At 39.3% G+C, this 115,407-nt stretch overlaps 3 protein-coding genes across 6 annotated transcripts; all 3 read right to left on the minus strand.

The window, feature by feature from the left end:
* Nucleotides 1-34,109: 34,109 nt before the first annotated feature.
* On the minus strand, nt 34,110-50,169 carry LOC125119675 (serpin B8). 3 transcript variants are annotated; one of them, XM_047766991.1, is made up of 8 exons: nt 50,041-50,169; nt 46,359-46,522; nt 45,569-45,746; nt 43,049-43,186; nt 41,125-41,242; nt 39,432-39,574; nt 37,784-37,936; nt 34,110-36,180 (listed from the first exon to the last, which is right to left on the minus strand). In XM_047766991.1, exons 3-8 carry the CDS (start codon nt 45,734-45,736, stop codon nt 35,776-35,778), a joined length of 1,125 nt encoding a protein of 374 aa, XP_047622947.1. In that variant the 5' UTR covers nt 45,737-45,746; nt 46,359-46,522; nt 50,041-50,169; the 3' UTR covers nt 34,110-35,775. The 3 variants fall into 3 exon arrangements, with proteins under 3 accessions (XP_047622947.1, XP_047622946.1, XP_047622948.1); XM_047766990.1 differs by lacking the exon at nt 46,359-46,522; XM_047766992.1 differs by lacking the exons at nt 46,359-46,522; nt 50,041-50,169 and having other exon boundaries at nt 45,569-45,748.
* A 4,559-nt stretch (nt 50,170-54,728) lies between these two features.
* Nucleotides 54,729-80,222, minus strand: SERPINB10 (serpin family B member 10). 2 transcript variants are annotated; one of them, XM_047766994.1, is made up of 9 exons: nt 80,141-80,213; nt 78,031-78,105; nt 75,502-75,679; nt 73,616-73,681; nt 73,029-73,166; nt 70,516-70,633; nt 61,977-62,119; nt 57,505-57,660; nt 54,729-55,793 (listed from the first exon to the last, which is right to left on the minus strand). In XM_047766994.1, exons 3-9 carry the CDS (start codon nt 75,667-75,669, stop codon nt 55,389-55,391), a joined length of 1,194 nt encoding a protein of 397 aa, XP_047622950.1. In that variant the 5' UTR covers nt 75,670-75,679; nt 78,031-78,105; nt 80,141-80,213; the 3' UTR covers nt 54,729-55,388. The 2 variants fall into 2 exon arrangements, with proteins under 2 accessions (XP_047622950.1, XP_047622951.1); XM_047766995.1 differs by lacking the exon at nt 78,031-78,105 and having other exon boundaries at nt 80,141-80,222.
* Nucleotides 80,223-85,453: 5,231 nt separating this feature from the next.
* Nucleotides 85,454-100,286, minus strand: SERPINB2 (serpin family B member 2). Its single transcript, XM_047766996.1, has 8 exons — nt 100,204-100,286; nt 95,942-96,118; nt 92,611-92,730; nt 90,892-91,020; nt 90,275-90,392; nt 87,806-87,948; nt 86,740-86,904; nt 85,454-86,418 (listed from the first exon to the last, which is right to left on the minus strand). The coding sequence occupies exons 1-8, from the start codon at nt 100,267-100,269 to the stop codon at nt 86,014-86,016; spliced, it is 1,323 nt and encodes a 440-aa protein (XP_047622952.1). The 5' UTR covers nt 100,270-100,286; the 3' UTR covers nt 85,454-86,013.
* Nucleotides 100,287-115,407: the final 15,121 nt, after the last annotated feature.

Genomic DNA, 115,407 nt, shown 5'->3' on the forward strand with positions numbered 1-115,407 from the left:
TTCCTGAATTGAAATTTCTGGGTTCAAGGTGATTTCCCTCTCAAAGGAGCAGAGAAGCAATTTACAATTGCAACTTTTCTAAAGTAACTGCTCTAAGGAAAGTTGAGGTCTGTAGTTAGGAAAAAACCTGTCTAAAGTTTAGTGAAGCTGAAGGGGAATGTAAAGGCCACTTTGGTCGGAAATGAGCTTTATCATAATTCATTTAGTTATATACTTACATTTTATGCAGTTTCCTACATATATTAAAAAAGCAGTTTGGAACAAAGTTCATATAACTTACAATTTGTTTTATGAGGTAAATATAGGAGTTCCTGTCTTGGTGCAGCGGAAACGAATCTGACTAGGAACCATGAGGTTGCAGGTTTGATCCCCGGCCTCGCTTAGTGGGTTAAGGATCCAGCATTGCCGTGAGCTCTGCTGTAGGTCACAGACACGGCTCAGATCTGCGTTGATGTGGCTGTGGTGTAGGCTGGCAGCTACAGCTCCGATTAGACCTCTAGCCTGGGAACCTCCATATGCCGTGGGTGCAGCCCTAAAAAAGACAAAAAAAAAAGATATAAATATATTGATAGTCATGAAGAATAAAAATTCTGTTAAAAACACATACTAAATATAAACAGGAATTTTTCATGACTAATAGGATAGTTAGTGTTTTAAGATAATTTTTAATTTTTATTTTTCCTCATGTTTTTAATTTTTCTACTCTAGTCTTGTATGGCTCTGACTATATAAAATGATAACAAAGAGAAAAATATTTTCCCAAGTGAAATGCTTATGTGAAAGCTAGGTGGTTTTATAACTAACGGTATTTAAATCTAATTTTCTCCAAGGGATCTTAAGTTCTCTTTTGTTTAGAAACCAAAATATGAAGAAATATGGTTAACTGTACTTACCCTTCCCCTCTCTTCCTGTTCTCTCTTCCTTTTCCACAACAGATATGAAGCAGCTTTGTGGAACTCAACAAAATCAATTGGATGTTCCCTGTGTGGCCTAATCTCTGGGGATATTTTAGGTCCTATGGGAGAAAATGCATTAACTCATTGAGGGATTGTCCTCTGTTTCTTAAGTGGACATTTTCAGACATTATGTGACCTGAAAAGCAACCTATGTACTTAATATCCTCCTGAGGAATAATTGAAATAGAGGGAAAACCAGAGTTTTCTTGTATTAAGTTACTTGCATTCCTATGAAATTGGAATACATGAGGTTGAAGTGACTTTGTGAAAAGTACCTGAGCCAACTCTTAGCGCCTGTGAGAAAATTCAATCTAATAATGCGTGTGGAATATTTACATCTTTATAGGGTTTATAGTATCTTTGTTTTCCCCAGCCTTTATTATTACTGATGTATACTTCTCTATTCAATACTTACCAAACCCTGAGGCAACCCAGTAGCAGTGTAATGTTCTTCACTTCAGTCAATGAACTTTAACAGAAACCAATGCATTTTAACTGAATTTTTGTTTATCTCAAGGAGCACATTTTAATGAAATCAATACATTCTTGCTGAAAGCCACATGAATCCATCGGAAAGAATACATTGTTACCGAAACCAATATACAGTTTCATAATGTCGGTATGTTTTAGCATAAGCATAGCCATACATTTTAGCAGTAACCAATATATTTCTGCAGGGCTGATACTGAGAAACCTTATTTCAGAGTGCAGTCAATTCATTCTTACAGAAACTAATACTGTATTCCATATTCCTAAGCCAGCAGTGTCAGGCTAAATGAAGACTATGATTTATATTGCTGAAAAATGTAAATACTTCCAGAAATAACATTTAAAAAGGTAGTTTTAAAATTATATAAAGTACTTTAATATCTTCATTAAAGTTAAAAAAATAAGTTAGAGAAAAGTTTTTGAATTGAAAAGTTAAGGGCCTTGTTATAATCTGTGATTTGATTAAGTACTAAAATATATTTATTATTATGGTAATATCTTATTCATTAAATTTTTTTAAATTTGTGCTTATTTCATTAGATGCCCACAAAAACTGAATACTCTTTGAAAGAGATCAGAGGTTAAAAAGTTAGAAATTTCCAGTCCTTGAAAAGCACATCTTTTCCATATAAGCTAAGAATGACAAAATTCATAAGATATTCTCTCTGAATCCCTTCTCCTCCCTCAAAAATAGTATTATTCACAGAATCATTTTAGTCAAAAACTAATGAAGAAACATGGAAGGAAATAAATTCAAAAAAATGACTCAACAATAAAAAAAATTTCAAAAGTCAGTGGAAGTATTTACACATGTAAGCATGGATGTATATATGTTTCTATGTATTTGTAGTTACCATTGCAAAAGTCTCTTGACCTGTGTTTTCCACACCCAGATTGGCCTACTACATTTTAAACTTAGTGATTGAAAATGCACCAATTTTTATAAAGCTAACGTTTTAAAATTCAAGTGTGCTTGTATTTAGAAAGTGACTGGTTAACTCCCAAGACATAATCTAATTGGGAGAATAACCTTGTTGTATAATTTATCCAGAGGAAAAGCAAGGGCAACTTGTTTCCCCAGATATCTTCATTTGCGTTTTTAGTTTGTTCCACTAATGACATTTCCAGAAGATGAATAAAATGAGGGAAGAATTACCCTACAGTAAACGTAATAAACCTAAAGTCAATTTAAAAAAAAAAAAAAAAAACCTTTCAGGAAAATATGCATCCTAGTTAAAATTAATTATACTTAATATTCATACAGACAATAAGAAATCAATAAGCAATAAGAAAATTCTCAAACCATTTAGTTGACTTCTCACTATGGAAAAGTAGACAAAACATCAAAATTTTAAAGAAAGGACAATATTCTTGATAAAAACAAAAATAAAAAGAAGGAATTCTATGGAGCAGATGCTAAAGCAGCATTGGAAACTTTTTATTTTATTAAAGCAAATCTTTAAATCATTCAGTTCTTTGCTTTCAAGGCTTCTTTGCAGACTCCTCCCATGGCTGAATCTCTGTCCCTACAAAGATCCCCACTCCTAAATAGCTAGTTTTACATGAGCTTTGTTTTTCTTAATGAGGCCTAACTCGATGCAGCTTTCCATTTTATAATAAGATGGGTCTATATAGGAAATCTCTTTCATGTCCTTGTTTAAGGGTGAGGCTATCAGAAACGTAAGTAGCTAGTGGAACTCAAAATGCACAGTTCATACAACCAGAAACTTCACCAATATAAGTGCAAATGTTCTTTCATTTCCCTTTAACAGGATCCCAGCTTTCCCCCAACAGTTCACATGCTACCAAAAAAGCGGTTCTGATTCATATTTTTAACCCACGATTAATGCACAGCTCTCAACCCTGTCTTGTCTGCTTCTTGGATACTGGCTTCAACAAGCCATTTCTAACATCATTTCACTGGGTTCGTACGAGTCAAACTGGGTAACCCACCTTCCCTCTGTTTCTCCCCATCCAGCTTCTACTATAATTTCTTACTGTTCTCTCACTCTCCCTGAAGTAGCTCCTACCATTTAAAATCATTGGACATCTACAGGTCATTTAAATTACTTAAGATTCCAGTCTAAATATCACCTCCTCCTGGAGTTCCCTTTGTAGTGCAGTGGAAATGAATCTGACTAAAATCCATGAGGATGAGAGTTCAATTTCTGGCCTCGCTCAGTGGGTCAAGAATCCAGTGTTGCCGTGATCTGTGGTGTAGGTTGCAGACGAGGCTTGGATCCGGCCATTGCTGCAGGGTGGCAGCTGCAGCTCTGGTATGACCCCTAGGAACTTCTATATGGTGTGGGTGTGGCCCTAAAAAGCATAAATAAACAAACAAATACACCTCCTCCACAAATCATTCCCATGACTTTACTATCTTCCTCTTTTAATAACTTCTAGACCTTTGTTGTTTCACAGCTCACACTCACATGTGCCCTTCACACCCACCAAGGCCCCTTTTCCACGTTCAAGCCCACCCCCTAGTTGCCCTCCTCTCCTCCTTGACTTTGACAAACCCTCAAGCAATTCTTAAACAGCAGCAACTGCTGCAGCTGGCAGGTGGCCCACCACACTTCATAAATATGGCCAGGAAGGATACAATGAATTTAAATGAACTTAGACAGTTTATAACTCATGGCACAGTAGGCCTGGGTTTCATATTTATATCAGTTCTTCTCATCCCCAAGTCCCATGGGAGCAATGCAGAGGCAGGCCCAGGTGGATGCTAGGCGCACAACAGATTTGTGTCACACTTGAGGAACTCCTAGATAAGGACACCCTGATCTCATACAGGGCCCACTGGCATACCCGCCACTGTTCCTCTCCATAGAGCTGTCACCTTTATTCCCTAGAAACCTCTAGTGAGGGGAAGGGGACATTCAGGGAGAGAAAGCACTCAGTGTCTCTGGAGGAAACCAGGTCTGTTTTTTCTTCTTCAAATCTGTCTAATATGCAAACATCCTTGAGTAAAACCCCTCTTTTGCTCATCAGATGTGTAGGAATGCCAGATCTTGGAGGAATATCTCCCAACATATTTCCATATCCAGTCTAGACTTACAATATCAACACTTTTTCTTTCAGCATCTTCAGCTCCCTCTATACCAGGTCCTGCCAAATACACCTCACCAGTCATCTACAACAATCGTCAAACAATTTGTTTGTTTGTTTTGTTTTGTTTGTTTTTGGCTGTGATATGCAGCGGCTTGATGTGGGATCTTGGTTCCCAAACCAGGCTGCAGTGGTGAAAATGCCAAATCCTAACCACTAGACCATCAGGGAACTCCTTTGTCACATAATTTGTATATTCACTCTTTACCTGGATTCTTTAGGCAATGTTGGAAGGAAGGCCTCACAATAGTGCAGACTGATGTCATGTCAAGTTAGTCATCTCAAGTTCAGCTGGGCCTTTAAAACTCTTCAGCAAGCCCCTTCCTATCTTTGACCCCTCCCCGCAATGGCTATTTCAAACCCTCAAAACTCCTACAAGCCTCCACCACCCCCTGCAAATCAACTTGCCTCCAGCATAAGTGAGAAAAAAATATCTGCACCACGGACCTACTTACTCAAGTTCTCTATTTTAGACAGAGTTGCTTTTTGGTCTGCCCTGGGTTTATGATTTAAATCTCACTCCTTTCCAAGACTTGACGCATCAGTATTTCCTCTCTATTCTGCTTGTTCAGCTTGCTAAATTTCCTTCCATCTTAAAAATAAGTAATCACTCTCAATTATGTCTCTCAGTCTTTATGACCCCACTTTTGCCTTTCTTTCACAGCTAAATTATTTGATAAAGTAGTATAAACTAATTGAATTACCCCAATTTACTTCTCTGCCTACTGTCCTCACCACCATACTCTGGACAAATGACAATGTAATGGACAAATTGAATACAACTTGCAGCACATTTTCTACTTTACCTCTCTGTAGTGTTAGGTGCTCTGACCTCCACTTTTTGAACTCACTTCTCCCCACTGCTATGCTGTACATTTCACGAGGACAGAAACCAGCTCTTCTCCATCATCGTGTAGCTACTCCCAACAGAATGTAAACATATTTAGAATAACTAAATAAGTAGTGTTTTGTATTGAGCATCCTCATCCCAGATTGGGTCCTCTTCATTTTGCTGCATCATTTGCCATCCTTTACCTCCCCTCTAAAAGTTGAGTTCTACTGATTACATCTATTCCTCTTAGAAATCATACACTCTGAAGCCAGCCACTAAGTCATTTCCTCTATTGGTTATAGTGCCACTAAGTCTTTTTCTCTTCTGAAGGCACCCCTGGTTTTCTGATCATTACTGGATTTATCCATCAATATAGACCACAATGTACCATATAGTACATGAAACTCAGAATGTTTAAAATCAAACTCATTATGCCTACCCACCTTTAAAGCTTCCTCCATTTCCAGTGTCTCCAAACTTAGTAGTATCACCTTCTACTCAGTCACTCAAACCAAAACTCTGGGACAGAAGCTCCCATATATATACAGAGTTACAGTGGCTCTCTTGATTTAACCTACAGACTGTTTCCTAGCCTGTTCAATTTCTACTGCATGTGATTGTTTTAGTTGAGTCCCTAACTTTTCTTTTCTTTTCTTTTCTTTTCTTTTCTCTCTTTTTAAGGGCTGCACTTGACAACATATGGAAGTTCCCAGGCTAGGGGTTGAACCAGAGCTACAGCTGCCTGCCTACACCACAGCCACAGCAATGCAGGATCTGAGCCAAGTCTGCAACACAAACCACAGCTCATGGCAATGCTGGATCCTTGACCAACTAAGCGAGGCCAGGGATTGAACCCACTTCCTCATGGATACTAGTCAGATTCGTTTCCACTGAGCCATGATGGGAACTCCCCTATTATTTCTTACCTAGAATATTTTAGCTGCTCTCCCCATCCTTATCCATTCTCTACATGGGTTCTAAAGGAAATCATCTGACAAGACAAACTTAATTGGGTCAATACTTAGCTTTAATTTCTCCCCACTGCTTATACAATAAAATATGAACTCTTTAGCAAGGCATTTCTGATCCTCCTTGTAGTCTCAGCCTCTTTACCTCTAGCATAGTTCTCTGTCAGTTCTACAAATTCATTGTGTGTGAAGGCTCACTAAACCATGTGCACTTCCAAGCTCATGCCATGTCGCTCTGTTCTTCCCATTCCCTTGAACTGCACACCTTCCTATCTTTGATTATATAGTGATTCATACTCTAAATCAAAATGGGTACCATCATCTCTTCTGCAGATGAGCCCATGAGACAGAAACTCCCTTCTCCCTTATGCCTAGTATGTTATAGACATGCCTGCATCATACCAATTATTACACTGTTTTGTAACTATATATCTACATCCCCTTTATAACCCGTGATCTTTGATGGAAAGCAGAGTTGTCTTCTCTGTCTCCGTGTGAGAAATACTATGATAAAGTGGACTATCTTTGGAACCAAGCAGATAAGAATTTAGTTTACTGCTCTGCAAACAGATCTGAACATTTGTATTAAAGACTTAATGTCTCTAATTCTCGGTCCTATAACTTAATAGGAATAAAACATGAGAAAGTTTGTTAAGTGCCCGACACATAAAACGTTCTCAATAAATGGTAGTTGCTGCTATTACTAGTATTATCATTATTGTTACTTTTGGTTCCCCAATGCTCTTCTCAATGTCCAGCACCCTTTAGGCACTCAGTAAATAACTCTAGGTTATTTATTGTTGTTTTCCAACAACAATAAATCTTTTCAAGTAGGTATTCATTAAATGTTTATTCACTGAATTTCTTAGTGAACTTTTTGGGGAGGAGAAAGAATAATTACTTATTTTCTTAGTTTTATTTATTTTATCTATTTGTTTATCCAGTTTCTTAACTGCTGGTATTCACAGTTTTATAGACAGTAATAAATTTATAAAGAAGGTAAATTTGAATTCAACTAAAATTGTCTTGCTATTTAAGAGATTTTCAAGAAGAAATTAAAGCTTGAACTTTGGAAAATAAGTCTAGATTAACATACTCAAACCTCATGACCAGTTATTAAAACTCTTAGGGAACAATTTAAAAATATCACGTTATACCCAATTTAAGATTAAAGCTACAATGTTTCATTCTTGAACTCTTCTGGATTATAAGACATTCAAGATAAATTGATAAAAAGTAATGGTCTGTTTATAGATTTGGTTAATTATGAAAAAGATAACAAACCCTAGTGTAATAACATTACTTTGTGTTTTGTAGATATAATAAAGTGACTATAATGCTATCGAGGTTGTTAGAGACAGAATATAAGTATCCTCCTGTGGTCCTTGTGTTATTTTCTGCCATGTGTGGTGGCCAGTGTAGGGTTGGTACTTGCTGTAGCTACATGGGTGATAATGATAATCTCATGGATGAATGTCAGTAGACTCATATACCAAATTATTAGACACTCTGCAAAGTTTCCTTTCTAAATAGGTTACAGCCCACTTTTTTTCATGGAGTTTCCTAGTAAAGTCAACCAAAGAAGCCAAGAGACCTCTGCACACTTCAACAAAGCCACCACAAACTTCAGTGCCTAAAATATTTGAGACCAGCAGTTTCAAAACCCACTCGTTTTCTCCTTGGGCTTGTATAAAACTCACTCTTTTAAAAGTGCAACTTTTAAAGGTTGCATACCCTTCTAACTCATAGTGCATCATCACAGTAACGAGAAAGTGTTAGAAAATCCCAAATGAACTGACTCTGCTTCACGAGAAAGAATATTCAACACCTCAGGGAGTGTGTCTATCAGAAATAGTTATGAAGCATATAGCTCTGGCTCTGAAGATATAGCTATTTTCTTTATTTTGTAATACATAAAGAAAATACCATTTATCTTCATGGCTACTTTCTGACCCATTACTCATTGAAATATAACCTAAAGGGCTCTTAAAAAATAAATTTTGCATGTGTCAGTACTGTCAGTTCTGTGAAAGGGATAAAACCTAGGTTCTATTCACTCTGCTGTCACTGGACTGTTTTCCATTTTCATATCAGGACCCGGGTTCTCATCCCTTTATCTACACAATGGACAGTGCCCATAGTTGCCTGATTTCACAGGCATATTGAGTGAGCCTTGACAGGTTTTGTGTGCTTTGCAAAGAAGGGAAAAGATTGGTATTGTCACGGCATCCATCTTAGCCTACAACTGGACCTCAGATCCCACCTGTATTGGAATCCTTGAGTTTACACCACAGAAAAAAAATATATATTTGCAATGGTGACCTCTGGTGGTGATTTTTATTCTCTTTTTGCATATTTGGTCTGTTTTAAAATCTTACACTGATTGCTTCAATAATAACAAACACAGGAAATATCTTTAAAGTCAGTTTGAATACCAGCTAAGACTTTACAACTGTATCCATGACTGAGGACCAATCAAAATTACTGGAATTTGCTCCTATTTACCTTCTAGTCACCTGTTAATTTAAAAGAACTTTAACTCGCTCTTGACTCTAATTGCTACCAAAAAAAATACGGGAACAGTAGATGCTGATTTATGTCCAGCAAGATCCAGGTAAAGCATCTCCCATAACCATATAAAAGCAGTCAATTCATATCTATTTACCTATCCATGGATAGATTATCATTATTGAAATGTGTTTGTTGATTATTTTCCCTCACATTCTTCTCTGAAACTTTCTAACACAAAATTGTTCTTGCTGCTAAATTCCAGTTACCTTAAAATCAGTGGTTGTATTTTGTTTTGGCGTGACTTTTAGAAAATGCGCCCCAGTTGTCATAATCCTTTTATGCTTGAGTTAGTCATCTAGTCTATGCCTCACGTATTGCAGAATATGAAAAACAGGGTGAAGCCTGAACCTTTGCCACCCATATCTAATAACAAGTAATTGACCCTAGTTCCAGCTATAGTAGAACATTTTCACTCAAGACACCTGGAAGTAGGTCTTTCTTATGTTAAAGAAATAGAATACAGTCACTGTCTGAATGTGATTAAAAAAAAAATGCAGGACCTCTGGGTTCTAAATTCTGAATAATTTTGGATAGTCACTAAACTTCTGTAAATCTGGGAGTAAAGAGATATAGCATTCCTAGAAATGAAGAGAAGTGTTCTGTGGATAGGAACTATCTCTCTAATATTTGAACAGAGACCAAAATAATGAAAGGAATCCAGCCATGGGAAGATCTGAGGGAAGAGCAAGCAGAATAGTACAAGACAGGATGAGCTAATTTATTAGGGACTAACAGCTCAATGGATGGGAATGGTCAGGCAAGGGTCAGGACCCATAAGTTTCCATAGGCCATGCAAGGAGCTGGATTGAATTCTAAGTTTTTGTTGTTGTTGTTGTTGTTTGTCTTTTTGCTATTTCTTTGGGCCGCTCCCGTGGCATATGGAGGTTCCCAGGCTAGGGGTTCAATCAGAGCTGTAGCCACTGGCCCACGCCAGAGCCACAGCAACGCGGGATCCAAGCCGCGTCTGCAACCTACACCACAGCTCACGGCAATGCTGGATCCTTAACCCACTGAGCAAGGGAAGGGACCAAACCCGCAACCTCATTGTTCCTAGTTGGATTCGTTAACCACTGTGCCACGACAGGAACTCCTAAGTTTTTATTCAAAGCAGAAACCATTGGAGAATTCGATGTAAGAAAATCATGTGATCAGATTTAATTTTTAAAGTTTCTACTCCGGAAATAGGAAGGTCAGGAAATGCAGCTTAGGGATAAAAGTAGCTTGGTCTTAGCAGCAATAACATAATTAATAATTAAATATGGCTTACACAGTTAACAACCAAATTAAAAGTGTATCTTTCTCATGAGTTATTGCATGTTCTTAATGGTCCCAAACTAAACTTATCCTTTTATTCCCATTTTTCAGATAACTAATCTGAAACTCAGATATTAAGTGATTTATCACATGTCACACAACCATTTGGTTGCAGATTCAGAATGTAAACTTAGAGCTTATAGCTCCATATCCACTATACCTGTTATTCTAAAATAAGGTTGTTTTAAAATAGCATTGATTTAAACACCAGGCCATTGGCCACTTTTAATATAAAGAAATTTTTAGTTGGTGGAAACTTTCAAGAGTATCTCCTTCAACACTTAGACTTTACAGACAAGGAAACCAAGGTCTTTTTCAAGTTCACTGACTTTCTAAAGCTTGCTCAACAAGTAGCCAGGAAGGATGGCAACAAGATCAAGACGTGACTCTTAAGCCAACATCCCTTCCACAGTAGTGTAATAAGTCCATTATAATGTGTTTTCTGTGACAGGAAATAAATTGGTATTCTGAGCTCATGGGGAAGATTTCATCTCCTTCACAGATTATATCTAAATTTATCTTATTCATCTATCAAGCATCTATTAACATCTATTCTCAGGCACTGTAATAGATTAAATAAATTTAGAAATGAATGTTTCTGTCCAAGCCCTCCAGAAGATTACAATGAAAAGAGAAATAATGCAAGAATATATTTCAAATATAACATGGTAAAGGTCAAAACACAGAAGGGGGCAGGATATTAATAAATGTCCCTAGAGGAATGAGGAAAGATTAAAAAGTGAAATTTCTTTGGAACCTTTACCAATGAGCTAGGTGACAAAGTTGGAAAGGTATTCTAGGTGGAAGTGAAAGCAGGTACAAATCTTGGATTTATAAAAGCAGCTGACGTGTCCAAGGAACAGTGAGATCACCAGTGTAGACCTGACCTGGGGTACACTGGTGAAAATGAGGTTTGTTCAGCCTTTACAGCTTTCTGTAACTAAGCTTCAGGCTTTGATCTTACCCTGTAGGCAGTGGATGCTGGGTAAAGAATAAGTCCTTCTCTTTGGATGTTCTCTAAATATAAAAGCAAGAGAAAGTGTTTTCCAAAAATTGTTGGAGGAAAGAAGTAGAGCTTATATGAAATCCTATTCTACCCAGTCACATCGGAAGGAGGTCAGATAGGTGACATTCCCAGTATGTATGATGATAGCTCATTCTAGGTTATTTTTTAATGTGATCCATCAAAAGTAGTGATTTAAGAATCATGATTTGCATCCCCAGAGCTGTGTCATTCCTCAGTCTGTAGATGTTTTGATTCTATTGTAGAAACTAAATAACCTACAAGTATATATGCACCAGTGAGCTCCTACTATTGTTTACTCTTGTTTGGTTCTCTTTTCTCCATTTACCTCCTGTCCCATGCTAAATTCACACTTTCTCATCATTCAAACCACAACCTGTGCTGCTAAATCTCAAACTGTATCTCCAGCTCGTGGATTTACCAGCAGGATATCAATTTCCATTTGAAATGGGGTTGAGGACTGTCTTTTCCCTTTGAATGCAATTTATGGAGCAGGTTCAGGACTGGTTCAGAAAAAGCTAGTGACCCAATCAGAGTGTTCAAAACCAAAGATTAGGCCAAACTAACAAAGAAAATAATTTCCAACAAAAACAAAGCACGGATTATACCTCCAGTTTTGCATTTTGCCATTATATCTTATGTCTTCCTATATAACACCAGTCAAACATTATTGCATTTTCCTTTTTTTTTTTTAGGACTGCACCCTAGGCATATGGAGGTTCTTAGGCTAAGGGGTCAAATCAGAGCTGTAGCTGCCAGCCTAAGCCACAGCCACAGCAACGCAGGATCCGAGCCCTGTCTATGACCTACACCACAGCTCACGGTAATGCCAGATCCCTAACCAACTAATCTCAAGGTCAGGGAATCAAACCCGCAACCTCATGATTCCTAGTCAGATTCATTTCCGCTGCACCACGACAGGAACTCCAAACATTATTGCACTTGTGTTTTACATGTGTTCATGAAGGGGAAAATTCTGCTCATCTTATATCCCTAATGCTGTGCTTAGCCCAGGGTTTGGAAGCACTGAAAAAAAAAAAAAAAAAAACCTAAATAAATGAGTAAATAAATTAAAAATACACCCTGAGCTCTGAGAGTTTTTAAAGGTCTTCAGGTGCAACCCCACCTAACTAATTCCTTCTCCCCTGTGCCATCGAAAGACTTAAGATGACAGAAGACACACGGTCTTCTGAAGCCCTTTGTTCATCCGCTGCCGAGCTGCTTAAATTGTTAGAAAACTCTTTCCTTTATGGAGCTGACATCTCTGGTTTCCTCCCACACATTCTAGTGGTGCCCTTAGGGCTTTCAGTGAATAAATATAATCGCTCAGAAGATTCTTTGCCATTGATTTGAGAGCCATGTCTAGGCCATATTTGATTTCAGACTGAACTTGTTCCTTGTCTTTGTCTTTTCATTCACAGACCCTAATAAAAGATTATTAGAAACCCAATTGAGATTGCTCAGTGCAGCAATATCAAAGTGATGGCTTCTTTCTTACGGCCTTATCCTTGTTTAATCAAGAAGAGAGAAAAGAACTGTAAGTTGCTTCATTCCAACAGTGTCAGCTAGTTTCCACACACTTCTTACTTCAACTAATTTAACTAATCTCATCAAATTACAGTACAAATAGTATCTTTATGCTCCTCTTTCAAAGCTAATAAGCATTGTTAGGGAGACAGTTGTCCCTGGTTCAAAATAATAATCATCTGTATTTGATTGAGATAGATCTGACTAAAGGATGGTCATAAATTCATGCATGAATTTTAAAGTGTCATGAATTAATGTATTATTGGCAGAGAAATTGCCTTCCTCTAGGTAGGCACCATGGACTTTGGAATCAGAGGGGTCTTGGCTCTATTTCCTGGTTCTGCCTTTTCTTAGCAAGTCATGTAACTTCTCTGGAAGGCAGTATCCTAATCTATGAAAGGATGACAGTAATATAGACTCCATAAGGTTGGGGTGAGGATAAAATGGAATCATGTATGTAAAGGTTGAGTACAGTGCCCAGGACATGACGGTGATAATAATGATAAAGAGACATGGAGTTCCCGTCATGGTACAGCAGAAACAAATCCGACTAGGAACCATGAGGTTGCGGGTTCGATCCCTGGCCTTGCTCAGTGGGTTAAGGATCTGGCATTGCTATGAGCTATAGTGTAGGTTGAAGACATGGCTCAGATCCGATGTTGCTGTGGCTTTGGCATAGGCCAGCAGCTATAGCATTGTAGCTCCAATTGGACCCCTAGCCTGGGAACCTCCATATGCTGCAAATGTGGCCCTAAAAAGCAAAAAAAAGAAAGAAAGAAAAAAAAAAGTAAAGAGAACGTTGAGATTCAGCTAAAGGACTCATAAGATTTTAGAGCTGGGAAGCAATTAGCAAAGTAATTTGTCAAATCTTAGATGGATGGATAGATAGATAGATAGATAGATAGATAGATAGATAGATAGATAGATAGACAGACAGACAGATCCTGAGGGGACACAGGTTTTATTCAAAGTCAGACAGCAAGTCAGCATTGGCTGTCTATTCCTTCCATCCATGCTGTTCCCTGCAGTCCACAGAATCTGCAGGCTGGTCATGTCCTCATGTCCTCACACAGATTAGAACAGACCAGCAGGCAAAGCAGTCCCAGGCACTCAGCATGTCCTCCAGCCAGTGTGAGGGGTTCAGGAGAGAGAGAAAGCACAGCCTGGTTCTGGCCTCATGGTTTTTTCCAGTGTTCCCTTCCTACTTAATCGCTAAAGACAGTCACATGAAAAATAAATCTTCATTTCTGTGGGGCCCATCTGCTCCCACCACTCACCTACACATGAAAGATGCCTGCTCATGAATGCATCTCAATTTCAAATGAACAGTAGAATAAAATGCTCCCATCAAGGCTGCCTCATGGGGAATAAAAGCCATGATGACAGGGCTCCTCCAGAGGCAACCAGCTCATCTCGCTTCCCTGGCATCACAGCTATGCTCCTGTTTGTGAGCAGGAAAAGAAGAGCCTGTCAGAGCTGCTTCCCCAGGACGTGGAACCCTCAGGCAGACAGATGTGCTTAGTGTGAAGACAAGTTTTCAAAAGCCTCCCTCATGCCCAGCCTGGGGCAGAGCAAACAGGGCTGGGATTGTCACTGCCAGCCACTGGCCACCTAGGGTGCTGCCCCAGTTACTGGATTCAAGCTTTACCTTTTTACTTTCCCCTGCTGGAGTCAGTGTTATGTTTTTGTTTTGTTTTGTTTTGTTTATTCTGGAATGTTTGTAAAATAATTTTTCTTGGATATTTCTTATCACACTCATGTGCTACAGTGTTAGAGAATAAAAAATATAGGCTTCTGTCTAATCATGCCTGAGTGACAAAGGCATAAGGTTGTCTTTGTACTGTGGTTCAATTTCCCAGTCTAAACAGAAGAGTAATGGGCAGAGGTCATCCCTACAACACTCTGAATTTTCTATGAGAAACCACATCTGTCCCATGTCCAATCCATCTTCAGTACTGTGGTGGGCATGTGACTCATGTCTGACCCATCAGAGCAGAAGACTCACCATCCATATTGATGAATGTAGACCTGGCTGTGTGATCCAGCCATGGTCCACCAGCTGCATAAGACTTTTTCCTACTAATGGAAAAGAATTCTATTCTTGCATCTGCTGACTTTAATCTGGAAATACACAAGCCCAGAAATGTTTGAGGAACACCACATGAAACCAGAGAATGAAGGTTACCCAAAAGAAAATGGAGCCCAGAAATGGGGAGCAGGGGGTTGGGGGGGAAGGAGCTCTGATGAAGTCAGTTGAAGTATAGATCAAGCAATGATTGATGCTGTATATTCCCCCCCCCTTTTTTGCTAGTTTCTGAATTCTGTTATTGGTGACTAAAAGAGAAGCAACTGGTACAGTGTCATTTGATAATCTACATTAATAAAGTTTTGGTAAGACAGGCTCAGTGTGAAGATATGTGAATTTGTCCACACAAGATACTGAAATAAAAAATCTCATGGGTTATTTCACAACATAATTTGGTTTCTTTGACTAGCACCACACAAGAAGAAAAATGTCAGGGACAAAAATTATTTTAGGGGTTTAGTTACTGATATGTCTTGGGTGATACAATAAAGTTACCCACCTGTTTACTACTCTGATTAAATTTTTCTGAACTCCAGTTCCAACTTCGTAACATCTCCCTTTATTTCTGAAACAACCAGCGGTTTCCCTGGGTTCCTTCAAATCCAAAAGTTCAGTTTGATTGCTGTTTCTCCAAGTGGAAAAAATTAAAAGCATGCTCAATGCAGAAGATCATGTGCTCTTCAATTATAGCCCCTGCTGACACATGTGGCAGGTAGTTTTGGGTGCTACAGTGACTGAAGGACTCAGTACAATTTCCAGCCTGCAAACAGTTTCTCTAGATACCAGAGGAAAAGAATGGTCTTTCTTCCACAGTGCTATGCTCAGATATTGTCACTGCCCAACCACACAGGCATGAGCTTCCAAGGCCAAACATTCTAGACTCTCCATACCCTTGACTTACACACAGAGCCATTCCTTTGAGGCTCTGTGTACCAGAGTGACTGGATTATATAGAATTTAGCCGTGAGCCACATATTGTGCCCAGAGATAACAATATGGAGGAAAGGGAAAGGAGAGCAAACCTTTCTTGAGCTCAAGAGATCAGTTCTGGATTTTCTAGCCACCTGGTGGGGCAAGCATTTGGGAGGAGGAAGGCTCAAGTTTTCTGGACATTCAAAAGAACGTCCATTCCAGTAGCCCCCAGTAGACCACCACACATCCTTATACAAGCCTGACACGTATGTTTTTGCAAAGCAACATATTTTAGAAATGATTTGTTTCTCTTATAACACCCAGAGCAGGATATATGTTCTTTGAAGAGTCAGCTCTCTACCGCATTACACTCTAGTGTCCATCAACATTAACCTCTGCAACTTGCACTACTTTACACTTCATCACAGTAGTGCTTCCCTATTTTAGAACAGCATTCATATCCAGTCGGCACATGAGTCTCTAACCCACTTTCCGCCCACTGATATCTATGGATATGACACAGCTGCCAACCAGTCTAAGATATTAATAGTAATCAAAAAAGTATCCCTGTAGGCCACCCCAGGCATGCTATTTACCATCAAACAGGTATTCAGACTTCACAGACCACACAGTCCTTCCCCACTGGCAGGGAAGGACTGGCCTCACCATGAATTGCTCTGATTCTGCATGAAGCACTTAGAGTCAAAGGACCAAGCCCCAGCAGCCATCAACCTTGATGAGAATAGTGCCCTAGAAGGAGCGCTGTGAGAGTCACCTCCTCCAGCAAGGATTCCTGATCTCCCAGACAAATTGCTTCTGATATGGTATAAATGAGTATAACATTTCTTCTAGGATTTTCTCATTGCACAATTCTGAAGTCCTTTGAGAATGTGGACCTGAAAGCCAAGCAGTAACCAGCCCTCAGCAGCCATTAGACCATCATAGACCATGCAATCCTGAAGGACCACAGTGCACTGAAAAGAATGAGGAGGATGAAAAGAAAACACCATGGGGTTAGACACAGATAGGAAATTAAGGCAGGAGAACTGAGAGTTTGCAAGGACCTCTGTGAGGACTGGCCAGCACGCTCCACCTGGCAGCCCTAGCCGCTCCGCAAAAGTGGCAGAATGGCAAAGGCAAACTGACAGGTGACACCTGAGGGACAGAGAGCCTCAATTTAGATTACCTCACTGTAAATGTCCCCTGTGCCCTCAGGGCTCTGTGACTAAAATTGTCCTGGGGGCTCTGCCAACCTAAAGAACTGGGATATAAGGGGGAGGGGCGTCGAGGTGATGTAGTAGTGTGGAAAGGGGGTGTGGTTACATCACAAGGAAACATTGAGTGTTGAGCAGCTGTTGAGTGAATGACAGAGAAGGCAATGAGGGCGTCTCAGGCTTCGTCTGTGGCTAATTGATGTGCACCCTCTGAAAAGAAGAAAAAAACGAGGATCCAACCTGCAGGAGAGGAGCATCAGATCTGCTCATATATCTCGCATTGTACTCTGTGAAGGAAGATATTAAGTGTTTTATTTGTTTTTTTTTTTTGAGTGTGGGGCTTTTTTGTTTGTTTTTAGTGAAACCATAAATTTTGAGAGAAGCTGTAAAGGAAGTGGAATCTGCTCCTCCAGATGGAAAGGCTGGACCCCATGCCTGGCAGCCGGGCTGTGGGAGGGAGAACACGAGGAGAAAGGAAGTGGGAGGTAGAGGCAGGGAGTGAAGAGGATGAGGGTCATGCAAAGAGAACAGGCTTGCACTGGAAATGCTGGTGCAAATAGACCAGGCAGACCTGGGTGTTCCAGCAAAAGCACTGGTTGAGACCTGCAGTTTAACGTGCAGCCAAAGGGAAAGTGAATCTGGGATGCCAAGAGGGAAGACATCTTGTCTAATGATGCAGAGTGATCAGCCTAGGCTTGAAATTGGAAGTTAGAAGATTTGCAGGTTGGAGAATGACCCCAAACTGCTTATTCTTAGACATTAACACTGACTGGTAGACATTAACACTGGAAAAGGCATCTCTGGGTTTTATAATTGTGTGTTAGTTTTCTGTTTTTTATCTTTGACATCTCTTTTTAGCACTGTTATAAGATTTCGCAGTTACATCTGGACTTACAGGGATTTCAGATATGAAAGTCAGACAACATATTCAGACCTTGAGCCCCACAATGTACAAACTATAAGAGGAAAGAGAAAAAGTACAGTTTGGTTATCTGTTAAATTCAAAATATTTTTAATATTTTGGTAAAGTTTTTAATATAAGATACAGTTGATTTACAATGTTGGGTCAGTTTCTGCGTTTCTGCTCTAAAGCATAGGGACCCAGTCATGTGTGTGTGTGTGTATATATATATCCTTTTTCTCATATTATCTTCTATTATGATGTATCCCAAGAGACTAGATATAGTTCCCTGTGCTATGCAGTAGGACCTCATTACTTATACATGCACTATTCACAATAGCCAGGACATGGAAACATCCTAAATGTCTATCGACAAATGAATGGATTAAGAAGATGTGTACATATACACAATGGAATACTATTCATCCATAAAAAATAAAATAATGCCATTTGCAGCAACATATATGCAACTAGAGATTCTCATACTAAGTGAAGTAAATTAGAAAGAGAAAGACAAACACCATATGATATCATTTGTTTGTGGAATCTAAAATGTGGCACAAAGGAAACTATCTTCAAAACAGGAACAGACTTATGGACAGAGAAAACAGACATGTGGTTTCCAAGGGGGAGGGAAGAAGAAGTGGGATGGATGGGGAGTTTGGGGTTGGTAGCTGCAAACAATTACATTTTGAAAACAAAATAGTTTATTTTTAATTTTTCCATATTCAAATGCCTAGAAACAAAAGTTATAGACGAAAAAAATTAAAATATGAAAAACTGAAACCTTTCTATCTAGACGGAAATTTGCCTAAGTAACTTATAAATAATTTAAATGTTATTACTTAGGACCAAATTTTCTGAGGTGAGTAATAAGGAATTCTAGTGTAGATGCTAGAGCAAACCATCCTGGTTTGATTGGTAGTAAGACATGTCTAAAACAAGAGCTGAGTGAGTTATAAGCTTCAGTAGCCAAACCTGTTTAATGCTTTATTTAGCAGGATATAGATATGTTACTACATAACTTTTAATGAAGGAAAAAAACCTTTATTCACAAAATGCCCAATTTTAGTTATTATGGATTATGCTAAGTACACACAAAGGATTTTTTTAGCCGTTTCCACAACTAAAGGCAAAATATACTGCAGTCATTTAAATTCTATAACAAACAAAGAATATAAGCGATAGTAACAGCTCTAAAATAGCAGGGAAAATGAACTCATTTTAAAATTAGTCTTTAGCAGGTGTGATGAAGAAGATAAATTTGAACAATTAGGAGCTAATGAAGACTTTGTCAAAAAAAAAATTTCTATTTACAAAGAATAAGTGAGAAAATGCTTGGGAAACAAGGACATATATTAAGCAATAGGTCTGAATGACAAATGCCCTGGGCTATTAAGGAAATTAGTCAAGAAAGTTAATTAACTTACAGTGATTTTTCAAAACTCATAGTAGATTGGATACTGGCAACATGGTACCCATCATCAGGAAAATGATTAGAAAGAATGAGCTCGGAAATTACCAAGTGATAATTTTTCCACTAATCATATTAATTGGTAGTAAAATCATAAGGTTAGAATTCAATGCATAACAAAAAGATCAGGACACCAGAACCGTAATAATCATGAGCATATTTTAAAAATTAAGCGCCCAAAACTAAACAACCTTTATTATTTTTCCCTCCATATCATTGAAATACAGAGAGAAGGAAAATAAAATTTATATTGATTACCAAGTATGTATTTTTAAAATAATTTTAGAATGTGAAAAATCCAGCATTCACTTGCCAATTACTTTTTATCGACTTGTTTGGAGACTTGGCTATGTAAATTGTGACTTGTTTTTGGCAAGAAAGACTGGTAGTTATTGTCACATAGAAAAAGTCTCTAGTGAAGAGTCACAGTAGTTGACCAGAGGGCTAATTTTCCCCTAGTCTATACCCTGTGCTAATGATATCAATACTGAACATTGTGACATTGGTTTTTTCTTAAAAGTGAGAGCAATTTTAGTATTTAAACCTGCGTTGCTCTTGAAATTTGTGGTTAGCATTGGTATGGGTAGAAGAAAGAGTGTATCTAAAACCTCAAAGCCGGGGGTGAGGTGGGGGTGGAAATGGCTTTAAATGAGACAACTAGTTGAGAGGAAACAAAGTCTTTAATGAAGATAAATGGATGGATGAAAGCAAGTAATCAGTGTGGAAGAAGGATGTTCCCCAGCCTGCGGCAATCCTAATGAATTATTCATTCGGACCTTGGCCAGCGGCTGCCAGGCATGTCCTCCTTGCTCTGCAGTTACAGGCAAATCAATGGCTGTGTCCAAACTTGACCTCCAGTACTGTGGGCCCAGCCTGGAGGGGAGTCACACTGTGGCAGGTTTGGGGGAGTTACTTTCTTATTGTTGAGATAGATAGTAACCTGTGTCCACGTTAGGCACAGATGATATGGAGAGGTAAATTCAGTGCCATCTTGCATAAATCACATTCTTGGAAGGTTGTTTTCTAGTTTAAGACTGATAGTCATTTTCTTCCCATCTTCAAACAATTAAAAGTAAGAGATTTCTCTACAAAAAAAAAAAAAAAAACTAACATGATGTTAGATTTGTCTCTAATCTTGGATAAAATTCTTAGCTTCATTGTCTTTGTTTTCTCATTTTCAGCTGTAAAATAGAGATGGTTTTTTTTAAAAAACACTTACTTTAAAAAGGTGAGCATGAAGCTTAATGAGCTGAGATATCAAATGGGAAAGTTAGTCACAAATTTTCAAGTGTTATATGCATTAGCTATTATTTTTAGCTTACAGCAACGCTGGATCCTTAACCCACTGAGTGAGGCCAGAGATGGAACCTGCATCCTCATGGATGCTAGTCAGATTGGTTAACCGCTGAGCCACAATGGGAACTCCTATTTTTGCCATTCTGGTTAGATTATATTTGTATCTTTTTCCAAACTGTTAATCTATACACAGACCCATTTAACAAACATTTGTTGTACCTCCAAATCTGTGCTACTATAACAGGTCCAAGGATACAGTGATAAATGGTTCTCTGCCCTCATAATTTATACTCCAGGGGAGAGGGTGATATTACAACACAATGTGACCATGAATCTGATTTTTTTTAAATGTGTGTACTTGGAAGATACACTTGAGTCAAGGAAAGCTTCCTGAAGGAAGTGACCGCTAAGATGAGAATTAAAGGTTGCGGTAAAATTTTTAAAAGTGAGAGGTTTTGGTGGGGGAGTACAACCCAAACAGAATAATTAACACGTGCAAAGACCTGGAGGATACATTCATAGCTTGTTTCTGGAACTGCACACAGTCCAGTTTTCATAAAATGAATAGTGTAATTCTGTGTGTAAGGAGAGATGAGCCAGGAAAATTTTATAGAGACAAAATCTGATGGTCTTAGACAACATACAACAAAGGCTGAACTTTTTCCAGTAGACAACAGAAGCTATCAAGGGTTTAGGCAGGCTATCGACTGGATTAAGGATTTAGATTAAGGTTATTGCTGTAACAGATGAATACGAAATGATGAAACATAGTAGTAAAATGTTCTAAGGAGGGTTTTACAAACATTCGCTGCTTGTAAAGTTTTATTGGAACAAGGTCACATTCATTTACACATTGTTTATGTCTGTCTCAGTGCTGGAATGTCAGGACTGAGTGGCCATGTGAGTGACTGGCCCCCAAAATCTGAAATATTTACTATCTGGCTCTGATTGAAAAAGTTTGCTAACCTATGATCTAAGGAAAAAATAGTAGAAATGAAGAGCAGAAGAAGGCATTGCAGAAAAGTCAAGGAGCTAAAATTGACAGTTTGTAACCGACTGAATATCAAGTAGGAAGAAAGAGAAATCTCAGATGTCTAATATGGGTTAAATGAATAGGTGAAAGGCGTAAGCTATATCTGATACCTTATCTCTATAAATACTTAACTACTATGATGCAATCATGCTTTCTAATAATCACGGCTTAGGGTTAAAAATATAAAACATACTGCAATATATTAAACCTCTAAAAATGTGACTTCATATGGTTCAACATATAAATTAAGTAGACCAGTGTTTTATTTAGGATCAAATTGGAATGAATATTATTTTACAAATAAAGTTAAACTTCCCTCTTCAAATCTGATTTTTTTTTCTTGCACAAATCTCATAGAAGTTTGTGGCATTACATATATATCTTGAGCAAATTCTTTCAAGTGTTGGTTTTCTTTTTTTAAAATTTTTTAAAAGTATCATTGATTTACAACATCCTGTCAATTTCTGCTTTACAGCAAAGTGACCCAGTCATACTATATATATATATATGTATATATATATATATATATATATATATATATATGCTCTTTTTCTCATGTTATCTTCCATTATGTTATATCACAAGTGACTGGATATAGTTCACTGTGCTATACAGTAGGACCTCTTTGCTTATCCATTCCAAGCCTCAGTTTTCTCATTTGCAAAATCTCTGTTTATATAATCTCTAACATCTAAAAATTCAAACATGACTGATGTGTGGATGATTATGATTTTCAATTGATTTGCAACAGAGGAAAAGAGCAAAAAGATGGTTGAGGTGGCTGTAAATCTGACTAAGAAATAAAACATCTAGAGAGAGAACAATATAATGAGATGTTACTGACCTAAAAAGAATTCCAGACTAGATGCTTGGGAGGTATATATCCAATTTAGTATAAAACTGGACTGAATATACACGATGGTATAGTTGGTTTATACTTTTAAAAAATCAAGGAGTTCCCATCGTGGCGCAGTGGTTAATGGATCCGACTAGGAACCATGAGGTTGCGGGTTTCATCCCTGCCCTTGCTCAGTGGGTTAAGGATCCAGTGTTGCTGTGAGCTGTGGTGTAGGTCGCAGATGCGGCTCAGATCCCACGTTGCTGTGGCTCTGGAGTAGGCTGGAAGCTGCAGCTCTGATTAGACCCCTAGCCAGGGAGCCTTCATGTGCCGCGGGAGTAGCCCAAGAAATGGCAAAAAAAATAAAAAAAATAAAAAATAAAATGTCAAGAATGTGGAAACCTTTTTAATGACCTATTTCCATACTTTCTAGTATTTCTGATGCCATGATGATTCATCACTGTTGAGCCACTTAGTACCGTTATAGATTTGTTTCTCTGTCTTTATTGTGTAGAACCAGACAGTGTAGTTGTCCTTTTGATGGACCAACAAGTGTATTGGAAAGGTTGAGATGGGTCAACTGAGATAGAAACCTTGGTAAACTGCTTTGATTTTTGTTGTACTAGAGACTCTTTCTTCTGAAAGTTTCCTTCTTTTTCTTTTCCTTTTTCTTGTGCCTTGTCTTTTTCTTCATATGTCCTGATAGAAGAAGAAAAAGAAGGATCTTTTGTGGTATGATGCATTTGGTAGATTCTAAAGACAGTATTAGCCATTCAGAAGAGGAGAATGAGAGAGCAAAAGTTGCATGTATGCAGGATATGTGTTGCGTTGTCTACTACTTCAGCATTTATGCATTTGCATTTAAAACCCAAAGTACAAATATTGTGAGTTTGGATCAATTTTGCTTTAAATCAGTTGGGTAGAGCCAGAGCCAAGGCACACAGGCAGCCAAAGTACCTGTTAGGAAGATGATAAATTGAGTCCTTAAGTCCTAGGCAGAGTAGCGGACTTGGAGATAAGAGATAAGGAAATTAGTTTGCAATAGAATCTCTACTGATTAGTTGGGATGGAAATCAGAAGGTCTTCTGCAGTCCAGATTACATCTTTTATTATCTTTGCAACTTCCTTAGCACATCAGCATATTTTGCAACCCCCCCCCAACACCTCAGTCCCTTCAGTAACATCTTTTGCTTGAGTGAGCAGTAAATAACAAGGAGAACTAGGGACAATTAACTATTATTGTAGCTCTATGACTAATGAAAATTCATACATTGCACTTTGGGGAAAAATGTACTTATTAGCATGCCTGTGGGGGGTGGATTAATGTTGCTATTTTAACTTTGATTGGGAGAAACTGAAGTCAAAATAACTTACCCAAGGTTATCCAGCCATCTGTGGCAGTTGGAATTACACAAGCAGAGCTCCTCCCAGCAATGGCCCCAAGCTACCTGGTGAAGCAAGGCCAGGATCCCTACAGCATCCTTGGCCACACCCCAGTCTCTATACTCAGGATTTGTCTCTGCATAGTGTAGCTCCTTTCAAGATAACTAAAAATTTATGTTCTAACTAGCAAATCTTACTATTCCCAAACTTTTCACATTCATTCACACATTCATGTAGTCATTCCTTTCTGAGGATTTTTGAATCCAATAAAAATTTTAGGACCCAAAAAAGAAAATTTTAATGGTCATGCAACTATTGGTGATAGGGATGGAGTAGGATAGTTACACAAGTAGTTGTGGAAGTCCCAATAAGGAACCATAGATAGAGAGGGAAACCTAGAGAACTTTGGGAGACCAGTACTTAATTAATAATTACTCAAGAAAGCAATCAGAATAAGGCAGGCTTGCTTGACTAGCAGATATGCCTCAAGTGATTGGGTGGGGGATGGGGAAGGTCTGCCTAATTAGGTTAAGAAGTTTAAGGACCATCCTTCTGCTGATTTGAATAAGCACCTGGAGAGTTCTAGTTTGACCTTATAAGGTCAAATGCTCTCTTACCAGATACCAAGGAAGAAGACGTGGTCTTTTCCCACCCCCACTTCCCTTGGATTATAAAACTGTAGCCTACCAGATCCTCAGGGCAGAGCTTCCTTGCCAGCCTGCTTGTCCTATCTTAATAAATGTATTTCCTACCTATCACTTTGTCTCTTGCTGAATTCCTCCTGTGCAGAGGTGCAAAGAACCCGAACCTCAGTAGGTCCAGACACCAGGTGAATGAAAACCTGTGGGTTCAAGTCCCAGTCTGGGTTTAGGCTGGGTTCATGTCTTGGCATGTGGGTTTAAGTCCCAGTCTCAGTTTTGGCTGGGTTCAGGTCATAAGTGCTATCAGTTTCATTGGCAGGATTGATGTGCAAGCTCATTAGCCACCAAATCACACTGTCACTTATTTGTTTATTAATTCAACCAAAATTTATGTACCACTTCCTGGATAGTTCCTTGTTGCTATAGCCCCAAATCTGGATGAGGGGCAGATACTGAGTGTTCTCTCTCTCTTCTCTCACTCTTTTTTTTGTTGTTGTTGTTGTTGTTGGCTGTGCCATGCCATGGCATGCAGAAGCTCCTGGACCAGGGATCATACCTGTACCATGACAGCAACTCGAGCCATAGCAGTGACCAAAATGGATCCTGAACCTGCTGAGCCACCAGGTTCTCTTATATGACATAAGAGAGAGTACTTGACAGTTCTCATATGATATAAGAGAGAGTACTTTATTGTGTAGTTTATGGGTTAACTACTGGAAAATTCTGAGCAGGGGTGTGACTGGATTAGATTTTCTTGACTGGTTCTGGCAGCAATCAGAAAGACAGAGTATAGGAGAAACCAGAACTAGGAAATAGCCTGTTTCTGACAGAGAGATGATAGGAACTTGCACTAGATGTTTAGCCATGGGTATGGGGAGATGAAGGCAGATTGAGGCACATTATTATTCACAGGACAAACAGGAAGACGGGAAAACATGAGTGGCCCTGGAGGTAGGAGGCAAGAAAAAAGGGGAAGTTTAGTATGACCTTTAGGTTTCTGGCTTGGAGGATGGAATGAATGATAGTGCCATTCAGTGAGACTGGAATCACAGAAGGCAAATTAGGTGGGGGCTGGGTAGAGTGCGGGAGATGCAGAATGGGAAATGCCTTTACTTTGAAATATGCTGAGTTTGAAATGCAAGCATCTGGGCAATTTCCAGTAAGCAGTTCACTATACAGATCTAGACCTCCAGGAGAAATCTGTACTAACATAGAGATTTGACAGTCGTGATGTAGTGGACACTCGTGCATTTTGGCTGGCCTTGATTCCTCACCCTGCCAGGGGCTGATCCTGAGTAAGGGTTATAACCTATAGAATCTTTAGAACTGAAAAATTAGATGGTCATTCTTTTTTTTTTGTCTTTGTTTTGAGTGTTGTTGCCATTGTTTAAACCATGAAAAAAATTTGATGATCTTAGTGAGTACTAGGGGAAATATGCAGTCAAATATCAAGATGTGTCTAATAAACTTTGAAAGACTTATAAATCCGTTAGAACAGGGAGTACAACTCACGTATGTTTGCCTGCCATTCCTTTATTTTTCTCAGCATTTTTACATTCACCCTCTGCCTCATGGGAGTTGTTAAGATAAAAATGTTTTGAAGGCTGCAAAGCATTAAACAAAAGTAAGGAATTAAAATGGTCACAGCATGATGATTAGACTTTATACAATGTAAATCACTTAACATGATGTCTTCACACCATAATTATCCAATCAATATTATTTTTCTTACCCATGTCAGTGGACCCAAATGCTTAAAACGTCTTCAGCACAAGAAAACTAGAATGGTACTAATAATCAAATCACTAGTTGTAAGAAATCAATTCTAAATGTTCCAATTCACTTTGTATTGATTGGCCCTTGACAGCATTTTAAGAGTTTCCTTCTAGTCCTGTTATTTCCGTTCAGTGTACCAAAATGATGGATGCAATAACTGAGGCTTTTTATTTTTAATTAGAGATTTATTTGTTCAGAAATATGTCTTCTGAAGTAAAAGCCAAAGTGGACTACTATTAAGTTTTGAAAAATAAAATTAAAAAGCAAGAATTTGAGCTGAGTTATAATATATCTATTTCAGTTTAGCCTGAAAATATTTCTTTCAAATAAACAAGTTGTCATTTGTCCAGAATATAGGAAAAGGAAATCATGGCTCTGTCAACCACATATAGACTATTAGTGACACCAAGTGGTATGTTGGAAATGTTTTTAGTCTGTTTTTCAACTCTTGAGAGAAATTACAACCTGGGAAAAGGGTTATCACAACCAGTATAATATGTAATATGCTTTTATTTATTTATTTATTTTTGTCTTTTGTCTTTTTGAAGGCCACACCCGTGGCATATAGAGGTTCCCAGACTAGGGGTCAAATTGGAGCTGTAACTGCCAACCTGTGCCACAACCACAGCAATGCAGGATCCGAGCCAGGTCTGCAACCTACGCCACAGCTCATGGCAATGCCAGATCCTTAACCCACTGGGTGAGGCCAGGGGTTGAACGCACATCCTCACAGATATTAGTCAGGTTTGTTAACCAGTGAGACACGATGGGAACTCCTTTAATATGCTTTTAAATAGTTGGAGTTTTTAATTATAATTACAACCATTGCTTCTGTAATAAAAGTTTTATTTCCAGGCCAGCGTAAGACTCAAGTAGTAACTTCCATATGGACAACCACGACTACTATACAAGTGAGCCTAAGTAATTTTGCTTATGTTTTTGGAAAGAAAGAGGAGGTAGGTGTTGTTCAGTGCAACCATCAGCCTTCTACAGGCATAGCTGCTGCCCCCTAAGGGTGGGAGGTACTGATGGGAAGGTTCAACCAAGTAAGGTCACACCCTTCGTTGCTGCTCATTGGGTTTATGATTTGCAGCCCATTATTTTAAATTTCTCATTAATAAGTTTTTTCCAGCTATAAAGTGGGGACAGATATACTCATTGGTACAAGAGGAGGCCAATTACAGAAGGATCCAGAGCAGACAGTGAATCTGTTATCAGTTTCAGATAGTCAGGTCCCTTTTGTCTCACCTTTACCTGGGAACCACCTAAGAAGTTTTCCTGGTTGCAAGGCATATGATGAATGGGCAGATCCAGGGGACAGGTATGGGATGGCAAGAAGCAGAGTGAAGCATACTATCTGGCCAGTACCCAAGAGTGTGAAAATGTGAACCTACATGGGATATAAATCAAACTACCAAATTCACTACAACTGAAGTATTATATACAAGTGAGAGAAATGAAGAGACAATACAAATAAAGGGTTAGTGAGGTTAGATCATAACAGGCCATATCACTTGAGCAAGTTTGGGTTTTATCGTGAAGGCATTGAAAAGTGGAGAATGATATGAATATATTGACTTTTTTTAAAAATGTATGACCCCGGAGTTCCCATTGTGCCTTAGCGGATTAAGGATCCAACATTGTTTCTGTGAGGATGTAGGTTCGATCCCTGGCCTCACTCAGTGGGTTATGGATTGGTGTTACTGCAAGCTATAGCACAGATCATAGATGTGGCTCATATCTGGTGTTGCCATGGTTGTGGCATAGTCTGCAGCAGCAGCTCTGATTTGACCCCTGGCTGAGAAACTTCCATATACTGCAGGTGCACCCTTAACAAGAAAATGAATAAAATAAAATAAATAAAAGTGTGATCCTAATAACAGTTTAAGGAACAGAGTCAGGATGGAGTGGATAGGACTGGAGCAGATGAACTAGTGAAGGGTTGGTAGAGCACATGGATTTATGAAACAGGCAGGGTTTTTAATTAATTGGATATTAATTAATCCGGTTTCCGTAGAGGTGGGAATCAAGGATGGTGCCTCATCTTCTTTTGTTGTTCCTATAGATGACATTCTATAAATGTGAAAGGGAGAGCAAAAACAGCTCTTTAGTTACTATTTCTGGTGGGGAAAGTCTTAGGGCTTAGAATAAAGTTCAGAAGAAGCCATGGAGAAGATGGAGTTTTAAGCTTAAGGACTCCTGAGTAGAGGCCCAGTGCTTCCCAATCTTCTGCTTCCAGGACCTCAGTTCAAGACTGCCAGCACCAATATTTGTACTAATGGAGTTCTCATTGTAGCTTAGTGGGTTAAGAACCCAACTAGTATCCATGTGGGTTCGATCCCTGGCCTTGCTCAGTGGGTTAAGGATCCAGCATTGCCACAAACTGCAGCATAGGTCACACATGTGGCTTGGATCTGGTGTTGCTATGGCTGTGGTATAGGCCGGCAGCTCAAGCTCCAATTTGAGCCCCGGCCTGGAAACTTCCATATGCCACCGTTTGGCCATTTAAAAAAAAAAAATTGCTAATGGACATTTAATCAGAAAATATTTAATAAAATTATATAGTGATATAGTGAGAGGTATACTGGGTGATAGACAAGTCAGACAAACTCTTTGGGTCTTAGATTCCTTAAAATAAGTGTGACGTTCAGATTATTCCTAAAATCTCTCCCTTATTAAATACTGATCTCTGTGACTTTTCAATAAACCCCTTCTTGTTTACTTGTCCCTCTGGCAATAATAAAACTTATTTATCCATTCCATTCACCATTAATATTTCTCTGATGTCTACTTAAAGGTAAGGAAATCATCCTCACTTCAGTCTCCCTTAAAAGCATAAGTGTCAGGAGATTCCTGGTGGCTTAGTGTGTTAAGGATACAGCATTGCCACTGCAGTGGCTCATGTCACTGCTGTGGCACAGGTTCAATTTCTGGCCTAGGAACTTTCACATGCCACAGGAGCAGCCAGAAGGAAAAAAAAAAAAAAAAAAGCTGACTTATCAGAGATTCTGGGTTTTCTAGAACAAACCTGATTTCAGGTCAGAACAAATATAGTTTTAACCAGAACAATCCTGATTTCAAACCAGGGGAAAAAAACAAACAAACAAACAAACAAAAAAACCTGATTTCAAACTGTTGTCTTGAAAACACATTTGCATTGTGCCCTGATTCAGGATTGAGTGGGAAAGGCTCTCAGCAGAAACATCTAGAAAAGAAAGCTTTTCTTAAGCACCTTCTCTAAAGCCTCATGACCCCTTGGATAATCAAGTCCTCTCCCAGCCGAAGAACTTTCTGGCAAGCGTCAGTCACTGGCTGTGCTTCTCAGGATGGATAACAGGTCAGCTGCCCTGACCCCAAACCCAGGACTCCCAGGCCTCACCTGGGAAGGAGGCTTAGCAGATCTGTGAATATAATCATCCACTTCCAAACAGCAGCTCTAAAGCAACATGAGCCTCGAGCCCTGCAGCAGCCTTTTCCTCCGAATCCTGGTCCTCTAATTGAAGGTCGTGTCTCTATCAGGAGCAGGGAGATTGCCTAGAGAGTTGGTTAGCACTTCGCAGGCGTGCTGAAACCACTCTCCCTGACACAAGCAGCAGCCCTGGAGAACTACTAGCCAAAGCCTTCATTCTGATGAGAGAAGCTTCAAAGGCCCCAAACAAGGAAAGAAGTGTCCCTGGAAAATGTTGAAATGACAAATAGCTGTATTTCTGCTGACAAAAGATGAAGATGAAGCAAATGTTAGAACAGAAAACATGATTTTATTTTGCTGGGCTCTCACTGGAAGCTATCATCAAAGTCTTTAACCGAAATGAAAAAGGTGTTGATATAACAAGCCCTCTAAAGCCAACTTCGATTTCTAACAACGGACATTGTCTTTGAAATAACAAAAGCTTACAAAGTCACGGAAAGTCTCAAGGCAGAAAGTCGAACACATGGCCCCAAAATATCTTGTGCTGCACATCTGTGAGACAATGATAGAGCTGAAGCAAATGTCAGAACAGAAAACATGATTTTCTGTTACAAAGGAGGAGACTCAGAACGCAAAAGATATTAGGCAACTTGCTTAAGGTCACAGAACTAGTTAGTGACTTCTGAATTGTTAGCAACTGCCTTCTCTACATCTATGGAATCAATCTCTTCTCCCTGCAAATCCACCTTTGCCCAGTTATTGAGGCAGCCCTACTCGGGGCCGAAGTTCAAGTTCAGCAGATGCTGGGGCCTAGTATTTGTCCTGCTGTCTTAGATCCATTCTGTGTTATGCTCATTAAGCCACAGACATGCTGGAATCTGCCACCCTACCACCCCACAGCTGCAGAGTCAGGGGTCCACGTGCGGAGCCATGCTGTCAATGGTAAGGTGTGTCTGACTTATGACACAGGGACCAAGACTGTAAATTCCAGAAGAACATGGGGCAAAAAGATTGGAGGGCTGGTGAAGTCATGGTGCATCCAAAAATTGAAGCCTACAGAATTAACTATTAGGAATAAGGGAAAAGATAGGAAATCCAAGACATAAATGATTTTTTTTTCAAACACTGCTTAGTATGAGAGGTCCTGGGGATTAGTTAATAAGTGAGACATTCAGACAGTTCAGCCTTTGAAAACTGCAAATGACTTGGAGCCGTGTAGCTTAATCTGCCATCCAGATACCCAGGTCACACATTTTTCAAGAATAAGTAAAATTTTTTTTAATTTAAAGTAAAAGATATGGAACCTATAGAGATGACCCCTCAGATTAGAAGGAAAGGAGCAGCATGGAAAATACTCAGAGAAAGACAGTGTGAGAACAATCTCCTGCAGTATCCTAAAGGGAATGTCTAGGTACAAGTACATGCAATGGAAACCAAGAGATGTGTTATTTACGAAATAGGGGCATCAAGGAGAGAAGAGTCTAACGTGAAAAGTGAGATAATTGGAATAAGGAAGGACTGCTAAAAGAATTCTCAACCCACAGTCTTTCTGCCCAGGTTCTTGGCTTTCCCAGCCACTTCCCTCGCCTTTCATCCTTCGGAAACTCTCTTCTGAGTTCCTGATCCAGCTATGAAGCTACCTTCTTGAAATAATATGTACAGTCAGGCCTCCATATCCAAAAGTTCCACATCCATGGGTTCATCCAACCACAGGTTGAATTCTGCTGATGCAGAGGGCCGACTGTTCGTGTATGTTGCAAGAATCCCAGTGTTAACAAGTTCGAAATGGGACCCTTGGTCCCCATCCCACCTAAAACTCTCTACCCTTGCTCTACCCTCAGCTTTTCCCCATTGCAGAAAAAGCACCTCCCTCTTTCGGTTCCTTTCCTCATCCCAAACTCTTCATAATCGAACTTGCCCTCACCACTCCCATATGTGCCCTGGCACATTCTATTTAATACTGAAACCCATGACTCCTTCTTTAAGGTAACGTCTCTAACACATTTCTTTTTCTGAACCTATTCCTCTGCTACTCTAGCATGATCAGCACTCATATCTTGCCTAGACTATTAAAATAATCTTCCAGTTGGTCTTCTTGTTTCTACTTTGCCCTATTTTATTTTATTTTCCATACAGCAGTTCACATCATCTTTAGAAACTGCAAATTTAAGCATTTCCTTCTTCACCTTAAGATCCTTTAATAGTATGAATAGTTAAATACATATTTTTGCATGACATACCCACCCTTTGTGACTGACCCTGCCTCTCTCTTCAGCCTCCTTTGCCACCCCAACTTTCCTCCCACACCCATACTGTTTCAGTTCTTCAATAAGCATCTTTCAATATCAGGAGTCTGCACATGCCGTTTCTTCTTCCTGGTAGACCTTTTCCATTAGCAGTCTGATTATTCTTATATAAAAGTTCGATCTTAAATTGTACTTACTCAAAGAGTTCTTCCCTCATTGCCAGTCCAGATAAGTCTCTAAGGTGACTCTCTCATAGCATCTTTTATTCTACTTATTTTCCTAATACTTAGGATAATTTATGATTATATTGTTTTTGTATCTCTTTGGGGCATCACTGTGATCTTCACTCCATAGGAGCTAATGGCACAAGAAGACAGTCCATAAGTAGCAAGCTCTGGCATACAGTATAAAAGGAACATGGGTTGTCTTCTTTTCCCCTAAGGGAAAAAAGAAGTATACAAATGAAAATGAGAAGGATGGGAGGGAGTTCTGTGGTGAGCAGGGCGTTCTGGTTGATTTCTGGAAGCCACACTGTATATGACAGAACAGCAATGGATGATCAAGGTGGAGGATCACAGCTCAGCACACATAAAAGAGAATTCTGGGGCACTGTTGGGCATCAGAATTCCCAGACAGGCTCAGAATTCTGAGTCAGCAAACACTGAGGCTGAGAGGGCAGAAGGGAGATGGGGCCACAGTGGCTTCCGTTGGCCCCATGCATCCCATCTCCATGGGATGGTGGAGTGATGGGCAATCCAGAATTGTTTCCTAGGGAAAAAGTTAAATTGTCAGCATTTTTTGGTAATTTCAAAAATCTGGCCTGAGAGAGAAGGGATTTTTTTTTCTTTTTTCTTTTTTTTTTTTTTTTTTTGCTTTTAAGGGCCACATCTACAACATATGGAGGTTCCCAGGCTAGGGGTTGAATCAAAGCTACAGCTGCTGGCCTATGCCACAGGCACAGCAACACAAGATCTGAACCGTGTCTGTGACCTATACCATAGCTCACAGCAACACCAGATACTTTACCCACTGAGTGAGGCCAGGGATCGAACCCACAACCTCATGATTCCCAGTCTGATTCGTTTCCACTGCGCCACAACAGGAACTCTGAGAAGGGACCTTTAACATGGGTACTAAAGCCTGAGAGTAGAACTCATCCTACTCTGAAATTTGAGAGTGTTTCAAGGTAGGACAAAGGGGAATGGAAACAGGTAGGGGAAAGAAGCAGTTACACCTGGCTTTTCTGCCTGCACGCCCTCTAGCACTGAATGCAGGTTATACACTTTTCCATAAAAAGCAGGCTTCTCAATTAAGCTCGCTTTTTGACAGAGAGGGCTATTGAATAAAGAGACCTACCTATCACAGATACAACAGTAGGGGTGACACAGGCGAGCTGCCTACATCAATCATCAAAATCATCCATTACTAGATAGGGATGGACAATCAAAATGTACAAAGAACTGTGAAGAATATCATTGGCTTCCTATAGCGAGGACGATAGTGACACTCAAAAACATTGATATGGAAGAAACAATTCAAACAAGAATGTTAACTATTCTTATGGGTATTTTTCAGCTAATTCAAGAATGTATTACACATGCTCACATGCAAAAATGTTTGTGAAATTTTAAACATTATTCCAAAACAAAAGAGAGAGGGACTTGGAGAAAAAAAAAATGGTCATCACTCAGGAGTTAAGAATAAAAAATAGAGAAAAGTTGAGCTGTAGATGATAAATTCAGTGGCCCCAATACTTGATGTCCATGCATTTTGAACAGTAGGATAGGAAGGGAAGATATTATTAAATAATTTGTACTGTATTTCATCAATTCTAAAATGACCTCACCTCTAAAATGCATTATTTCATTTATTGCTAAGAAAATAAAAGCTGTGCCAACCGAATTATGATACAATACTTCATTTCACTTGAATTTTTATTTATAAATATGTAAAGAGTTCCTTCAGGTGCATTTAGATATATATTTTGTTAGATCTTATTCTTGTTCATACATAAAATGCAATATTTGCAAAATAAGTTGCAAATAACCTAAAAACATATTAGGAATCTGGGTTTTTTTAAGTGCTTATGGGGCTGAAAACCATAAATGTTCATTTTTTATCACAATATTTATTGTGCCAGCAAGAACTTTGGTATCTGGACATTACCAAACATGAGCAAACATAGTACTATTGTCTCTGGGATTTTCTTCCAAGCTACAGACACTTTTTCTGCAAGTTTTGATGTTGGTTTGTGATAGGTAACCTTAAAATACAGCCTTTCTTAAGGTCCTGTAAATCATGGTCATTGCTTTGCAAGAAAACTGGGAATTGCATTCATCCCTCCAAACCTGGATATTCACTTCTCTGTTATCAAGTTCCACATCACTGTTTCATTTCAACAATTTTTAGCATTTATAATAATTTTTTTCAAGGCCAAATAATAATATAATCTTTAAAAATTAAAGGCAACTATACAGGACATATAGAGCACCAATAATAACATGAAGTGAAAAAATATAGACACGTGTGACTAAAAACAGGTATGTGTGGACAATGACAATTACATCAAAACATATCTTACTTTCAGAGGTGTGAAAATGTAAAAAATGGGTCTTATTGTGAAGTACAGTTTACTATTGAGCTTTTCATCAGATTGTTTTTATCTTCGTCTGTTCAGTATTGAAAGAAGCATGTTGAGGTTTAAGTTTTATCTTCTTTATGAACCTTACCATTTTCTATGTCAAATGACAGCATTTCTCCACTTGAATTCACTCCCTTAAAGTTTACTTTTTCTGATAGTAATAGCTTGACTGCTGCTGCCCCTTTGTTTAAATTTTCCAGATATATCTTCTCCTTTCCCTAAAGTCATAAAGTATTCTGGTACATTTTCCTATGAAACATATCAAATTGTCTTTTCTCATTAAGTAATATTTCAATAATTGTTTTGTTCTTTTAAATAAGGAAGTTGTCCTAGCATACAGTGTTGGGCTGGGTTGTCATTTCTTTATTGACCTCCAATACCAGTTCCATTCTATTTCATATTTTCATCTATGAATAAGTATATTTCTGGACTTTTTATTCTGTACAATTAATCTGTTTGTTTACTCCTATGTAAACCCACACTATATTATCAGAGCTTCATAATAAGTTTCAGCATCTAGTAGAACAGGGCTCTGCAACTTGATCTTTTTCTTTAGAAATGTGTTATATATGTTCGGCCTTTTGCTTATTCATATACATTTTAAAATAAACTTGTCAAGTTCCAAAGAAACATTGCTGGAATATGGATTAGAATTACATTAAATCTATAGAACGAGTAGTGGAGGACTGACAATTTTTTAACTTAAGGTCTTTCTGTGATATGAAATAGCTCTATTTATTTTGGTCATCTATAACGGCTGTCAATAGCTCTTTATAACTTTCGACATAACAGTCTGGCTTATCTTTTGCTAATTATTATTCTTAAGAGCATTCTACTTTTAGTAGAATTACAAAATTAATTACATTTTCTAACTATTGCTCCTGAGAGGCATAAAAATGCAATTGAATCTTGTCTTGTAATGATAGTTGCCAACTGTGTACTACTATAGCAGGGATTGCGCTAACCTCTTTATCAACCACTAATCCTCGCAACAACTCTATGAGGTGGGTCCTATGATCATAATCACACTTTATTTTGGCATTCAAACCATAGCACTAATTTCATCCAAGGGAATTTAAAGCAAAGCAGGTAGTCAGAAGCGAAAAGAGTGCATGAACAGCAATTGCACCTCTTCATGGAGAAGAGAATCTGCCGCAGAACAAAATGCTGTTGGTTTTGAGGTGCCTGATGAAGAAAAGAAAAGGGTGATCTGCACAAAATCTTGGTTCAGTTCTGCTGCACCGGGAGTTCCTAACCACAGCCGTGGCCGCGGCTGCCTCGGTGCCCTCTTCATTGACCTCTACAAAGCACTTGTGCATGACCTTGGACACGGGCACGTTCTTCCTCACTGACATTCCAGAAAAGTCTGCCTTGGCTTCTTCAAAAGCATCAATCATTCCTAAACTTCGAAGAAAAGCCTCCAAGTCATAACTTTCCTCTAGCTTTAATCTGGGAAGAAAAACTTGAACTTTATCCTCAGTCAACTTTTCTGGATTTGTCCAGGCTCTGAACTTCTCATATGTAAGTGCTTTTTCCACCTGAAATAACAAAACGTTAAATCTTAAAAGCTGGAGGACAATAGCCTGATACCCACTCACCCACCCACTCATTAACTCCTCCCCCAATGACCTACAACTCGATGGTGAGCTCTGGTCCAGGGTAATCTACATGGGTATTTCCTCTTATAAACACCCCAAAGTTTTCCCTCAAATTCTTGCACTTTCCCTGTTTTATGGATACACAATAAAAAGCAGCTAGAAAACACATGAGACAAGGATTGGGTTTTATTTTTAACTATCGGTACCAAATTCAGTTGAAGTAGTTTTATTGTTGCTGTTGTTTTTTTAGAAAATTCCTGTAACCAATTAAATTCATTCTTGTGATACACATTACCATGAGTTTGAGAGATTGTTTGATGAGTGAGACAAAGAGCAAGGCTCAGAACTCTAACGAATAAAAGAGGGGGAAATCAGGGGTCATCTGAACTTCAGGAAGGAAGACATGGCTTCTAGGGAAGGAAAAGGAGTGATAGGAAATTCAACAGGACTATTATTTCTGGCATCTTTGTTTGCCTTCTGCCAGCCCTAGATTGAGCTTTGAAACCTCCAAGGCCCAGCACATTCTATTTATCCACAGGGAAGAAATAAAGGAGGAAGAAGGGGCTTCCATTTGCATGTCCCCCCTTCCCTCCAACACCTGCGATCCAGGTACATGCTCCTCTCAATGACAGTTGTTTGGATGTCAGCTCTATTACTAGATCCCCCTAATTTTTTTAAGTAGCCATAATAGAGTTTATCCTTGACTTATGCCAGTAGCTTCCTGAGTCCATAGAGAAGCCAGGGAAATCAGACATACCCTCCCCTCACAAAGAGTGCTCTTGGGCACTGGTGTGCTAGACCTGGCACTGGTGAGTTAAACCTTTGGTAGCCTAAACTCTACCATGGTATGAGTATTTACACCACAGGAACTGGCAAACATTATTCAGGAGGGCTTCCCCTATATCCTAGAAAGCCAGATGACCAGCACACTATTAGTTTTCTACCTCCCAACCTACAAATTACTTTCTTCCATCCTGAACCCCTATTTTCTGTCATGAGGAAATGTCCTTCTCCTCCTGTCTAAAATAAAATCCTTGCCTGCAACTTAGACTCTTGCTTCTCAAAATTGGTTTCTGACCAGCAACATCTGCATTATCTGGAATCTTGTTAGAAATGCAACCTTTCAGGCTATACTTCCCCCAAATCAAAAATCTGCATTTTAACAAGATCCCATTAGGTTAATATGCACATTAATGTTTGAGGAACAGTGCCCAAATCAATCCCTATCATTTTCCTATACTTTTGTTCAGGAATCATTGGGCTCTCAACTAGTGCCTCCCTTCAGAATAAATAAGTGTTCTTATATTTTGGAATTCTCTCTTCTTAGCTTGATAAAATTTTGGCTAGTCTAGCATTTCCACTCCTAGATGTATACTCAACAGATGTATACACATGTTCACCAAAAGAAATGCAATGGTGTTCATTTAGCACTCCTTATAATAACCCTAAATAAGAAATTCCTCAAATGTTCTCTGGTGGATGGGCTTTAAAAAAATGAGCTCAGACTGGATCCAGAAACTTAGGCGCAATGCCAAGGGCTTACCACAGCGAGGTCAGTGTTGTCATCAGGCAGCAGAATGACCATGCTCAGTTCCTCCCCCACATAGGGCAGCTCCAGGACCTGGGCATGCACCTCATCTACATACCCCATTTTAAATTTAGCTTGCTTAAACATCATCTGCACTGTCTTCTTCTCCTAATAAAAATACAAAATTAAAATCAAAGTACTGAAAAAAATGAGCATGGTGTACTAAAATTGTATAATTCACAGAACCCCTAGGTACATATAATTATTATTTCTGTGCATTTATGCTGATATAAAATCTTTATTATTGCATACTAGTGTTGAGCATAACAGTCTCTTGTCCCAGCAGATCAAGTATTACCAGGTGGGAGGTAATAAATTGATGAATATATAGAGAGACAAAAGTTCTATTTTCAGAAGAAATTGTGTTTTTTCTTTTTGAGAAGATGCATACAGAAGCACTCCCAGGGACCTTCTAATTAAAAAAAAAATTACTTATTGAAGTTAAGAGGAAAATTAACTAATATTCAAGTCTTTGGGCTGAAAGATCTGGTTAGCAAAGGTATATAGGCCAGAGGGAGTTATACTTTTATTCTGAAATGTTACTCAACTATATAATTGGCTTTATGGCCTTGCTTTTCTTGGAAGGGAGACCTTGACAAGATGTCTAGGGTACATGGTTTTTAAAGCCTGCATCAAGTATATTCCAGACTTGTAAATTTTTGTGCAATACACTATCATCAAGTGGCTGGAGGTCAAATTCCAACTTAATAGTTATTGACGCCAGCCATTATCATCTTCCACAGTGAGAAAAAGAGTGTGTATATATGTGTGACTGGATCACTTTGCTCTATAGTAGAAATTGACAGAACACTGTAAACCAATTATAATGGACAAAATAAAAATCATTATAAAAATTATTTTTAAATTAAAAAAAATTTTAAATCAAAATGAATGGAGAGAAGTGTTTTTAGTTAGACATTTAAGTCTAGAAATCAAACATACAGCATGATGACTATAGTTAATAGTGTATTGAATACTGGGAGTTTGCTAAGAGGGCAGATTTCAGGTGCTGTCATCACAAAAAAAGATATGATAACTATCTGAGGAGAAGTTATTAATTAGCTTGAACAGAGTAATTATTTCACTATGTATATGTATATCAAATCCTCATCTTATACACCTCAAATATATATAATTTTTTATTTCTTAAAATGATCCAAAAATAAATAAAAACAAAGACTCCCTGAACATTTTCTAACTCATTTTTTCTTGTATTCAGATTGTATAGCCATGAATTCTAAATCAAGAAATAGTCATAGTTGTCATTGACAACTGCAAGAAAGTCTCCAGCTGTAGACAGTGATAGTACAAGACAAACATAATTCCAAGGTGTAGAAGAAATTTTCTTTCAACCCAAATAATAGGACCAGAAATAGAAGATCAATTTAACCAAAGATACAAAAACAAAACTCTCAGTATAACAATTATTTTAGTTTATCTCTTTCCCATTCCAATGAAAGATATATAGGACACATGAAATTCATTTAGAAACAAATTAAGAAAGTGTGAAATAAATTACTTATATTTTCTATGTATTCACAATCTTTCTCAGCGTAATCCTTTAGAAAGCTACATACAGTAGATCTGCAAAACATCTTCGTACCTGGTTGGTTTTAAAGGGCATCCCCCTTGTGTACTTCCTGTCAAATTGCTCGTTCCACTTTCCTTTGAAATAGATGGCATTCACGAGGACCAACTTAGTCAGAGGACCGACTGTCCCAGCACCCAGTATCTCTGAAATCCTACCTGAAAGAGCATGAAAGAAAGTTACTGCTCTCAGAGGGAAATAAACATTCTTTGACAAATGTCCTCTCGACACAGAAAGCCACATCAGGGTGATGGTATTTCATGCAGGGCACACACACAGCATAGTGTTTGTCCTTAAACAATATTCTTGATGCAGGCAGGTCAACTATCATTTTGCCCTCAATTTATAGATGTGGAATTTCAGGTGCAGAGTATTTGCCTGGCTCTTCTGCCAAGGTCACAGAGGTGGCAAGTGGCTGAGCTGAGAAAATAACCCAAGCATCTTGAGTCTAACTGAAAGCTTCTTGACCTTGGCACCTATAGTTTCTCAGCCACACCACTGCTAGCACTGTTGGCCAGATAATTGTTTCTTGTGGGAATGGTCCTCTGCATTAAGATGCTTAGCCAGGATCACTTCCCCCAGTTTGACAACCCAAAATGTCTTCAGCCACGGCCAAGTGTCTCTTGGAGGTTGACTCTGGTTAAGGGTCATTGCTCTGTGCCAACCTTCAACTCTCACTTAGGTGAAGAGAGGATTCTGAAGGGTGGGGATAAAGACCTGAAAATGGGAGCAGGTGCTTCCAGAAGGGAGGGAATGGGGCAAGGGAGGGAATTAGGGGGATGTAGTCCAGGAGAAGACCTGGGGTGCTCAGCCTGATGAGAGGAAGGATGTGGGAGGCTGAGGAGGGGAAGTGGGTGTAGGGAGGGTGAGGTGTGGAGAAGCTTCTGACTTCCCCACTGACTCAGTGCTGCTGGGTCAACTGGAAAGGCAAAGACCACTATTCTCATGATGGTCATTGGCTGTCAGTGTCGTCGTGGACATTGGTGCCTCCTGACACACTGGATGTACCATAAGACTGAACAGATAGAATAATGCATGCTGGGTGGGCGCATGAAGAAAGGAGTGATTTAACCTCCCCTGTTGAATGTCTCTAAACTGAATGTTGGGTATTTAGAGTTCCAAAAAGCATGTCTATTTTCTCCACCCTCTGGTCTAGAACTGGCAGAAGTACTTCAGGTGAGACTGAATGTGTCCAGACAGGGGACCCCACATGCTTTTCATTAGCTGCACCTCCAGAATCTGGAGCAAATTCAGAAAAGCAACCTTAGCCACAGCCAAGTTCAGAGGGAAGGAGAAGGCTGTGGATGAAACGAGGGCTGCTCACATCACCAGTGGGAGATGACATGAAACGCTGTCCCATCTGAGCTGTAATCTACATTAGATGTCCTTCTACCCTTAAAGCACAACATCCTTCCAGATAGAAGACGGTAAACGGCACTAAAGAGAAAGAAGGGGGGGGGGGTGTTCCAGGACAGAGGGGAGGGCATCCGAGTGACTAACACCAGGTTTAAGAACTTTTCAGAAATCACCACTTCATAAGCCCAAGAAAAATATCAGATTTGTATTACTGGCCAAAAACCCAGCAAACACACACAAACAGGCCACTGATTGTAGGGTCACAGTGGCAAGTCCATGGAGGTCACGGCCTAGGCAGTCTCAGTTCTCTCTCCCTCCTTAGGCTGAGTCTCCTGAAATGAAAACCTCTCACCTTCTGTCTTCTCCTTCACCCAGTCGTTTATGTGTTTCCTGCATTCTTCGGTATCTTCAGCAAAGGACAGCTCCTCCAGGTCTGCCTCATAGAAATTCTGGCAGGATTCCTTAAAAGCCTACAAATGAAAAATACCGAGTTTGACCATATTCTATTCAGCAAAGATTCCTAAAAGCATGAAAACATTTTTTTCTTTTTCTTTTTTTTTAAGTGATTAGATTTATTTGGGTGATTAATTAATTCAGTTTGTCTAGGACCTAAATGCAGTCATTTTTTTAAATTACTCAATGAATTTCCTTGTATTTATAATTGTAGAAAACATTTTTTTCTTAATGTATTTCTAGCATAAATGCTTGCACAAGCCACCCTGCATTTTCAACTCATTTATGCAATTAATCAAAATGTATAGACCGCCAACCTTGTGTCTGGCACTGTGCTAGGTGCTGGACACCAGGGTGAAGACATGACATTGGACCTTAAGTGGCTCACAGTCTGCTGAGAGAGAAACATCTACACAGATGAGTTAACAAGATGTTTGGAGAATATGGATGGTGACAGCCACACACAAAACAGCCTATGAACGTTCCTGACACTTAAACTCTCTATTGACTTTCTCTTTGATTTTGTCTCCCCCACTAGGTGGTCTGACTCTGTCTCACTAATTTTTTGTATCAGTGGTACTGACCACAGTGTCTGAAGTGAACTTAGGGAATGATTGAGAGACTCCATCGTGGAACTAGATTATCAAGAAGTCGTATAGGTCTCCTAGGAGTGGAATGTGTGTATGTGTGTGTGTGTGTGTGTGTGTGTGTGTGTGTGTGTGTGTGTGTGTGTGGACATGGGAAAACAGTGGCAAGCAGCAAGGGACGAGCCACAAAATGTAAGTTGGGGTCAAATCAGGAAGGGGCACTACATGCAATACTTTAAAACCCAAAGATAACTCACCTCATGAAAACTTGTTTTCTGATATAATGTGCCTGGCAGTTGGTTCCCATCCTCCACCCACTTCCTGTTCTCAAACATTTTAGCTTCTGCAGAAGAAAGAAATTGTAGAGAGCAGGACCCAAGCAACTAAGAAAAGTAAGGAATGGTTCCCTGTGTCCTCAGTAATCCCCAGTTACAGTATTCAGAGATCAAGCCGATATTAAAAAATGTGCTTATCCCAGAAGACCTGCCCAAATGAAGCATCCAGAATCATCTTCAGTGATATTTAAGCCCAGAGGAGGTTCCTCCATGGGGTAGCACCTACTAGCAGCCAGGACAGGGCTATAGCTGAGTCTTACAGAATAATCCTTGGAATTTCCAGTCGGTAAGTGGCTGAACTTGCCCTTATTATTTCATTAGTCTCAAGACAGCATCACTCTGCATATTATGCAGTGTAATTTTTGGACCTCACTTACTGAATAATGGCAGGCTTTTGCTGGTCTAGGGAACACTGGAATTATATGCTGCAATAAATTGGAACTACTAAGATTCAAAACCTCATTTTTATGAACAGATTTTAATTTTAGAAAGACTATTCTGTCAGTAGTGTGGAAGGACCAAGCTGGACTTAGAGAGATTAGTTAGGAAACAATTAAAATAACAGTGTAGAAAAGAGTCTGGACCCAGCAATGGCATGGCAATTCAGAAGAGGAGGCAAATGAAGAGACCTTGAGAGGCCAGCTCCATGGCAATGGTCCAACAATCAAAGACGAGTCTGGGGAGATGCAGCCACTAAGATGGGGAGAATCAGGTCTGGGTACAGGAGGATGGACAAATTGAAATTGACATTAGGAGCATATATTAGCAACCGTCATTTTTAAAAGGACATAAATCAGAAGTGTATTTCTAAGCACATATTTAAGGCAGTAGAGCTATATTTTATCTCTGCCCTTTGATAGTTTTTCTGTTTTCTTTTCATCAATGAGCAAGCTCTACTTACTGGCAAGAAGTCACATGTCTTTTCCCCAAAGAGTCTATTGGCAGTTCTAAGCAAGCATTGGGTGGTGGATTTGTTAATTTCCTTTAGAAGTGACTGGAAACTTTGGTGAACATCTCCAACTCTGTTCAAACAAAGTGCCTGGTAAGAGAAGACAAGAACGCCAGCTTTTAACATGCATTTTCTCCCCCGTGAAACTATTTCCAAAAAAAAATTTTTTTGTACTGAAAATCACAGAGGATCCTATTTTATTTTCTGGCACACCTGTGGCATGTGGAACTTCCTGGGCCAGGAATCAAACCTGCACCACAGCAGTGACAACACCGGATCCTTAACCATTAGGTCACCAGGGAACTTCAGAGGCCCCTATTTTAAAAGGAGTTTGGTTTAATTGTCTAGCACAGGATTTCTTAACCTGATAGTATTGACTTTTGGGGCCGCATACTTTGTTGTGGAGCCTTCCTGTGAATTGGATATTTAGTAGCATTTCTGACCTCTGTCCACTAGATGGCAGTAGCACCTCTTGGTTATGAGAGCCAGCACTGTCCAGACCTTATCAAAGATCCCCTAAGGAGGCAAAATTGCCCTCAGTTGGAAAGCCCAGCTCTAGCAGATTTATCTGTGCCAGGAAGGCAGTGCATTATAACTCAGCAAATAGAACAGAACAAATAGCACAGGGAACTATATCTAATCACTTATGATAGAACATGATGGAGGATAATGTGAAAAAAAGAATGTATATAAATGTATAACTGGGTCACTTTGTTGTTATAGCAGAAATTGACAGAACATTGTAAATCAACTATAATAAAACTCTCTTTTTTTGTTGTTGTCTTTTTGCCTTTTCTAGGGCTGCTCCTGCGGCATACGGAGGTTCCCAGGCTAGGGGTGCAATCGGAGCTAGAGCCACCAGCCTACGCCACAGCCACAACAACGCGGCATCCGAGCTGCGTCTGTGACCCACACCACAGCTCACGGCAATGCCGGATCCTCAACCCACCGAGCAAGGCCAGGGATCGAACCCGCAACTTCATGGTTCCTAGTCGGATTCGTTAACCACTGTGCCAGCACAGGAACTCCATAAAACTCTTTTTAAAAAAAAGAACAAATAGGAGTTCCCGTCATGGCGCAGTGGTTAACAAATCCGACTAGGAACCATGAGGTTTCGGGTTCGATCCCTGGCCTTGCTCGGTGGGTTGAGGATCCGGCATTGCCGTGAGCTGTGGTGTAGGTTGCAGATGCGGCTCAGATCCTGCGTTGCTGTGGCTCTGGCGTAGGCTGGTGGCTATGGCTCCAATTGCACCCCTAGCCTGGGAACCTCTGTATGCCATGGGAGCGGCCCAAGAAATTGCAAAAAGACAAAAAAGAAAAAAAGAAAAGAAAAGAAAAAATAGGTAGCTGGAATGACCCACAGACTACAAGAATATGCAGACATAAACATGAAAATGTTTCTTGAGAAATTCCACAGAAGTCCTCCAGACCAGACTGTGATTTAAATGTCAAATCAGAGTAAGAATTAAGGCTGTTCCTGTATTCCAAACAACCCCAGTTCAAAGCCTCACTCCTCCAGTGAGCTGTAGGAAACAGTCAAGAGGGATTCAACTATGGCTATGGATGCACTTTTTGGGGATGTCTCTGCATCCTGTTATCAGTGGGAACATGATGTGCATACAGCTATTTTCTGGGACTCTTTTGCCAGAGAGTCAAAGAAACTAAGACCCAAAACAGGAAGCAACTACTTCCCTAACGTAACATCCACTACTTTATCTGTAGCTAAGGTCACCGATAGCCCATTTTGAATGAATCAGATTATACATTCCTTCTAAATAACTCCAAGAGACCTAAGTCCCCACTTGCGTCACATTCTTCCTCCACTCATGCATAATCGGACACCAGAAACTACCCATCCAACAAAAAGTGTATTTAGGAGTTCCCATTGTGGTTCAGCAGGTAACAAACCCAACTAGTATCCATGAGAATGAGGGTGCAATCCCTGGCCCCACTCAGTGGGTTGAGAATCCAGTGCTGCCGTGAGCTCTGGTGTAGGTCGAAGTTGAAGCTTGGATCCTGAGTTGCTGTGGCTGTGGTGTAGACCAGCTGCACGCTCATTCGACCCCTAGCCTGAGAACTTCCATGTGCCATGGGTGTGGTCCTAAAAAAAGGCCCCCCCTCAAAGCAAAGTGTATGTACACAGTTGTATTTCAATTCAAAATATAATGTTAGCAAAAGTTTAAAATACAATGAAATTGAGATTTTTTATGTTTTTATGGAAAAGAATTGTAGTTCATCCTACTTATCCAAGATGCAGAAAACAACATAAAGACTAGTTTCTCCCAAGAAAACAAGCAGGAGATTCTGTCTTAGACAATTCACCTTCCTCCCCATGTCTGCTTTCTCTCCATCACCACTGTAGCCCCTCCCAGCTCCCAGCCTCATTGGCTGGTGTGAGGTATGAAAAGGCCAGCTCTGTGGAAGCACAGAGGAGGCATGCCCTTGGTCTTCCTTTGCCATGGGCATGCATACCTGGGACATCTGGGCCTCTGTGTTTCCTTTGGCCCCCAATAAGACCATGGCCAGGGCGGAGGAGAGGCTCAGGGGAGACAAGAACACATTTCGCAAGTTGTCCTCTTCACTCAACATTTTTAATAAGTTGATGGCAAAAGTGCCATTTGCTTCACGGAGATCCTCCATTGGTGAAGGTCTGTATCAAAAAACACAACACAGAAGCACATCAGCCGGGCCCTCCATTAAGTCACCTGCTCATTAGCATCCCTGTCTATGGACACCAGGTGTGGCCAGCAGCATAACTGCACCCCAAACATCCGTGTCTGATCCCTAAGACTTATGACTACATTATCTTCCAAGGCAAGAGGGACTTTGTAGATGTGACTGAGTTAAGGGTCTTGAGATGGAGAGAGAGTCGCCTGTGTCATCCAGTTGGCTCAGGGTAATCACAGGCTCCTTGCTCCTCGCTGTTACAGTTGAAGACATTTTAGAGAAGAAAAGGACAGTTCATCACCCATAACGCCGTGATCCCATAGGCTATTTTTTCCTATGCTGTATATCCTCTTTAAAATGTGTATATGTATTTTTAACTCAAAATTGCAAAGCTACACAAGAAAAATATGTTCCAGTTTGGAAAATTAGCAAATAAGCAAAACCAAAACTACTGGAACTCCACCTAAAGATAAGGGTCATCACCCATTCTGTTCATTTTTATAAACAGATGGGCCATCCTGTGACCTTTATTCTTCCAGTTCCCCAGTGGACCAGAAGGGCTGCCTGCCACAGTCTTGAAAGTGTATTCCCTTACCTTGGAGAGGGTGGCTTTTCTGAGTCTCAGCGGCAGGAGGGGAATATGGAGCAAGTGGGTGGGACAGGGGTAGTGGGAGACAACTGTTTCAACCAGAGCGTCTCTCCTGGTGAACCATTTCTTTGAAGCTTCCTTCTAAGATAGTTTTTCAAGAGGAGATGGCTCTGGTGTAAAAGAAATAAAGTGTAGTGGAAAAAAAAAAATAGGGTGAAGTTCACACTCTAAGTATAGAACAATAGCCCAAGCCAATGCGACTTCTTTAATGTTTGAAAAATGTATGAAAACATCAACCATGAAAAAACAGCAGTGGCGCAGTTTAACAACAGTGGTCTATAACTTCATTGGTCATTTATTAGAGGACAAAATGTCAAGTTCCTCCCACCTACACCTTGGCAATCTCTCCAGAGCTTTCAGCTACATGGCTTGAACCCAAGAGCAACAGGGTTAGAAGGCTGATGTGTCTGCAGTGGGCGAGTCTCACCACAGGGCAGAACCCACCCCACATTTCCTCACCTTACACTTGAGGATGTTTTAGGAACAACAAAACAAAAAAACCTAGGAGCCAGGAGGGGTGTTCAAACTTCAGAGCACTAGGCCCACCAGAAGGTGGCACCAAAGAGACTCAAAAAAGAAGAGAATTGGGTAAATGAAGATGGGAAATGAATGACAAGTATAAGTTTGAACTTGATCTCACCTGAACATAAGAGCTTTGGATTGTGGACTTAAATTAAAAAAAAAAAAATGCACAACATGAGAGTTGTGAGTTAAGCTTTATTCAGAGTCATACTGAGGACTAAAGACTAGGCTCTCAGATAGCTTTGAGGAACTGCTCCAAAGAGGTAGTGGGGGTAGCCAGTATATCTGTGATTTTGGGGAGGCAATGCCCGCAGTCAGGCATACAGCTTGGTGAAAAGTTCCTGACAATCATGAGGATCAGGTATCTCAGTAGTTGTTTTAGTGCTTTCCTATGTAGAGGAAGATGCAAGAATCTGGTTTCATTAAACATTTTTTCCTGTGAGAGTTCCCATTGTGGCGCAGTGGAATCGAATCCAACTAGTATCCATGAGGATGTGGGTTTGATCCCTGGCCTCACTCAGTGGGTTAAGGATCTGGTGTTGCTGTGAACTGTGGTGTAGGTCGCAGACTTGGCTCAGATCCCAAGTTGCTGTGGCTGTGGCATGGGTCAGCAGCTGTAGCTCCAATTCAGCCCCTAGCCTGGGAACTTCCATATGTCACAGGTATGGCCCTAAAAAGAAAAAAAAAATTCCTGACATATCTCTACCTAAGAAGCTTGTTTTCCCAAAGCAAAAAGTGCCTCATCCTGTCTCTTGTTCTGAATTCTTTTCACAGTGCACTGTACGTCAGCTAATGACTTGATCCTTGTAGAACTGGATGGTGGGCAACATTCTTTGTTTCACAGGAGCCAGGGTGAGGCAAGTATAAGCTTAGGCTGGTGAGTGAGTGTGTGTGTGTGTGTGTGTGTGTGTGTGTGTGTGGTTGTCCAGTCTGGCAAAAGAATGAACTAGAATATCACATCAATTTCATCTTTACATTTTAACTGCTCTTAATTGCAAATGTCTGTTTCTGGTTTCTCCTATCATTCCTTCTTCCTCTCATTTGCTCACCTCCATTCTATCTCAACATCTAGGTGCTGGTCAGCAGCAGAGTATTTCCATTAGCATCTCCTCCATAGCACTGACACACCTTCACACACAGACACAAACAAGTGCACCTCTCAGATGTGACCCAGTTCACACCAGCGAAAAGATTTGATTCCCAGCCAATAAAATGGCATTAAATTAGTTGTCTTTTTACAGGTGAACCATCAAGGTCAGGACAATTAAATACTATATTCAGGTCTCATAAAAAAACTAACAGATTCACCCAAAAGAGCAAGCCTTCTGCTTTCAAGTAGTTGTCCCTCAGTATCCACTGAGGATTGGTTCCAGGACCCCCTCCAATGCCAAATCTCAGGATGCTCTAGTCCCTTATATAAAATGATGTAGTATTTGCATCTAACCTACAAGCCTCTTGTCCAACCTGTAATCCTCTTGTACACTTTAAATCATCTCTAGATGTTTTATAATCCCTGGTACAATGTAAATGCTGTGTAAATAGTAGTGAAAGGAAATAGATTCAAGTTTTGTTTTTTGGAACTTTCTAGAATTTTTTTCAAATATTTTAAATCTGCCACTGGTTGACTTTGCAGATGCAGAACCACTGATAGAGGGGAGGGCCAACTATATGCAGCATCATTCTCCTGGTGGCTTTGAATGCCTTCCTCCACTCCTGTTCCACTCCCCAGCCCCGGACACACACCCAGAATGAATTTGTTCAGAGTGGGCCATGAATCACAGGAGGTTTATTTGAGCAGCTAGCTTGGAATGAGGAAGGTGCTACCTTCCATTTGAGATAAGTGGAACATACCTTTCCCAGGGATCTCGTAAACAAGACAGCCAAGGGATGTTGGTAACCATAAGTAGGAGAATTAAAATGAGTGGAGGTTCTAGATGGAGAGATTGGGAGCCATCAGCACCCTGATTCCAGGAGCTTCTAAGTGAATGGATGAAATTACTTCGAATGTACAAATTGGTGGAATAAGGGAAAAAAAATCCACCTTGTTCTGGGGAATTTTTACAGGTAGAGAGAGGAAAAAGACAAGGGATTGAGACCCCAAAATCAGGGATGTTCTTAGGGAAGTGGGGGCAGGAAGTGGCCAGAGCTGGAGGAGGAGGACAGGAGGGTAGCACCCAGGCTGGACCCAGGAGGAGGCTGTTTGGGCTAGAAAACCCTGGACAGAGAGAAGCAGGAGCCAGAGGGCTGAGAAGTACCTGGAAAGTGTGGAATTAATTCAGTTAACTACTGTGCCTGTGGAGGGGGAGACAAATCAGAATGTGGGTTTGGGGTTTGTTTTGTTATTTGTTTTTTCCAGCTTGAGGGGAAGCAGGCAATAAAGAACAGATGAAAGATGTGAAAAAAAAGAAAAAAGAAATGCAAGAAATATGTAAAGAAAAAGAGAGGGAAGGGAGGGAGGGACAGAGAGAAGGAGGAAAGAGCAGAGGAGAGAGGAGAGGTACACCCAATAAGCTGGATCGCAGAGGGAACTCGCAGAGGTGCTGGAAGTGACGTTGACCCAGCATGTCCCGGAACTTGCCCAAGGCTCCATAGAAACTCTAGGCTAGACGGCTGCACCCTGCGCTGCCCCCTCTCACTCTCCCAAAAGTTTCCACAGCCCAGGCTTGGATTACAGGCCGCGCCTTCACTTCCAGCAAATCAGTCGCAGCACGGTGGCGTCAGCAGGCCCTGTGTCACTCCCACTCCGAGGACCACCCTCTGACCCAGGGCGGGTCTGCGCACCAAGCTGCTGCACTGGGTCCTCAGAGCCTGGGCCTTGGAGACTAACCTTAGAGCCCCAGACAAAGCGGGCCAGGGGAAAAGAGTGCGGGGGGGAGGGGGGAGAGGAGAAGGGTCCGAGGCGATCCCAGCTCCGCAGCCCTCCTTCCTGGATAACCGCCGCCGTCGTGTTCCTCTAGTCCTCTCTACCCACATTTCCCCGCCGCCCCGCTCCCACTGTCTGTCTCTGGCCTTCCTCCCTCCCTTCTCCCCAGGCTCGGCTGGAGCTCTAAGCTAGAGGCGGTCGCTTTGGGAATCCGAGGGTTCGAGAGCCCTCCCAGCCCGGTACCTGGGAGATTACTGCTGCTGCGGCTGCGGCGGCGGCGGCGGCTGATATTCCAGTTTAGTGCATGCTTCGCCTCCGCTTTGATTTCGGGCAAGGCTTCCGGCGGTGACTCAGAACACCAGTGGGAGACTGCAGCAGGCAGTGCAATCTCTGATTACTTCATTCCCAGTCCAGACCCTGGGTGGAGGCTGTGCCTCGCGCGCATCCTCTGGCCTAGGCCTGAGAGCCGAAGGCTTGGCGGAGGAGACAATTGCCTGGTCCTCAGAGGGTGTCTGGGGAAGGCTTTACCTCCTCGGAAACTGGTTTGTTTTCCTGGGTTAGCATGTTCCGTCTCCGTGTTTAACGCATGTATGGTAGAGTGTTTTCAAAACTTGAGACTCCACTTTGAAAATTAACTAAAAGCAAAACCAGAATTCCTAAAGCTAGTCGTTTCCAAACTGTTTCGGTAGGACATCCATCAAAACAATTTTTGAGCAGGCATTACCGATATCAAACACGAATTTATAGGTGCGTGTTTTAATCTTAGAGTAAAGCTTTGAAACACCTAATTTGAAGACCCATTGTGTGTGTGTGTGTGTGTGTGTGTGTGTGTGTGGTTTTTTAATCAGTTTATTTTCTGTTTATTTTTTATTTTTTAAATGATTTTTATTTTTTCCATCATAGCTGGTTTACAATGTTGTGTCAAATTTCTACTCTATAGCAAGGTGACCCAGTCACGTGTGTGTGTGTGTGTGTGTATACATTTCTTTTTCTCACGTTATCATGCTCCATCATAAGTGACTAGTTATAGTTCCCCGTGCTATACAGCAGGATTTCATTGCTTATCCAGTCCAAAGGCAATGGTTTCCATCTATTAACCCCAAATTCCCAGTCTATCCTCCCTCCCCCTCCCCCTTGGCAACCACAAGTCTGTTCTCCAAGTCCATGTGTTTCTGTTCTGTGGAAAGGTCCATTTGTACCGTACATTAGATTCCAGATATAAGTGATATCATATGGTATTTGTCTTTCTCTTTCTGACTTACTTCACTCAGGATGAGAGTCTCTAGGTCCATCCATGTTGCTGCAAATGGCATTATTTTGTTCTTTCTTATGGCTGAGTAGTATTCCATTATGTATACATACCACATCTTCCTAATCCAATCATCTATCAATGGACCTATGGGTTGATTCCATGTCTTGGCTATTGTGAATAGAGCTGCAATGAACATGTGGGTGCATGTGTCTTTTTTTAAGGAGAGTTTTGTCTGGATATATGCCCAAGAGTGGGATTGCTGGGTCATATGGTAGTTCTATGTATAGTTTTCTAAGGTACCTCCATACTGTTCTCCATAGTGGTTGTACCAGCTTACATTCCCACCAACAGTGCAGGAGGGTTCCCTTTTCTCCACACCCCTTCCAGCTTTGTAATTTGTGGACTTTTTAATGATGGCTATTCTGACTGATATGAGGTGGTATCTTATGGTAGTTTTGATTTGCATTTCTCTAATAATCAGTGATGTTGAGCATTGTTTCAAGTGCTTGTTGGCCACCTGTATATCTGCCTTAGAGAAATGTCTATTCAGGTCTTTTGCCTATTTTTCAATTGCGTTGTTGGCTTTTTTCATTTGAGTTGTATAAGTTGTTTGCATATTTTAGAGTTAGGCATAACTTGAAACTGTTTTCTCCATTCTGTAAGTTGTCTTTGTGTGCATAATGGCCACACCTGGGGCTATGGAAGTTATCCAGCCAGGGACTGAACTTCCACTTCTGTAGGGACCATGCCACAGTGGGAACTCCATAGTTTTAAGTTCAGTTTATTTCTTAACTTGGATTGATAGCTATCATGAGAAAAAGCTTCTTAAGAAATGAGTTGATTTCAGATGGAATAAAGGCACCATTAGTTTTCTAACCTTGACATTTGATTTTCCTCTTACATGCTAATTATGCAAAGATTTCTGCTTGAAATCTAACTAGTAAAAATCTCTATGTTCTTGAAAAATATTTGTTCTTGCAAACCAAATTTTTAAATATTTGTAACAATATGAAGCCCACCAAATCTTTTCTTTTTGTAAGATTCTAATGAAGCCTAGAAAATTGTATTTCCAGCTTAAGTGCCTGAAAATGAAAGTTTTGATATCTTTTTAGCAGTAATAGAAAATATCCAAATAGACGTTCTCAAAATGATCACTCTACACTCTTTCAAAAGCAGTTGATTTTTCATTCATAGATAAGATGTACCTTTACCTAAAAGCAATCACCTGTGGTTTTTTTGAAGAATACTTGCTAGATTGTCTACTACTAATAGCCACTTATGATCAGAGAAAAGGTCAGCACATTTGGAGCACTAGACTTTTTTTTTTTTTTTTAAAGTAAGTAATTAACCTCTTTTTAAAAGTATTTTCCTATGAAATAATAAGCAGGCCTTGTTTTTCAAAAGATATCGATGGTTATCATAACTGCTTATTACAAAATATTATTACAATTGCTTATTACACTGCTTATTACAAAATATTGTAAAAGTTCTACTTTATAATATCCTAGGCTGTTGATTTTAATCACAGAAATATCATCTGGTAGCATGACTCCTTTGCAATACCTTGCCAAAAGCAGACACGTGAAGATGCAACTCTTCAGCCCCTGCCTTATGTAACATTGGGTCTAGTGCTAGTGTAGAGTTTCAAAGAGCCAAGTTGAAGTGCAAATCCAAGGAAGTATCCTTGACCCAAAAGTCTGTCCTGTTCTGCTTCCTGAGAGGAACTGGGAAAGTTAATTAGAAATCAGAGATAGATGCAGACCCTCCCATTTAGAGCATCACAGAACAATTTTGATGAATATACTTGACATGTCAGGTTTACATTGGATCCCTACTTTTCAGAGGGTTCTTACTCTGGAAGAGCTTAAAGGAACCTCAGCTCTGACATATCCTTAAGCGAACATGAATGGGATAAAGAACATACAGGGATTAGCTTTCCTGATCTCCAGCAGATAGTGGCAAAGGGAAGGTCTTTTCTTTCCTCTTTACTCCCAAGTGATCCACTTCACTGGACCTACCATAGCTCTACCCCTTCTGTTTCAAGGAAAGAGGTAGACCTCTTTCTACTCTAGCACATGGGTCCATTGACTGCCTCCTCTCCTATATCTTTAATCTCTTCCACTTCTTTGGAGAGATTCTTATCTCATAAATAATATTCAATCTCTCCCATATTAACAAAAACAAAACCCCACAACTTCCTCCTATTCCCATAATCCCCATCCTGCTTTTCCATCCTTCCATTCACAGTCAAGTTTTGAAAATAGTTTTCTCTTGGAGCAAAGGAGATTAACACCATGATGATTATGTATTGTTCTAAAGTCGGTGATCCTTCTAAAAAGATAGGCTATGTACATTTGCACTGAGGAAGGAAAACAAGTATCATCAGCAAATACTTTAAACCCCGTGACTGAAAAAGCCTAATATGCACACATATGCCTTTGTCTTCAAAATGACTGCAACGTATTTTGCAGTCATTCTTTGCACCAAAGCCCAATTTGAGTCTGTTTTCCCCAGGAGTTTGTAAGCTCTGTGACTCTAAGAGACCTGGAATCAGGGTCTCTTCGTTCAGAAGTGTAGTCTTCGTGCCTGGAATTTCAACTGATATTGTGTAGATGCTCAGTATCATTTTTGAAGTGAATGAACCTTATTGATCTGCAGTTTCTAGTGTCATCCTTCTTCCTCCTTTGGTTGTTTGAAAATACTATGTTTAATATTTTCTTTCTTTCTTTTTTTTTTTTTTGATTGTTAGCCTCTGACACAGAGTTCCTCTCTCTGATCTTTCTTTACTTGGCTTGGTTTCCATGTTACCAGTTCACTTGTTACTTACTTTTCTTTTGAGTTCAAAATGATACATGGCATTTAAGGGTTTTTAGTAGAACATAGACACAAGGGATTTCTTTCATTGTTACTTAATGTAAGATATTATGGATATCTTCATTTCATAAAGATATAAAATGTCATCTATATTACAATATTCTATTGTTGGAGCTAAACCTTAGCATATTTTTTTTTAATTCTATGATACCAAACTGGGATTTGATACAGAGAGCACACTTTCTTGTACTAATTTATAGACTATTCATTCAGACTCATATCAGATCATATTTTTCACTTAATAGATTAGAATGGAAAAAGCAACCTAGAATGATACACTCAATCGCTAAAATTAAAATAAGGCTGATGAGACTACCAATAAGCCATTGTGTATAAGCATATTTATTTATTTATTTACTTATTTATTTTTAGGGCCACACCCATGGCATATGGAGGTTCCCAGGCTAGGGGTCAAAATGTAGCTGTAGCTGCTGACCTACACCACAGCCACAACAACACCAGATCTGAGCCACGTCTGCAGCCTACACCACAGCTCATGGCAACACTAGATCCCCAGCCCACTGAACGAGGCCAGGGATTGAACCGGCATCCTCATGGATACTAGTCAGATTTGTTTCTGCTGAGCCATGAAGGGAACTCCCTGTGTATGAGCATTTTTAATAGATACTAGAAAAACACAGCTAATTTTATGTAGGTGTAATATTACTAAGAATATCTTCTTGTAATGAACAATATATATGTATATAAATTAGAAATTTATGCTCTAGTTTATGAGATTTTTTCAAATCAAGGATGTTAATGTGACAACTTTTACAAATAATAAATATTTTTAATAAAATTTTTATTTTGGAATAATTTTAAATGCACAGAAAAGCTACAAAGATAATACAGGGAATTCCTGTACACTTCTAACAGTTTCCTCTAGTGCTAACTTCTACCATTATGGTGATACATTTTTTTTTTTTAACTAAGAAACCAACATTGGTACGTTACTATTAACTAAACTCCAGATTTCATTTGGAGTTCACTAGTTTTTCCATTAATGTCAACAGAAGTATTTTTAAAATAGGCAGCAGGAAAGAGATTTAATTTTACATTGGTAATTTATGAAACATCAGAGTACTATTCTTGAGAAATTTCTTTTTTATCTGTATATCACCTTTGTAAAGATTTTTCTTCACTAAATGGTGCATGTGAAATATAAGTGACAGTGAAAATACAGTGACTAGGCAGCCCAAGCATTGTAAAACATTCAGTTGAAAAACGAAATTTCTAAAATGTAAGTAAAAGTCACAATAAGATGAGATGTTAAAAAAAATTGCCATGCCCTCTAACTATGCGAATATGATAGAATCACTTGAATATATTATCTCAAGATAATTTTGCTGATATTCATATGTAAAAAAGAGCCAGGCTACAAATTTGCTTTTATTAAAATTGTGTTTTTCCATCTTACAAATATTATTCACACTATAAGATGCTCTTGAGGAGAGAGATGCAGGGTCTAGGGGGAGCAGAATCTCCCATAAAAAAGAATGCTGTTGGTTTTGTTGTGCCTGATGAAGAAGAGGAATGGGTGATCTGCATTGATTTCAATGGAGGGGAGTTTAATTCGAAAACTCACCTCACTACCAGTGCCTCCTGCGGCCTCTGTACCTTGTTCATTTATTTCCACAAAAGACTTGTGGAAAACATTGGACAGAAATAGGTTTCTCTCCAGAGACATTCCTGAGAAATCAGCTTTGCTCTGGCTAAAGGCATCACTCATTCCCATACTGCTCAGGGTTGACTTGAGATCATAAGTCTCTTCCAGTTTGAACTTGGGAAGGTGCAGCTCCACCTCATACAATTCCATCATGTCTGCACTGGTCCACTCACTCAAATTCTCATAGGTGATGGCCTTTTCCAGCTGCAGTTTGGAGTCAAGGAAGGAAGAGTCAGTAATTTCAAAGTAGACTGCAAAATTTTGGTTGAGGGAGACCTCTAGATTTTATATCAATGAATTATAATCACTCCCATTACCAAAAGTAATAAAACATACACATCTAGAAATTCTTTGTTTATAATGAGAAACTTCACAGTACTGACATATTGTTTTGCAGATTAATAGCTCTTAAGATATAGGTTTCTAGATTAGACCTTGATTCAAAATCCAAGCACTCCTATAATATGCAGGACATCAACTACACATGCAAATATATCTGTATAATATGTATTTAGGTGTTGTTGACACAAAATCATGTACTCTAGGACATTTTGTATGTCAGGGCACAAAAAAAAATAGTTTTATTAATATGGGAGACAATTCTTTGAAAATAAAATCTCAGATAAAATAAAATCTATAGCCTAAAATCACAACAATATGAAATTAGTAATCATAAACTATGAAAAAAAAGAAAGAAAAGCAAATCCCCCAATTGTAAGAGTAATACGTTTTTAATAGTGGTTTCAAGGGCGCTGTTTCTCCTCTTTATAGTTTAAATTTTTAAAATGACAAAAATATATTTATATATACATGTGCATATGTGTATCTGAGAAAAAATGATGTTTGATTTTGTAAAAACCATGTTTGTTTCAAAGCATATGTTTTTGGTATTTTGAGAGGGTTTCTAGATCCAAGTATTGCTGTCAACAACCTATTTGTAAATGATATGCATTAATAATGTGATAATATCTTCATGTCAGGAAGCTGCGCTTTTAAAAAGAAAGACTTGTCTTCTAAGGGTGTAACTGCAATGATTAAGTATTCATATTTGGTCTTATTTTTACCATCCTCTCTAGTTCCACAAATTTTATGACACTATTTAGAAATCTCTTTGACACACTAGTAGGGCAATGGAAACTTATAAAAAGTCTGGTGCACATGAAAAATTAGGCACAGAGCAAAGAAATACAGACCACTTACTGCATGAGAACTAGTGTTCAATTTAGATGCTCAAATTGCTCAGAGACGTGGTCTGACCAAAGTTATGTCAAGCTTAAGAGAAGTTTGACTGATGAACAACTTAAATAATACTTGCTGATGCACTGATACAGACTCTATCTCCTAAAGAATATTTGCCTGATTAAACATGTTTAAATGTTCTAGAATCACTTTGAGTTAAAATGTACAGCTAGATTAAGGCAAGTGATTTTAAAATTAACTAGGTAGATCCAACCAGAGGGAGAAGAAGGACCTACACTAACTGAAAGATTGTTATGATCAATCCACACAGCTTTGTGACTGACAAAGAATATCTCTATCTGTTGTTTGTGGGGCAACTGAATGCTAAAGGTGTCTATAGATTATTTAACCTTCCTGAGGAATAGTAATATCAACCTTACAGAGTTTTGTAAAGCTTAACTGATATTGTGAAAATATAGTAACTGGGGCTCAAGGTGTGTTGATTTCCTTCCTGACAGAAGTTAAAGAACTAGATCATGTTTTTATGTTTTTCCCAGGAGGGATAAACACTAGAACCATCTTCATGTCGGAAAGACTGATGGCCTTTTTGAAAACTTTTCTCCTCATACAAATGAATTTGTATGCAAAACAGAAACAGACTCACAGATATAGAAAACAAACTTGTGGTTACCAAAAGGGAGGGAAGAGGGGAGGGGTTAACAGTGAATGCCTTTACCTGATCCAGCCCACTGATGTCTTCTGGCAGTAGGATGAGCAGGCTGAGGTCACGGCTCTCATAGAAGAGCTGAAGGCCGATGGCTTCTGGCTTTTCTATGTGAAAAACTTCAAGTTTTTCTTTCATGGACATCATTTGCACAGGTTTGCTTGTAGTCTGTGGAAGATACACAGCAAAATTGCTGGGGAGGTGCCCCACCAAATCCTCCATTCTTTTGTTGTTGTTTTTGTTGTTGTTGTTTGTTTTTTAGGGCCATACCTGAGCTTTATGGAAGTTCCCGTGCTAGGGGTCGAACTGGAGCTACATAGCTGCCAGCCTACACCAGAGCCACAGCATTGCTAGATCTAAGCTGCATCTTCGACACACATAGTTCACAGCAATACCAGATCCCCAACCCACTGAGCAAGGCCAGGGATCAAACCCTCATCTTCATGGATACTAATCAGATTCGTTTCCATTGCGCCACAAGGGGAACTCCCAAAACCCTCAATTCTTCATCATCATTGGTTTCCAGGAGTCTGGGATACTGGCAAGTTGGTGATCCCCTGCTAAATGCAAAATAAAGTTATTCAGATCTTTCTTTCTGAAAATATGTGTTCCATTGGATAACATCATCAATAAATGATGGGGGAGTTTCTCTGACACCATTATGGCATCCTTTATAAATCATGGCAAGCTAGATTTTATCAGACACTGAAAAGGGCATGTGATCTTATGCAAACTATTCCATGGCAATGACTCAGAAACTAAGTAAGGTGTATTTCACATACAAATATTTGAGATAATATTTTAGTATCATAAAACTAAAATTTACTAAGTGAATGAAAAGACAAACAATAAAAGTAGGAGGTAAGATTTGCAAGATTATCATATTTGATAAAGTACTGGTATCCAAATTTACAAAGAATTCTTAAAACTCAACAATAATAAAACAAAGAACCAACTTTTATAATAGGCAAAATATCTGAACTGGTACTTCACCAAAGGAAGACATACAGCATATGAGAAGATGCTCAATTGTATGTCCTTAAAGAATTGCAAAGTAAAACAATGACTATACCACTACACACCTAATAGGATGGCTAAAAATTCAACTGACAACACAAACTGCTCATTAAGATGTGAATCAACAGGTATGACAAAGGAGGCAAGAATATACAATGGAGAAAAGACAGTCCCTTCAATAAGTGGTGCTGGGAAAACTGGACAGCCACATGTAAAAGAATGAAATTAGAACACTACCTAACACCATACACAAAAATAAACTCAAAATAGATTGAAGACCTAAATATAAGACCACATCTAAATATAAAACTCTTAGAGGAAAACAGGCCAAACACTCTCCCGCATAAACCACAGCAATATCTTCTTAGATCCATCTCCTAGATTAATGACAATAAAAACAAAAATAAAACAAATGGGACCTAAATAAACTTAAAAGTTTCTGCACAGCAAATGAAATCCTAAACAAAATGAAAAGACAACCCACAGAATGGTAGAAAATATTTGCAGACAAATTTTCTGACAAGGAATTAATCTCCAAAATTTATAAACACCTCCTGCAGCTCAATACTAAAAAAACATACAACCCCATCAAAAAATGGGCAGAAGATCTACACAGAAAATTCTCCAAAGAAGACATACAGATGGCCAAAAGACAAATGAAAAGATGTTCAACATCACTAATTATAAGAGAAATGCAAATCAAATCTACTATGAGGTACCACTTTACACAGGCCAGAATTGCCATCATCAAAACATCTACAAACAGCAAATGCAGTAGAGGGTGTGGAGAAAAGGGAACCCAGTACACTGTTGGTGGGAATGTAAATTGGTGCAACCACTATGGAAAACAGTATGGAGATTCCTCAGAAAACTAAAAATAGGATTACCATTTGATCCAGCAAACCTACTCCTGGGCATCTACGCAGAGAAAACCATGACTCAAAAAGATACATGTACCCCAATGTTCATCAAATCACTATGTACAATAGCCAAGACATGGAAACAGCCTAAATGTCCATTGACAGAGGAGTGGATAAAGAAAATATGTACACAATGGAATATTACTCCACAATTAAAAGGAAAAAAATAATGACATTTTTAGCAACATGGATGGGCCTAGAAATTATCATGCTAAGTGAAATTAGTCAGACAATGAGACACCAACATCGAATGCTATCTCTTACATGTGGAATCTAAAAAAAGAACACAGTGAACTTCTTTGCAGAACAAATACTGACTCACAGACTTTGAAAAACTTAAGGTTTCCAAAGGAGACAGGTTGAGGGGGTGGAGGGATGGGCTGGGGGGTTGAGATGGAAATGCTATAAAACTGGGTTGTGATGATCATTGTGCAATTATAAATGTAATAAAATTCATTGAGTTAAAAAAAAAAAAGACATAGAGCGACAGGAACTGACATTCTCCATCAGCAAGAATGCAAAGTGGAAGCCACTTTGTAAGACAGTGTGGTGGTTTCTTACAAAGGTAAACACTGTCTTACCATGTGATCCAGCAGCCATGCTCCTGGGTAGTTACCGAAATGAGTTTAAAACATTTCCACACAAAATCTTACACAGAAACGTCTATAGTAGCTTCAGTAATAATTGCCAAAAACTGGAAGCAACCAGGATGCCCTTCAGTAAGGTGAGTGGATAAACAAACTCTTTATCCATATAATGGAATATGTTCAGCAGTAAAGTGAAATGATCTATCAGGCCACAAAAAGGCATGGAGGGACTGTAAATACATATTGCTAAGTGGAAGACAGTCTGAAAAGGCCACATACTATACAATTTCTACTATATGACATTCTGAAAAAGGCAAAACTATAAAGATAGTCAAAAGATCAGTGGTTGGAGTTCCTGCTGTTGCACAATGGGATCAGTGTCTCTGTGGCTCCAGGACACAGGTTCGATCCCCACCCTGGCACAGTGAATTATAGGATCTGGTGTTGCTACAGCTGCAGTGTAGATTTCTGGCCTGGGAACTCCATATGCTACCACCGATTGTCTGAAAACTGTCTCTTGCATGCAACCATATGGTTACAGCAATAGGTCCTGAGAAGCACTGCTTATATGAGATGACCCCAGGACTAAAAAAATTTAACAAACTTTGGCCAATTAGTTCCACTCCTCGGGAATGAGACCTAGCAGACTGGTCTCTAGAATGAAGAAGATGGGGGTAGTTACGTTCCACCATGGGAGACTAGAACACAGAGAAAGTTAGACTTCAGTCTGAGAGAAGAATGATAGGAGAAACAGAGTTGAAAAGGTAGAGAATGAATCCTGTCAATATCTGAACACTTATTTGGACTCAAGCCCCAAGAACCAGCCACATTCCAGCCCTCAGGTACATCTATCACCTTTCATATTCTCCCTTGTTGCCTAAGCAAGCTCATATTATAAAAACAAGTGTGTTGGCGTTCCTGTCATGGTGCAGTGGTTAACGAATCCACTAGGAACCACAAGGTTGCAGGTTTGATCCCAGGCCTTGCTCAGTGGGTTAAGGATCTGGCGTTGCCTTGAGCTGTGGTGTAGGTCGCAGACACGGCTCGGATCCTGCATTGCTGTGGCTGTGGTGTAGGCCAGTGGCTACAGCTCCAATTGGACCCCTAGCCTGGGAACCTCCAAATGCCATGAGAGCAACCCAGGAAATGGCAAAAAGACAAAAAACAAACAAACAAACAAACAAACAAAAAACAAACAAACGTCTTATGTCCTAATACTGAGAGAAATCTTAATGAAAGAGATAAGATTTTAAAATATTTATTTCTTTTCTCATGAAAGGGTAAGAGTTTGGTAGAAGACAGTACTGGGTTAGTAGAACAAGAACAGAATTAGTAAGAGAAGAGTTTGGGGTTATGGTTCTGGTAGACTTCTAACTTAAGTATGGCTTTAGTCACTTAGCCACATTGCATATCTAACCAGAGATATGTATGAAATAACTACCTTACCTATTCTACCATAGTTGCAGGAAGGACTGAATAATAAAATATGTGAATAGTCTATTTTCAGAGAAAAAAACAATGAAAGGGGAATTTCTAAATGGGATGGAACTGGGGCTTTCAGTTTGGCCCTCCCTGCCCTAGTAGGGCCATAGTTTACAAGAACATGTATTCAGAGAGAAGAGTGAATTTAAAAATAGAATTTCCAGAGTTCCCATCATGGCTCAGTGGTTAACGAATCTGACTAGGAACCATGAGGTTGCAGGTTCGATCCCTGGCCTTGCTCAGTGATAAGGATCTGCCCTTGCCATGAGCTGTGGTGTAGGTCGCAGACATGACTCAGAGCCGGTGTTGCTGCGGCTCTGGTATAGGCTGGCAGCTACAGCTCCAATTAGACCCCTAGCCTGGGAAGCTCCATATGCCACGGGAGTGGCCCTAGAAAAGACAAAAAAATAAAAAAATAAATAGAATTCCCTTTACAATGCCATATAAAAATCCATACTGGCTGTTAATAGGTTCCTACCTTGTTTATTCTGAAAGGCTTTTCTGTGGTATTTTGGACTGAGAATTGATGTTCCCAGGTTCCTTTAAAGTAAAGGGCATTCACCAGGACCATTCTGGTTGCAGAATCCACAGCATCCTCAGGTAGGAGATTTAGGATTTTTCCTACAAGAGCAAAAGAACATATTTCAAGTGATACAGTTGCATCTTGGGGAAAAGCTACACTTATAAAAATGGTGATTATGAAATACTGTTAAACAATAACATATCCGCCAATGATTCAAACCAGGAAGTTAGTATTGATAGAGTACTATTGATATATCCTATTTAAATTTTATCTGTTGTTCTAGTAAAGTCCTATCTCTGAACCAAAAATCTCAAGTTGCATGTAGTTGTCATTTCCTTCTAGTCCCCTTTCATTTGAGGCAGTTCCTCATTCTTTTTTTTTTTTTTTTTTTTTCCCAGATCCACACCCATGGCATATGGAAGTTCCTAGGCTAGAGGTTGGAACTACAGCTGCCGGCCTATGCCACAGCCACAGCAATGCCAGATCTGAGCCACATCTGCAACTTACAGCTCAAGGCAATCCCGGATCCTTAACCCACTGAGCAAGGCCAGGGATTGAATATTCATCCTCAGGGACACCATTCAGGTTCCTTACTGCTGAGCCACAATGGGAACTCCTCTTTTTTCTTTTTTGGCTGCAGGCACAGCAAGAGGATGTTTCCAGGCTATGGACAGAAGTCACACCACAGCAGTAACCCCAACCACAGCACTGACAATGCTGGATCCCTAACCTGACCCACTGAGCCACCAGGGAACTCCCCCCATTCAATCTTTTTCTTTCATGACCTTGATACTTTTGGAAAGGTTTTGTAGAATGTTCTTCAATTCTCAGTTCAGATTTGTCTGATGTTTCCTCAAGATAATATTTAAGCTATGCATTTTTGTGAGAATATACTGTTGTAGGTTGAATTGTGTCCTCCAAAAATATATGTTAAATCCCAACCCTCAGTCCCTGTGGATGTGATGCTATTCATAAAGAGGGTCTTCGTGGATGCAATAAGTTTAAATGAAGTCATTCTGAGTTAGGGTGGCCGCTCATTCAGTGACTGATGTCCTCGTAAGAGGAAGGAAATTTGGACACAGATGCACAGAGAGAAGGCTGTGTGAAAACACAGAGACATAAGAAAGACACAAAGAAGAAGGTCATGTGTCAACAGAGCCAAAGATTAGAGAGATGTATCTATAAAAAATATTGATGCCCAAGTCTTACCCTCAGAGATCTGAATTAATTCATTTGGGGCTGAGCTTAGGAATCCATAAATTCAATTTAATGTGTAGCTAGGACAAATAGCCACTGATTGGAACAGTCTTGTCTATTGACTTTTGTACCTCTCTGTGCACCACAGTGACCAGCGAATAGTTAGTTTACATATTATGTAATAAGTAAAGACACCTATGTCATTGTGAGGTTGGGACAAATATCTAGGAATTCCTCCCCAAAACTGAGAGTCTCCCACACCCAGGGTCAGCACAACACTCACTACAGACAAGTTATTCTAATCAGAACTGCCAACTAAAGACAAGTGAACTGGAATTCTCAAACACAAAAATAAGAAGAAAACCAAAAGGATTAAACAATGAAGAAAATCAACCACGAGAGAGAAGTACCAAACTCAGTAAGTGAAATGAGAAAGCAGAACAGTAAATACAAATTCAGCAAAACAAAGACTTACAAATAAGCAAAATTCATTCATTTGGAAAGAACTGATGGGAGAACTCGCCCATGAAAAAGAAATAACCAACAATCATAGATCTTGAAGGGAAAAAAAACAAAGTAGAAAATCTGTAATTGTCAAACTAAAACTCTTAATTAGATGGACCAAATAATAAAATGAGTATCATAGCTGGAGCAAATCGATGAGCTGGAAGAGTACAACAGAAGGACCAAAGGATGAAAGGTAAATATAGAGGGAAGACTGAAGCATGTAGGACAGATCCCAAGATTCCAAATTTCCTTATTGGGAGTATGGAAGGTAGGAATGGAAAGAATGAAGAGAAGAAAATGGTTAAATAAATAATAGATACAATTTCCTTTCACTAAAGGAGTCTTTAGATTTAGTTTTTAAAAGTGTGCAAGGCAGATTTTGTTTTTTGTTTTTTGTGTTTTTTTTTACTTTAAAAAGACTCCTGCCTAGAACATAATGTTGTAACTTCAGAACACCAAAGAAAAAGAAAATTATGAAACTTCTGGGGAAAATATGGGGCACAGTTGTGTTTTCATCAGCAGCACTGGGTGCTATTGTCTGAGGAAAATTTTTGAATCTTCTAGATTCAGCCACTCCGTTAACATAGTGGAAAGAGCAAAGTTCTCATTGTGGCTCAGCAGTAACGAACCTGAATAGTATCCATGAGGACTCAGGTTTGATCCCTGGCCCCACTTAGTGGGTTAAAGATCCAGTGTTGCCATGAGTTGCAGTGTAGGTTGCAGACAGAGCTCAGATCCAGTGTTGCTCTAGCTGTGGCATAGGCTGTCAGCTGCAGCTCCAATTCAACCCCTAGCCTGGGAACCTCCAATATGCTGCAGGTGAGGCCCTAAAAAGCAAACAACAACAAGAACAACAACAACAAACATAGTGAAACCATAGTGGAAAGAAAAACAAGGGCATTTTTCAGATATTATATTTCTCTGAAATTTTGTCACCTGTAGACAATCTGTCCCCCTCTTCAAAAATTACAAGAGAAAGTATCCAGTAAATAAAAGTCAAAGGGAGGAAGATATGGGATATAAGAAACCATGATAAAGAAAAATCTGTAAATATTTGTTGACGGACAAGATATTTTTTTTGATATCACGACATGAAACTAAAAATTCCAGCCACAGGAGAAGCGTAATGGAAGAGAAGAAGGTGAAAAGTGAAAGCATGTTAAAATTTTTGTTTTATTTAAGAGAACTAAATACTGGATTAACTCCAGACATTAAAAATATATTTTTAAACTTTCTATGTAGTATATAAATGATATGTTTTACATGGAAGTGCAACCACTAGAAAGATGGAAATAACTTCTGTGACACCCAAAAAAACTAGAGAAAAAAGTGGAACAAAGAAAACTTTATCAATGCAACAGAGGAAATTAAAGGAGAAAAAAAGAAATCATGTTAATTATAAAGTCTCAAATTGAATAGAAAGCCTCAAACAATAAGACGGCAGTAAGGCCAAACATACTAATAATTACACAAAAAATGTGAATTGGTTAATTAGCCTTTTACAGGAAAGTCACAGCACTCTATTATAATATCATTACATTTTTGTAAAGAAAATACACAAACAGGGAAAATGGGAAACAAAAGCTTTCTAATTCTTACTTTATATATTGCTGAATTGAATTTTAAAAAAATAAAGATTTTTTTTAATGTAATTAAGTTTTTAAAATAGTTAAGAACAGTGGGTTCCCATCATGGCTTATTGGTAACTAACCCAACTAGTATCCATGAGTGTGTGGGTTTTATCCCTGACCTCACTCAGTTGCCATGAGCTGTGGTGTACAGGTCGCAGAGGTGACTCGGATCGCATGTTGCTGTGGCTGTGGAGTAGGCCGGCAGCTGCTGCTCTGATTCCACCTCTAGCCTGGGGACTTCCATATGCCATGGCTGTGGCCCTTAAAAAAAAAAAAAGAAAGAAAGAAAGAAAAAGAAAAGAAAAAAAGAAAGATTAAAAAAATTAAGAATAAAAAATGTAGGTATGGAAAACAATAGTAGGTACATGAAGAATGATAAAACCATTCTTAAATGAAATCAGAGTTCTGGCTTTCCCTTTCCAGTCATTTGCTGGTCAACTGGCTCCCGGTGGGGATGAGGATGTGGAGGAGGAGGCTCCTGACTTGGAGCCTGTGTCGCTGGTATAAATATTCTCACCACACGGATTTCAATGCTTTCTGAAACATTTTAGTATTTGTTTTTCTATCTCATTAAAGACAGTATATTAAACTTAATTCAAAACTCATTGATGATTCACCATGAGGAGTCCTTCTGTGTTATATTTTAACTTTTTTTGTATGGAAGTTTTATTTTCATAAAGCTGTGTCGTCTTTAATTATTCTATCATTTGATAGAGCTATAAATACAAATAGAGAACACATCAAGGGTTGAGGTTTGCACAAATTGATCTAATTTTGGTTGAGATCCAGTTGATTTAAGTTTTATTGGACTGTATCTAGGTTCATATGCTTTCAAGGAACCTAGCCTCTTGAACCCAGAGCCATGGAGAACATTTAAAATGGAATTAATTTCACAAAGGATGTACAAAATGCACTTATGTACAACTTCAAAATAAGACAGCAAAATTTGAATCTAAAGAAAATGTTTCACTGTCCTCTAGCACTAAGGGCCATCTACTGGCTCGATCATTGCTTAAACCCTTGGTCATTCTAGGTGATGGGGAGGACATCCTTTTGGCAGATATTCATGGTAAGTCGTGCTGCTGCATACATATTAATGTGACACTAGAGTCCCCAGTGTACCAAGCACATGATAGATTCTGAGGTTAAAAACATGTATACAACAGCCATCACTAATCCCCACTGTTAAGGAGTTTATAGATTGTAAAGAAAACAAATCAAAAAAATACAAATCAGAAAAAAATAATTACAAATATGACTGATATTATCATTGAGAATTTGACTCTGAATGCTGTGTATGTTTTAGTAGTCCATATGGCTACCTGGAAGAAGACCTGCTTGAAAGCTTGAGGAAAGATGCTTTTTTCAGGTGGTTCATATAGAACCTCTCTATGCCAAAGAATTTCTAGCAACTTTTCCTTAAGATGTGTAGAGCTCTGCCTTGACAAAGTCAAAGTTTCTAAACAGCTGATTAATTCCTTACTTTATTAGACGTTGAATAGCCCCCGCATAGCTGATCTTTGTGTCTAATATGTAAAAGAAAATACAGAAAGATTACAGCTTTCTCTCGAATTGTAAGATTTCACTTCTAAGAAATAGAATCATCAGGGCCAGCTGGAGGAATAAAGTCATGGGCTGTGGGAAACAGAGGTTTAATAAAAGATTCTGACCATACCCAGGGTGAGCTTAGATGGGGAAGGGGGGAACCTCTCATTGGATGAGTATTATGACAACAGAGAATTTTTGAAAGTGTGGCCATTGTGTATCTCGACCATACAGTTACTATACTCTTAAGTCTACTCTTTCCTCCATAATTTAAAAGATTATTTATTTAGTTCTTCTTTGAAAACAAATTTGAAAGGCTTTCAGCTATGAAAGGCTTTGTAGCGATGAAAGGCACCAGATGAGTTACCCCCAGTCTTCCTGTCTGTAGGGTCTCCCCACCCCCATCTTCTGGACAACAGAATAGACACTGGGTAGAAACTTGAGAGCTGAGATTTAGTCCAGCTCCAATACTGTTCGTTCTCTTACTTCTGCTATGTTGAGTTTGTACTATATATTACAAGGTGCTTCTGCCTATAGTCATATTTGGTCCTAACACGTGGGCAAGTGCAATCACTGAGTGCAAGTACTCAGTAAATAGTAGCTAATCTATAGTTTTCAACCAGACTTACTTTTGGATGAGTCCAAATCTGGTGTAAGTTAAGCGTAATGGTCACTCTTGCCTCACCATAGCTTCTGAGTCACTAGTCCATTGGAAAAGGAACTGAGAATTTAGAGCTGCCAACTTCCTCCATTCACTTCAATAAACGTTAATGTTCTGAACAGCTGCAGTGAGCAGGACTGTTATGTGCTAATGATTCAAAGCTGAAACTCCAGTAAGGCAGTGTGATTGCAGCTGGAGTCCTTGAGTCTAGTGGGGGAGGCAGGGACTTCAGCAGTTAATTTCAGTAACAGTGTCAATGTAAGATTTTTGACAGAGGGATTTGGGAGCAAAGAAGAAGGCTCTTAGCTCAGCTTAGGAGCCAGAGAGTTCCTGGAGGACATTATGCCTGAATGAAGCCCTAACAAGTTATCCAGTGGCCATGAAGGGGCTGGGAGTGGCAGGGCATGAAAAAGGTTTCTGACAGAGGGAATGCATGAGCAAATGCATGAGCAAATCAATACAGGGAGTTCCAGGGACTCTGTGCCACTTAGAATTCCTGAGTATAAATTTTGAGTCGGAGAATGACAAAGAGTCGAAGTGGAGAGACAGGCAAGTCTCCATGGCCATGCTGAGGCTTCTGTGTGAGTTTGGGGAACTCGAATTCATCCAGTTGGGCATGGGGCACCACGATAAGTTCTGAGGATAGACATGGTCTACCTGCTCTAGTTCGTATTTTAGGTAGGTCCTTCTAGTGGCTGTATGGAGTTTCCATTTGACAGGAGCAAGATTAGAACGGATTATTGCATTGGCAACAGGTAAATGATAACAAAGCCAAGAGTAGAGGAGGAAGAGCTTGAAAAGGAAAGGTGAGCTTAGAAACACGTAGGAGAAGGCAACAGAAAGGAGAGAATTTAGACTATCTCTCAGATTTCTGGTGTGGTGGCTACAACATCATGGGGTGCCAAATGAATGCATTAAGAGAAAAGGTATGGGAAAGCTGTTCTGAATATGACTACAACATCATGGGGTGCCAAATGAATGCATTAAGAGAAAAGGTATGGGAAAGCTGTTCTGAATATGACTTAAGTATGTTGAGTTTAAAGTATATATGATCTGGGTGTTCCCGTCGTGGCTCAGTGGTTAGCAAATCCAACTAGGAACCATGAAGTTGTGGGTTCGATCCCTGGCCTTGCTCAGTGGGTTAAGGATCCGGTGTTGCCATGAACTGTGGTGTAGGTCACAGATGTGGCTTGGATCCTGCGTTGCTGTGGCTCAGGCGTAGGCCTGCGGCTATGGCTCTGATTCAACCCTTAGCCTGGGAACCTCCATATGCCACGAGAGCAGCCCAAGAAATGGCAAAAAAGAACAAAAAAATTTAAAAATAAAAAATAAAGTATATAGGATTGTCAGCAAGCATCCGACAGGAACATACAAATGAACTCTGAAGTTTGGTGGGCTTTGGGGATGGGGGGAGGTTATCCAAACAGTCCACATTCTTTCATGCAAAGCAATGGCTTAGTCATTAATATTTTTTTATGTTATAATGATTTTTATTTTTTAAAATTTACTTTTTTTTTTTTTTTAGTCTTTTTAAGGCCACACCCTAGGCATATGGAGGTTCGCAGGCTAGGGGACAAATTGGAGCTGTAGCTGCTGGCCTACACTACAGCCACAGCAATGAGGGATCTGAGCAGCATCTGCGGCCTACCCCACAGCTCATGGCAGCCCCTGATCCTTAACCTGCTGAGCGAGGTCAGGGATCAAACCTGCATCCTCATGGATGCTAGTCAGATTCATTTCTGCTTAGCCATGACGGGAACTCCATTAATATTCATTAGTGATTACAACTTTTGTATTTCTTCGTGAGATACAAGGGGCCATCAATAGATACATTGATTTAAAAGGCAGTGTGGTATATTGAAATGAGTTCAGATTTCAGAGATAAACTGACCTAGGTTTGAATCCTATTTATGAAGCTTTAAACTACCTGATATTAGTAACTTAATTTTCCTAAATCCTCAGTTTCCTAATTTCTAAAATAAGGATCATAATAAGAGACTACTAAATTGCTTATAAGAACCCTTCTACTATTCCCTTTTTAGAAACAGAATGCTCAAATTTTAGGTGAGCATGTGGCTACCCAGACAAAAACTACATTTTAAAGACCTTTATTACAGCAAGTCTGGGCCACTGACTATCCTGGTTTGCCTTAGATAGAGAGATCTTCAGGTGCTACAACAAGGCAAGTCCCAGGCAAACTGGGACAAGTTGGTCACCAGAGCATAAAGTGTGCCTTATGACCAAGTTTAAGATATGAGTGGGACTGATGTGTGAAACTCTCAGGACATACCCTTAAAAGCACAGAGGCTTTCTTTTCCCTATTTCTTTTCTCTATTTTCCCTATCTCCCTATTTCAAACTGACAAATGTAAGAATCATCTTAGACAAATATGAAAGTCATTATCTTGAGGATGGCAGAGCTGACCCATTAATTTGGGTCTCTGGGTGGCTTTTAGGGACAGAATGTGTATTTGCCTTGTGACTACTAGGTCAGAGAAAGACAAACTGTATGTTGAGTCTCTTTGTTATTGGAGCTTAGCCCATATTCCAACAATACATGCACTTATTTTGAAAATTACTTAAGATTATATAATACATTTAATACCACATTTTTATTATTAATTAGCAGTTGATTTTCTTTAGAAAGCACAAATACAGCAATATTCCTAAATTTCTTTTTGCACTTTCCTGCCATTTACTCCTGGACTCCTCTTTGAAACGAGTGGGATCTGATCATTTTCTTCTCTACTTGGTAAAGTACATGTCTTACCTGGTTTAGATAAGACTTATTGGAAAAGCTTATCTAAAAATTACGGGCGCAAATAAAAACAAATGTTTAGAATGTATCCACAGTTCTACTTAAAACATGCATATACTTACACAAGACACAAATTCAAAATAATAAAACAATACTTGCAGAAATCACACTGGTGAGCACCTTGGAGAAAGCTTACCCTCCGTCTGGCTTTCAACCCAAGAGTTGATCTCCTTTCTGATTTGGCCAGAAGCTTCCATAAAGTTCACAGACTGTGGCTCTGCACCAAAGTATGTTTTCATGTCTTCTAAATATTTCTGGAAGATAGGAGTAAAATCTTTTTTCATAGAATTTTTTCCACAACTGAGAAATCAAATCCATTTAGATTATTGGTTAAAAAAAAAAAAAAAAAACCAACAACCCAGATAGATGGACAGTTGCAAACCCTGTTGCTCCCTTCAATCTCTCCACACTCCAGCTTTGGTTAAAACCTAGACACCCCAGGGTTCCCATCATGGCTCAGTGGAAACAAATCCGACTAGGAACCATGAGGTTGGTGGTTTGATCCCTGGCCTTGCTCAGTGGGTTAAGGATCTGGCATTGCCATGAGCTGTGGTGTAGGTCACAGACAGCTCAGATCTGGCGTTGCTGTGGCTGTGGTGTAGGCTGGCAACTGCATCTGATTAGAGCCCCAGCCTGGAAACTTCCATATGCCATGGGTGTAGCCCTAAAAAGAAAAAAAAACCCAAAAAACTAGATACCCCCATATGTAAACATAGCTGGGCACTGACTTCCCATGCAAAACTCCAGGTATGGAAGGAAAGCCCACATCCCACCACTCTGGAGCCTCCGCATCCTCTTCTATTTTTTATTCATCCCTAGGAAATGGGGCTAGGATGAAAAGGGGGAGCATTTTAGAAATGCCAAGAGTGACTCTGGCCAAGGGGCACTGGGAGTTGTCCTTGGCTTTCTGTGGCAGAGAGGGAGCCAAATTAAGACCTGTGTGTCTGGTAGCTGCTGGCTGTGGGCTCTAAACATCTAAGACCCTGAGAAGGGCTTCTGAGGGAAATGATATATGCTGCCATGAAAACTGATTTCCAAGAACCATCAAAGGTTTCATCAGGCATTATAAGGAAAAAAAGCAGACCTCCCACTTCCGGCCCTTTGATGTTACACCCAGTGGCCGTCATCCTAAATGGGCTAGAACCAAGGTTGCTGTTTAGGATGGCAGCTGTCTTGAAACATAATTTATTCTTTGGGACATCTGTGGTGTTCCTGAGTTTATTACTTTATGGAGGAATTAAGTGCAGTAAAAAGTGGTGAGTTAACTCAGCTTCCAGGCAATGGTTTGATGATTATAAAGTCTAAGTTCTGTATAATTTATAATCTTACAAAAGGAATGCATAAATATTCTTGAAGTATCATTCCTTGTCTTGACTCATGGGTTCTGACCAACCTCTCTGAGCACAGCAAAGGCTGGTGGATATTTTAAAAGATGTACTGTTTTGTGTATCTCTGCCTTTCTCCTTTCCAAGTGTCCAGCCCAGCCAGCTCAATCATCTTTCCTGTATCTGAATCAAACCTGAGCCCGTGAGACTATCAGTAATAACAATGCCTCTAAGACTTCACTTGGCTGCTTTTTTGCCTTTAGTCATAACAAAGCCCAAGGCCCAAGTCCTGAACATCTGGGAATTGGCCGGGTATGGGCAGGGCTAGCACTACCGGAAATCACAAGATAGCTTGATCTTTTCTATTCCTATCCCTCCACTCTATCTGATTTCCCTACTCTTTACCCACTGGGCACTGGGTCCTCCAGCTCTCTTCTGAAATGGGCCAAAGCTTATGATGGACAAACGTGAAAGAAGTAAATGTCTGGCCTGGTTCAGGGCTGACCCCTCTGAGAAGTTCTTGAGTCTGAACTAAGGTTGAAATCATTCACAGTCTGCCTTGTGGGGTCTCAACCATCAGAGAAGAAGAGAAGCTGATATTATTCCATGTTAAGAATCTTTCTTGGTGTTCCCATGGTGGCTCAGCAGAAACAAATCTGACTAGCATCCCTAAGGATGCAGGTTCGATCCCCGGCCCTGCTCAGTGGGTTAAGGATTCTGCGTTGCTGTGAGCTGAGTGTAGGTCACAGATGCATCTTGGATTCCAGCTACTGTAGCTGCAGTGTAGGCCAGCAGCTACAGCTGCGATTCGACCCCTAGCCTGCAAACCTCCATATGCTGCGTGCGGCCCTAAAAAGACAAAAAAAGGAATCTTTCCTAAGGTCTCTAAAGTCATGATGTGAAATGACTTATCTGATCCAAGAGTCTGCTTTGCTCTTGAGGACAGTCTCCACCCATACTCCTTCAGACTTACCAGACTGAGTTACTCTGTATCTTTTGCTGCCTTTCCCATGAAACAAATGTTGGCCCAGGGATTATATAAACCACATCGCTATGTGCTTCATGGATTGTTCCTGGGGTGTACCCCCTTTTTCTTGGCATAAAGATCTGACCACAAGATCTGGTTTGAGATATGTTATTGGTTTCCTTTACAACTCAACACATTGATTGGTCTAAGTGATTGTTTCTCAGAAATGCTGACTGCATACACCACATATGTTAAGATTGTCCATGGGATCCCTAGGGAAATGTCCAAAGAGTTTATTGGTTTATCTCACATGGCTTTTTCTTTCCCATCAGCTTAAAATAAGTTGTTGTCTCTTACATTGCGAAATGGATACGTTTTCTCCCCATAGATCCTGTTGGCTGTTTTAAGTATGCAAGCATTACTGGAATTGTTGATTTCTGAGATAAGTGCCTGGAAATCAGAGTGTATTTCTTCAACCTTGTCCATGTTGAATTCCTTTAAAAGAAAATAAATTGGTCAACTAAAAAGGTTCAATAAGAACTACATATATATATGAAGAGCTTATGGTAAATGAAATGGTTTAATGTCTTATGAACAAAGGTGAAATCACTTATATGGTAGATAAAAATATTTTCTTTAATATTATCATTGCAAGAATGTAGAAGTTGTTAGGGTGTCATTCGCTTCACATTTAGTTTGCAAAGGCAAGAACAAGGTTGAAAATGGAGTAGTTTTTAAGGGGAAGAAAAGGGAGAGATAAGGGAAAGAATATGACCCTTCCAAAAAATGTAGATATTGTATACTCTAAAAGAATTTCCATAATTTTAGTATATGTTTCTAAGAAAAGTTACCTATTAAATATTGCTTAAATTAGCCACTAAAGTACACGTGCTAAAAGTACTTTCTCTTTAATTATCAAATGTATATTGAAATATAAGACATACCATTCTCCTTTTCTTTTCACTGTCAGGATAAGATTTGCTGTCCTGGTCTCTGCTAAATTGAAGAACCTACAATTTCAATTAAAAGGCAATATATGAGCACATTTTGCAGAGATGTAATCATATGAAATACACTTCAGTAACTATAAGCCAGTCTTTCCTATAGATACACAACATATAATGAATGAACCAAGGGGGCTCTGATTCAACTTAAACAGTGTGTTACCTGAACTGATAGAATAAACAAAGTGCTACTTTTAAATAAACTCCTAAGTTGAATTTAATTTGCTAGCCTCTTTATTTTAACACCTTTTATAGGACATTGAAGATGATGTTGAGAATGATGTTTAACCTTTAGGGCTAAAATTATTTTGTTTTCCCTGTTTCATTTTATCTGTGATTGTTTTGGGGGGAAAAGGCTAGGTGTTCAATTGTCATTTAAACAATTTAAGCAAAAGCCACCATTGCTACAATTATCTGGAAAATTCACGAATTTAGTTATTTTTTTCTGCTATAGTTCTTGTTGCCTACCACCATTTGACATGTAGAGACAGATTCTTTGTCTTCACCCCAGGAATTCATGTAAAAGTTCACAGGAAGGATGTGGATATTTGGTTTCCCCTGAATTGTACAATAGAGAAAATGAGATAATTCTATCTCCCACATGCATCCTGGGCCCACCTCACAGTAGGGAGTTAAAAAAAACTTGTGCTGACACATGGTGGCAAACGGAACCACTTGCCATAGCAAAAGAGGGGTGTATAGGCAACTCAGTCTCAACTGCAAATTGAAGCTGTTAATATTTAAGTAATATTGACATAAAAACAAGGGTAAGCAATATATTTATATGAAGTGAATCCAGATTGGACTCTAAGATTGTCTATCACATTCAAGCTTAAGTCTTATAATAATTAGCCAATTATTGATAACTAGCTCTGAACCAGGGTTTTTCCGTAAACCAAGACTTTGTTGTTGTTGTTTTTGAACCACAGAATATCTTATAAATTACAATAATAAAGGGAATATCCTAGGTATCCTAGGCCCAAACTGACAGAATATGTATTCTGCCTGTCTCATCAGAATTAGTGGCTATGCTCATTTCCATACTTGTCACAGAGGGCACCTCTTGGATGGAAATTCTGTCACTTAGCTTTTCAATTGTTGTATGATGTGAGCCAAATTTAACCTCTTCTGTTTTAATTTTTATATATTTATATGTTTACATGTGCATAGATAAATGTATACACACATATATGGTGATTTGATATGTTTACACGTGCATAGATAAATATATACACACATATATGGTGATTTGATATGTTTTGCTATTTAACGCTACAAAGACACTATGCTTTGAGGGTTCTTACATCAAATCAGTACTTGCTTATAGATTAATACTGTTTTACTATTTTAATGCTCTTAATGGGGGTCTTTAGATTCATCCAGGTCACCAGGGGTTGAATAAAGAAAGAACCAAACAAAGCATGAGGAAGAGAATTCACTCAATTTTTTAATTTGTCTTCATGAAAATCCTTATGAGATTAGTAACATGATGAACTAATTCTGTTATTTAAAGTATGAGCCATTACCTTCTTGAAATATTATAATAATCAAAATAGAATTGTTTTTGGTGTTGAACCAAATGTGATAACCTCATCATCCCTCCATTTGATATTGCCAGAGAACACAGGTTCTTAAATGGTTTTCCTAGAAACAGTTTTCAAATTGATTCACTTTCTCAGACTTCTTCTTATGGTCTAGAAAATTTATTTAAGTGTGTCTTTTATTTTGGAGGACATGGTTGTAAAATGTGGATAGAAATGAAGATAAAAGGCAAGCAGAGCATTTTGTTTTATGGCAACAGGGGATGGTTTACCTTTCTCACTCACCTGGGCCATTTGGGTTGCAGTGGTACCTTTGGTGCCCAAATACACCATGGCCAAGGAGGTTGAGATGCCCCAGGGAGAAAAGAAGATATTTTTATCATCAGCAGCTTCAGCTAACTTTTTGCTAAACTCCACAGCAAACTGGTTGATAGATTTTGCTAGAGAGTCCATTGGGAAAAATCTAAGAAAAATAAAGCAGAGTTAGGGAACATGTTAATAAACCTTTCCATTTATTTCATTTTTGTAAATTGATTTGTTAGCTTACACAATTATTTTTAAATCATTTCATTGAAATGCAGAAGAATGTATTGTCCAGTCTGATTATGTATAATTACTATGTATATATATGTATGAATATATACATATACATATATATATATATACACATAAAAGAGCTGAAGGAACTTTAGGAAAATTCCATTCTAACATTATTTTAAATATTAGAAAACTGAAGTTCAGAGAGTTTAAGAGAATTGCCTCAAAGTGTAGAGCTAACACACATGAGAGGACAATTGGATTCTGGTCAGTTAGCAGCTCCCTGTTGAGAATGCCACAATGTAAATGGCAGTAGAATCAGGTCTCCTCTCTCTCAGCCCTGTGCTGCTTTTCAATACACCACATACATGCTGACTTTACCCATAAATATAGGCTAATTATACGTCTTTTCAACTTTGTATTTTTTCTCACTTGTCTTTCATCTGTATTTTTGTACTTTTAAAACATGTTATTCCTTCACACCTTGATATAGGATATCTTGGTTCCTTGAATGCCTTTATCCTCCTTTATTCTGTTGAAATCCAACTCTGTTCCAGATCCTTTTTTTCCTTTGGAAGCTTTTCCTGACCATTAGGTTTCATGGGAGCATGTCTACCACCAAAGTCCCATAACTTAGCTTTTGCCACTTGCTTGGCATTTGTCACACTGCTAGTTCTATTTTCATATGTTTTTATCTCTGTAAGTCCAGGGAAAGTTCCTTGAGAGGGAAGTTTTCTTACTCTGCTTTGTGCATCCAACAGCACTCAGCTCAGGACTTTGCACAAAGTAGAAACTGACAACTACTTATTTACCTCCTGTTTAGAGGGTTTATTATTTGGGCTCTAACCACCATTTTTCATCTATTTAAACTTGAACTATTTCTCAGGTTAGTGGAAATGTTTATAGAGAAGTGGAGAAGTCAAGACTCCCTTGCCTTTGCTCTCACTCACTTGAGACCCTCTGAAACCAGTACCAGTCTTCACAAACAAAGAAACTCAAGCTTTCTCATTTTTGAAAATATCACATTCAACTTCTAAATTTCACCTCTAATTACTCTGATATTTTGATTTAAGACTGGGTCTCTATCAAAGAAATAGTGAAGTTTAATCTGTTGTTATTTTATTTTATTTTATTATTTTTTGTCTTTTTGCCTTTTCTAGGGCTGCTTCCTATGGCATATGGAGGTTCCCAGGCTAGGGGTCCAATTGGAGCTGTAGCCACCAGCCTATGCCAGAGCCACAGCAACATGGGATCCGAGCCGCGTCTGCAACCTACACCACAGTTCACGGCAACAACCAATCCTTAACCAACTGAGCAAGGGCAGGGATCGAACCCACAACTTCATGGTTCCTAGTTGGATTCATTAACCACTGCGCCATCGCAGGAACTCCAACCTGTTGTTATTTTATAGCCAAATACTTTCTCAAACTGGCTAAGTGATTCAAAATAAATCAAATTCCTGGGCCTAGAAATTCCCCTTAGTGCCAATGTTGTATAGAACTTGGTCTTGCACTGACATCATCTGGGCCTCTGAGAAACCTAGACTGAGAACTTTGGAAAGGTCAGGAAAGGTCATGAGGTCTCTAGACAAATGATTGAATCAAGAGAGAGGCTTGTGTAGACAAAGTGTTGGTTTCATCATGACCTAGATTAACCATGATACTATGGAAATCCCTCTTGATCCTAAGTTTACACTTAACCAAACAGCTTCCCAGCCTCTAAATCCTCCCAGTGGTAGCTCCCACCTATTCCAAAAGCTGATGATAATCCTACGCTAGCATTATTTGATTAAAGAAAAAAAGGTATAGATTTACTCATTTTGTAGTAAATCTATACCCTCATAAAATGTTCAGAACTTGCGTGTAAGTACTTTTTCTTGACAGATCCAGTGCCATCTTAGAAACAACCTCCCTATTTTCCTTACAAGCTGTATTCATTCAAATGATGTTCTGTTTATTGCCTGTCTTTCAAGAACTCATGAATTACTTTCATATGGAAAATGCTTGACTCCATGGCCAAAGCATAATTACCATGAATAGAGGAGAGGAGAAACTACTATCTTAGGGCATAGGATTTTTATCTTTCTACTTATGGTTTATGGTTATTCTAGAGTTTAGTTACTTGTAACAAAGTCCTGAAAACAATAATTCTAATGCAAGGGCTAATTTCTTGTGGAAAGTTAATATCCAATTATCTTCCCCTTCATTAATTCTTTTATTCATATCATCATTAATATATCAGGTAAAGCCTAGGACATACAAGAAAAACAACTCTTACCTTCAAAAAAATGTATAGAAGTACTGAGCCAGGCTATCTCAGCAGTAAAGTTATCTCAGCAGTAAAAAGTGCTTTCTGAAAAATGAAGAATTTGGGGATGAGATTTTACATGAAATAATTTATCCATGGAAGGGTTGGACAGTGTTCTTTTCAGAGAAGACTATAGATGTCTAGATCCAAAGCCAACTGTGCCATTTGCAGAATGAATTGCTCTTTTACAATTTTTAGGAGGTATATAGATATATCAGTTTGCATACATATAAATATATATTTGTAAAATAACATCTCAATCCACAAAGGGGCTTAGCTAGAGAAATACAAAAATAAGAAAAGTACAGTATCATTCATGAAGATGTCTCATCAGAGATACACATACTCCTAGCAAATCATAGTTAGAAAGAACTTTGGAATCCCTCTACTCAAATCGTCTTATTTGTTCTGCTAGGAAACAGAGGCCCAGAGAGGTGAAATGTGCTGACTAACATGCACAGCTAACTAACAGCAGAGTTATAACTGCAGTCTCATTCTCTGGGCTATAAATACAAATGCTTTTGTCATTGTATCTTTTTTTAAATGATATTTATTTTTACCATTATAGTTGGTTTACAGTGTTCCATCGATTTTCTACTGTACAGCGAAGTGATCTCATCACACACACACACACACACACATATATATATATACATTCTTTTTCTCACATTATCCTCCATCATAATCCATCACAAGTGACTAGATACAGTTCCCAGTGCTATACAGCAGGATCTCATTGCTTATCCATTCCAAATGCAATAGTTTGTATCTATTACTCCCAGATTGCCAGTCCATCCTGCTTCTTCCCCCTCCCCCTTGGACATATATCCCTCTCTTGAGCATATATCCAGACAAAACTTCCTTGAAAAAGACACATGCACCCATATGTTCACTGAAGCACTATTCACAATAGCCAAGACATGGAAACAACTTAAATGTCAATTGACAGATGAATGGATTAAGAAGATGTGGTATATACACACAATAGAATACTACTCATCCTTAAAAAAGAACAAAATAATGCCATTTGCAGCGACATGTATGAAACTAGAGACTTTCATACTAAGTTAAGTCAGAAAGAGAAAGACAAATACCATATGATATCACTTATATCTGTAATCTAATATACGGCACAGATGAAGCTTTCCACAGAAAAGAAACTCATGGACTTGGAGAAAAGACTTGTGATTGTCATAGTATCTTATTGCCTTTAAGGTTTTAATGGTAAAAGGGAAGGATTGGGTGATGAAACAGGGTGAACAGAAGGAGGAAGAAAAGAGCAATGATGATGGGCTGGAGGAGGACAAGGAGGATCCTCTTCCCCTTTTCTATCAGGGGATATCCAAGACCTCCTGACTTCACAGTGACACTGATGGTATTGCCTGCTTTGTGAAAGTGTGCAGATCAGAAAAGGATATCTCCCCCTTCCCCAGAAATTTATATTTGCCTAAAGCCATTTCTGAGGGAATTAGTCTGGGAGGGTTTATGACGAGCATGTAGTGTAAGGTTAGGGGCTTAGATTATTCCATGAAGGAGAAGAATGCTGATGCACCATAGAACGGTGGCCAAGACTTGAAGTTGGGTGGGGGTAGGGGGTAGAGAGTCAGATCATTAGTTCCCCACATTAATGATGACGGTCAAGTTCATGTTGCCCAGTCCACTCTTCTGAGGAGTTAGAAGGGTTTTGGCTCAATAATTCTAAGAAAATCCTATTTACTCTTCTGAAGAGTTAGAAGGGTTTTGGCTCAATAATTCTAAGAAAATCCTATTTCTCCTTGCCTATGTTGACAGACACAGAGGTGGAAAACCCAGGAATGTGACTGGAGGAAACTCTACTCATAGTTTCACAGTTCATGGTAAAACAATCTCTCTACCATCTTTAGAAATGAGTGCTCTCTCCTGCTTAGCCCTCTTTTCAGTACAATCTTTGAACCAGCTCAGGGTTCAATCTCTCAGACTTGCACAGAATTCTTGGGGGGTGCTTTGTGGGAGTTCTTGATAATTTGTTATTTAGCTAGGCACTTCAACAGAAAAAGAAGACATAAATAAACATTTCTAAACAAAGAAATATTTACAATACCTTGTTGTCTTTCACTGGAGCAGAATTGGCAATTTGTTCGTTCAGTTAGAGATTGTGGCTGGGTGAAGTAACTTTTAACTGTAGAAATAATGTTTAGAGATTCTAGCACCACCCTTTCCTCAGCCCCACCCTCTGATTCACTTTCACAAGCCCATACACTCTTCCTTTCAAGTTTATCTTGGCCAGAAGCTCAAATAAAAAGATAAAGGCTTACCTGAATTACTTAATTAACCACACTTTCCATGTTTGTCTGCATGTAGAAACCTGAATTCTGACAAATTGTAACTCACCTTTACCTGGCTTTTTACCTCGTTTTTCAACGAGTAGCAATTAGTGGTTTTTTGTTTTTTTTTTTTCTTCTTCTTCAGCAAAAATAGAAAGTTTCACATTAGTGGAATAATAATGGACAGTGAAGTGGAGAAATTTTCAGTGGAACATTTACTGTTAAACTGTTAAAGGGAGCATAATTCCAAATAGTTGGATGTCCATTGTCCCCACCCCAGGGACATGAGGTCTGGATCAACAGTTACTGAGTTGAACATTGGTTCATCACTTTCTGGTTCTCTTTTACTTCTGTCTGTGAATGCCCCTCTTTACTTATTAGAAAGGGAAAACAGCAGGTAACAATTTCATCCTCTCTTGCAGTAAGCACCTGCATGGGGGATGGTGATGGGAGTGAAAAGAGAGATGGAAACGGAGGACAATCCAGAAGGGATCGAGGGAAAGGAGAAGCCTCTTTGTTTATAACGTGTCATTTTTTACTTCACAGTTTCTATTTTTCTCTTTGTGGGGCACATGTGGTAACATAGCTCAGAGTTTCATATTTCAGTGTTGATGTGGAGCCGAGAGCAGAGTGTTGCTCTGTGTTTCACTGGAGACTGCAACTTGTGGTTGGAAACTTCGCACTGCCTGCCTGACATGTGCTGCGCAGGTGCTACTGTCCACAGAGGCCTCCAGACTATTATTAGCTGAATATATGGAGGCTTTGATAGAGGGACTCTCAAAGTTCATCTTAACTGGCAGTGGTTCCCCAGAGAATGACTTGGGCTGCATCCCTGCACGGCGTAAAGAGTTGTTCTAGTCATTTATGTTAAATACATCCATAGATTCTGGGGACCCAGTCAAAAAATTTTTCCATTTTCTCTAAAGACACCGAGTAAATTTTATTCATGTTTTCCCACAGACTTCCTCTAGATTCTTTTCCCACTCACTTCTGGATTAAAGTCTTTATATATAGATATACTACCTATGTTGGTATATTTTTGGTTTTGCATTATTTTGATGTCTGTGTGGAGGGGGTGGGGAAGAGAAAGTGGTAATAATATTCGAAGTTAACAATATAATATTACCAACATAATTTTGCTTGTTTGTTGCTGCTAGGTATGGCCTGCCTTATGTATATTTAGCATTACCTACAGATATTATGAATTACTAATGGGAATGGAGGACTAAGAACTATGGGTGTAGGGAACAGGGGTGGGAGGGAGGGTTTTATGATATCTGATGCTCAGTGTTTTTATGATATTTGATGCTCAGACTGCATACATTTATTATTTTTCATTTTCTTATTTTTTAGATTAGATATTCTTTCTAAAAAAAAAAAAAAAAAAAACCTTTTTTGGAGTATAGTTGACTTACAATGTTGTGTGATCAAAAAACCTTCAGAACAGAAAAACACCCTAGGTACATCAATATTATTCTAATAAGAATCCAGAAGAAGGAGTTCTCATCATGGCTCAGTGGTTAACAAACCCGATTAGGGAGTTCCCGTCATGGCGCAGTGGTTAACAAACCCGAGTAGGAACCATGAGCTTGCGGGTTCGGTCCCTGCCCTTGCTCAGTGGGTTAATGATCCGGCGTTGCCGTGAGCTGTGGTGTAGGTTGCAGACGCGGCTCGGATCCCGCGTTGCTGTGGCCCCTGGTGTAGGCCGGTGGCTACAGCTCCGATTCGACCCCTAGCCTGGGAACCTCCATCTGCCGAGGGAGCGGCCCAGGAAATGGCAAAAAGACAAAAAAGACAAAAAAAAAAACAAACAAAACCCGATTAATATCCATGAGGAGCCATGTTCGATCCCTGGCCTTGCTCAGTGGGTTGGGGATCCAGTGTTGTTGTGAGCTGTGGAGTAGGTCGAAGACACGGCTCAGATCCCGAGTTGCTGTGGCTGTGGGTAGGACGGCGGCTACAGCTCTGATTCGACCTCTGGCCTGGGAACCTCCATATGCTGCAGGTGTGGCGCTAAAAAGACAAAAGACAAAAAAAAAAAAAAAAGAATCCAAAAAAAGAAAGTAAATAGAGTGCAGCCGAGATGAATGAGTGGGTGGATGATGGTTGTCTTGTTCACTTTGGGCAACTGTAACAGAACACTATGGACTGGGTGGCCTGAACAACACACATTTATTTTTCACAGTTCTAGAAGCTGGAAGTCTGAGATCAGGGCACCAGCATGGGCAGTTTCTTGGTGAGGGCTGCTTCTTGGTTCACAGATGGCTGCCAACTTTCTATGTCTTTATTTTGTTGAGAACTCTGGTCCTTTCATTTCCTTATAAGGACACTAATTACATCATGGGGTCTCACCCTCAGGACAAATTCTAACCCTATTTATCTCTCAAAGGCCCCCCTACAAATACATCCCATCAGGAACTAGGATTTCAACATGTGTGTTGGGAAGACACGAACATTCAAGCCAGAGCAATGGCTGAGAGTTTCCCAGAATTGAACCAAAATACAAGTTTCCATGTGGAAAATACATCCTAATAAATGAGATAAATTTGTAAAACAATTTAAAAACTACTCTTAATGAAAGGAAATTTCAAGAATACCACCAAGAACAAAAATAAAACTATTAAAATTATAAGAAGCAAGAATTATCTTGACATTAACTTTCCCATCAGCAACTTTGTTGTGAAATGATAAAATTGTGCTCTTCAAGTGCTGAAGAATGCTTTGAACCTAGAATTCTATACTTATGCTCTAATTCAATAATGATGGTGAAACACAACTGTCTTAAGACTCATAACACTTCAGAAAGTTACTACTTATTGCCGTGCTGAATGAACTGTTAAAGTACATTTTATTTATTTATTTATTGTTTTGCCTTTTTTTTTTCAGAGCTATTTCTTTTCTTTTTTTTTTTTTTTTTTTTGCTTTTCCCACTGTACAGCAAGGGGGTCAGGTTATCCTTACATGTATACATTACAATTACATTTTTCCCCCAGCCTTTCTTCTGTTGCAACATGAGTATCTAGACAAAGTTCTCAATGCTATTCAGCAGGATCTCCTTGTAAATCTATTCTAAGTTGTGTCTGATAAGCCCAAGCTCCCGATCCCTCCCACTCCCTCCATGGCAGGTGGAGGTTCCCAGGCTAGCGGTTGAATCAGAACTATAGCTGCCAGCCTACACCAGAGCCACAGCAACACGGGATCTGAGCTGTGTGTGCAACCTACACCACAGCTCACAGCAATGCCGGATCCTTGACCCACTGAGCGAGGCCAGGAATCAAACCCACAACCTCATGGCTCCTAGTTGGATTCGTTTCTGCCGCGCCACAATGGGAACTCCTTAAAGTACATTTTAAAAATGAATCTAGGGAGTTCCCGTTGTGGCTCAGTGGTTAGCGAATCCAACTAGGAACATGAGATTGCGGGTTCGATTCCTGGCCTCGCTCAGTGGGTCAAGGATCCAGTGTTGCCATGAGCTGTGGTGTATGTTGCACGCACGGCTCAGATCCCGTGTTGCTGTGGCTCTGGTGTAGGCCGGCAGCTGCAGCTCCGATTAGACCCCTAGACTGGGAGCCTCCATATGCCGCGGGAGTGGCCCTAGAAATGGCAAAAAGACCAAATAAATAAATAATATAAAATAGAATAAAATAAAAATTAATCTAGGAGTTCTCTATTGGCACAGTGAGTAAGGAAGGATACAGTGTTGTCACTGCAGCGGCTCAGGTTACTGGTGTTTGATCCCTGGCCTGGGAACTTCCACATGGGACAGGTGTGCCTGGAAAAAAAAAAAAAAATGAATCTAAAAGTAAGTAGGAGAGGGAGTTCCTGTTACGGCTCACTGGGTTAAGAAGCCAACACAGTGTCCATGAGGGTGCTGGTTCTATCCCTGAACTCGCTCAGTGGGTTAAAGATAGCATTGCTGAAAACTGTGGCATAGGTCACAGACATGGCTCAGATCTGGTGCTGATGTGGTTGTGGCTGGTGTAGGCCTGCAGCTGCAGCTCTGATTTGACCCCTAGCCTAGAACTTCCACATGCCGTGAAAACAAAAAATAAATCTAAAAAAGTAAGTAGGAGAATGTTAAGGAAGAACCGCTGATTTTCAAGAATGTCTGATTTAGAGTAAGTAAGCCACAATTCAAGCCTTCAAGAATTAATTGAATAATTTTCTGGAACTCTATGTTTGACCAGCTGAAGATGAGACAGTTTTATTATTGACAATGATAAAAATCATAATCACTAGTAGTTATTAAGTACTGTATATGCTAAGCATTCTTTTAATTGCTTATTATGTGTGAATTCACTTCACCATCATAGCAACCTTATGAGAAAAACCTTGTTCCCTCTAGTCTACACTGAAAAAAAAACTGAAGCACTGAATAAGCATTATTCTAGGCCTGTGATTTGATGACCACAAGTGTCAGAACTGGGATATGGATGCAGAGAAGTCAAGGTCCTGAGGCTACCTCTTTAACCACCATGCTCCAGTGAGTCGCTCGTCCCTGGCTTTTATCATAGGGGTTAGGGAGAGGGTGATACCTGAAATATATTTCCAGGATGCAGCCAGAATCTGCAGCCAGCTCAGATGCCCCAAACCTCAGATCTTCTTTAGTTCTCAGGACTTAAGTTATATTCTTCTCTGCCTCTGATCCACTCAAAAGCATTCAGTGCTATTCAGCGTGAACACACTCAAAAGAAGCCGTCTTCTGTTTTCCTTCTGTTCTAAGGTTTCTACCCCTCTGAAGTCTCATCTGAATCAATGATTCTGTGTCTGGACCACTAGGCTTGGTGTTTTTTTCCTGATGTCCTTGAGGTTTGAACACAGGTGTCCCCAAAGGACTCTGATCCAAACCAATCTTTGGAATTGCTATACCTTATGCTCCTGTCAGAAGGCAGCTCTAACCCATTTCTCACACAACTCCATCTCCTGCCCCCAGCAAGATGGTTGGTTATTCCCTTGGCTCCTTTTTCTTTTCTGTCATTTTTTTTTTTGATTCTCATAAAATAAGCCATGATAAACAGAGATAAACATGAGAATCAAGATAAACAGGTCTAATGACCTGAAGAACTAATAGAATGATAACAAACAAATGGTTGCATGGAAACACATTTATTTTTTGTATATTGGCAACCTTACATAAGTACAGACACATCTACGTGATACATAAAACTAGAAATGCACACAATGTGTGTTTGTCTGTTACTCAATGCTTTCTTGTAAGTTTTTATTACAGAAGGGCATGGAAGGACCCTGACCCTTTATTATAAGAACAAATAAGTGCATTTCCTTAGATAGAAAAATAAGTGATGACCTGCTTCTATAACTGTATCACCTACATTAGACAGTGAACAAAAATAAAAATATTATAAAAAATAATAAATAATATAGTGAATGTTGATGTTATAAAATAAACTAAGAGTAAGAAAGAACTAGTGGGACATCATCCCATTTTAGGAAATCAAATAATGAATAGGGTTGTAATGTTACAATTGACAGCTGTCAAGCTATGTCTGTATTTCTATTTGGTGTGTAATAGAAGTTGTTCCAAAAATAGAAATTTATAGAAAAAGTTCCTAAGGTTTTGGAACTTAGAGCAATTCTGAGGCTTATGCCTCATATTACAAAATCCTATGCAGAAACAGAACCTTTCAATTTAGGGTGAGGCAAATCTGCCCAAAAAGAGGATGTTCTTGGTTGTCTTGTGCATGATAAGGAAGAGGAAGGGGTGGTCTGCCACAAACTGTGGGCCTCCATGGCCGGTTCTCCCTGATAGAATGGCCCCAGTGCCCGCAGCTGCTTCAGTGCCCTCCTCATTAACATCCACAGAGGCTTGATGGAACACTTGGGACAGATACAGGTCATTCTTTTCCGACATGCCCAGGAAATTGGCTTGGCCCTGGCTGAAGGCCTCATCCATGCCCATGCGGCTCAGAATGGACTTGAGTTCATAATGCTCTTCCAGTTTGAACTGGGGCAGATACACCTCCACATCATCTTCAGCCATCGTGTCCTCGCTGATCCACGTGTTGAGTTTGTCATAGGTTATTTCACTTTCCAGCTACAAATCCAAACAAAACAACAACAAAAAATCCCAGTAAGTACTTAGTAGATATGGAAAACAGCTTCTAATGTTGAAAATCAATGACTTTAACTATATCGTAGGTGATATAAAAATTAATAGTTTCATAAAAGTTTTGCCAGAAGGGAGCATGTATGGCCTATGCTTAAAATTTTGAAATCAAGTTTGAGATACATCACAGTTACTCTCAACCAATTCACATATTTCCATGAGAAACTGCACGCCATTTCCTAAGGTGTAGACACACCTAAAGGAAGTTTAGCCCCAGAAATTAAAACAGTGAAAGTTGGTATGTCTTACCAACTCCAAGCCAGTAGAGGATTCAGCAACTTCATCTGGAAGCAACAGGAACATGCTGACATCTCCAGCATAGGGGAGTTCTAGAATCTGAGCCTTTAGGTCTGCTAAGTATCCGATGTTCAGCTTTTCATGCAGGAACATCATCTGTACTGGTATGCGCTTAGTCTAAAATTATTCAAAAGTAAAATACAAAAGTTTATATTGAGACGTCAAAAGATTTATAATTGGATATAAAAGGAAATGGATTCCACTTTTGTGCTAAAGAGTTGTTTTTAAAAATCAGCAAAATAAATTATTTTTATACCTTTACAGTGGCTCTGATCTATTTAGCTTTTTTTTTTTTTTTTGTCTTTTTGCCTTTTCTAGGGCCACTTCCCCGGCATATGGAGATTCCCAGGCTAGGGGTCTAATTGGAGATGTAGCCACTGGCCTACGCCAGAGCCACAACAACGTGGGATCCAAGCTGCGTCTGCAACCTACACCACAGCTCACGGCAACACGGGATCCTTAACCCACTGAGCAAGGCCAGAGATCAAACCCTCAACCTCATAGTTCCTAGTCGGATTCGTTAACCACTGCGCCACGACGGGAACTCCCTATTTAGCTTTTTTAAGATCACACCTCTTAGTAATGGATAGTTAACATCATAATAATACTAAAACATTTGTTCAGTACCTACTAGGGGCCAAGGACTCTGCAAAATCTCATTGAATCCTTACAACAACCTTTTGAGATGTATATTATTATTATTATTACCCTAGTTTTACAGATCAAAAAATGGAATGCATGGACCACAAGTAACATCATAGCTGGTAAATGGTAGCACCTACATTTGAGTCCAGTGTTGTGTCATTTGAAAGCCTATGGTATTCACCACTATTCATATGGCCTCTCAGAAAATTACTGAGTGCTAGTCAGTAACTTGAAAGAGTTCATCAACTATCCATTGTGCGTAACTTGTAACTAGCAAATCATGCATGGGCATCAACAAGTGATCCCTAATTTTCTCTATCTTGGCAAAGGCCCTAAAATATATGTGAAGAAAATCTGTCTTGTTGTTTCATACCAAGTTCACACGGAAAGGATAAAGCCCATTCAGTTTCTTCTGAAATGGAGTTTTCCACTTTCCCTTGAAGTAGACAGCATTCACCAGGACCATCTTGGTCTCCGCATCTACAGAACCTTCAGGTAACAAGCTGGGGATTTTGCCTACAGAAAATATGATATATGTTTAGGTTTCATGATTAAGAACAGTGATGTTACTATGATTTCTTGAATCTTTGAATCACCATCAAACCCAGCATCCACATTTGCCGAACTCTGAAGAGATGTTGATCTTCAGACTCAAGTTTTTCTCTTGATTTGTTTAAATCATAAGTAAAATGCAGACCAAATTTTTCAGGTTTGCAAAATCCAAGAGAAAATCAAGAAGTAATGCTCAATTATGAGTAGAATTACTATCAGACTTGGAAAAAAAATTTAAGTTCCTTTTTACATTATTTTCTCAAAGTTTTATAGTTGTATGAAGTTATTTAATTCAGATGGGAGTGGAAAACTGTCTCTTAAGAAACATATTAGTGCCCTTCCACAGTATGTCACTAGGGCTCCTTCAAGGTCTGGTCTAGATGGTCTATGGGTCTGACCCACTGATTCTTCAAAAAATGGTGTTTTGGAAGTTGTGCTACATTAGGAGTAGAACAGATTCATGAAGTGAGAAGTGAAGAATTGTCTTGGTGAGGCTGAGAATTTTGGAAGAGACTGTCTAAATTAGTTAGGAAACAATGTATTATAAGTTCTTTAGGAGAACTAAATGATGCAAAGAACTATGACAACAGAGAATGCAGTAAAGGAGTGAGCCAGACAAGGTTCTTAGAAATGATACATCTGAGTATGATGGTTAAAAAAAAAAAAAAGTAAAAGAAACAACCCATTTATAGTGAAAGCCTTATCTGCAGTATTTCAATCACTAAATACATTATTGTATTTAATCTTCACAACTACTCTAGCTGGGGAGTATTATTAGTGTTGTTTTACACAAATGAATACCACGGTGAGAGAGATTAGCAATCTTCCCAAGGTCACAATGCTGGTATGCTGGTCAGAAATCTGTCTCTACAATCCTCCATCTTCCATTCCTACTGACAGATAGAGGACTCACTGTAGTCTGTATATTCAGTCATTCAGTATCTCTCTTCAGTGTATCCCCAGGCAATTAAAATTCTTGGTTACTATGGAAATCTACTAAGATTTTATTTAACTTTGTGATGCATGTGGCAAAACTAGATTGATCATAACAGAAAATTTTCTCAAATTATTATTATTTTACTATTATTAAAATTTGGCCAGCTATGATGGAAAAAAATAAAAATCATTTTAAAAAAATAAAACGAAATTTGGTAAAGCAGTCAGCCCAAGTGACTACTTGGCATTTTGGCAGTTTATCTGAAAGATTTACAGCCGTTCAACACAAATGCTTAAAGACAAGAGAAATCTTGCTCTTCTCAAAAAGCAAAACTTTCATGTGTCTCTTTAATTTCGCAATTCGTTTTTATTTTCACTTCTGTTAATCTTCGCTTTCTCTGCTTCCTCTTTGTCAGTGGTGTGTCAGTATTTTAGAACATCGATTTAAAAACTTGATCCCCTTGCTATACAGTGGGAAAAAATAAATTAAAAAAAAAAGAGAAAAAAAATGTATTTAGATACAACCTGAAAAAAAAATCTAGAAATGAAGAACTGAAGTGGATTAACTATTTTCAAGAAACAAAAATATTTTTTAAATTCTATAGCCCTTGGTACATGTGTTTTTTCCATTATGGTAGCTAAGAAACCAAACACCACACTCTTGTTTGAAATGTTTTGAACATGAGGTAAACGAAAATCTGATTTTTTGTTTGTTTGTTTTGTTTTCTGGGTTTTTTGTGTTAGGCTATCAAACTCTTTAAACATCCAATTGAAGAATTCCAGAATTAGACTAAGGCTCAGAAGAAGAGGGAACCCCAGTTTCACCACTAACTGGCAGTACAATCTTAAATGAGTCAGTTAAGAATTATGAACATGTGTCGCAATGGTAGAGTAGCTGAGACAGTCAAGGAGAGAACTTGACAACAGATTGATTCTGAATGATGAAAAAAAGAAAGCATTAAAATTTTATCATCCTTCCCTCTTCCATTGTTAATATTCTCACATCAATTGCTCAGGTGAAGGTCATGCCTCAGTGGACACAGAGTAGCAATTATTTCAATACTGATATTTCCTATGGTAGAAAGGAAATCTGCCTCCTCTTATAGCCTAAGGTAATATCCAAAATCACACTATTTAAATACTGAATATATGCCATCTATTAGTAGACCTCAATTATTGTTTTTCTCACTTAAAACACCACAGAGCTCAGCAAGAATAAGATTACATTAACCAAAAAAACTAAGCTTGGGTGAATTTTAATGGAGTAAAGGCTAAATTCAGAAGATGGTTTTAAAAAAAGAGATCAGAGTTTTCTAAGTGGAAAGAAGAACAGAAACAATTTCCTCGGTTTTACCTTTGGTTTGAGTCTTGACCCAGGAATTAATCTTTTTTCTGGCTTCTTCTGCGCATTCAAGGAAGTCAACTTCCTGAGGTTCTGTAGAATAATATTTCTTGGAGAGTCGAATGTATTCCTTGAAAGCAAAAAACAAAAAAGCCAAAGGTTACATAGATTGTACACTGAACAAATCTTGGTGTAATTGTAAATTATAGGCTTCCTATCAAGACTGGGGAGCCTGAGGTAGGATTAGGGGTGGAGGATGGCTGGGAGCTGATTATAAGTGATCTCTTGACCCCTTTCCCCACACTCCAGCCCCAACCCTATTTGCTTTCCTGAACACTTTGCATGATAGAGACTGAGCACAAGGGAAGAGGCTGGGTATGGGGGACAGTGGCTCTGGAACTCGGCTATGCTCCTTACTATTTCTCTACAGGTGGGACTTTTGCAGCAGGGAGAGGAAGAACCCACAGGGGAGCAGTGGGACAGCTGCATTGGATAGTGTCCAATGGCCCTAGGGAGCCTTAGTGAGCCAGTGTGAAATTCTGACTCTGTATGAATCACAGAGAACAGCTTTAAAAGTGAACTTGTTGCAAGTTTGGGGCCCTGCCACTTAAATTGCAGATTTCACTTACTTCCTTGAATCTCGAAGACTTCTCTCCAAACAGCTTGTTGGCGCTTTCCAATACATATGCCCCTGTGGATGCATTGATTGCAGAGCTGAGAGAGTAGAAGGATGAATGGATCTTACCTGCAGCTTGTGCCTTAAAGAGAAAGGAGGGATTCTCATTACATAACACAGGACTGCTAAACAAGGTAATTCCCATACAACAGTATTTTTTCCAATATATCAATAAAATGTTACATTAAAGTATACTTTCCTCTGGCACTTTAGAGGAATCTCTGAGGAAATACTCTTGATATGGATGTGGTACATTAAAGAGAATCAGATAATTATTTACACATTTCAAATTTTGATGTGCCTCTGAATTGGCTTCAACCATGAAATTACCAAGGTCCTAGAAGAAAGTCAGGCTCCTTTTATAGTTTCCTAAACTACAAAGTCTCTAAGCAATTTTTATTATATTAAAATGTTAACTCGGAATTTTTGTGTGTGTGTCCTTTTACGGCCCCACCCGCAGCATATGGAGGTTCCCAGGCTAGGGGTCATTGGAGCTGCAGCCGCTGGCCTATGCCACAGCCACAGCAATGCGGAATCTGAGCATCTGCAACCTACACCACAACTCACGGCAACACAGGGGGACCCTTAACCCACTGAGCGAGGCCAGGGATCAAACCTGCGTCCTCATGGATGCTAGTCTGATTCGTTTCCACTGAACCATGGCGGGAACTCCAAAAATGCTTTTTTTAAAGTTCATGTAACTTCTGAAAGTGCTATTTTATAATTAAAGGGTAGTCTCTGCAGTGGAAAATCTGGCTTTTAGAAAGCACAGAATTGAGGGGAATTCCAGTCTGCAACCTCAATTTTGTAAGCATGAAAAGAGACACAGGGCTTAGTCACAGCAGCGCCCCGGTGAAGCAGAGGTCAGAGCCTTCAGGTGGGCTGCCTACTGTCCATTCAGACCTGGATGAACCTCCATACTGAAGGGGGTCCTCTCCCCCTCCTCTAGTCCATCATTTCCCCAGTGACAGACAGATGGAGCATCAGCATTCCCAATGGGAAGATGTAGGAGGTGTCTCCCCATAACCTAACTTAGGAGTGTGATTGTGGAAGTTGTTTAGCAATAGGAGTACATCTATGCCCAGCTCCTAAAATGTAGCTGGATAGCTGGGGTTTGAAGAAGTGGAGTACTGGGAAGAGATTTTCCTACCTGAGATAGATTAGATAAGTAGATGATAGATAGATAGATAGATAGATAGATAGATAGATAGATAGATAGATAGATAGTGATCATGATGATGATAGATAGATAGGAGATAAAGGATATCTCAGGGTCATGACCTCTCTTGCAGTCACCAAGCCTGGCCTTCTCCATTCCTCAGTTACTTGCCCTCCCCTCCCCCCCTCTGGAAACTTGCATCCATGCATGTGAGTTCCAGGACCATCTATCATGGTGTTAGAATAAATTATACATACCCAACTAATGGCAGTGCAGAGCGATAGAATTTAGAAATAATCTTGGCCTGGAAGTCATGAAGTCTGGATTCTACCCAGGTTCTACTCTTACTCAAAGTGACTGTAGGATACTTACTTGAGGATTCTGAGTATTGGTTTTCTTTCTGTGAATGAGGCAAAGTGTACTAGGTTCCTTCCCTCTCTAATATAGTGACTTTAAGACAAGAAGAGTCTGGAAGAAAAATGCAAAAGAAATAGGAATGCATGAGTCAGATACCTGCAAAATAGCCTCAGGATAAGGGCCCTTCTGGACATGCTGCATGACGTCACCACTGGTGAAACTCTCTAGGGTCACTGGGATGCCTTCATGGACTCCAACTTTGTTAAACTGAAGCACCTAAAATTAGAATTAGAAAAAATGGGTACATTTTTTTGCTAAAGTACTTAACTTTTCAACCAATGGCTATCAGGTACCTCTAAGCGGTATTCTGTCTAGTCCCTGGTTTTTGTGTCTGGGCAACAAGCATATTACTCTTCATTTGTAATATGCATCAGCCACCTGAAATGTCCCTCAAAGGACACAGCATGAGGTATTTTATATTAATTCCTATACTGCCTATTTTGACAACAATTTGTTGTTAGGAGATGATTTATAATTTCTTAATTATCTAAATTATCATTCAACCCATAAGTTGCCTTGAAAATATGTCAGTATTTGAAGGAAGTAATAAAGTTAACTCCTGACCTTGTATCTCCCTTTTTAGAGGCCTTATATATTATACACTTCTAATCTGTCAGAAACATAAACCACAACTAGCTTAAGCATCAGAACAAGTCACTCAGTATTAACAGGGAGCACCTGCAATATTTGCACATCCCTTATTTACACATAAAGAAGTCCCCACATCTGTCCATGTTGGGAGATAACAGGGATCAGATGACAATGAGAATCTCTTTATGTCATAAGTGGCAGATCCAGATAACAGTGAAGCTGGCAGGTGAAGACTGGCCCCTGGGAGGTGGCTTGGGTCCCCTCCCGCAATACCAAGCCTCTCCAGCCTGGCCCAGTCAGTCTCAGCACTCCAGGCTGGCCCCACCACACCCCCACCTTCAACATCTACTGGGTCCCGTAGGTCCTGTACTGCATCCCTGTGGGGTCCCAGGTGAGGAGGACCCTCTGTGGTAACAGGACTGATGGTGGAGGTTCTGCTAAGGAAAGGAAAGGCAGGCTTATCCAGCCAGGTGGTGAATTTCTAGGCTTGGAAAGAGAGGTGTGAGGGTTTGTGGGGTCTTTCTCTGCTCTTCAGATCATGTGTTACAAGTCCTACCTAATACTCTCTGAAAGGCAGTGGTCTGACTCAGCCGCCACTTGGGGGAGAATATCCCCTGTAACAGCTTCTCTCATTGTCCCCCCTGTTAAGGAAATTGACCCTTAAGTTGGGGTCTCCTGGCTAAGACTAAAGCTCTCCTGCTTCACTCACTGCAGAAGCCTCCACAGGAGTGGGGGATGTCAGGTGACCTGAGCCAGGCTAAGGCCACAGAGAAAATAGCAGGAGAGGCACAATGCCCAGAGAGGCCACTTAGCTTGGATAGTTCTGTGGCCTTTCCTAAAGATAAGATCTGTGTAAAAATACTCCTGCTAATCTTATGTCTCCTATGCTCTGGATGAGCGTATCCCTTCTATTTATTCCTTTTTCCCACTACAAATACTTCACCCCTACCAGTCACACCAATTCCCAAAGGCGTGCCCTCTCCTTGCCCTAATTTTTGGATCTGTAAAATGAGTTTGGTAGTCATAGCACCTACCTCACAGGATTTTGTAGTCTGTGGCTAAATTCATAAAATGGTCTTAGGTACTTGTCCAGGGCACTACTAACCATCATCTATCCTAACAATTACTACTTTTCATCTTATCTCTCATCTTCACAGCCATCTCACCAGTTATGCATTTTCATTCTCATTTTAAAAATAAGAAAACTGGAGCTCAGAGAGTTTAAATGCCTTGCTCACATACTTTTATAAGTCGCAAAGCCACCATCCAAACAGGACCAGTCTGTCCCCAAACTCCAAAGTCCCTGCTTCCTCCTCCAAACCAAAGTGCTTCTCTTTCTTAGTAGCGAATTAACCAAATTTGCCTTTGAACTTCAAAATCTGCATATGCAGCAGAGGTACAAGAAAACTATAAAAAAAAATCCTTGCCCCGCCTGCTTAAAGTACTTTCCAGAGGCAGAAAAACTGTGTTGTGACCAATAAGTTAATTTTCCTTTGCAATTAAAATCGTTTTTATACTTTAAGCACCTAGAGCATTTGTCCTAAAAATCCATTGACTCTACATCTTAAAAATGAAGACCTTGATGTTTTCTAAAGTTGTTCAATGCAGTCCACTGCCTTTATTTTTTCAAGGCAAAGAAAATAAAAGGGAAGAAGTTTTGCAAAATGTTGCTGGTATCGGAGAGTTAAGCAACTGGGTTTTGTTGTAAGTCTTAATGTTTAAACTGCCACAAACACAGGGAGTGAAGCTCCCATCCCTTTTCCTCCAGCAGTGGGATTGGCCAACACTCTCTGTGAGCCACTCCAAACAAGGCCCATCTTAAATGGGTCATCGTGTACCTGGAAGGATGCATATATCATCTATCTTACACACAGCTGTACTCAGGTACAGTTCTCATGGGAAACTTGAAAGTAGCCAGCGGCAGATTGGTGTGACTGAAAGTAGAATCTGTGTTGGTGAGGAACCAGAGTCTGTACTTAAAGCACTCAACTTTGTGTTTATGTATTAGGGAATAGGAAAGAATTTTAATTATATGATCACCTAATCGGTCACTGACCCAGAAAATACAGGATCGTGTGCCTTTTAACTGTGCTGATTCCATCCTGTAAAACTCCTTCAGGGTACAGTTAAGATAGTTCAATGTGTTTTCATGACTCCAGACTCATTGAAAGTGTCCCCTAACTGGCCTTGACAGAAATACCCTAGATGCTGTCCCACACTCTGTCCACCCTGACTTTGAAGATTGGCATCACGCCAGGCCCCATTGCCATGACCTCATGGAGTTGAGAACATTGGTCCTCTGGAGCCACATTGCTCCCTGTGCATCTCCCAGAATGCAGAGACCACATCTCTGGGACACATTTTTCTCTTGGTGACACTGTTTTAAAACCACTAGGAGGACTTCTTTCTGTGAGTGGAAGGAGCCTGAGCAAGGAGGGAGGAAATCATAGGAACCCCTGGGAAAGGAGCCTCCTTCCCACTGCCACTCTTCCTATCTGTCAAATGACACTTGCCTTAAAACCAAAAGAGATAAAGCATTCCAATACCTTGAAAAGTATAAACATTACATTATCAGAATGTAAGATATTATCTCTATGAACTATTTCCAGCCTTACAGAATAAGAAACTCCAATATGCCTTCTGTGATATCTACCACTGAGGGTGTTTCTAGTTTGGCTCTTTTATAGATTTGAATCTAAAGAACTCATGTGGTAAGGGCTTGTGATGATTGCTGACCTTGTTATAGTCAAGATGTCTCAAGCATAAAATCAGAAAAATCCTACTCTTCAGTTCAGGAATTATTCAGCTCTAATTTGGAACTTTAACAGACACTTACTTTGGCCATCTGGTCTGCAGTGTTGCCCCTGGCACCCAGGTAGACCATGGCCATGGTGGATGAGATGCTCCATGGAGAGAAGAAGAGATTCTGGGCAGCACTTGTATTTGCCAGGTGCTTGAAGAAATTGAGGGCAAAGATTGTGTTTGCCACGTAAAGTTCTTCCATTCTTTCAATCTAGAAGGAAAGTGAGAGGGGAAAAACAGCTCTAGAAGATGACTCAACATTTTAGGTGATGTCAGTAGAGTAGTACAGGCTGTACCATGCATACGGCAGGGGTTCCCTTGCTGTTCTTCCTTCATGGGACAGCATGAGGTAGAGCAGGGGCAGCAGCATCATGGTCATGGGACCTGGGCAGCCACAGAGGGTCCCATGCTCAGTACAATGCACTGCTGTCACCATCTTGAAATTCTTAATCATTTTAACCAAGGAACCCTGCATTTTTCTTTTGCATCTGATCCTGCAAATTCTGCAGCTGATCCCGAGACAGAAGGGAACGGTTTTGTGATGAGTAGTAACTCTGCACATAATAATAATGATAATAAGAGCCTTTATTGAATTCTTACTGCACAAAAGATGCTGTTTGAAAGCTTTCACCTGTACTAACTGGTTAATCTGTACAGAAACCCTATGAGAAAGGCACTGCTACTCCTGTCTGACAAAGGAAGAAACTGCTGCCCAGAGAGAATCAGAGTAGTGACCAGTGCCACTGGACTATAAGGGGTAGGACTGGGAATTGAAGCCGGGTGGGTGGGTGGCTTCCACGGTCAGGTTCTCAATCTCTGTGTTGCACCCACAAATATACACTACACACACACACACGCACATGTATGCACACACACACCACAGATACACACATAGTCAAATATATGCCCATGCACATGTACTTTTGTTGGCCCCAGTGGATATGGTCAAACTTCTTTCAAATTCCCTGCTTCTAGAAGTGGCTTAGACTCATCATTTGAGAGTAGGCATTTTTACACACCCCTACCTCCCCTGCCTGCACCCACTCCACTCACACACACCATAGCCTTTCTACCAAAGAGGCCCCCTGTGCTGAGTAGTTAATTACTGGGAGTACTGAAAAGGCCCCTTCTCCCACCACCCTCACCCCTGACCCCTGAGCAGGGAAGGCAATGCCAGGTCCCACTGCTGGGGTTATCCTGGGTATATGGAATACACGTACACACACACACACACACACACACACACACACCCCTGAAGATAAATGACAGACACACCCTCCACATGCAGCCAAAAGCTTGGACACACCCAAGGTGTGTGTGGGTATCTGCTGGTTCTGGCCAACAGACTGTATCTTAAGCTTTCATAATGTCTTAAAACGCACCCTGCAATTACCGAGATATATAAAGATACCAAACAATGCTGACACTCATCATCCCACAGGAAACCTTCTTGTGACAGTGACTGGAGAGCCACAGCATGTCCTACAGCTCTACTGCCTTGAGGTCACTCAGCAGGGCCTCCCAGGTTCATCTCTCTCTAGTCCACATGTGTCTTAGGTGAACACTTGATTCACGAACATTTATTTTTAAGAAAGTGATTGCAATTTGCATCAAAATTTCTCATGTGAAATACAACCCAATTGTATTTTATCAAGACAAAATAGTACATTGAGTAACACTTGTCCCTGAAACTGTCTCATATCTTCTTGTCTCCTTTAATATTTAAGATTCACAGGATTTGTATGAGGTAGCTATTATGATCTTTATTGTTGTGTTACACTCTGATGCCCAGAGAAATTAAGTAACTTGTATGAGGTCGCACAGTTTGTACATGATGAGACAGGGATTCAAGCCTAGGTCTGCTTCAGAAACCTGCTCTAGCCAATTTTCCTCACGGCATCACCTGCTGAAGTTTAACTTCACTTTATGTGTAAGAGTTTAGGCAAGCTACTAGTTTGAGAAATGCTAGAAAGAGGAAGGAAGAAGAGGAAGGAAGCAAGTTTGTACTGCTCCTAGAAGGCTTAATGAGCTTGAAAAAAAAATCGCTATTTTTTTCTCTTGCTTCTTCAGTGAGATTAGATGAACTTAGATGGCTCAGAAATTTTTCCTCTTCCTTCTATCAATTTTAAATTGTCTTTATATTACATTGGTCTTGGGTAGATTTTTTTTCATATTACCTCAATAATGCTTCAGAAACAAATTGAGAATTAATAACACAAATAAAATGTTTCTCTAATGTGTATGAAAAAAAAAATAAACCAGAGATCAAAGCCAGAAAAATAAAAATAGGCTTCCCCTACACCTAATTCTTTGTAATGACCTACATAGTTCAGTCACTTTGACACTAACAAAATTTAAGAGGGCTTTTAATGCCAAGTTAGAACTTCAAGTGACTTTATGAAGAAGTAAAAAGTAAATAAGCACAGAATTAAATTATCCCAGGTGCATTTACTTCTTTTCAAAATAGTCAAAATTTTATTTTTAAGATGAGGTGCAATTAACTGCCTTTAACATAAACAATAATATTTGATGTCTTTATTGCTGTTACCAAATTCCTTCAGCCTCACTGTTTCATTTAACTTGCATAATTACTTGCGCTGCAAACCTAGTAATTCCTGTTATATAAATGAAAGTAGAAAGATGTCTATTGCACAGCTAGATTCAAAGCCTAGATTGACTTTCAGTCTTCTGATTCCAGCCCTAGTGCTTTTCCAATAGACCTTCGAAATAAGGTTTGAGAAGTTCATATTTTTAGAAATCTGTGAAGGCATTATGTGTGTGTGTGTATAATACATATATAAAAATATATAGGTAATACAGGAGTTCCCGTCGTGGCGCAGTGGTTAACAAATCCGACTAGGAACCATGAGATTGCGGGTTCGGTCCCTGACCTTGCTCAGTGGGTTGACGATCCGGCGTTGCCGTGAGCTGTGGTGTAGGTTGCAGACGCGGCTCGGATCCCGCGTTGCTGTGGCTCTGGCGTAGGCTGGTGGCTACAGCTCCGATTCAACCCCTAGCCTGGGAACCTCCATATGTCACGGGAGCGGCCCAAGAAATAGCAACAACAACAACAAAAATAAAAAATAAAAATATATAGGTAATACAATGTTTCCTGACTCTCCAAGTCCATGCCTTACATTTGAGTGGGAATCTGCCTAAAACAATGTAAAATTGAAGTTGCTGAGTGACATCAAAGAGCATAATCTCTCAGAACAGGTAACACCTGATGTGAGTTTCTTACCATTAAGAGTAAGTTACACAATTTCATTAATTTTCAGATATTATACTCCTGATCAGTGTTTAATATTATCTTTAGAAGAACAGATGGAAAGCATATGCGGGACTGGGCTCCGTGATGTTTGTGTCAGTTCCCTCAACACAAACTGACAGATGTGCCACTTAAACTTGGCAGAGGTGACCAAGAACTCGAGAGGTGCTGCCAGCCACATTCTCCCAGTCTCTCTGATCGCTGGCAATGAAAGTTAGGTCTGGGTTTGCTATAGCATTCAAAAGAATTTTTTTTGCAATGACACAGTGCATATATTTTGAAATCACAAAAATTAATGAGAACAAAGAGAATACAATAACTTCAAGGAAATTTCCCATTCGAAATTACCAAATTTCCCCCTCACAAAATCAAAAATATTTTCTGATATTTCATGATTTTCATAATGAATAATTGTTTGATTATGGAGTATTAAATTATTTATTGAACTATTATTTCATTCAGTCCAGCAGCTAATTTGGCTGAGTTTTTTCTTTCACTAAATTGACTGATTATTGAACTAAATTTAATAAATATATTCTGGTATTGAACTGACCCAACCTAGCTTTCTGCTTAATTTCTGATTGTTTTAGATGAAAACTGAGTTACCCTTTTGTGTATATTTATAATACAAGGTATGATGACTTTCAATTATTAAATTAATAGTTTTAATCAGTCTAGTTATTTTCATCAAATTCAGTGCCAAACAGAAACTAGTAAAGAATATACACATTCTAAGCTGTTCAATAAAATTGACATTACAACCTGAATATATGTTTTGGTGTAAAGAATGATACATAGGCATCTGTTGGCTTCTGAGATTTAAGATTAGGTCTCGCCGTAAACTTAATTAAAATCTGGAACTAAAATAATTCCGTTAAGCAACTAAACAAGAAAGAACCATTAAATTTTTACTCATCCTCTAAAAACATCCCATGTTTAAATTTTCATTATATTAATAATACCTATATGAAGTAGGAGAAAAATGAAACCAAATTTCATAGAGACAGACATGGAAATCACTGAAATACCTGGTTATTCTCTGAGGTACAGTCCGACAGGAAATGGACTTCTGAGGGTTGCTGAAGTTCAGACATGGGGATGACTGGTTTTATAAAGCTCTGCCCCTCCCACAGAGCATTTTTTTTTTCTCTCTCTCTTTCTAATCTGTATCCTTTGAGTGATTCAACATTTTACTCAGAAAGACATCACTATAATAGAAATGCTTGTTTGCTAAGGCACCATTTAGGAAATTTGTTCGGAGGATGACGTCATTCAGAAACTTAAGAATTTAGCAATATCTACACATGCTGGTTAAAATTAGCGAAAACCTGTCACCCCAGTTTCAACACTCTCCTCTTTAACTGTTCTCATCATATCAAATTCTGCAATATTCCTTCTATCTTTTGTCAAGGATAGCCTGTGGGCTCTTTGCAGTACTTAAAAGCAATGGAATCCTTTCTCTTTTGAATCTAGGCAGACCTCAAGCAACCTTTGGGCAAAGAAAGGGGGAAAAAAAAAAAACTCTTTTCTTTCTTAGAAATTCTCTGTTTTAAATTGTCTTACATTTTCTCAAGCTATAATTTCCTAAATAATTCTCAGCTCCACACTAATCTCCTGTCATAAACCACACCCAAAAAACTTTTCATTAAAACATAGATCTTATCTCTAATCAAACAGTGAAATTCCACTGTGTGTTTTAAGTTAATTTTTAACTCTGGGCAAATTATAGGTGTTACTTGGAAACAGTAATGTGGAAAACTTGATTCAGAAAATCCCTAGATTTTTAGATACAACCAAAGGAATTTGAAGAGTAAAAATAAAAGATTTGCTTGATGGAAGAGAATTCGAGTCTGAAAATGTTCATATTGTTAGAGCTTATTGAAAAGTGTCTGTAACACGTCGTAAAGATGGCTCCTCTTCTCTTCTCTTCATTTTACTTGTATGTATAGGAAATACCCAAAGAGAAAGGGATGAAGAGAAGTAAAGCATCATGTTGGGAGTTCCCATCATGGCTCGGTGGTTAACAAATCTGACTAAGATCCATGAGGATGGGGATTCGATCCTTGGCCTCGCTCAGTGGGTTAAGGATCCGGCATTGCCGAAGTGGGCCCAGGCTACAGTGAGCTGTGGTGTATGTCACAGATGAGGCTTGGATCTGGCATTGCTGTGGCTGTGGTGTAGGCTGGCAGCAATTCAACCCTTGGCCTGGGAACCTCCATATACCTCGGGTGCGGCCCTAAAAAGACAAAAAAAAAAATCATGTTGCATCTCAGCTGGTATAACAAGCTCCATGTTTATGATGGAGAGCTGAGTTGACAACCTGGAGTATTCCTGAAACTAAGCCTGTGGATTCAAGTCCCGTGGGAGATTCTAAGCTTGGCTGGCATCCACAGAGCCAGATTTCTCCTCACTTCATCTTGCTAATGTGAGTCTCTGGTCAAAAAGAAGTGGGTTGACCTAATCCAAACCCCTCATTATTATTAAAGGGACAATGAGATAGGTGTGTTCTTCTGCATCTGCATCTGGAGGTTAAATGCCAAACTATTCCATTTATTAATTTCTGGAACATCTCAGGTCAGACAAAGAAAAATAAGTCGAATTTCACTTCGACAGTGATCTTTCAACTCTTAAGTTCCTCCATTAGACCAAAGAAACCTTTTAGGCAGCCATTGATTCCCCCCCCCTTTTTTTTTTAAGAAAATAGAGTTTATCAAGGTAAGAGATGATGCAAGCGCAGTGGTATGATTCCTAACTTTCAGAAGAGCCGACCAGCCATTGATCCTTTTATAGTATTTCACCTCCCATGTCACTCAGCCAGTTCTTTGCCTCAGTGACAATTCAGTGATGCTATTGCCAGGTGGTCTGGGTCTCTCCCTTTTCATCCTCAGTCCACTGGAGGGCCCCCTCTAGAAATGCAACCAACTTGTTCAACTGTTTTTAAACTACATATTGGCCACTCATCAGTCCACTGAGTCAATAGTAAACATACCTAGAACTTTAGCCCCTTATTCCCACTGATCCAAATCTATGAGGTTTGCTTCACACCCCAAAGTGTCCATGAGATCCAGTCTGACTTCACAATCTTTAGTGAATTCCTGCTACGTAGAGCCACTTGCAACATAATGATGTATGAGTATTAATTAATTAATTAATCTTGTGTGTTCTAGTTATTTCATCTAAGTTGAGTTTCTAACACAAACTGGATTCTATGCTTAATTCCTTGCCAGCAGCAAGAAAAAGGCTGAGGCTGAGGATCAAGTGGGTACATACTAAATATTTTCTGAAAAAATGAATACAATGCTAAAACTCTCTAGAAAGGTCTTATAGTGTGGTGAGCCAAAATGTGAATTCTGAGAGACTTGGAAAGGTCTGATTTGAAACCGCTTTCGGCAACTTACTAACTGTATAATCTTGCCCAATTCCTCAGCCTCGCTGAGCTTGAATTTCCTAATAAGCTACCTGCCTGGTGCTGTTCCTTGCCTATGCAAAGTAAGTCCATTTTTGCTGTCCTTCTTCCTGATTTTGTTTAGTATTATAAAGAGATTTCTTGACCTCAGGAAGAAGGACCTAGTTGCTGCTCTAGGAGGTGGATATATAACTTTGTTCTGGTCAATGAGATAGAAATCTGCTGGCGAATGTTCGGGGTAATTTTTTTTCCTGATATGAGGGATATTTGCAAAGAGATATCCCCCCACCCCAGTCCTACACCATTCCCTCCTACACAACTTTGAGCTCGGCTGCATGAAGATGTGATACTGCAGACTTATTGAAACCAGAAGGGAAGGCTAAGAGATTTGCAGAGATGCCACACCAGAGCGCTGACATCAGAGAGTTCCTAAGCCAACAAGGGAAATGACCTTACATTCAGATTTTGTTCTTGTTCTTATTGTTGTATTAGGTAATAAATAAGCCTGTATTATTTAAGCATTGTTAGACAACTTGAATCTTCTGTCATTTGCAGCCAAAAGCATTCCCAAATGACACAGAAGGTAGATGAAGAATAGATGAGATAACGTGAAGAATATTTTGTGAAGAATAGATGCGATAATGTTTGTCAAGTCCTTAACATATTATCTTTCATATAGTGAGTGTCCCATCACGTGAGCTGGTATAACAGAGAAGTTGTTTGTGGGCGGGTATGGGAGTTGCCGTCGTGCCCAGATTAGAGCACTTTTCATGAGCTCAATATCCAAAGAGAAGACATTCATTCGTCAAAGAATTGGAGAAAGTTGTACAAGGCAATATGTGATTAAGAGCCAAACTCAGTGGCACCAAAAGTAGGAAATGTTATAGGGAGGAGGCAAAAAGATTGAAAATGTGTGTTAGGACCTCCAGGGTAGGGTTGAGATAAATGAAAAAAAAAAAAAAAAATGAAGTTTCAAAAGAGAAAGCACTAAATTATGAAGTGGAAGGCACATTGAGTGGCTGTCTGAGATCTGCCTGGACCAGCCATGTTCCAGGGGAAGGAGAGAGGAAATGGGGCAGCATCTTACGAAGGGGCCTCTAATCCCAGACTGAGTTGAGATCTAATCTAAACGCAACCCACTGCCAACCCTGAAGAAGGGAAGCGACATGTGTTCTAAGAAGAAAAATCTGGAAAGTCTGGAAGAGAAAGAACCCAAAGGATGAGACACCTCTTAAGATACCAGTTTGAAAAGAACAACTACTAGAGTGTTCCTCGCTATTATAAAATATGTAAGATTAGGGCTCTCAGTTAACCTGAAACAGATGTGCAGCAATTGTAGGGTAGATCACATCTATGGAAGTGAAGAATAATGAAACCTGAAAGAATTCCACTTTCTTGTTTTCTGATCTTCCAGGAAATGTGTATAGACAATCTTAAGAGGAAAAAAAGAAGGATATAAAATTATACATACAGTATGTTGTGAACTATATAAATTAAATATGTGCAGAAATAGGATTTGAAGTAAATACATCAAATGTAAACTGTGATACCTCTGGGTCATAACTTTATAGACGTTTGTCATTTTTTTCCTTTTCCTTTAAAAAAATTTCCCTGTTTACTCTAGTAGGTATGCATTCATTTTAAAATTAGAATTATGTTATCAAAGCATCTATATCAAAGTGTTCGTTTTCTTCCCAGTAACACTACAGTGAATCATTATAAAGAAGAAATATTCCACTGGCGTGGCCAAAAAAAGAAAGAAAGAAAAAAAGAATACCCAAAATAAGAAAACAACTTTATGAATAAGGTTCCAATATTCTAACTTGGAGATTACATACACTGTACTTTTTATGAAACACACATCCAACTATGATTGAGCAGCCTGTGCAGTTAACTATTCAGTGTCTCTCTCTCTCCCTTCTAACTGGTGAGGACCATGAGTTCCACAACCACCATAGTCTTTCCCAATGACTCGCATCAGGACTTGCTCAGATCAAGTTTCTCACAAAGTGCTTTGCTAAATTCGTTTTGCTGATTCATGCTTAGTGAGTTGTCATGTCTTTCTATTCTCCTCTCCACTTTGGATGAGCAAACTCTAGTCCTTCCATAATTACCCTTTCTATGTGATTTACTGGTAGATGGGGAATATACAAATTAGAAAACTGATCATGTCTGCCTGAGTGATGTCACCACTGAAATTATCCTGAGCATAATGCGACTGTAGATCAAAAAGGAAGTCCCATTTTCACACACAATTCCACATGGTAATTTTATTAATGACTTTCAGTTAAATATATTGTAATTCTGTTTTTAGATTATTAAGACAAATTAGCTTTAGTGTTTAGGTAGAACAGTTCACTCTAGAAATTTAGTAGCTATTGTTGGAAGCAGGACCAAATGTATGTGAAGATAGTCACCTCTATAGTGGGAACTTGTGGTCATTAAAACATCCTGCAACATATATTCCTTGAAATATCTTTATCGAAGAATAGACATTTCTACTTGTTTTTTGCAATTAGCAATAAAATGTAGCATGTTAATGTCTCTTGGAGAAACAATACATGTTTCTAAATTCCTACAAAGAGGGTTTTGATGGTGTGGATAGAGAAGTGGTCAGGGAAGGAGTTTTGGGGTGTGTGGAAAGGATAAGCAAAAGAATGAAAGGTCTTTGAATGAGAGTGGGCCTAGGCTGCAGAGAGGAGCAGTCCCAGAATCCAGGACAATGGAAAGCAAGCCTCAACTATTTTAAGAAATGGCCCTGGTCCAGCCATGAGTGTGAGAAAGTTTGTACATGAAACATGCTTTGTTAGGGAATGTAACACCTCATCAGACTATTTATCTTGTTGCCCAGTGATAAACCCAACATGGATACTGTGGCTGGTAGACTGTGGGAACATACATCCAGTGTTGTGTGATTCAGCTATTTCAGAAAGTCAGATACCTTCCTAAGACTTGTCATGACAAAAGTATGTGAAGAGACTCCATTTTCAGAGCAGCCTCAGAATGCACTGTGAATCATGAATTCACTCACTATGTACACTCTATGTTTACAATGATCCATTTCCTTCAAGGATCTAATGATATAACATTGGACTCCTAAAACCACAACTGCATGCATCATTCAGCTCTCTATTATCCTTCTGGATTATGTATGGATAAATGTAATATTGTATTACTTAATTTAGTCTCCCTCTTATCTAGCATGTTCCTACTACATCTCTACCAATGCCCTCTGCCTAGAAAAAAAATAACACATTTTGATGTTAACTTTCATAAAACATACATAGAAACTAAATAAATAACCACATAATCATTTCATGCATTCCAAATCCAGATGTCAGTTACTTTTGAATTACTGTCATGGATTTCTGTATCTTTTTTTTCATTGACTAAGTAAAAGACCAGAAACTAATTAACACTTACTTTTAAAATACATACATTAGCATTGTAAGTCAACTATACTCCAATAAAATTTTAAAAAACAAAAATAAAAAATTTAAAATATAAAATACATACACGATACACCAGATTTAGATTTAGATTTGATCTCATATAAAATGATTAGGGCAATCCTTTAATTTCTGGGAAGGAAACATCAAAGGAAAATAAGATGATTTGTGAGACAGTGATGAGTTTTATCACAGGATTGAACCAGAGAATTCACATTGTCATCAAGTTATGATAGCCTTATTTAGACTTGTGTAAAATCTGGAGGAGGGAGAGGAAGTTATTGCTCAGTTCATCCCCATTAATTAGTCATAATACATGGAATGTATGGACAGGAATATGGGGAGGTAAATGAGAAACATGGGTGATTGAGGAGGAGGAGAGGAAAGGAGACAGCAAAGCCTCCTACCACTCTGTCCCCAGCCTTGATCGCTCCTGGATCTTGAGACAGCCAAGTCTAACTTCCTCCAGACATCTCCCATTGCCTGACCAGGACCACTCTAGTTTCAGCATGTCCAAAACCGGACACATCATCTCCCTATCGTTCTCCCTGTCCTATTTCCTCTCATCTACTTCCTATCTGTCTACTAGGCATCCAAGGAAAAATCAAAGCAATATCCTTGACTCTTTTATTTTCATACATTTTCTCATCTATCATTTAACAAACATCACTAATTTTAGTTTTGAGACATGGTTTGAGTCAACATGCTTCTCTTTTTTCTCTAAAATTATTGCCCCAACCTTCATCAACTCTGGTCTGATCTCCATGTCTCTTGTCTTTTAAGCCATAGCTTGTGTGGTTACAATGTAAATCTGACCCAACCATGACTTTTCTAAAATTCTTCGAGTGTAAATGAGTGCCCATTAAATACAGGAGAAAATCCTAATTGGGTTCCCATGAGTGTAAGACCCTCTGTGATCTGGCCTCTGCCTTCCTCTCCAGTCACATTAAAGACTAGATAAAGTCTTTATCATAATAGGATAAGTACTCCAAATTGTTAGCATTCATGATTGCTATCAGTTTTACCTCTATTATGTCCTTAGCAATTATATTAAAGTGCTATCTTTACAAATTTGTTTCCCCAGTAAGGCTCTTCAGAGCAGGAATTGGGTATCCTATTTTTTAAACTTGGTAAAATGTGTGCTCACTGGAAATGCCTATTTAAATGTCTTTTGAACTAAACTGGAAATGAACTGTTGTATCCCAGTGTCGATCTTCCCTGGCACTAATGAACTACACAAAGTGTGGTTTTCCTTCCCTTCCTCCTTCACTGTGAGGATAGAAAATTTTATCTTCCAGGAGAGAGGCTAGTTAAGAGTGAGTCCCATGAATGGACTATGAGGTGAATGTTGGGATCCTAGGTCTAGAAGCTTGGGGAACTTCAGGGGCAGGTAGGCAAAGGAAGAGACACCTTGATCTTGGCTACAGTGGGTACAGAGGGAATCAGGTCTGTGGCAGGGGAAGTATCTCCTTTACTCCAGCATTTGGGTCAACCTGGACCCCAGGAGTTCTAGGCAGTGAGGATGTATCAAGTACTAAGGAAAGAGGCAAAAAGCTGAAAGATACGAAAGGTCAAGGCCATAGAAGGTGGACTTAGAAGGGAGGAAGGCTCTACTCTCCTTGCCTCCGTTTTCTAAATTTTGTAATGGACACTTGGATCCAAACAGAAATGAGTAAAATTTTCAATGCAAAAAAGCTTTTTGAAGATGCTGCCAAACACCACATTCTAAGTTATAAATTATGTGGGATTGACACGAATATTAGCTTCAGGGAAAGGCATAACTTAAATGATGTATATACTAGACACTGAAGTGAATAAGCTAATGAGATCATACAAAGATCAGAACATCTCAGCTTTCCATCAGGTCTGGACTTGTGATGGCTTATTTTTTTTCCCTGACATTTGCTTCTAGTTACTTAATCTATTCCTTTCGAGTTCTTGCTTATCTGAAGTCTGAGTCAAAGGAAGGAATATTCCCCAAATTATATGATGTCTCAGTGATTTTTCAACACTATTTTAATCATATTTTTTGGTAATTTCAACATCTGCACCCACATGCTTATTGCCTTAATATGAAAGTGCTGCTTTGTCTTTTCACACACCATCAAGATACGTGACTGAATAATTTTACTTTTCCATAGGAGTGAGTTCTTAGTATACAATGCTCTTTGACCCATCAAAATTGGCACCCTATTGCATTAGTTTCATGTCTCATCAAATGGTGCTAAAAAACCCAAATGGAGTGATGGGGAGTAAATCCATACCATTTACTCAAGGAAAGTTCTAGGCTTTTCCAAAGCACTCAAATATGTATATCTGCATGAAAATCAGAGTTACAAGTGTTGTTGATATCAACTCTTACTCCATGACCAATTCCTGTTTGCCTAGGCACGTGCACAAAAAATCCGTTTCAAAATTTTTTTGGAGAACTTCACCATCAAGGAAGAATCTTTAGTCATCACACTTTCCTAGTAGAGAGTCATGACCTCTTAGTCTTATCTGTGACTCATGATGAAATTATGTTGTGTGATTTTCTAATATGGCATAATCTTGAAGTAAGATCCTCTTTCTTCTTATCATATCAGTGTGGAAAGTTAAGCACATACACTGCATTTCCAATGTCTGATGTAGTCATTTAAAATATAGTAGTGCTTGTGAGTTTCAACAGCTCTGGATAAAATTACAGAGTAGAAGAGACTTGAAAAAGTCACATGTTCTGTATTCAAAACTGAAGTATTATTATTATAAATGAAATAATGCAAGTGAAGCATTAGCAGAAAGTCTAATTGTAATAATCACATTATTACTATTATCATTATTGAAGTACTGTTGGTAATCATCTCTACTTGAGTGTTATACTAACATCTGCTAATAGCTGTGTGACCTTGGGTAGGTCGCTTACTAAAGGCTTTGTGTTCCATGTTGTAGTGGTCCCATACAAATTACAAAACATTCCAATGCACATTATCTTATTTAATATTTTCAGTGATTAAGTAGGGTCAATCATGGTTTTACAGCTGAGGAAACAGAAGAGGAAAGCAGTCAAGGGATTTGCCTCATTGTTAATGAGCAATTGGGACTAAATTAAACCCAAATGTTTTAGGTCAATAGTGTTTCCACTGACAATATCTTTCATGTTCTTTCCATTTTTGGAAATGGCAATATCAAAGACAATGTCAGTGTTTATTCTGGTTTACTCTTGACTTCCCCAGTGTATAGCAAAGTCATTAGCAAATGCTAGGTCCTCAATCAGTGCGCTAAATTGGCTGTGCTGTCCCTGACAAGGTATTTTCTAAAATTATCTAACATCCCACCCCTGCTTATGACTGGGGTTTGCTCTGCATTGGAGCAAAGTTGATAATACTTTGATTGGTATCTTAATAAATCTTATTGTGAAGGAAGATCAGAATGAGGATAAAATGAAATGATGGACAGGTAGTAATCATTTTGGGATGAGGGACAAGAATGATTGATATTTTATGGGTTGGCACAGTGATCTCACTTTTCTCTGTGCTTGGACAAAATTATGAAATGGCCTTATTTTGTCTCATTTTTTTCATGGTCTCTGGGTAACATGTCCAAGGTTGGTATTCCATGATGGGGTGACCTATGTCTAATAGAAGAGTAACATGACCTTGGCTGTGTCAGGCCAGCTTCTAAATGTCAGGGACTGCTTCTCTTTTTATTTTTATTTTTTCTTTCTGACTACCAATGGCACTTATTTCTGTAGGAACAACTTTAAATGGATTGAAAGACTGTATAATGTGCTAAAGAGATTATGAAAGATAACATCTCATCTTCCTACATTCAAGCTAACTTGTTTAGTTTCTTTAAGGGAAGGGCTGATTCTGGATATTGCTATATTTTCTTTGTTAGTTGGCTAGGTTGGGAGAGAAGGATCATATTTAATACATCAGGTTTTGGCCTTTGGCATCATCTTTGTAATTTGGTTTTAAATTTTAATTAAAACCATAAAGGTGGAGTTCCCATTGTGGCAGAGCAGAAACGAATCTGACTAGGAACCATGAGGTTGTGGGTTTGCTCCCTGGACTCGCTCAGTGGGTTAAGGATCTGGCATTGCCATGAGCTGTGGTGTAGGTCGCAGATGGCTCAGATCTGGTGTTGTTGTGGCTGTGGCGTAGGCCGGCAGCTGTAGCTCCAATTGGACCCCTAGCCTGGGAACATGCAGGCAGGTATGGCCCTAAAAAGCTAAAAAAAAAAGGAGGGGGTGGAATGGTTTGGGAATTAGGATTAATAGATGCAAACTATTGCCTCAGGAATGGATAAGCAATGATATCCTGCTGTATAGCACAGGGAACTATATATCTAGTCACTTATGGTGGAGCATGATAATGTGAGAAAAAAGTATGTATACATGTATGTGTGACTGGGTCACCTTACTGTACAGTAGAAAATTGACAGAACACTGTAAACCAGCTATAATGGAAAAAAGAAAAAGAAAAAAGTCTAGGGGTCCAAGTGAAGCTACAGCTGCTGGCCTATGCCACAACCACAGCAACACCAGATTCGAACCACGTCTGCAACCTACACCACAGCTCACAGCAATGCGAGATCCTTAACCCACTGATCAAGGCCAGGAATCAAACCCACAACCTCATGATTCCTAGTCTGATTCATTTCTGCTGCACCACAATGGGAACTCCAATTTCTCACTTATTAAAGGCAATTATTTTTAACATCTCTAGGTAATTCTTTTATTTGCCTCCATATCTCTTCTAAAACTATTAAAGAAGTAGCAACATAAGGATGGTCTTCAGAGACACACATCTGCACATTTTCCATCCTATGGTATTTCTTCGTTACATTGGTATTTTTTGTTTACATAATAATGAATCTGTGTGCAGAACTCAGAGCTGGGCCATTTTCAGTAATTGTACTTTCTGCACATTTTGTTTCCCAGCACTATTAGGTATCTTACTTTTATAATTTGTTTTGTTTTGCATATACTTACTGCCATGCTTGGACAAAATCTCATTTTCTTAGAATAATGATACTCAGAGCCTCTGACCTGCTCCACAACTAATGAGCTGCTCTCGAGACCCCTGAAAGCCTGTCCTCTTGTGATGACCTGCAATCCTGAGGGTTCCTTTTCCATCCCTCTTAGATTGGATTCTTTCTTTCCTACACCGTTTATCAGCCTCTTCTTGGCTCACTGCCCATTTTTGTGGTGCATATCCTCCATTAGCCACTTGAGGAAAGAGACATGGGGACTAAGGCTTGTGAGATCTTGAACATCTGAAAGTAACCTTTTTTCTCCCATTTACTAAATTGCTAGTTTGATGATATATAGAATTCTAGACTAAAAAACTATTTTCCCTCCAAAATTCAAAACATTTCCCATCATATTCTAACCTTTAGTCTTGCTAAAGTAGATGATTTCTAGGGTTCCTTTTAGCTCTTAAATTTGATGATCTTGTTAATGACATTAGACTTTTTAATAGCAAAACTATAGTTTGCTGACTGCTGCTCTAGAAAAACTCTGCACATGAACACTGGAAATGCAAGGGATTGATTCTCCATGGTATGTACAAAGCAATGCAAATAATTTACAAAAATTTTGCATATTCTATAAAGTCTTCTGGATCTTGGTTTTTCTGTTTCATATTATTCAGATAGGTTGTTTCTTGTAGGGATAGTCCATTTTTTCATTTCTACTACATCGAATGAATTAAAGTATCACAAATTATTTATCCATTCTCTTTTTAATACGTATTTAAGTTGTTTCTAGTGTTTGTCTTCTGATGGGGTTTTCTGAAAACATTCTTATCAACACTATACAAGGACATCTCTCACACACCCACCTCTATAGCACTTGATATTGTTAAATTTATAAATTTTTGACCATAGTTTACAAAAATTGGTATCAAGCTTATTAAAAAAAAAAAGGTAGGTCATAATTTGCATTTCCCTGATGGCCAAAGACATTGAACATTCTTTCATAATATTACAATGATGTGGATTTCCTGTTCTGTGAAATGCTTATTTGAAAATATTTTTGTGGGGCAGAATTTAGGGAGGCGGTTTTCTTTTTTTGTCTTTCTTTTATTGACTTATTGGAGTTCTTCATGCATAATGTCAGTTACATATGTTGCAAAAATACTCTAATTTGCCTTTTTAAAATTTTGTTTAAGATATTTGATATTTGATACTGTTAAATCTATCTATAATTTCTTATATACTTACATTTCATCTCTTTTTAAGGAAAATTTTTTTCTATTTCAAAGTCAGAAAGATATTCTCCTTATAAAAAATTTTGCATCGAGACAAGGGCTTCTTCAAAAAAATTCTGTGTCTGGGATGGGAAATACACAAGATGAATCTGGAACATAATCATCAATATCATAAAAAAAAGAGGACATTGAAGACTACGAGCAACCAATTTTTTCTTATTCAAGATAAAAGCTCACAAAAATACTCCTGTTTTAGAGCAGGGTGGCAAAAAGCTAAGTGGAAGCTCTGCTAAGAAGAGAACCTAGAAAGAGGGGAGAAAAGTGTTGAATGTAGGATAGTCTAGCTGGGTTATATCTTTGGATGCCCAGGGGAGACTGTTCCAAAACTTCTACCTGCAGGATAATGGTTGGCAGATTCCTGGGGCCCAGGGGTGTCTGAATAGTTCAGAATTTAAACTTTCACTTACTTGTCCTTTTTCCTCATGGCAATCCTGATCTTATCTATGTCTGCTGCACTGCACTCTGGAGGTTACTGTCTATTTTACTCCCTCTAGAGAATCAGCCCTGGGTCACCTACCTTCCTACCAAGTTGGGGAGGGACAGTGTGCAGACTGTGTAGACTGTGGGAGACGATTTGAATGCCAAACTGCTTCTTCAACAGACTGCCAATCTTTCTATTTGTCTGGGTTTTTTGCCCAACCCTAAGTTTCTAAAGTACCTGGGCTGCGAATTCTTCAGAGACAATTCTATGGATACATTAATTATCAGCCTTTCCCATTGCTCACTTTCTAGGATTCAACTTTTGGGGTTCTGCTAAGTCAGTTACCACTCCAAATAACCAATCTATTTTTTCACTGCTGAAAAAGTACTACAGTTATATTACCTTTAATTCTCTTTATCACCCTGGTTAATGCTTTAAAACAGGAGCAGCAACCATAAGAAAACGTTACAATTTTCTTGTGTGATTTTAGGAACAATCTGAGGTTGAATGAACATGTATTATCCTGACCATTTTTAACCTGATGTCTCCCGAGAGTTCCTACCTCAGTCCTCAGAGAAGGTGTCTATGTTAGTTGACTGACTCCACACTGACTCTGAGATGGCAGAAATTTTCAATGTTGCAGAAGAGACATTTTTGTATGGTTAGGGGCCTTTTGGTTATCAACATATTTTATCCCAGAGATTTCTCCTTATGTATGAGCAGTGCCATGACTCCTTAAGGATGCATATCTGAGTCAAGTGATTTACCTGCAACTTTAAAAAGTGCCTTTCAAGATTTCATTGTGGGGTCAGTTCAAAATCTTACATCATTTTATATTTTTCCCTTTATTTTTTTTTAATTTTTATTTATTTATTTAATTTTTTTTGTCTTTTTGCCATTTCTAGGGCCGCTTCTCACGGCATATGGAGGTTCCCAGGCTAGGGGTCTAATTGGTGATGTCGCTGCCAGCCTACACCAGAGCCACAGCAACGCAGGATCCAAGCTGTGTCTGCAACCTACACTACAGCTCACGGCAACACCAGATCGTTAACCCACTGAGCAAGGCCAGGGATCAAACCCGCAACCTCATGGTTCCTAGTCGGATTCGTTAACCACTGCGCCATGACGGGAACTCCTATTTTGCTCTTTCTTATGTCCACACTCAACCTTTCCTCCCTAGCCTCTCTCTTCTTATCCCTTCATCCCTTGATGTCCAAAAAGATATGAGCACCAGGTAAAGTAAAGAAGACTGTGGAGCTGAAAACTGGGACTTGTGAGACTGGCATGATAGAGTACTGAGTGGGGAAGTGGGCGCTGCTCTGCTTTCAACTAGGAATTTCAGCTGCCAGGCCAGGGAATCTTCAGACTGAGAACTTTCCAAGGCTACCATGTTGCAGCTCTGATCTCAGTGCTTATTCCTGCCAGTTTAGGAGGTCAGTAAATCATTTTCTCAAATGCTTTGGGGTCAAGTTTCTTAGAAATTATTATGAATACAAATTTCCCACAGATCATCAGATATTCAGACTCTGTTTAATCAGGTCTTCCATGAGACTTGGGATTCCACATTTCTAACCAGCTCCTTAGTGAGCAGTAGCATTAGCCTGGATGCTGCTGATTGGAGGACCACACTTTGAATAGCAAGACTTGGGGTGCCCTTTCCTTCTTTATATCCTGTTAACAGCCTCCCTCACTGGTGGGGTGTAGTGGACACCGTTGACACCTAGTCCACATGTCCATCCCCCAGCTCTGCCTGCTCTTCTGCTCATGACTGACAACTGCAACATTCAGAATCTCCATTGGATGCTTGAGCCATGTCCTCAGTACTGAGAGCTGGGAATTCCTGAGAGTTCTACACCTCCCACGGGGGGCCCATCACCAATAGCTGCCTGATGTGAGACTACAAAAGCCTAAATCCTTTGTTCTGATGTTTTACAAACTCTGAAGTATTACCCCTCAAAACCCCCCAGGGGATCGGGCTGAATCTGGGACTTCATCCAAAATCCCACCTTCATTTGACTTCTGTTTCCTCATCCCACCTCCCCTGTACTCTTCGTGGATTCCCCATTACTGTTTTTAAAAACAGCGATGTGCTTAAATAAATGACTTAAATAAATGACTTCTGCAAAAATAAATGACTCCTCCTTAAATAAATCACTTCTACAAAAATCCTAAATTTAAGGATTAAAATTGAGAGAACCCAATCTAAAACAGATGACCTTCTCCAAACTACTTAGTTCCAACAGATTGGAACTACTTAGTTCTAATGGAATCTAAGAAGAGAAGTATTATAGAAGAAAAATTCCACATCAAGAGACTGTGTGCTCCTTTTTCCCAGCCCCCAACACAGCATCTGACACACAGTAAATGCTTCATTCATCAGTTTTAGCTTGATAGTTAATTCTTATATCAGGACGCACAAAAAGGAGGCCAACCAAGTGCCCAGGCCATATCACAGATATAAACCTAAGTCACCCTGCACATAGTTGCCACAGCTGTCAATTAATATACATCAATCACCATCCTCCAGTTCAACCTTAGCCAGCTCACCTTATCCTAGAAAATAGGACCTGCTACCTTATAAGGGAGTCCCCCACTTCTTCACCAGTAATGCCCTGTTTCCATGCTGTACATTCAATTTATTGGGTGATTGTATCAAATTTCTTGATAGAGTTTATTTAAAAACCTTACTTGATTTTTTGATCATG

The sequence above is a fragment of the Phacochoerus africanus genome, chromosome 2 (genome assembly GCF_016906955.1).
Source record: "Phacochoerus africanus isolate WHEZ1 chromosome 2, ROS_Pafr_v1, whole genome shotgun sequence".
NCBI lineage: Eukaryota > Metazoa > Chordata > Mammalia > Artiodactyla > Suidae > Phacochoerus > Phacochoerus africanus.

Bases quoted from the DNA above. Each gene is read 5' to 3' on its own strand.
- SERPINB2 (XM_047766996.1), bottom strand. From the start codon at position 100,269: ATGTCTGAACTTCAGCAACCCTCAGAAGTCCATTTCCTGTCGGACTGT. The intron at 96,119-100,203 runs GTATTTCAGTGA...CTTTCCTTCTAG, and splicing joins GTACCTCAGAGAATAACCAG to ATTGAAAGAATGGAAGAACT. The intron at 92,731-95,941 runs GTAAGTGTCTGT...TTCTAATTTTAG, and splicing joins CTGCAGACCAGATGGCCAAA to GTGCTTCAGTTTAACAAAGT.
- LOC125119675 (XM_047766990.1), bottom strand. From the start codon at position 45,736: ATGGAGGATCTCCGTGAAGCAAATGGCACTTTTGCCATCAACTTATTA. The intron at 43,187-45,568 runs GTATGCATGCCC...TTCTCTTACCAG, and splicing joins CAGAGGCCCAGATGTCCCAG to GCACTTTGTTTGAACAGAGT. The intron at 37,937-39,431 runs GTACGAAGATGT...TATTTTTATTAG, and splicing joins TGCCCTTTAAAACCAACCAG to GAGAAGAAGACAGTGCAGAT.
- SERPINB10 (XM_047766995.1), bottom strand. From the start codon at position 75,669: ATGGACTCTCTAGCAAAATCTATCAACCAGTTTGCTGTGGAGTTTAGC. The intron at 73,167-73,615 runs GTATGTCTTATA...TTTCTTTTAAAG, and splicing joins GTGAAAAGAAAAGGAGAATG to GAATTCAACATGGACAAGGT. The intron at 70,634-73,028 runs GTAAGAGACAAC...CCTATCTTCCAG, and splicing joins AAACGTATCCATTTCGCAAT to AAATATTTAGAAGACATGAA.